The following is a 141580-nucleotide window of genomic DNA, read 5'->3' as shown; positions in this document are numbered from 1 at the left end:
TGTAGCATGACAACAGCAGCCACGGACTCGCTGGAACGTGGAAGAAATTCATGAATTTAGTGGTGAGTCGTCCGGAGTAAAATAGTGAGCTGGTGTCTGCAGGGACGAAAGCAGACAAACACCAGGGAAAAGAAGGTCTGTCCGGAGCAGGAAACGCGAGGACGCGACAGCAGCACGTACCGATGAACTTCTGACACTTGAAGCACTCCTCCAGCCACTCCGGGGTCACGATGTGCCGCACCACGGAGATGGCCGTCAGGAACTTGACCGTGCGCGTCACTTTGCTGGCGATGAGGTGCGTGCACTTCTGCGCCGACTCGGCGACCTCGCCCCCCAGGATGTAGAGCTTCTGAAGGGAGGAGCACAGGCAGCGGTGAGTGCGGCCTCCACCGCCCCGGGACAGCGCGGCGCGGACGGCACCCACGGCTGTCGTCACGGCCACAGATGCCACCTCCCTACCAATCGAGTCCCCGAGCACCAGGCAGCGCATCTCAGACCCGCAGGTGACACGGGCGTGCATGAAGCACGGTCACCTACAGTCTCTGCTTTCAAAGAACCCCAGCAGAGACGTGACTGAGGAGATGCGAGCACGTGGAAAACACTCGATCGTGAACACAAAAAATTAAATTGTACTGAACCTAGAATCCCATCTGTAAGTTTCTTTCCCTTAAAAACAATGAGAAGGAATCCAACAGGACAGTCACGAACTTTTCACTGCACCCCATCCCCATGGCCCAGCAACAGGAAGCTGCTGCTCCAGGACGTGTGTTTGAGGTCGTGTCCCCACTTCCTAGCCAAGGACATGATTCCCTGAGCCTCCCCCAGGTGGCCTGCAGCTTCAGTGGGAGACACTGAGGCACTAAGCTGAGCCTTTCTAGGACAATGGCCTTTAAGCAGGCTTGCTCTTGTTTCTGCGGCTATAAAAATGGGTCTCGGTCTAATCCCCAGAGTCCTACTAAGAAAGCAATTGTCTACGTAGAAAAGCAAATGTAGAAAGCACAGAACGAGGTGAAAAACCCTCAACAATTTAATGACTACCTATTACTATAAAAACTACTACAACTACTTTGTAAGTATATGTTATTAAGACTATTAGGATATTCCTGACTCAGTGTTATTTTAATTAACTGCTACCTTAAAACAAATATATACAGAAAGGCACAGGGCTAAGTATCCTTACAGAAAGCAGAATATAATTTTACCTTAATATACTGTTGAACCTGGACAGGCTCAAATCCAGTGAAAAGCACAAAAGGGGTCAATTCTGGTGTTAACTTTTTGGTGGGAGGCGGTATATCTTCGATTCTGTAAAATGAATACAGAAAACACAAAGCTGACTTTGTTCACTTGAAACTACTAAAACCCCTTGTCTGCTAAAGATCATTTCTATTTTACCAACTGCGGGGAGCTTTAAGTATGTGGGGATTTGTCCATCCGGGAGAGTGCGAGGCGCCTGTCCTGTCTGTCCCCATCTTCCTTGGTCTCCCCAAAACACTGCACGGTGCCTCCAAGGAAAGTAACCCACTGACCCCCCCCACCCGCCGTGACAAATGTTCTCAACTCCTGTCTCGATGGTTCTGCCGAAGACCTGTTCTGGGTGTGCGTCAGCCACTGAGGGGGCGTCCCGGGAGCTGCAGCCCCTCACAGGACCTCCGCCCTGTCTTACATATATCAGAGGCTCAAAACAAGCTACTGGACTTAAGCACACCTTTTAAATTAAATCACTGAGTCTTTTACTTATCCTTAAAATTTTGGAGTTCCTTTTTTACCCTACATTTGAGACCGTCTACATGAAATAGTTTTTAAGGTTCATTTAGGGGCATTAATATGACCATTTAATAAATGATCATAGGGGCACTGGTAACTCCATTGGTTAAGTACCCAATTCTTGATCTCAGGGCCATGAGATCGAGCCCTGAGCTGGGCTCGGCACCGGGCAAGGAGTCTGCTTGAGATCCTCTCTCCCCCCGTCGGCACCCACGGCCCCATCACTGCTCATGCTCTCGCCCTAATAGATATGGTCAATCAGGACGCTAGTGAATCCTTCCGTGACACACACTGTGATGTGGGGGTGGAACGGGCAGGATGCAGAGCAGGGGAGAGACTAGGGGAAGCTGGCAACCACAGGGCACAGCCCAAGCAGGTCAACTGTGGTTTGCACGTCCAGCTGGGAAATAGGGCTTTGGAAGACGCCGGATGAAGTAGCAAGCTCCCGGCTCATCCTGTGTCTGCTGTGCCTGACGCACCCAGTGACAGCCGGGACACCACTGCTGCCCAGAGCCGGCCGAGCGGGTCTTTAGCACGGGAGCCCCGAGCCCCGCACACGTTCTCCCAGGGAGGGTTCAACCCCAGCCTGGCGCGCACGGCCAGCCCAGCCCGCCCTGCCGGGCTCCCAGTGCGCTCTGCCACAGCAGCTATGTCCCCCGAGCTTCTGATAAGGTTTTGTATAAAAAAAAAAAAAAATACAAAAAAAAAATACAGCTTTTTTTTTTTTTTTAAATTAAAAAAAATACATGCCTTTCACTTTTATGTTGAGCAACGAGACAGAAACAAACCACAACAAAGGTGCGAGGCAATAAGCAAATCTCATTTACTGTGAAAACACCCTGAACCCGGCTCCCCAGACGCGCTGAGGGCTGAGCACGGCAGGCGCAGGGCGGCTATACCTGGCTCTCTTGGAGGAAGGCTGGGCCGTCACGTCACTCGCTTTCGGCTTGGGAGGCAGCCGCACGCCCTGCAAGCAAAGGGTCACGTGCTTAGCTCACGGGCCTGTGACCAGGCACCCCGGGCGATCCAAGCAGGGAAGAGCCAGCGCGCTCCTGCGACGGCCCCGCGCCACATTGCGGCGACACCAGCACCTGCCCGGGACCCCGGCAAGAGCCGCTGCCAGCAGCAGGCTCCAGACACTGCTGTGCGGCTCGGCGCCCGCCTTCCAGGCCCCCCAAACCCTCAGGCCCTCGGGGCAGCCCCATCCCCCCACCCCTGCTGCTGCACCGCGCAGGCCGTCCTCCAGCTTCAACACCGCGTGGCGGTTTTCACTTCACACGTGTGGCCCCGTGTCCCAGGGTGGACTATGGGGAACACGGTCACCGCGGTCACAGCCCCTCGAAGCCGATGGCCCCTCAAGCAGGGCTGCCGGCTACGCGCGTTGTAGGACGGTCACGGGGCGGCCCACAGCGCTTCCCGCAGCAGAGCGCGTTCCCGCAGCTACTTCCAGAGACGTGCCGTGGTTTACAGCCCGGAACCCCTCCTGATCACTTTCTAACCACTGCTGCCGGGTGTAGACGGCCCCTGCACAAGTCAGCGTGCGCGCAGGCGACGCCAGGGACCCCTGCACCCCGTCAGACTTAGGGCTGGGCTCACGGCACCCCAACAAGCGCAGCCCTCGGCTCTCAGCAGGCGGCAGGCGCTGGCAAGTGTCCCCGGCGCCACGGACCAGCAGCAGCAAGAAACACGCAGGGGACGCAAGCGGGGTGACCAGGCTGCTGTGACCGCCTGCACGGAGCCACAGGAAGGTGGTGTCTGTGGTGCGGGGCCTGGACGGGTCTTCCCTGAGGACCAGGTTCCCAGCTTCATCCTCAAGGCCACCATGACCCTCTCATCCAAATGGATCCGGAGAGTATCTGTTCTTGCTCAGGTGTCAGAGCTGGTCAGGTTTCAGTAAAACCACAACTGTGAGTTTAAGCGAAAGGAACCACCCCACGTGACCACGTCATCACATCATCAGGATGAAGGAAACTTTGGACAGTTGTCAGTGGCTTCTAACGACGTTAGACGTGGAAGCGGCACCGCAGATCGTCAGGAAGGAGGGCACAGGCTGAGGCGTTCTCGTAATCCTGAGAAGAGCACGCTCCTCGGCGGCTCGTGGGACACCAACCCTCCCTCTAAAGCTCCACGTGACCTGCAAGTCCATCAGCGAAAAAACCCAGCAGAGTGCACGCAGTGGCATGCACCTAACCTTGAACCTTTAACTCCCATGGCCCCCACCAAGGAAACCACGGCTGTCCTCGCGGCGGCAGCGCGCCAGCAGTGACAGGGACCAGGGACCAGGTTCTACAGCGTGGCATTACTTAGACGTGCCGCGGAAACATAGCCCAAAACACCATTCGTGTCCCACCATCACGTCTGACCGACGGCCCCACCCGGAGGGCAGTCCAGCTTGCCTCCTGGCTGTCACCCGCATTCCAACTTGAGCCAAGGACAGAATCAGACACCTCCCCCGACACGGCCAGGCGTCCCCTCCTGTCTCCTCTGCGGCCCAGAGCGCGTCGGAGCTGCCGGTGCTGCCGTCAGGGCTCCCGGCCCATGCATGAGATGGAAACAAGATGTATGTTTGTCCTACTTCCTTCTCGCTCTTTCCAGCAGCCACACGGCTCGTGGAAGCCAACAGTGCTCTTCCACGTGGCAGTACCAAGGATGGAAACCACCACCAGGTAAGGGAGGAAAGGACCCAGGACTAAATGTTTTATGACAGGTGGGGAGAAACAACCTTCATTTGTTACGTGGACTAATTACTCAAAGAGTTTTTAACTGACAAACACAAATCCTGCACGTTTATAAGACTGTGACAGCCTAAGCGACTTGGCCAAAGCCTGAACGTACCATTAGCAGCTCGGCCGACACTTTCAACGGGACTCTCCAAGCATCTAGAGAGAAAGAGAAGTTACTTTACAACAACACTGCTTACGTGGAAAGCCTGTTTGTGAAAACCTTTTCTGGGGCTGGTAACTTTAGACATGTAGGTGACTTTCAATTTTATCAAGGACACAAAACAGAACTTCGCTTGTGCTAACTTTCTCTTCCAGGACGAAGGCAGGCGGGGACAGTGCTCGGGGGTGAACATGCCGTGCCTTCTCTGGGTGAGGAGCACGAGGGAGAACAGTGACAGCCCAGCAACAGGTGTGCAGAGTGAAGCTATCCCACAGCCCACTGTGGCGGCCGGGCGTGGGAACCAGCGCCACGTGGCCATGGCGTCAGGGAGCCAGCGTGAAGGACCACAGCACGTCCCCCACACATCGGCTGGGTTGAACACTTCAGGGAAGGACGAGGAATCTTTATGATGCTTTCATTTCAGAATGGAAGGAAGACAGGTATGTCTGTCCCTAAGAGAGATCGTGGCTTAAACCGAGGACCTCTCTCGTGATTAAAGGCATCCGGACCTCACGCCGAATGAACTCGACAAGCGAGCACAGTAAAGCAGAGTCTGAATGACCGTCTGCTCGAACCGATGTCCTACAGCACACGCAGCACAGCTGCTGGTCGGTAGGTGGGCAACAAGAGGTCGGTGCCACCCAGGAGCAGCTGCAGCTGGCCCACACCTGCCCTCGCTGCCCACGCCGCCCTCGCCGCCCACGCTGCCCACACCTGCCCTCGCCGCCCTTGCCATGGCAGGTCAGCCAAGGCCCGACAAGGGCAAGAGGCAGGAGACAGGTGCTCGTCCACCACTGAGGCAGAGAAGCCTGGGCGTGGGTCACGGGGAGGGGGTGCTTCAGAGACGCAGTCACTGGCTGCAGACGAGACGGCAGTGCCCTGGGAGCTCCTCCGTCTGTGAGCGGCTACCAGGACGGCGACTGAGAACGCGGAACGAGTGAGGCCTCCCTGCGGGGTGGCCGAAGGGAGTATGGGCAGGAGACCAGGAGTGACAGGGAATGAACACGACGGGAAGGCTAAGGGCACGGTTATGCCTCCGGTAAATGCAAGGCGGCGGGAGCCCTGTAACCCTTCATGCGCCGGTGAAACCCCACTTACCCAGAAGATTGAAAACCAAGTGCGGAGTCGGGGCGAAGGGCTCCTGCAGATTGAATGCCGTGTAGCGGCCGTAGTGGACCTGCCTCAGCGCCTCGAAGTTCCCCAGGAGGATGTCGCCGAGCCACTGGGCGTTCACACACGGTATCCTCCACTCCTTGGCTTTTTCATACTTCAAACCGGTGGGTCTTTTTTTTTGGGGGGGGGGAACACATTTTATTAAGTGTTAGATTTGCCTACTGTTCAAAAAAAACGTTTATTTTCAACACAGTACCTTAGAAACATCGGGGGCATCTCAGCAGAGTCACCAGTAACCCCCGGCGGGTGATTCCAGGACACGTCCCGGCTCACGCTGGGTCACCGGGTTTTCTGCTAGTTTACTAAGTTCATCTTATTCCCAGCACCTAACTTAATCCTAATCTTGTCGATTCCTCTAATTTCGTTCCCTTTTATAGGTACTCCTGCCGCTATCAAACAGATCACTGCCGTTCTTCCAACCGACTTGGGTTCTCAAACACCCACCAGGGAACCAGAAGGACCTGGAGCCCCGCCCTGCACCGGGGTCCCCTACAGGAGCCCCAAGCCCCCGGGGCCACGCTTACTCCTTGCAGATGAGCACCGTGTTGCCGCGGCACAGGTAGCCCGTGTACTTGGCGCCCGCCAGGTAAGCCATCAGCTTCAGGTCGTCTCTGTCACTGTCGACAAATCCAGTCACAGAAATAATCTAAGCACAAAGAGAGCAAATAAGGCCGAGACACAGGGACAGGGCGACCCGTGAACACCTGCTCCTTTACCCACGGGTGTTTCCACGCGTCACCCGCGTCCCTGCACACATGCAGGAACGCCCCTCCTGTGAATGTCCAAACCAGCCTCTTGTCCACGGTCCACCGGTGACATGCGGCGCCACGGGGGAGGTGGGGGGAGGGCAGCGAACACGAGAGGAAACACGGGGAAACCTTGCTTGCGTGAGCAGGACGCCGTCCGGATCATTTGAACAAAGCTCTCTCACTAAGCACATAAACATGAACTGGCCAGTTCCTCGTTCTCACTAAACCCCAGCCTGGAGGTTACGTGAGTGACAGACCCCCACAAGTCCAGATAAGTCCTGCCAGCGGGGCCGCTCCCGGCAGACGAGGCCTGGTTTACTTGAGGGTTTTAAGTAGCGGCAGAAGCTGGAGAGACCCAGTGAAGTTCTGCTCCATGCAGGGGACTCTGATGGCTTTAAGGGACCCGGACAATGAGACAGTGGCACCGCAGGGCCCTTTCAAGCTGGGCCGGAGGTAGCACGCCAGGACAGGGACTCAGAGGCCCACGTGGGAGACGGGTAGGCAGGGCAGGATCACGACGCCAAGGGATGTCCCTTACGTGCTGAGAGCAGGGCTTTCCGCCCGGGGGGAAGGCCACAGGGAAGTGGAGGGCGCGGTGAGGCGGCACCAGCTTCTTCTTCTTTAGGACCATGTTCAGCCAGTGCGCCGTGACACACCTCTTCCTCTCCCTGATCGCCTGCCAAACAAGATCACAGGTTTGCCGGGCTGGCGTGTGTGCAGCTGTGGCAGAGGCACAAAGCGGCCAGGCTGTGTAACCGCAGCAGGGAAGGCCTGTGGGGACTGCAGAGCACTGAGAACTGGCTTTACCAAAGGGACAAATGACAGAGGCAGGCGGATTCTCACGCAACTAACAATGGGACCACCTACATACAAGCAGCCGGCAACGGGGGACAAAAGCAACACATTTTATAACAACCTTAAAAATAACTTTGATGATGAGTAGGGTTTGTGATCATCAACATGAAAATTTCCCTTAAGAACACCGAGGGCCCCAAAGAGAACAAGTTTCTTCTGAAAAAATATAACCGCCCACTAAAATTAACCACAGAGTAGAGAAACTAACCCTCACAAGCACTTCTACGTTTTCAGGTGGAAAGTGTTTAAGAGGAGCTTCTGGGCATTCATGACATGCCTAACGACCGCGGTCTGCCTACCAACAACAACACTGTTAGAAGAGAAGAGCCTTGGGGCGCCTGGGTGGCTCAGTGGATTAAGCCGCTGCCTTGGGCTCAGGTCATGATCTCGGTGTCCCGGGATCGAGCCCCGCATCGGGCTCTTTGCTCAGCGGGAGCCTGCTTCTCTCTCTCTCTCTGCCTGACTCTCTGCCTACTTGTGATTTCTCTCTCTGTCAAATAAATAAATAAAATCTTAAAAAAAAAAAAAAAAAGAAGAGAAGAGACTTGGGGGAACAGTCGAGGTGACACCCGGAGAAAGCCTGTGCCCCACGGGGCCTTGGAGCCGCCCCTCCAGCCTGCATACGTACACAGCCCCACAACAGCGGGAAAGCCTGCTTCCGCCCCCGGGCGGTCAGTGCTGCTCTGGACCGAGTACAAGGTCAGTGTCCTGTCCCTGACACCACCTGGGCTCACCTTCACTCTCTCCACGCTCAAAGACCTAGAGGCCAGCAGTCCACGAACATATTTATCCCGGCACAGATTGATGAAAATTACTAAAAACGTATTCCCTTTCAGAAGTAGACAAAAGTCCTTTCCAAAGACACTAGTCTCTAGAATCCTTGGATGGTCCTTGAAAAGGGACAGACCTCGCTGCAATCAGAGCCGAGGCCACTCACCTGCGCGTACATCCCGCTGACCTGACTCTCGCACAGCAGGTGTGTGCACCGGCTGGAGAACGTGGGGTCCACGGCGCCACCATGCGTCTGGATTATCTAGACACACACAAGACCCAAAGTTGCGATCAACTTCACGTCCTCAGGAAAACCGAGGAGAACGGACTTTCAGGTTAGACTGCTCTCAAAACAGTCCACGACAGGTTTTCACAGCCTACTTCGCCGAAGGGGGTGCGCTGGGGGTCAGCTGTGCTTACGGGTGCTTCCGTACAGCACCGCGACGTGAAAATGAGCGCCAGCACTCTCTGAATCTGAATCCCCAGATGGAGATGAGCGAGAAACGGAGCGCCTCTTCCTGAAGCAGGGCCCTCCCCGCCTGGCACCACCACGTGTCAGAGCCGCTGATGGTGCGGGGCAGAGGGCGAGCCCGTGCAGGATGCGGACCACAGCCCTGGAGGCCAACAGGACCGCCCCAGGACCCCCCCAGGTGTGACAATGAAAACCTGCTTCAGACATGACCAAACAGCCCGTGATTAAAAGCCATTACTCATTTCTTTAAAGGGAAACAAAAAAAGCAGCGAGAAAGCAGTGGATACCAAAATCTGTTAACTCAGACCTGAGTGGGGGCGCGGGACTGCTCTGTGCCACACAGGCATTAGACGGCATTAGACGGCGGGCCGGGGGGGGTCAGAGTCCAAACAACTGCACCGGAGAGACTGTCGCTGTCCGTTGAAAAAGACGTGCCCCGCAAAACAATTCTGCTTCACCTCCTTGTTAAGCTTCGCTATTCTAGCCCTTTGCGCACACTGGTGAGGCCTGCTGGAAACAGCCACCTCCCCTGCCACTGCCTCTGGTGCACCTGCTGTGTACCCCCACCTCCAAAGGACAGGACAGAGTCCTGGCCACCCCTCCCCCCATTTGGCCACATCACCGTCCGCGCTGGAGTCCGCCTCCGGTCCGTGTCCACTGCTGCACGTGCCTCCCCGGGCCGGTCCAGAACTGCCCGCCTGCGTCCCTCTTCCCGTCCTGTACACCTTTCCCTCTGGCTCCCAAGCGCTTCAGAGAACACCACGGCAGCTAGAACCAGGCCCGCACAGCCCCAATGTGCTTCCCCTTGGACGAGAGCCCCATCCCCTCCGTGGGTACAGGCCAGCCCCACGGGATACGGATGACCATGGGCAGGGCTTCCTCCCTGCTGGGCCGCAGCTCACACGCCCTGGGGGCAAGCCAGGAGGCTCTCGCCCACCAACCGCACCGCCCACAGGGAGCCCGAACCCTGTGCCCCATCCTGCAGCACTGCCGCCTGGTGTCCCACCCGAGGAACGAGCACTGCCGCGACTCACGGCGCCATGGGTGGCCCCGTCCCACAGCAGCACATGGTACAACACACGCCTTGCCGAGAAGCCCACCAAGCGGCCTGGCAACCCCGCTCTACCCAGTGCCACCCCTCTGAGACCCCTCTGCGAGCCCCAGCAGAGGCGGGCTCCTCAGGCCGCTCACCTTCCCATCTGCCGGACACGGCCCCTGCCCTCACCCCACTGACTGTGGAAGGTGAGGAGACCGTCCTTGCCACTCTCGGCCGGGGTCACCTGCTTCAGAACTCTGAGCTGCACCTGACATGGCGTGTCCCCCTCCCCACCGCCCCAGGTGCTGAGCGCCCTGCCCTGACCTCCCCTGCTCTCACACTCCTGTTGTTTAAGGCTGGCCCTCCTGGGCTAATCCTTTAATCCAACAAAACAAAAGCAAATCTTTCTCTACCTTTCTTTGAGTTATTCTACTGCTTTTTAGGACAGTCTCTACGCACGGCCTCCTACCACTTCCGTGACTGTATTTTGAAGTTTTCTGCAGCTGTAACTCTCCAACGGGCCCCGCCCCCTCCTCCGACCACTGCCCCAGTACAGGGTCCTGGCATCACTTCCCGGTACTCCCTTCACCCAACTTTCTCTCCTGTCTCCCTGTGCTCTAATAGCTCTAGGGAGAAGACTCCGGCGTCCACAACATGGCACGTAGCAGAGGCGTTAGAAGGGCTGCCCCAGCCCAGAGTGTGTGCCTTTCCACCGCCCCAGCCGCACCTGCGCCACCTGTCTACCTGCGCTGCTCCATCTGGGAGACCCTCCAACGCCCACTCCCACTTGTCCTTTAGGACGGAGTTCAGGAATCACTTGTTCCCGCAGACCCTCCCAAGGCACAGACCCGCCAGCCAAAGGGTGATGTTCTGTCTCACGGCTCGCCTGCACCCACCATCCTGCCTCGTCAGTCCCGTACGGACAGCTAGTTCGCCAACTGACGCACCGTCTTCTGCGTCTTCTGCGCCCCGCAGTATCCCCCACATCCGAGCAAGCTGGGCAGAGCAGGGTTTACACAACAGGAACGCTCCGAGGGACGCGCGTCCCGGGCGAACATGAAGCAGACTCACACTCACTTTTCTCTTTCAACTCTCAGTTGGGGATTTGCGGCCTGAAGGGAAAAGTACCGCCTTCGCTTCTTCAAAGGCCACCAGACAGAACGCGGACTACAGGCACTACGGTTCCACGAGGAGAGACTGTGCGATCCCTTCCTCGCTGGAGAGGCTAAGGTGCCCCAGCACTGCCTCTGGAGACAGGACTGAGGACACAGAAGTGCACGGTCCCTGCTCCAGGGCACCGAAACCCTCCTCTTACTGTCACATCCACAGCGACATACACATAATTCATGCCCCGTAGAATGTAGGAGCTGAAATGCCGTGAAGGGTGAGAGCGCGCTTCACTCTCCCCTCACAGCTGAACAACCCTGCAGCCCAGGAGCGTCTGCCCGAGGTCGCAGGGACCGTGAGTGCAGACGCCGCCACACGTGCACGATGGCACTGTGTGCCTTGGGGGCTGGGGTGCGGGGCACCCGGATAAGCGCCATCCAGGCTACACTCAGAGCAGAGCACTGGGGACAAGGCTCTTCCTCTGCGAGCACGACTCACCCGCTTCCAGGTGGCCAGCAGCTGCTTGTCAGACATCTGCTCCGGGTAGTCCGCAATCGCAAACACGCATCCCAGTAAGAAGCCTTCTTCCGGAACTGGCACAGAAAGACAGGAGAAGCGAAACCCCGTGAACACAGGAGTCTGCGTGCGCACACACGCTCACGTCGCCGCGTCCTGTCTGGAGGTGTGAAGCGAGCGGCCAGGATGCCCGGCAGCAGCCAGAGCACCAGCCTGGGGGTGTTGCTGGGCGCGCGCCAGCGGGGCTGTGTGCACTCGTGATCTGACAGCAGAACCAACGGAGGGAAGCCCTGGGCACCCTCGGGGCGGCGGTCATCCTGCGGGACGCCATCCATGTGGAGGGCTACGCCACCCCCCTCGGCAGAGGCCGTGCACCTGCTCTTCGCCGGGTGTGAGGCTCGGGGATGACTCCGCACCCTGACCCCCTCCCTGCCCCCGCTCTCAGCGGGGATGTTCGCATGGCTTCTGGGAGAAAGACAGACGCACCCCACGGGACTCACTTTCCACGGCTGGGTCGTGTCCAAAGAGCTGGTGCTGGGGCTGCTGGGACGGCGGGGGCGGCTGCGGTGGCGGAGGCTGGTGCTGCTGCAGGGGCTGGTGCGGGGGCTGGTGCGGGGGCTGCGCCGGGTGCTGCGCGGCCTGGGCCGGCTGGCCGGGCGCGTGCGGCAGCGGGGCCGGCTGCTGCTGCAGGCGCTGGAGCTGGAGCTGCTGCTGGAGCTGGTGCAGCTGCTGCTGCTGGAGCTGGTGCTGCTGGAGCTGGTGCAGCTGCTGCTGCAGGACGTGCTGCGGCTGCGGCTGCAGGGGCTGCTGCGGCCGGTGCAGCTGCTGCTGGGGGAAGGGGTGCGGCTGTGGGGGGAAGGGGTGCGGCGGCGGCTGCGGGTACGGCTGCTGGGCGATCTGTGGCTGCGGCTGGAGCTGCAGGAGCTGCTGGGCGGGAAGGTGCAGCACCGGGTGCGGCGGGGGCGGGGGCGGCTGCGGTGGCTGCGGCAGGTGCGGCTCGGAAGCCACCTTCACCGGGCCAAAGAGCACCGCGTTGGCGTTCGCGTGGCCCTGCTGGCTGTGATTCACCTGCTGCTCTAAGGTTTTTGTAGGTGCAGAAAGGGACTGTAAGATCTAGGAAACAAACACGAGGCAAAGTCATTAGCCTTGGTCACTGAAACGTCCTAAAGATCCCCCTGGCGACAGAGTATGCGCGTCTCGCACACGGCCTGACCGCTGACCGGAACAGGAAGCCCCGACAACCGCACGCTTCGAGAACAGTACGGCATGTCTCTTCTCCACTCATGAAAGCATTGCCAACACCCACAAAGTCAGGGAACCCCATTCTGAGACCAACACTTGAAAATAAGGAAGAGTCATAAATAAGCTCGTGACTTGGAGCGGACAGACCTATGACCTCGTACGGCTGATGTGCTTTATGGAGCACAGTGACAGGGCTGCAAAAATGAATAAAACAAAGGCACCACTTGCTCCCAGGGGCTTGAGCACGAGTGTGGGTGCCACCGTGTGACACGCAGCCGCGCACAGCGCCCCACCGGGACCCCTTCTCCCTTCACAATGCTCCACGGACTTCTGCTAACCCAGGGATACTCCGGGGAACGTCGGCGGACCCAGCCGCCTCTTGGCCTGAACCCCGCTCCCTTCCTAAAACAAAAGCAGCAAGTGAGTGTCAACATGAAGACCATCCCCTGAGGGAAGCCACCGGCCCAGGCAACAGATAACCCCCAAAGCCACCGGCCCTCCTCATCTGTGGTCACCCTGCCCGTGCGCTGGCACACTCCGTCAACAGGGAACAGAAAGACACCAACAGAGGTTTGTAAAAATGGTAAGTCTTCTCGCAGATGAGAAATCCTCGGTAGAGCTGGTCCATTAGCCTTCCTCAAAGAGGACTTGGGGCTCTTTACATGGAACTGAAGTGTTCTGATCCACAGAAGAACCCGACTAGCCAGACTGTTTCTGTTCCGGTTCCTTCTGCCGCACAGTGACAGGAGTCAGCACAGCGCTCTGTGCCAGCTCGGGGCTGGGGCGGAGGGAACAGGGAGTCCGGAGATACCCGAGAACCGGGCGGCGGGTCTCCGAACCACCCTGCACGGCGCCGCGTGCCGCAGCGCGACACGATGAAGCTCCTTCTCCGATAGGCTCCAACAGCGAGAATCAGACCCCATCCCCAGAGGGTCAAGAGAACTGCAACAACCAAGGAGATTTTACTAAAAACAAACACAACGTGACCCTACTAAAAGAGCACTTGACACTTAAATAAAACTCTAGAAATTTAACTTTACTGTAAGCCACAGCTACAAAGAAATCTCAAGGACCTTAAAACCCATCCTCCACTTAAACGGGCTCCGAAACACGAAGGTCCTACGATCCCCGAGGGGAACCCAATCACCAGGCCTCACGCCGAGCAGCAGTGCGGTGGCCCATGCGACCGCAGCACAGGGAGAGCCCGAGCTCCGCAAGTCCTCCGCATCTGCAAAGGCTCCTCACTGGAGCTCTACACAGAGGAAACAGTTTAACGAATCATAAATGACGGTGACAATCTCTTCTCAGTCCTTCAGAGTGGTCAAGAACACCCTGTGCAGCGGCGGGAGACGGGCCCTCGCACGCGCACGGCCCGGGCACGCGCACACGCACACGCACGCCTCCACCACCAGGGGCTGGGGGCGAACAGCTGCGTGTCCTTATGGGTGGACCGCAAGCCGGAAGCACAGGGCAGGGTCGGGAACAGCGGCCGCTTCCAGAGGGAACCGGAGTTAGGGGCAGGAGGGAGTTTATCACTTTACAGCCTTGGATGCCAGTGGAGTTTCTGAGTCTGTACCTGGATTTTTTTACTCTCAGAGGGAACCAGCAGGTAAACTGGACTGGTAAGAAGGAATAAAGGCCCGTCTGCCCCAGCGCGCGGGGTCCAAGCGGTCGTCTGCCTCCCGCTGCCTGCCCCTGCGTGCCCACCCCCAGATCAAAGGGAGCTCGGGAGGGTCCCAGGGACCCTCCACGTACACTCCACAGCCGGGAGCCGAGGGCTGTGCTCTCAGCTGGTCTCACAGCGGCCAGCAGGACGCTGCAGGAGGCCAGGAGGGCCGGGGCACCTTCCCTGTGGGGAACACGAGCTGAGAAGCTGGGGGAAGCCAGGCTGTGAGCACAGGGCAGCTGGGAGCCCACGAGCGTCGGAATAAGAGCACCGGCCAGAGTGAGATGGCACTGGCCTGGAAAGCTGGGCACCTGGCAGGCCAGCCAGTGAGGGGACTCTCAGGACATCACCTGTGCTCCTCAGACGGCTTCTCACCCTTCTGATCTGCCTCTGGCTCAACACACGTGAACCCCGCAGAATCAAAGAAGTAACCTTCTTCGCTGCGTGATCCCACAGTTGGCCACACTGCAAACAAGTGTTAATGAATGTCAGGTCGGAATTTTTCGGTCACAGGATACTATTGTCATCTTGAAATCACTTGCATACTGAGTGCCCCGACGCATGCAGAACTGCAGCACCAACCACACGGCTCCTAAGCACTATGAACCTGCAACCTAGACCGCGACGGTCCACTACATCCTCCCGACGCCCCATCTGATTTTAAACTAAATCCGTCTTCTATCTGTAACATTTCAAAAATTCATTTTCTCACATCTGGCAGTAAAAATGATCTAACATTGCCGGAGACCTCGGAACACCTCCTCGTGACAGCTGCTGTCCCTGGAGCCGGGCCAGGCCCTCCAGCTTCCTACCTCGCAGCACAGCGAGGCACAGCCCGCCTCTGACGCCTCTCGTGCAGGCCGCCCCCCAACTCCCGGGTGTGGTCCCTCATCTCTACTTCTCAGATTGTTCCGTATCCAAATACCCATTCAGGGAGCGAGGGACTCCAGCTGACACCAGCGAATCCAGCGGCAAAGGCCACAGCGACGGCCAGCACTCCCTGCAGTGCCGACAAGCCCAGAGCAGGGAGCACGTCTGTCCTGCTGGAATGGCTGAGCCCGTCCGGACCCCTCCACTCCGGAAGGGCTGGGCAAGCGCTCCGCGGGCCGTGGGCTCCCCGGGCCTCCCGCCAGCTGCGAGCTGAGCATGCCAGCCCCCTGAATCCTCGCATGGCCCCTTGTCATCTGCCTGCACGCCCGGCCTCTCCCACCCCTGGGACACCACAGCTCCCTGGTTTCTGACTGCCTCACGCTGTCCCCCTGCGGCTTTCCCCCGCCCGCCCAAGCCCCTGGCTTTCCAGGGCTTTCTGACCATCACCCCTGCTCCCGACAGCCCCCCAGGGCTGGGCCCGGACCTCATGTCTTTGCCAGCCACTCCCAGTCAGAGGTGCCACTGCCCACAGACCCCCTAACCGCATTCTGTTATCCGTCTTCTCCCCTCCGCTCCAGGGACCCTACAGGAGTGCGGGCATCACCTGGACAAGCCTCGCCTTGCCGTGCTCGGACCACCCCACCTCAGGGACCTTCTCCTCAGCCCCCAGCTCCCTGTCGGCGTCAGACTGTCCTCACGCACTCCTCACCTCCTGGGCCCCGGGAGTCCGAGAGCGTGCGGCGGGGCAGGGAGCTGCGGGCGTGGGGAGCGAGCCCACCGAAGGCGCCTCCCTGCAACACGGAAACGGCCGCTCGGCCGCCAAGCACTGTCACCGTGTAGACGGCAGGACACGGGCTCACCCACTTCTTGAGAAATGCCAGAGATCCCGTTTTTAATGAAGAATCTCATGATTTTAGCAAAAAAATTCAAAAAACTCTTTGGATCAAAGCGAAGGTGTCACACAAAAGGTGCCGTCAGCTACTGGTGTGCAGCCCTGCTCCGCCCCCGTCTGCCGGCCCCGGCCAGCGCGCCTCCGAAATCGCTACGTCAACCCGCCAGGCTCTGCCGGCCTCTGCTCTTCCTCCTGCTGGCTGCTGCCCCTGCCCCCCACCCCCTCCTGACCCAGTCACCATCTTCCTCACTCTTCCTAATATCCCAAGCTAGACTGCCAACCTAAAACCAGGTCCTAACCAGGTCCAACATCACTGTCTTCCCGGAAGCTCTGTACCCACTATTCCAGAATTTTCCATTCTCCTCAAACCCCATTACCTCCCTCTTCCCTACACACGCTGCCTCACACCATCTTCATTTCCTTCCTTCTGACACCCAAAGACCGTGTTTTCTTTTCCCCGGACCGTATTCTGGGTGTCACCACCTTCCAGCATCTCAGGGGCCACATACCGTATCGGTTACTCACTGCTCAGTCAAGGGAGGGAGGGGAAGAAGAGTATTTTGAACGTGCCATCTCCAGTGCAAGACTTTTTAAACCACCCCACAGTCATACCCCAAAGTGACACTGTCATCTACATGTTTGGTCACCCTTCCTGGAGCCCAGCAACCTGCTCCGAAGGCGGCCTCGCTCCTTCGGCACAACAGTCCAGGCGCCGGGGGCCAGGCCCCTGCAAGTGCCTCCAGCTCTCCCCACTCCGTCAAGTCTCACTTTCTTGCTTTCCTCACGACACGGCAAATCCACGCCTGCTGCCCGGACTTCACGGCCGCTGCTCCTCTCGTCTGGAACTCTCCGCCCCCGGCGCTTCCCTCAGCCTCGCTCCCACCCCTCCTCCAGGAGGCTGCTCCTCATCACCTCATCCAAACAGCCTTCTTCCAACAGCTATTCTGTGACCCCTTATGACCATCTTCAAAACACCCAAGAGCCACAGAAGCCCTCCTGTTGGCATCCTGCGGTCTTCTCCATCTGAAAGGAGGCTGGGAGACGCGTCTTCCTGATTCGCCCGCAGAAACGTCCACGGCCCATGCGCCCTCTCCGTCACGTTCTTCCAGTTTTAAACTGAAAGACACCTACTAAACTTTTAACTCCATGCTGCATCAACAAGCTCCAATCACGAAACTATCAATTAAGATTAAGGCTTCTGGAATGAGTGAGTAATTCCGGTTATGTTATCTGTCTACTGTCAGCGAATGAGGAGCACAGGGTCATCACTGGGCCTCTCTCTGCTGCCGCTAACCTGGGGTTCGGCGGAGCGAGAGCCTGCTTCGGGGGCCAGCGGTCTCAGCACTGGTCGGAGTCGAAACGACACTGAACTCCACACACACACACTCATGCAGACGACTGTAAAACACGTTCTCGAGTAAATACTGCTGGTAAGTCAACGTAACCGCACTATGCTGAACCAGACCATAAAACCCAACTCCCAGATCCCCGCGTTAAGGAGTGACTCACGTGAGCGACATTTGACGGTCGGCTCATCTGCTGGAGATCGGCGTTGTTCGTGATGTTTCTCAGGGTCCGCACAGCCGGACTCCAAGTAGCGATCATTTCCGATCTGTCCGAACTTTGGAGATTCTGTCCCGGGGCCAGGAGGCTGCCCCGGACCTCGGGAGGTAAGATGTTGCCCGGGACGGGGGGCACGTTGGCGCACAAGTTAATGAGGCCAGGCTCCTTCCCCGAGGGCAGTCTGCGCTTCGCCGCAGCCAGCTGTGGGACCTCAGCGGGCGTCCAGTTTAAATTCCTCTCTTGTTTCTCGGGTGACGAGTCTGAAGAATCATCAAACATCAACTCCCCTTTAGACTTTTCGGTGTTGGATTTGGGTGAGAACTGCTGGTCCCCGGAAGGAGATCCTTCTTGAGAGCTGGCAGGGCTGGACTTTCCCTCCGAACTACCCTCATTTGGGGACTCCTGCTCCTCGTTTTCTTCCTCCTCCTCCTCCTCCTCTTCCTCCTCCTCCTCTTCTTCATAAATAATGAGTCGAGGATGATAAAATGCTTCGTCCTTTTTGGTTTTTTCTGATATGCAATCCAGGACCCAGTCAGGGGTCACGATCTTAATGCTTGCTCTCTTCAACGCACACTCGTACTTCTCCTACAAGCGAAGCACAAACACGCGAAGCTGTGAGTCGGACCAGACACCCCCCAAGTGTGCATCTGAACACAGGACTCAGCACAGGCGCGTGGCTGAAGCGTCCAGCCCTACAGCGGTCATCACACGCAGACGAGCGTAAACTCCTTTCCGATGCAGGAGCTGGAACCAACCAGGATCCCATGCTGGCTTCAGGCCAGCAATAGTCATCGGAACAGATTTTGTTTCAAGTAACTTTTATAAATGGTAACAATTAAGGGAAAAGTACAGCTAGCAAACCCACGGGAAAGTCTCTTAAATGAAATAAGTAACTGCCACCTCGTCTAGCTTTTGACACCTTGAAGGAAGAGCGCCTTCAGGACATCCAACACGGTCATGGAAGGGTGGCCAACTTTTCATGGGGAGGCTTTCCTAGTGAGGCATCTCGTTTGTTGAGCTCAGTCCACAGAGACACAAAGGACACAACACGCCTCTGACCTAACGGGGTTCAGGACTTAGCTTGGGAGAGACAGTAAACGCCGCGAGAACAGGACGCAGGAGCCTGCGCTGAGTGAGGCGGGAATAAGCCGGGAGAGAGGCCCTACGGCGGAAAGCCGCACTGCACGGAGAGGCCTGGCAGGGGCGTCAGTGAGCACAGCATCCACCCCAGGGAAAAGGTGCGTCATAGGCAGGGGCTCTCCTCCAGGTGAGGGTGTACAACGGAGCAAATCCCAAAGGAAAAAGAGAGAAATGGGAAATAGGAGGCACGGGGAAGAGGATACCAGAGCTCTGAGATAAGGGAGATGCGAGCTGCGGCCCCCCAGGCAGCAGCGCCCACGTCCCGCCTGGCAGCCAGGAGGACGGCAGCTCCTGGGCAAGCCCGTCCTTAGGGCCCCACACTGAAGCCCGTTTCCTGTCGAGGGGACCAAAGGTGGCACTCGTGGTCTAGGGTCGGGGCAAGGGGGACAGGCAGCAGGACCGTCCTGGAGGTGTGGGACAGACAGACGGCCGCCGTCCGTGTGGCATGGCCGAGGGCAGCACCGTCCAGTCCGACCTGCCTCCCAGGAAGGGGGAGACCACCCCCGTGTACAGATTTCACCGCCTGTGGCTTCTGAGGATGTGCCACTTTAACCCTTTTTAAAACACAGGCACACTTGGTCACAGGGGAGCACACACAGGTAACCACTGAAGCAGAAAAAGACGGACGCGTGGTCGTGACCCCATGATGAGCAGCCACCGCGGTCCTCAGTGTGATGGCTTCGTTAGCAACACGTGCATGTATACGTGTGCTAGCGCATGGAGCCTTCACGGCGTGGCTGCACTGAGATTTCACGATCGACCTCCCACAACCACACGTGCCCCCTACCCTGGCGTTCTGGTGACCCTGAGACAAAGCCGAGCGCGGAGAGCTGGGAGACAGATCCCCTGCCTCCTGCATGCCTGCCCAGCCTGGCTCCTCAGCAACATGGCTCACGTGCCTCCAACGGACAAAAGCGCAGCGCCCCGACCTCCATGCTCGCCGTCGCGCCGCCTCACGCCCACGGCCTGTCCGCTGGAGCCAGGCTTGCCGCTGTGCTGCGCAGCTGCCAGCCGGCAGCCCCTGGCTCACGGATCACTGCTGTCACCTCCAGGGCCATTTAGTGGTCCCAGGTGTTCCTATGCTCAGTGTTCTGCTGCCACGAGAAGCTGCAGTTAAAGCTCAACACACGCAGCCTAAATGGTTTATGCACAATGGACTCCCAGGTTCTGGAAGGCAGTGCTCTAAGGCCTCATTAGCTGCAACCACATCCCCCTCCCAAACGGCCAGGCCGCCAACTCCGTGTGACTGTGTCGATTCCCCCCCACACATCCCCCGCCCCGCAGGCCCAACTCCTTGAAATGACACTGTGTAGACACCATGACCGAAGTGACATATTCTCTTATTCAGATACAAGCGTATCTTTAACTTCCCTTAAACTTACATACAGAAGCATGTGGGGACAGCTAAACGCTTGACTCGGTAAAACTACGGCTTGTACGAACACAGCATCTTTCACTGGGATAGAAGCGTGCGTGCACCTGTGGGCACACCCCCAGCTCCCCGCGCCGGGTGACGCGCCAGCGCCGACCTCGGGACAGGCCCCTGAAACTGACACAGCACCGTGTGCGGACAGCAATTAACAAGAACGTTAACAAAACTAAGAAGATGTTTATTCTTTATTCTAAAAATCATTCTGAAATATTCAAGTATGAACTGTTAAATCCATCTTCCCACAGTAAACAGGGATGACAGGTTTTTACGGCAGACCGACTTCATTTCTTGACTACCTGTCCCAAAAGAGCCACAGTGCTGTCTCAGGAAAACATCGAGGCCGGATATACACCAAAGTAGCTATAAAACTACACAAATAATACAGATGCACAAGATGACCAAATAACACATATGTCAAATAAACCTTATATATTATTTTCCAAGGTAGAAAGGTGTTGAAATAACATGAAATAAACTTTCTCCCTTCTGTTACCAAGTAGCAAGCGTGAGACTCCTGCCACGCCGTGCAGCGCTGAGCGCTCTGGACCCCAGGGAGAAAACAGCAGGCTCAGCGCCGGGACCCACAGCGGCAGCCTTGGGTTCTTGGTCTGCACAGCGTGTGGGCCCGCACACATCAGCTGTGACCCACTTCTTGCACAAACTCAAATGCTATTTAAGTTTATATTTCACTCGGGTTTTCTCTCCCTTCTCACCAAATGGTTTTTGTCACCGGAAGACAGTTACTGCTTAAACCAAGGTGACCCAGGAGCAAAGCAATGTGAACACCCTGGCTGGGGCTAATTCACTAGCTAAGTCGTTCTCATTCCCGAATCACCAAAATCACGAGTCATTAATGTGTGGACTGGGACACTAGCAGTGAGGCCGGCGGGGTCAGGGCCACGGCCGGCGGGGGCAGATGCCGCTGCACCGCCACGGCAGGCGTGCTTACACGCCGAAGCCTGCAGCAGCTGTGAACCAGCCCTTCCCAGTATCCAACGAGCACACCCTGTCCTGTGGATTTTGTTACTAAATCCCTCCATTCTTCTCCACTTAACTGACCATTTTTAAAACTTCCAGAGTATGAAAGGTAGTTTCACTATGCTATTCAAACATTTGCGGTGTTCACTTAAAAAAAAAAAGGACTGAAAGAGATGCCACTGATTTTTGTGAGCCGTCAGCTGGTCTGCGTGGCAAACGCACCCCTCCCATACGGCCTCTTCAATTATCATTTAGCTCTCCAGAAGCATTGCTCATCCCTACAAAAGCTATAAAGACTTTGTTTCCGGAGCTCCTGGGTGGCTCAGTCATTAAGTGTCTGCCTTCCGCTCAGGTCATGATCCCACAGTCCTAGGATCGAGCCCCGCACTGGGCTCCCCACTCAGTAGAAAGCCTACTTCTCCCTCTCCCTCTGCCCCTGCTTATGTTCCCTCTCTCTCTGTGTCTCTGTCAAATAAATAAATAAATCTTAAAAAAAAAAAAAAAAAAGACTGTTTCCTTTCAAACTAAAATCAAATGATTTACTTTTAGCCATAAATTATAAAATAAAATAGCATAACCAAAGCATACTATATTTCTCTTACTGTTATGCAAAATGTAATCTTTTACTCAAACAGATTTTAAGATTCAAATCTTAAATTTTCACAGAGGATGTGTCTTCCTGGACGGTGTGGCTTACGACGTGACAACCACACCCACTGGCCCAAAACCTGTCGTCAGGAACCAGGTGATACAAGGCCCGTGCCGGTGTCAGCTCTGCTCGGCATCAAAGCCCCAGGGACAGGTGTCTGCTTGGCAGGACCCGTGCGCACCAGCCCCGAGTCACCCACCGGGCAGTGGCGCCCGGCCACGGATCGCGCACGCATCCCCCCTCCCACACAGTCAGCACAGCGCACGGAAAGCACAGTGACAGCACGGAGACTGAAGGCCGTAAGGAAACACGGAGGGGACACCAACATGTGGAAAGGTCTCACTATAAATACACTGTCCATGACGTTCAAAGGTACAAGTAACTGTTCAGGGGAGGACCAAGGTTTGGCTTCCAGAGAGCGGTAACTCTCAGATTCTCGGGTGCAACAGAATCACCGAGGGGCGGGGCCTGACACAGATGACGGGGCTCCTCACTCGCCCTCGGAGGGTGTACAGTCTGCCTTTCTAACAAATCTACAGGACAGGCTGCAGCTGCTGACCTGGGGACCCCACCTGGGGAACCAAAAGTTGGTGGCCCCACCAGTGCTGAGACGGGGCACCCTACAATTATCAGGATAAATGTGCTTTTATATATTCTAGATTATTAAAAAGGAAATGGCCTTGAAAACTTCACCAAATACATGTTTACGAAGTTATCCTCAGCACAGACCTTTCTAAAGACAAGTGAAGACAACGAAAACTGCCTATTTTCACAAATAAAATAAACTGGTTTTACTGGATCTGAAAGGAAACTCAAGGGGTTCAGAAAACTTTCCCCCCTTCTCCATGAAACAAACCCGCATTTCTCTGCATCTAGAGGTCAGCTCTGGCCCTGCATCGAAACGATCAACCTCTGCCATCCTCTGTGGAAGGAGGCTGGGTCCAAGGGACACAAACTAAGAGCCAGCTTGTGTAAAGGGATCTAACAATTAATTTAAAAGAAACTCAAAACATGTGACTGCAGGAAATACGGAGAGGACAGCGTTCGCGAAGTGCTTACCCCCTTCGGCTCGGGAACGACCAGATGCGTGCATTTCTTGTTGAGCTGCAGCTGGCACCCCCCGCCGTAGAAGGTGAGCAGAGCCCACAGGGCACTCCTGTCGTCAGACGACACCTGACAGAGGGAGACACACATTTCAGCCTGGGCAAGGTTATCATTAAAATACACTGCAACATTGTAACAATTCTGCCGGATCTACTTAAATCGAACTTAAGGGTATTAGTGGGGAACACAGATGAGCTTTTAGCTACTTGCTTATCGTAACAAAAACATTCATTCTTATCATGATAGTTTTATAGACATCTTTTTTTGCCTCATCACCAAATGAATAAAAAAAGTTATATTCACACGTCAAGAAATGAATGGATTCTTTCAACGGAAGTCATAGGGAAAAAAGCAGAAGTAACTAATACATCATTCCATCTTAACAACTGTAATGTTTTAAAATGTTTAAATAAAATGGCAGTATCAAAATCATTAAGGAACTCCTTAATCATTAGTAGATAGGTACTAATTACAAAATGAATAAAATATAAAGATAAAAATATAGGTATCTGTAAGGTCAGGGAAAAACATAAGTATTACTTAACACAAAGGAACTAAGGCAAGCACAGGAGTAACTGTTACGCTTGCGTAACTGATGAAGTCGATTTCAGAGCAAGTGATTCATGCTGGAAGAGAGGCTTTCATGGGAACAAAAGCAGCTACCATTTATTGCCTGCCTACTATGTGCCAGGAACTGTGCCAAGTGCTTCATAAACATTCCTAACCCTGGGGACCGCCGTGGGAAGTCAGACTTATTAGATCCACTGTACAGATCAGGAAACAGACTTAAGAAATTAGTGACTCGTCAGAAAAGCTGGCTTTTAAAATCCAGGTCTGTCTAAACCCAGGCCTATCTGCATTTCCCCACTGCTCTATCCTTCTTTAAGGGCAGTTACTACCAAAAATAATTTCTAAAAAATAAAATTTTAGATTCTAAAAGACAGAAGAAACAAAAGGGTGTGTTAATTAATTCTAAGGTAATCATTTAACGAAGTGAATTTTTTTCCTGGATCATTGATTATAAATTGAGGGTTATGGTTGTTAAGAATCCTGAATGCTGTCTCAAGTTAATTGTGAAAACTTTATAAACACCATGTTTTTGAAACCTGCCATTATTCAGCTTGTCAGAGCTCTAACATTTTACATCTACTTTCATCCACTTTACAAATATTTCTAGAAATTACTCTGCATTCCACACTACCGTGACTACTACTAAGAACACACTGATTTCATAAAATCACCTTGAAAAATCACTACTTTGTATCTTTTTTAGTTAGTCACTGTCCCATTTCAGAGACTGGACAAGAAAACCTATTTTACTAGCGGCTTTCACAAAACCACTGACCTCCTGCCACATCTGGAGGGGTGAGATTTAACTACATGACAGTAGAGCCTACTCCAATGAATCATCGAGTCATCTTTATCAAAAATGAAATGAAAGACATAGAACCTCGGTCTGCCTCCGGTGGTGTGCCGGGGGGACAGGAGTGACCACAGGCAGTCTAGTCCGTGGCTCTGGCCGGCCTGCGTCCCAGGCCTGGGTCTCAACCGGGACAAGGGTGCTGCTGTGGAAAGAACACTGGCTGGGAGAGAGGGAGACCCGGGACAGGTCCGCGGCCTCCAAAACTAGCTCCTGTCCACCTGGAAGACTTCCATGAACCAGGTCCCTCCTCGATGCGAGTCTGGGTTAAATGACTTCAAACATCCACGCCAGATCATTTAATGAGTCTGTATCAGCATGATTAATAACTAAGAATGTTCTTTCCACACTACCATGTTAACAGTTATCTAGTGGTGATAGAATTATGGGGATATTTTTGTTTCCATTTTTATACTTTTCTGTATTTTCCAAATTTTCAAGAGCATTAATTTTATAACTGGGGAAAAGTGTCCTTTTTTTTTTTTTTTAAAAGAAAGCAATCTTCATAAACTACACATCTCATCATCTTGGCTAGCAAAGCCTGGACGTGACCTCGATTCCTGAAGGCCGAAGCTGCTTCCATGGCAAGTCCGGCCGACCTGACGGAGTGGCTGCCGACCCCCTGGGCCCCGCCCACACCCCTATCTCCAACCACAGCCACGTGTGTGGCACCATCTGGCTCCATGCCCTCCCCACCCTGGGTTCCCACTCCGCTCCCACTGCCCCCAGCCTCCCCCGCAGAAGCATCTGCAGGCCGCTCGGGCTCCGGTGCTTTCTCTCCCCAGCCTGCTTTCTCTCCCCAGCCGCTCTCCTCGGAGGATGGAGCAGAGCACCGTCAGCTCACCCACGCCCCCGCTGAGTAAGTGCTTCCTTTATAGCAATGGGGAACACCAGCCCTTCTTGGGAGGTCTCACAGAAGTAGGACACTCCTTGGGTCCAGCAGCCTCCCTGAATTTGTCCTTGTCCCACCGTGATTAGAAACTACAATCATCCCGATTAAAGTTGGGGATCTAAGAATCAGGTCTTAAACTTCTCCGAGATCTCTCACAGTACCTAGTACAGTACCAGGCACATGGGTAGGCAGTCAAGAAATACTTGATTGAGGTGCAGAATGGAAAGGGCTTTTATTTTCAGTCTTCAAGATTTAAGTCACGACCCTGGCCAGGCTCTCCATCAGACTCTTGACCTGTCCCCGGAAACCTACCCAGCACATTACAACGGGGCCCCCGCCTGCATCGATACCGGGTCAGGAGAAGGCAGATGGTGTCTGTGCTTCTCAGCTTCTGCTGCCACAAGCTCCCTTCCCTACCTCTCCCTGGGAGAGCTCTGGAAGCCTCCAACAAAGAGCTCCAGCTCGTATCAACACCCTGACGGGGAAAAGACAGAAGGTCACCGAGAGCCACCAAGCAAACAGTCCTTTCGTAAAGGCGGGGTCCTGCCTGATGTGCGCGTGTGCGCGTGCGAGTGCTCCAGTGTTCTGCTGCCTGGTGCAGACCAACCACCGCGACGGCTCCCTCTTGGCATGATTTCCACACCTCGCACTCCCTTGTACCTTTGGGTGTGCTACAACGTGCGGCTTACTCGCGGTCTGGTCTGTCTCCCCTTCTAGAATGTACACTTACTGAGGAGCAGACAGCCCATGTGAATTGACCTGTACCCCTGGGCATTACTCCTGTCACCAAAGATGCACTCGTCAGGTGTCTGCTGCACCCGAGTCCCTCAGCTGCACACCGGGCACACCGTCTGTTACTCCTTCTTAAAACTGATGTTAACACTTTTTAGCAACCACAAAGTATCAGTGTCCCCAGGGTACTTTTCTTAACCAGGGTCTGGTTGATGAAAAACCATCAAGTAAAATCTTGTCCATCCTTATCTGATCAATCCTCATGAACTCAAAAGCGCAGCTTTGTATTATGGGATCCCATGACTCCCTGGGGATTCCAAGTCACCATCCCCGTGATGAACGGAGTACCAAGTGATCCACAAAGATCATTCGGATGCTGGATTCCAATTTTATTACCTAATGAATTTGCTAGAAGGATATAGACACTGTCAAAGGTCCTCCTAAACTCACTTTTCTCTCTACCACGGACCCATCCACTGCCCACAATGAGTTCTGCACCTAGATACAACTCTAGGGGCTGGGCCACTTTCCAGACCACACGACCAAAGGACGCCTGCTCACCTCCGCCTGTGCGCCCTCTACCACATAGCTGGTGCCTTTTCCACAGGCTGTCCAGTCCCTCTCCCCACTCCTCTGGTGACTACACCTGCGTCTTCTCGGGCCAGAACCGGAGATCCACAGGGACCCCTGAGGCCGCATGACGGCCACCAGAGCCATCAGCAGTCCCGTGTCCCTGTCCAGCATCCTTGCCCTCCTGCTTTCCCGGGCCACAGGTAGGACCGAGGGGACCAAACAAGGCCACGCACAACTACCTGCCACAAACTGGTGCTGCACACCTCTGCCCGGGGTGCTGCTCGCCTCCCGTGACAACAACCAGCTGCAGCTGATTTCATCCCTGGTTTCTGAAGACCATATCCTCCTCCCCAGACCACTTCTACCTATGCTCAAGTCTCTTTTCTTCCCAAATCTTCGCTGCACACTACCTAAGCTCTCTTCCTGGTTACATGCCTTTCTGCCTTCTTCTACAAGAAGCTAATTCCCTGCCCCTCATGCCACATGTCCACGGCCCCCCACTTGGGTAGCAGGTCAACACCCCAACTCAATGTGTCCCAAGCCGACGTCACCATCTTCCCTGAGAAGTGCAGAGGAGCACTGCGGGCACTGCCGCCTCCTCCTCCGTCCCGAGAACGCCCAAGTCACCAAGGCCCGCTGCTTCCTGTCTGGGCCTCGTGTGCACAGCACCATCCAGGATCCAAACCTCTGCCTCAAGTCCAAGACCGCGCGCCTCCCTCCCGCCCAAACCCCCATCCTCTGCCACCCGCCCGTGTCCTGCCACTGCTCCCAGACCTGCTGCACCTACAGACCGTAAGGATTTTAACTGTTTGCTTTCCTGTGTTTTCTGAACGTCCTAATGCAAATACATGTAATGCAAAGTTAAATATGTAAGAAAAAAGGAAAGCAACAGCCTACTGGCTACTTTCGAGAGCTCAAACTCCAACACCTGGTTTCCGCTGCTGTGTCCCCCACCGTCTACCCTCCTGCCCCGCAAGGACGTGCCTTTGCTCCCCGGCGCCCTCCTCCTCTCTCCTTCCGTGTGGCTCTACTGCAAACACCCCTGCCTTCCCCATTCCTGCTCGATTTCCGCCCACTCTTTCAAGCCCCTCAGGTCTGACATTTCCCCGCCCCACAGGCTTCCCCTCCTCTGCCGTCCACACTCAGGCCTGCGCTTGTGAACTCACAGACATCGGGGCCACGGGATTCTGCACAGCACACAGCAGGTCGTGTGTACCATAACCTTTATGTTAAGTGCCTAAAATAAGATCTGCTACGTTTATTATAACCTTTATTAAATAGAATTTTTTTTCTTAAGACTGAAAGTGTTCTCTAATGGTAAACTCAATTAATATTTCATGACGTCTGATTACCAAATTTAAAACCCTGAAATCAGGGCCCCGGAGTTGCTCAGTAGGTTAAGCCTCTGCCTTTGGCTCGGGTCATGGTCCCAGGGTCCTGAGATCGAGCCCTGCATCAGGCTCTCTGCTCAGCAGGGAACCTGCTTCCTCCTCTCTCTCTCTGCCTGCCTCTCTGCCTACTTGTGATCTCTGCCAAATAAATAAAATGTTTTAAAAAAATAAATAAAACCCTTAAGTCATCTTCTACTCACATATTTTTACTTTTCTTATTTATTTCCCCAACTCAGGTCTGCTAAATACCATGTCACTGTGATCTCAGTCCCTGAAAAGACCGTGGGACTCCCTGCCCCAGCTTCTTCCTCTTTTCATTCAACTTGAACCCACTGGATAGCGGGCTCCAAATCCCCAAGCCCACAAATCCATTAAGTGAAAATAAAATTAAATGCAAAATTCACATTTTAGCCAAAATACACTGTGTTTATGCATTAAGGAATAATAATAATAATGTCTTCATTTAGAAAACTTTCCTGGTATTTATTGTACGTTTGGAACATACAGAGAAGTATAAGGGAACAATGAAACTCACACAGAGCCACAGCCCTGGTCTTTAAAAGGTTTTCATTTTGGCCAACTTCAAAGACCATTATGGTCATATACATTTATAGCACAGATGTGAAAAACACTGAAAAATACAAGTATCGACAAAATTCCTGTTCTTAAGAGAAAAGAGGAAAAAAAGCCAAGATTTCAAGGATTCCTATTAAAAGAATGTAGCAAAAACAATAAAATTTGTAATTCTAAAGAACATCAGGAATTTACAAGAGATACAAATAACAACCAAGCAGCCCTCCCTGAACCTGGCTACTGCATGGCCAGGGCAAGGCGTAACAGAGACAGGGCGGCCACTGGCACGAGAGGGTCACCCGGCTTCAGGACTCCGCGTGGCAGGGACAGGACTCCTAGCTCACCGAACACCTCTGACAGGTCCTTTCCTCAAGGCTGCCACAGGGATGAGGCCATGCTGCTCCTCACCAGGGTCACGGTGGGAGCGGGTCTGCAAGGCAGCACTGCGCACACCCCCTCCCTGTGGCCAAACACACTGCCCCTGCAATTCCCCAGCGAGCTCCCACAGCGCCGGCCGGGCTGGTCTCGGCGGCTTCTGACAGTTTGGGGGTTTTCCAGCAGGTGGTGCAAGAGACAGAATACGATTCGAAAATACTGAATATTCACTTCCCGCTTTCCAATTCCCACTGCTGGCGTTTGGTCCCTCTTTTCAGATACTTCTCTCTGTCACTTGGTCACCAAGTAAAACACACACTCTTAAGGCCTCCCCTGCCCCCACTGAAAGCCTTTCCCTTCTCCTCTGTTTCCATAAACCCTAATTCGAACCTGGCTCCGTAGTTAGGCTGCCGTGTAAGTGCACGGAACAGGTTTCTGAGCCATTTCCAAACACAGGATGACCTCAACTTTCCCCCAGGTTCACCCCAGCCTACGTAGCGCTCTGCTGAACACCTTCACCCATCCATCTGCCCTCACCGCTACCAGTTCAGGACAAAATTCTAAACCTCAGCGACCTGCAGGGGAAACTAACTGGAGTATTTTAGGGCTCCTGACTGAAAAACATCTGTGGAAAACGGCCACACGGACGTGCACTTGCCCGCAGGGAGGGGAGCCCGTCTGCGGGAATGTGGCCCCGGACGCTGGTCACAAGCTGGAGCGTGGACAGTTTCACCTCGGTGCTAGGAAGATGCTCACGTCGTGGGTAATACAGTGTGTCGAATGTTCTGCCACACTCGTTACTTGTAATTCCTCTTATAAAAAGTTGTGAGTTCATTTCTCTGTCTTATCTACTGAGGTTTTATTTTTCTTATTGATCTAAATTGAGCCCTTTACTAAAAAAGTTCTTTGCCTTTATGACTGAGTTTTTCTTGTCAACTTAAATAATTTCATTCTCCCTAGTTTGTCATATTCAAATTCTGTATCTTTGTAATTCTTCGGATTAGAAAGACCATTTTTACCCATTAAAACTTCGTATCTTAAAGACCAAGCATAAATACTTAAATAACTGTAAGTGGGTCATAAGGTTACACCCAATACGTAGTTTAGCAAAGAGCTTCTTTAAAACTGGCTCAGCAACAGGCCGAAATCAAATCGTACACAAACTCAGGACTGTTACATGGGAATAACACGAGACAGCTGTAGCCACACTTACCTGGGAGAGGCAGGCAGTGATTCCAAAAAAAATCTGACAGGACTCTGGAGAAAAACCATTTACTCTGTTTGATAGTTATTAAGATTCCAATGAAATGAGATTAGTGCACACTGCATCCTGCTCAGACGTCCGATCTGCCCCACGCCCGCCCTCCCACCGCATCCGTATAGGAGAGAGACTCGGGCTGTCGAAGAGCAAGACAGGCAGAGGAGAAGGCGCGGCTGGGGGACCGGAGGGGCAGGGCGGCTGAGGGAAGCAGCGTCAGATCCGGCGTCACCGGGGACACCGTCCATCCCGTGGGGACAGCACGCTCGCAGGGAGAACCTCTGCCCTGAGAGCCAGCTCACCCCCCACCACACCGACACACACACACACACGCGGCACGGCCACTGTCGTAAAGGCAGACGCAGTCCGGGGTCTGTTTCAGAAGGACGGGCCGCTGGAACTTGCGCCGGATGCCGGAGAGCCGCCCACAAAGGAACGTGAGTTCCCGTCTTAGCACCACCACTAACTTCACGCACTTGGGCCCAAGCAGCTCTGAACTTCATTCAGTTTTCCCTTTGTGAAAATAAGAGTCAAAGATATCCTTATCCCTCCTGGTTCTACAGCTCTGAGTTTTAAAATTCATTCGCGATTAAAATTCACTCAGAAGAGCTTCCTGCGTGCCAGACGCGGAGCGCCCGGCCGGACGCCGCCGCGGCCCCTGGGTGTCTGCGCGCTGCGGTCTACTCAAAGCGCACACGACGACGGAAGAATCTGGAGTGTCTACCATTCGAAATGGGTTAGAGCATTACTTTGTTCTTCCTACAGGAGAAGAGTGTACCCACTGAGATCAGTGAATTAAGAAAAACCGATCAGACTGAAAACTCCGCCCCCGTCTCCTCCAGAGCCCCGCGGAGAAGCCGGAGTGGGAGCGGAGCCCGTCTGACCGCGCTGCACCCTGCGGCCCCTGACATCGGGCCCTCAGCCCCACTATCCATGATCGCTTCCAACCTCCTACCCTCGCGTCAAGGATTTCCTCCTGCCAAAGACTTGGGGGAACACGGACAAAGGCAGATCCAGTGCCGCCCAACGGTCTGCAGGCTTCCCCTACCGCCCCTTCCAGCGGCTCTGGAACAGGCCAGTAAGAACTCCAGGGGAATGACGGCTTCTGAAGATCCTGACCCTGACCCAGGATGCAGGGCAGGAAGAACTAACCTGTCATTCAAAATCACCCCTCCCTCTCCCAGGCCCCGCCGCCCCCGTGCTTATAAACACTACACCAACTCGCAAGAAACCAGAAGAGAAAAACAGAAATGGATTTCCCTTAACTCGAGGATTCTAGGAATCCTAGAACTTTTGAGCTGGAGATGCTGGAGTCCGGCACATCCCCCGCGAACTGCTTACTAAGGGATGTTTCTGCTTATTTGACGTCACCCATAAATGTTTAACATAAAAAGATTCCCTCCATCTACATAAGTTCAGTAAGTAAAGATGCACTCACGGAACCGCCCGGCAGAGCTGCAGAACAGCACCGGAGAAGGCCGGCAGCCCTGCCCGAGTCCGCAATTTTCACATCACGGGGTGCTACCAGGTGCCTCCACCAGCACGGCCCGCCTGCCGGGACTGTCCATGCAGCCCCACGTGGCCAGAGGGCGACAGAAGCCATGTGGCGCAGGACGCGGACAGTAGCCCGACGTCTCCCATAGGCGGGGAGGAAGGGGCTCTGGAGCCGGACTCAAGAAATGAGGCAAGGGACACCGGCATGGAGGCAGCTCCTCGAAGCAACGAGAGCTTCGTGACCTCTAGTCTTCGTACCCAGCCCGCAGCAGGTGTCAACACGTGTCTTCAATAAACCTTTTACCCAGTGTCATCAAAAAGAACAGCAATCCCCGGAACTAGAAGTGCTCTGCTATTGTCTTCCCCATCTATCCTTCCAATAACTCATGACCGGGTTCAGGCAGACTTGCACTCTGATCAGTATTCCACCTAACGAGACGTCACAAAGACGGGCTGTTCCAGAGACAAGAAAACTGAGGTCCAGAGAAGCAGACTGCCGGAGATCAGAAAGCCCAGTCCCAGAATGAAAGCGCCCCCAGGTTCCAGCCCAGAGATACTCCCCCAGAGCTGGTGCCCCTCCCTCCAGAGGTGATGAAAAGCACCGGGTGCATAAAACCCGATGCAGAATGGAAAACAGGAGGGACAGAGAACGCACACACACCAACTGCCCTAACTAAGGAACCCACCGGGTTCCCACGTCAGTCTTAAACCCAGATTCCCTCCTCCCTTCCCCAAAAAGGATACGGCAGAAGAGCTCCACACTGAACGGACAGAATCACCCAGGACGGCTGAAAAAGAAAACATGAACTCAAGTCAAAAAATATTTTCAATTTATCATCAAAATGACATGATTTTCATCAGCACTGCTCCTAGAAATTAAAAGCTGTTATAACAACTATAAAGCACCTAGGTCACGAGCATTCCAGTAAAAAATATCAAAGATTAGTCATTAATGCCTGAGGTGAAAAGCTGAATTAGAGAATGAAGCACTGCCAGATATTTTAACAATTTTTAGAGAAATTTAAATTCAAGGCATACACATTTACTACTGCGTCCTAAGTGTCTAGGCCAGCCGGAAACTGCCCTCACAACTGAAGGACAGGGACCTGACAGCCACCCCACCCCCTCCCCGTGCTGGTACATCGGCCGCTCCCCGGTTCCCACCTTCAATCCTAAATCCAAGTGTAAATTCACGAGTGTTTTCAGTAAATTCCTACAGATACTACATTTGCAAACCATGAAAAGTCTCTGGTCATTTTTTACAACTTTCAAAATTCAGATTATAAAACCTTAGCTTATTACTACCTTTTGGGCTAATTTATATTTTTTTTAAAATTTACCTTACATTTCTACATTTAAGTTACATTAAACTATGTAACACCCCATTCAGCCGGCTGAAAAGTCCAGAAACTTCCACCCGCTGAAATGTACATGCGTATGTTTTATTCACGCACCAATCTATTCACCCAGCACTCGTCGAGAACCTGCTCTGTGCCGAGGGTGCGAGCGCCGCGGACAGAACCGGGAAGGGAGGCACGTGCTCCCCGCTCTCCGGCACCTCGTGCGTGCCCCAGCCTCAGGAGGTCCCCCCCTCCGCCTTCCAGCCTGGTCATGCAGACTCAAAAGGACTTCAGAGAGCCAGGTCCCCGTCCACAGAGTTCCAGCCTCCGTTTAGAACAGCGCGCCTTCTGTGAAAGGGTGTGGGAATACTGGGTATTTTAAGAAAGAAAATGAAGACTGGCGGCACTTGGGACGGTTCTCGCACGACGACTGGGGGCTTCGGCTGAGCACACTCGTGTGCGATCAGGTACGCTGCGCTGGAAGCCAGCACTTCACGTTTCTGACTACGCTTCAGGCCAGTGTGTCTTTGCATTTTCTGATAATCCAGGGCAAGCTTCAGGGAAGTTGAAGGGGGCTGGCCGGCATCAGGAACCGCTACTGGCTCTGACTCTTGTACAATCAACGTCATGCCACAGGCCGAGCTTTCTCCTCTGCAGTGATGCCCAGAGCCCCGTGGAGACCTTGGTGGCGTGGCTTAGCACCAGGCTGCTTTCCAGAAACCAGCCTTTCTACTTATCCCCTCGCCTAGAGTGCAGGGGGAATTTCAGAGCCTGGGATGACGCACTGGGATAGGGTTTGGGCAGGTGAAGGTGGGACTTTTCTTGAAGGCCCTGGGAGAGGTGACTTTGAATGGAGGAATGTGACCACAGAAGGAAACAGACACTGGAAAGCCACCCGTTCCGACCCAGCAGACACCCTGGAAGTGTCCCTTTGGGAACTTGGGAGAGGTGGCAAGTATATAGGCCTGTTTAAGGATTCAGGGCTAGTCATGATGTCCACGCACAGCAGACCCGCGCTCGGACCCTCATTCAGGGGGCTCTAGGCAAAATAACCCCAAGTCGGTAGGAAACACCAACAATAACAGAGCAGATATGGACAACTAGAAATGCAGAGTAACGAGGAGCTATTTATCCCAAAGGCCAACAAATATATACATGTATATATTGTATATATACAAATACACCCACCGTAAATTGCCATAATTAACACGTCCAATGATGCCCTACAGTCACTGAGAAAAATATTTCCATTAAAAAAATTATTCTGGGGACGCCTGGGTGGCTCAGTGGGTTAAGCAGCTGCCTTCGGCTCAGGTCATGATCCCAGCGTCTTGGGATCGAGTCCCACATCAGGCTCCTTGCTCCGTGGGGAGCCTGCTTCTCCCTCTGACTCTGCCTTCCACTCTGTCTGCCTGTGCTCGCTCTCACTCGCTCTCTCTCTGACAAATAAATAAATAAAATCTTAAAAAAAAAAAAATTATTCTGTAAGTTCGGGTGCCTGAAGACACAAGTTTTAAACATCTACATGATTCAAATACATAAATAACAGGCCATCACCATGCATTAGGAGGCCTTATTTTTAAAACGCATTCGTCAAATTAGTAAGCTAAAGGCCAAGGGATCTGCCTCCATCCGCTGAACTCAGACGAAGAGTCTGACGGTCTAGCAGCATCGTCTGGGGGTGCACACAAAATGCCGGGTCAGCTCTGACAAATCCACCCTCCTGGCATGTAGCGCTGTAGGCCCCAGACAGGACAGGCCCTGCCACAAATCCCGAGCAGCCTGGAGCTGGGAGGTGGACGCGAGGAGTGTGCCCGGGGCCTCGTTTCAAGCTACCGCAGCCAGAGCGAAAGTGCGGGATGGGGGCCTATGAAGCGAGATTGGCGAAATGGTGATAATTACAGGAGCTGGGTAATGGGTATTTTATGCAGCCTTATTACAGCCTGACTTTTCCAGAAATGCAACATGTGAAGAGAAGAAGACTGCTGTTCGAGCTCAGCCTTCTAGCCAGGGCTGATCACCCTTCTGAAATGCTACCTCCCAGCCGGCGACCCCACCCGCGAGCTCTGGGGACGGGCCCACATCTGCGGCAGTGACTGTACGCGGGACCAGTCCCAGCAGCTCACCTCCTGGCCCCATCTTCCACGGACCTGTGCCCAAGGAGCGACACACTGAAATATACATTATTTATTTTCTTTTGTTTCTCCTTTGCGTTCCAGTTTGGGGAACTTATACATAACACGTACATCCGGGTTTTAAATTACGGGACGTTCTCTCACATATAAATAAAGCGATACTCTGACATATGAAGGAATCTGACATATACATAAAAGGATATTACAAAGCGCTTGCTGCAAAAACGAGATTCAAGAACCACTGCTCTAAATGGTCTGCAGCAGCCACCTGAGTGCGAAGGTTGGATGCTGAGGCTGCCCCTTTTAAGCTCGCTGTCCGACTGCACGATCCAGGTGAAGTCACCGTCATGAGACAAAGGGCTCCAGGCTGCTGAGGGAGTGGAGATCCGGTCCCCACAGCTAAGGATGAATGGAAGCAAACCAGAGACCAAAGCAGGGTCCCAGGGGCGGAAGTGCACGTGTCACAAGGCTCTCTCGCCAAGTGGAGTCCGGTGAAGCAAGCGGCAGCCCTGCTGGTGTTCGGGCTGCACGAAGGAACTGGTCGTGGCGAAACAAGGAGTCTAGGGCAGGATGGTGACCACCGCATGTCATTGCTGCACATTAAGTCACTCTGAATAACACAGCTGTCCCCTAGAGAGTGTGGTTTCTGAGAATCTTCTCATGAGACAAATCAGCATTCAGGTTTATTTTCAAAAATCAGGTTCCTAAGCCCGCAAGGCGGTTTCAGACCCTGGGTACTGACGAGCTGCAGATTTCCCAGGGCCAGCCAGCTTCTTGGCACCCCAGCCTAACTTACTGGCTCTCTTCCTAACTCCTAGCCTCTCCTGTTATTAAACCATGATAATTCTCATACTGATTTTTAGGCAGAGTATTTGACAGCATAAAGTGGTAGTGGAACTGAACTGTTTTAAAACAAACATGTTAACACCTAGAATCAGAAAAAAATTGAAGGACCAAAACTACAAAATCACATCTCAAAGCATGCATTTAACAGCAGTCAACTCAACCACGAGGAGCAAGAGAACAGTATAGAGGGTGCAGACCAACAAACTCCAAACAAGCCACCCACCAGCTAAGGCCCCCACTTTCTAGAACACACCACCCAGAGTCAGCTTGACAGCAGTTCCCATGATGACCACCTGGTGGACAGAGGGACCAACGGTCATCACGACGCTGTCGGAGCAGTTAAACAGCGCAGCAAATGGGGGGCAGGACTTCCTCCAACATGTGCAGCTGGAAATTCAGACCACTTGCCACAGCAGGGATGGAAAGTGGTCCCTGGAGGAGTCATGTCCTGACAGGAGTGAGCACAATTTCTCATGGGTCCCCAGTGCCCACCGCTGTAGGCTGACACACCCATTTCCAGGACGCGTCCCTGACGTAAAGAGCTCCGGGCAGGAAACTAGGGCCACACCACAGCAGGTGCTGAGCGGACCGATCAGTCACCTGTGACGGACAGAAACCTGGCCACGGCAGGATCCCACGCAACGGGCCTTATGCTGCCGTAGGCTACCGCCGTGCGGGAAGAGCTCTGTCCACCGGCAGCTTCCTACACGAAGCGGACTTGGGCAAACGCTCGGAGTCCCAGTGAGACTTTGCATTGCCTTCAGGACACATAATGAAGCGTATGAAGTTAATGAGACTTACTACTGACCTTAACTACAGGTAAATCAAAGACTTCCCGAGCTTCTCCAACCTCAGGATTGTCCCCGTCTTCAGAAATTATGTGGGAGGCTAGTGCGTTGTAGGACACTTCCTTAGCTTTCCCAGCTTTGAGGAGCTGGATGACCTTCAAAAAACCACACAAATTAAAATGAAAAACACTGCATTTCATTCTTGATTTACACAAACTGTTGTGAGCGATGAAAATTCCAACAGAAACACACCACGTTCACCACACAGAATTCCTAGCCATTTACTCGAGTCACGTGCCATCAGACATCTGATGACAGTAGGAAGCAGCAGACCCTGATCCGCTGACCCAGGAAGCCTGCAGGCTGTGAGCCCGGGGCTAGGTAGTGTCTCGGTCTTGAAAACAGAAGGTCTGTCAGACAACACTTCAGAGCTGAGACGAGGCATCCAGGGTCAAACGTCAAGGCTTAGGGACAGGTAGCTTCACCACACACGGGAAGGTTTCCAGAAGAGGAGCTACACGAGCAGAATCTTGACAAACTTAAGGAGTTAGCGAGACCAAAACGCATGCGCTCTTGGAGGGAGAAGAGCCTTCACACGCTGGACACGTGCCCCTTCAGACTGTCACGTGCTTCACGAAACTGTCTGCATTTTACTCTCACACAGAAATGTCTTCTGGAGCGACACAAGGGCTTTTGCTGGGAAACGGCACGACCAGATTTTACCGAAGACTGTGGCCAGTGTAAGAACGGACTGAGTCCGCGACAACTGCAGCCGCCCGGGGGGAAAGCAGCAGCAACTGACCCGAGGACTGTCCCTAGGGAAAGAGGGAAGCGAGAATGCAGGAGACCCGGTGCCTGGGAGGGGGCAGGAGCAGGAGAGAAAGTGCTGGGGACACAGCAGCAGCACGCACGGAGGAGGAGCTGGTGAGTGCGAGGCGCGAGCAAGAGAACTTCTTCACCGCGGAGCACAGCCTTCCACGCCGGCTGGAAGGTCTAGGAAATGACATCAGTGGGACCTGGAAGCCGTGGGTCCCCACCAGCGGGGAGCCGATGGGGGCCAAAGCTCTGAGAGTGAGGTCCCCAGGTGCAGAGCAGCAAGTGAACCGGAGGCTACTCACCTGCCAGAGACTTCAGGGACAGACGCGGGAGAAGGCAGAGCCGGAGGAGCCCGGCGTGCACCACGCATGCCGGTGACCTGATGCCCGCGCAGCGCGGCTTAGCCCCAAGTTGGTAAATTTTCTCAGAATACTTTATCGCGCATCCAGAGATGGCAACTAGAGCTACGCTAAGTATTTGTTCAATGAGTGAAAACAAAACAAAAACCAGTGGCTGTAGCCACAGGTCACCTCCAGGCACCGGCTCAGCCCGACCCGCAGGACACGGCACCCTCTCATCTGCTCGAGTCTGCATTTCCGACCCCAGCGCCTCTCCCAGGACTCTCGAGACCTCAGGCTCTCCCCGTCCACGCACGGGCAGCGGAGCTCCCGCGGGTCCTCACTCGCTCGCACGCACCCCGGCCACCTCTGCTTCCTCTTGCTGACAAACCGCGTGGAGCCGCAGACCAACCTGCCTTCCCTTCCTCACGGCCTCCTCACGCTGCACCACCGTCGCCGGCCCTTTCGGCAACTCTACTGCAGTACGGACTCTTCACGGACAGAAAGATGCCCAAACCGTCTCACACGACGGAGTGTGTCTTACTAGACTCAGCTCGTGTCGGGGCAGCAGGTGGGCTGCTTACCCTGGTCATCCCAGACACATGAACACCCCCGTTCCTCAGCGCACACGGTCCGCACAAAGCACATGGCCTCACCCTCCTCGGCTTCCACGTCCAGCTCCGCACCCCCCCCCCCCGCCCCCGGGAAGACGCCTCCTTTCAGAGAGCTCAGTGGTGCCACTTCCTCCACACCGCAGCGGGCAAGTCTGTCCTCGCCGCACCTCCCACGCTACGCCATGCCTCCAGGTGGGCTCCCCAGTCCTGGGCAATGAGGGGGCCTCCAGCAGAGCTATCACGTTCCGTTCACCTTCCGGTTACACGGCCACCAAGCCAGCCCCTTAACAGCTACGAGATGTTCAATGTACGTGAACGTTCAGAATCCGTATTTATAAGATGCAGGGAATCAACGTTCTGACTCTAAACCGTTTAGAAAATATACGGTTTCACATCGAAGTGGTTTGCCAAGGACATTTTAAGCACTTAGATTTGACTCATAGTTGAGCAAATATGGTTCCAATTCAACTTGTTCCAGGTTTTAAGTAACATTTGGTTCAAGTCCCTCCTAAGAGCCAAAGTCCTACAACGACACGGAGAGAGTAGGGAGGAGGAGGGGGCGGATGTTCGAGAAAGAGGAAAATGATCAATACTGGAAACAGCGGCCGTGATTCGGGCGCGCATCAGGGCCGCGCGGGGTGCAGCACCTGCGCCTTCAGATCCAAGGCTCAGTCTCACCCCATAGCCACAGCAGGAGGAGGATCCACCTCGGGGGTCGCGCACAGTAAGATGCCCGCAGACCAGCCTCTGGAAGGCCAAGACCCTCAGCGCCCGCAGCTCGTCCAGGCCAGCCCAGACCGCTGGAACCCGCCTCCACTCTGCGGACGGAGGCCCGGCCACCGGCTCCGCCTTCCCTGGCCTCCACGCTGGGCTCTCGGCGCTGAGACCCCCGGGTACCGGGAGCCGCACACCGTCCAGAGAAGGCGGCCCTGAGAGGATCCACCCCCAGACGTTCCCCGGGATTCGCTCCCGAGCGGCGAGCGCGACACAGGACGCCCAGCCGGACGGTTGCTGCGCCCAGAAGCGCACAACCTCCTGCGGCAGAGCCTGTTGGGCGCTGCCGGGGCTCCCGGGGCTCCCGTGACCGCCAAAGCCCGTCGGAAGATCGAAGACCGGGAGGGCCAGGAGGGCGCACGCGGCCGCACACCCGCGGCGGGGCACTGCGCCCCCGGCAGCCCGGACCGGTTCCTCGTGGAGCTCCAGCCCCTCACGCGTCCCTCCGGGAGCCCAGACACTCGGGGGGACAGCAGGGAGGGCGCTCCCCGGCCGCATCTGCCCCAGAGGCTCGGACGCCGCACCGCGCCGGGCGAGGCCGGCGACAACCCACGCTAGGCCCGGGCCCGGCCCCCCACGCCCTCCCTCCTCTCCGGTCGCAAAGTCGCCCCTCCACGCCGTGCCCTCCGGAGCCCGCGCCCCGGGTGCCGCCCCCGCGGACGGTGCCAGCAGAGCGCGACCCGATCTCCGACCCTCCCCTCCAGCTCCCCCACTCGCGGGTCCTGAAGACCACCGCCCGTCCGGCCCCCGGCCGCGGCCGCGCAGCCCACCCCCGCGGCCCCTCGCCCCGCCAGCTGCCCCCGCCCGCAGGTCCCCTGCGTCCCCTCCAGAAGGTGCGGCGGACCACGGCCAGGCCCGCGCCCGGGTCCCTCCCGCAAGTACGCCAGACCCCTCCCCCCCAGGTCGCCGGCCTCCCGCGCGCCGGGTCCCTCATCCCCGCCCCCCGCCCCCTCCGGCCACCGGCCTGCTCGGCGCCAGGTGGCCCGGCCTCCGCGCAGCCAGGCCGGCGGGGCCCGGGCGGCGGGGCCCGGACGTTGTGCGCCCGGGCGCGCGCCCGCGGCGGGAGCGGGTCCGGGTCGGGGACGCGGAGGGCTGCCGGCCGGCGGGCGGGGGCGGCGCGGTACCTGCGGGTCGATGTCGCCCACCGCGTAGTACTTGACCTCTCGGAACATCTCCTCGGGAACTTTGGGCGCCGGGTCCGACATGGTGGCGGCGGCCGGACGGCTCGGCGGCGGCTCCCGCCCCGCCCGGCGGGGCCCGCTCCCCAACGGCGCGGCCGGGGCCCGGTCCTGCGAGTCGGGCCCGCTCCCCCGCCCTCTGCGCCCCCGCCCGCGCCGAGCGGCCCAAGCGCGGGAGCCGCGCGCGCCCTGCGGGACGCACCATCCCGCCGGCCGCCGAGGGGGAGCGCCGAGGAGCCGGCGGCCGGGCGGCGCCGCCCCCGCTGCCGCCGCGGCTCGCGGCCCCGAGGGCAGGGGCAGCGCGCAGCCCGCTCCGCAGACCCGGGGCCCGTGGCCGCCGCCTCCGCGCGAGGGGGACCCCGGGGACGCGGAGAAACGAGCCCCCCCCTCGGTGCGGCCCGAGTGGGCCGGTCCCGGGAAAGAAGGGAACGCGGAGGCCCCGCCCGTCCGCACGCGCGGCCGCTCGAGCTGCGCAGGCGCGCGGCGAAGGGGGCGGGGCTTGCTGCCGGCGGCGGCGGCGCGAGGCCGCCTGGGGCTCCGGGGGAGCTCACGTCGCCGGCGGCTGCCGGACGGGACCTGAGGTAACTCCTCAGCGCCCGCGGCCGGGACGCGCCGGGTCCCAGCCGCCGGGTCCCCGCTGAGGGGCCGGCGTTGCACTGCGTCCGGGACCGAGAGCTCCCCGGGCTGGCTGGCCGCGGGCCCCAGGCCTCGCCGGCGGGCTGCTCCCCGTCGCACTCGCACCGCGCTCCTGCTAAGGGAGGCCTCGCCGTCCCCCCCACAACCCCCAGCCGCGGCCCGCCGTGACGCGCGCCCTCTGACGTCACCGTGCCGGCGCCGCCCAAACGCGTCCTCGCCCTGACGTCACCTGGCGGCGCCGCGGAGCGGTGGGCGCGGTGGGCCGGGGACTGCGGCGGGGAACCGGGGCCCGGGGACGCCCAGGCCTGCGCGGCCGCCCGTCGCCGCCGCTCGCCGCCGAGTGCGGGACGTTGTCAAGTCGGCGCCACGGCAGTCGGTGCTTTAGGGACCCGGGAACGTCCGGAGCCAGGCGGGGTCTGCGGCGACAGGCGCTCGGGCTGGGAGGACGGCGGACGGGGCAGGGCGGAGAGGCCCGGGCGGTGGGACCGCTCCTCGCCGGCCACGGAGGGGACGGCGCGGGGGGGCTCGCGGCTCCCGCGCGCGCTGGGCGGCCGGCGCCCTCCGCCGGTGGCGGGTGGAAGCGCGAGGCCGGCCTGCGGGAGGGGCCGCGGTGACCGGTTCCGAGAGGTCAAGTACTGCGCCGTGACGACGTTCCCGCCCGTGCCAAGGCGCTGTCGGGGTGCCGGACCCGCTCTCCGGCCGGCCCGAGCACCCTGGGCGGCGCAGCAAGCGCTCGGGGCTCGCGGGCGGGTTCGGTCTGCGCCGCGCGGAGGGCGGCCGGTCGTCCCCGGAGCCGCGCGGGCCGCGGGCAGGCCGGGGTCGCGCGGAGGAACGCTCGAGGCCGCGCGGAACACGCCTTCGCCGGGGCCGAGGTCTCCCGTCGGGCTGGGCGCGCTGGAGACGGACCCCGGAGCCCCGGGGCGCGCCCCGGCCGCGGCACCGCCGTTGGCGGCTCCTGGCCCTACGACGAGCGGGAGACTCCTGGAAGTGACCCCGCGAAGGCTCGTTTCCGAAGCGGGAGGCGTCCGTGCGCAGACACGGGGAGAAGGCGGCGTGGGGGCGGCTCGGCTGCTTTCGCGAGAGCTCTTTCCCACGGCTGTCCCGGCGGAGGGCGCGACCTTCGGGGGGCAGCAGCTTCCCACCCGGCGCCCTGAGCGCCGACACGCCGAGCTTCGCCCAGCCGGGCGCGAAGTGGTCACTTGGTTGCTCGCCCGCCTGCGGGGACTAAACGGGCTGCTTGGTGCTGATTTGGCAAAGAAGGCCGCACGTCTCCCATGTTCTGTTTTGCAAGTCCGAGAACCCCGGGCTACGAAGGAGGGAAGTTGACAAAGCAGAAGTGCGGGGTCACACTTAGTTGGTACCTCCCGGTGGGAACGCAGGCGTTCTGGAGAGAGGTCTTCCGGCCGGCTTTTTGCGTACATCCCTGTACTGCGCTCCTATTTTGTTGGCTCAACTGGTCACACACCCCTCAAGCTAGATGCTGGCCGTGTTTAGTGAACCTTCCGTCGGGGTTGACCGACGGCCACATTCGGTCCTTCTCGTGAAAGGGGGTACTTCAGCTCGACGCACAGAGAGCCAGAGTTTTATTGCAGGGGAACCTGGGATCCCTCGAGGTGTTGTGGATGGGAAAGGTTCATTCAGCTGACACGGCACAGTTGCCACCAGGAATCACTGAGCTATTCAATGTATAAACACTAGAAAACAGGGACGCCTGGGTGGCTCAGTCGCATAAGCATCTGCCTCCAGCTCGGGTTATGATCCGGGAGTTCCAGGATGGAGTCCCGCACTGGGCTCCCGGCTCAGCGGGAAGTCTGCTTCTCCCTCGGACCTCCCCCCTCCCTCCCCTCTCAAATAAATAAATAAAATCTTTAAAAAAAAAAAAAAACACAAAGAGAAGAGTGAATTACCCCAAATCCCATCCCCAAAACTACACCTGAACCCCTTCCACACATCCTCCCACATCAATATATTTTCTCCTTAAAAAAACTGTGCCACACATACTCAAGTTGCCACTGAAAAGAATTGCCCTTTCACGTGAGTGTACAGATGTGCATTATTTAATGCATACACCAGTTTTTTAAAGTACCTGAATTTAATCAACTCTTGCACCTTTGTTGGCAGTGTAACAATTAAAGTGCAGTGAAGCGGTCATCATAAAATACACGGTGGCTCTGCTCTCTGTCACACTGACGAAGATTTGAACACCTCCTCGAACTTCTGAGCCCTGCCTTTCTCTTTAGATCTATTTCCATCTCCGAGATCCTGCCCCTGGGTCTCACTTCTTTAATAGGATACTCTGAGGATGAGAAACCCAAGGCCCAGAAATGTTCAGTCACTTGCCCATGATCACAGTTACTAGCAGATCGTGGGTTAAATCCATCTTTTGGGGCCTACTCTAATCCATTCTTTAGAAGAATTAAAAGGAACAAGTTTAATTTCACATAAATAGAAATAGAAAAACTATAATCCCTAAAAATAATATGGTATGGAAAATTTAGCTTTGTATCAGCTAAAAATAGTCCACTGATGACATATTTTTGTGGCTAAGTCCATGCTTCCTTTGGAATTGGCTGAAGACGAAGAGATGATTGTTACATCTAAGTTCAAAACTTCCCAATTTAATGTCTTGTGTCAGTTTTAATTTTCTGATTTAATTAGTTTCCTAATTAGAAGGGGTTAAATTAATTAACCTCATTATTTACTATATATTTAATGATTTCTCCTCTATTGGGAGTTACTTAATTTTCAGTAATTGGAAAGCTTATGACAAGAGGGAATATTGCCAAGTTTTACACTTACTGCTTGATCAGTGGCAGAAACAGGACAAGCTGAAAGGGATTTTAGGTGAGATATGTACATTCAAAGGCCCTTTCCCCTTTGTTTTGAAACATGGTACATGTGAAAACAGATTGGGATTCCATAATTTCTATCAAATTAGAACTTAGTGGATATATCCTTTGTTTAAAAGATATCCTAGGACATAGGATTTTATAAGAAATAACCTTACCACATCATCTTACTTACAGACAATGAAATAATCATGAAGCTTTGACTAATGCTAGATAATTATAATGGAAAGAAGGCATACTGAAATTATCACCCATATAAATGACACACTAAAATATTCAGATTTTCCTTGGACTCGTTAACGGTCTACATCAATGGCGTTTGGGACAACGCAGTAAAATCATGACCTAATAGCCATCTGGCTTGTGAAAACCAAATAGGCCTGTTCTTCCATGCCATGGGGACTGGATGATTAGGGGCTCTGGGGGGTCATAGGAAGAGGAGGAAGACACCCATTCTGGTGGGGAGCAGCAGCCTCAGCAGAGGCCCAGCCCAGAACCAACATGGTGAAACAGCAACTCTGACTTGAGGAGGAGGCTTTGGGTAGGGCTCTGGAAGGCTCCCAACGAGAAGTGGATTGAAGACCTTCAGGGAAGAGCAGTGTAGGAAGAACAATGATCACCCACAGTTCTCACAGATCAGAATCTGCCGTAGATTGGGGCTAAAACTGAGACAGTTGAAGCTGGTCTTCCGTTGGATCCCGTTTGGAAAATGCCTACCTACCCTGATCAGTGTAGAGCAGGCATGGTACCATTAGGAGTTCTACAGTACTTGAGAAGTGCTAGCTGCCCAGTGCTCCCTGCTCTGGTCCACACTTCCCGGACCGTCTCACTGCCTGTGGACCAGAGTTCAATCCCATTAGCCCCCATCAGCGAGCTCTGTGACCTCCTATTCCTCTGACATAGGCCCCATCCTTATTCCCCAGAACTGAGCTCCACAGGCTTACGTCTGCTACCCCCCTTCATTCATGCTCTCTTCCCACCATGCTGGACTATTGGACTTTGTTGAAGCACGGACAGAACTCCATGGCTTTCTACAGACTGTTGATCTCTCCATCTGGAACGACCCTCTCCACTGAACTCACTGCAGACCTTACCTCTTCCCGTGGCCAAGATCAAACGCCCATTTCTTGAAACATCTCTCACGCCTGGGGATAGATTTTTTTCTGGCCCCTTCTACTTATGATTACCAATAAATTATGTAAGCAGACGCTCTTTGGCATGGATCACAGATGGCTAACCTAACCAAGTATGAGAGAGTTTATTTATCTCAGCCCAATGTAATGGCTGGTGAGGACTATCTGTGAACCATTCCAAGGGCAAGGAGTAGGACAGGGTAGGGAACCTAAAATGTGAGAGCTTGCCTTCATCCCAATACTTAATATTTAAAATACCAAAAAGGCTTTATTTTTAAATACTTCATCTTAACCCCACCCCTACCCACTCTCACATAAACTCTCCACTGCTAACTAAAGCAAGTCTTATTTCCCTTAGCATGTGTTTCCCCCACTGTTTAATGTGGTGCCTGTTGTCAAGTGGACAGTGGACACATATTTAAAGAGTAGATGGATACCTTTTGAATGAATTCTTATCACTGCTAAGGATTCTTCATCCTGGTTTTGAGGCATCAGGAAAGAGTCATCATTGTGCAAACTTAAAACCTCACTCTAATCACGATGTTACTACGTTATTGGCTATTGGGTTTTATATTATAGACGGGGAAATGTTGAGAGAGGTTAGGTCTTGGATCAGCAGAGTTTTTTGTGTGAAGCAGCCAGGTTGAAAAGCTTTCAGGCGTCCTTGTCCCTGGAATCTGTTTTGATTTCTTACCTTGGCTGCTGCAGGGAAAGCAGCCATAGACCATGTGCTTACCCAGGAGTAAGGCTGTGTTCCAATAGAACCTTATTTGCAAAACCAGGCAGTGGGCCAGATATAGACTTTGGGCCTAGGTGTGCCAACTTGGGGTGGGGGTGGGGGATGGGGGAGTCCAAACTTGAAAGTGGAAGAAACAAAGACTGACCCCCAACAGGTGTGGACTAAGCCACCGGCAGCATGGCCCCGGTCGTTGCGCTTTCTGCTTCACTCTGATAGCTCTGCGCTCTCGTGAGGTCTGTCTGTCTGAATGCTTGACCATCAGGAAAACAAGGGGATTAGGGCTAATTAATTAGTCCAGACTTTGAAATCCAGAGAGAAAAGGGCCTCATATTAAGTGCAAATCATCATCCTAAGTAATATATTTGTGGCACTTTCATTAAATTTTCTCTCAAATCTTGAAAAATATGTATCTCCTGGATGCCAGCATTTTCATCCTTGCATAATTATGAAGCCTCCCCAAATAATCATTTTTCAGTTTGTGATACTCAGTGGGGCACAATGCCAGCTGCTGAGACCTGCCCGAGCTGTTTGAGACTTATTAGCACGGCACAGGTGAAAATGAGTCAAGACTTAGTGAAATTTGTTCATTGTATATTGAATATAAATGCCTATTGTGTAGTGATGCTCGTGGAAAAAAAGAAAAGCACTGACATGTAAAAGAAGTTAAAATAATCCAGCGTCTGTCAAGATAAATACAGGGGTTCTAGGGACCCTTTCACAAGATAGTGATAAAATCCATTTTTATTACCAAAAGGAAGCCAGACATTTCAACATGGGATAATTGTTTTTATGAACAACATGTTCACAAAGAGAAAATGGTTGCAAGATTAGGTACGTGGCCATTTCCTAACATGAACAAATATTTTGGACCTTAAGCTTAGAACAAATCTAGGGACTATGAGTCTAAAAAAGCATCACTCTTTGTTTATGGACATTCTTTTCCTAGTCAATTCTAAAGACACATTTTCTAAGAAATTAAAAGCCCAAATTAAAAACCCAATTACATTGGGGCACCGGGGTGGCTCAGTGAGTTAAGCCTCTGCCTTCAGCTCAGGTCATGATCTCAGGATCCTGGGATCAAGCCCCACATGGGGCTCTCTGCTCAGCGGGGAGCCTGCTTCCCTCCCCCTCTCTCTCTGCCTGCCTCTCTGCTTACTTGTGAGCTCTCTGTCAAATAAATAAAAAAAATCTTTTAAAATAAAATAAAAAATAAAAACCCAATTACATCAAAGTTCTGTTACTGTCCTCTGTTTCCTGAGTAGGATTTAAAAAGAACACTTAACTCAGCCTAAATCCGTTCATCATGGGGCGCCTGAGTGGCTCAGTTATTAAGTGTCTGCCTTCAGCTCAGGTCATAGGTCATCCCAGGGTCCCGGAATCGAGCCCCGCCTCAGGCTCCCTGCTTGGCAGGAAGCCTGCTTCTCCCTCTCCTGCTCCCCCTGCTTGTGTTCCCTCTCTTGCTTTCTCTCTCTCTCTCTCTGTCAAATAAATAAACAAAATCTTAAATAAACAAACCCGTTCATCTTCTGAGGCACCTAGGTGGCTCAGTCGGTTAAGTGTCCAACTCTTGGTTTCAGCTCAGGTCATGATCTCAGGGTTGTGAGATCGAGCCCCTCATTGGGCTCTGTATTCTGTACTAGTCTGCTTCTCTCTCTCTCTCCCTCTGCCCCTCCCCTCCGCTCATTCTCTCTCTCCCTCTCTTTTTGTGTCTCACTCTAAAAAAAAAAAAAAAATGAGTTCATCTTCCACTAAGCACAAACTACTCCTTCAAAGACAGAGCCCTCAGGAAGTATCTTACCAGCTGGGAGTATGGAGGCTACAGGACGAATCAGAAGGAAAGTCGAAGGATGGAAATAGCTGGTGTACTTCAACGGTGTGGCACTGACTTTCTGCTATTTCCTAAGAAAACTCACTGGGGTAGGTATTGGGGGTATCTGTACTCATCTTGTTGCCATATTGCTCCATACCCATAGAGAGAAAAGAAAGCAAACTCATGACAAGCAGAGAGCAACCTTGAAGAACTCTACCCAGGCAAGCAGCTCAATGATCAACTGACTTAGTAGAATCTTGGATAATTCTACCATGTTCTAAATGAGAGAATTTACTTAATCTATTTGCCTATCTGTAGGAGCTCTGAGAACAATCACAAAAGTATAAAAAATGGTGTTGAGTTCCACATTCCATTGCTATAGAAAATTTTCAACATATTGGAGGACATGATGTTTCATCATAACATCATAAACACTGGATTTTTATATCTAAGCTTTGTGACTTATGTATTTCATTCCATTTATCTACGTGCTCATTAGAATCAGAGAAAGAAGCTTCGTTTACACCTTTTTTAGCGGTGGTACTTACAGGAAGGTTCATCAGAGATCAGCGCTCTTGAAGCTCAATCCATTGATGTTGCCCGTTTGCCCCGAAGTGTTCTTCCAGACAGTCCCTCCTCAGAACCCATGCTAGGAACGGTTGCTTATATCCTGAATCAGATACTTTCAGATATAAAAGTATTTTTTTTAAGATTTGTTTATTTATTTGACAGAGAGAGACACAGCGAGAGAGGGAACAAAAGCAGGGGGATTCAGAGAGGGAGAAGCAGGAGCCCCGTGGAGCAGGGAGCTCAATGCAGGGCTGAATCCCAGACTCCGGGATCATGACCTGAGCTGAAGGCAGACGCTCAACGACTGAGCTACCCACGTGCCCCTCAGATATAAAAGTATTAATTCCAGTCTTCGTGATGCTGAATGAAGATCCAAAAATTCAAATAAAAATGAGAGGCTTTGCCAGGATTTGAGGGTGGGACACGTCAGGATTTTCCTTTCCTCCCTCCTCTGTACTCTCTCCTCGGTTTTCTTCCTTGGTGCTCACTGATCCTCTCTTCTGTCTTGCTTGACTCGGTGTCATGCTTCTTCTGCATTTCTGTAGTGCTCAGACGAGAGGCTTGGAGAAGTTGGGGTTGGTAAGGTAAAACGTGCCAGAGGAAGGTTCCACCCAGGAGGAACAGGACTCTTTTCACCTTGTATGTTGCAATAATAATTGTGTTCATAATAATCAAACATTTGTTCAGATACCCATTCTTACTGGCAAAAAGGAAAAAAAAAAAAAGCTTGCTTATTCATACTGCCTCTTCATGTCCTTGATGGGCTTCTGTTACCACCAGGTTCTCAGAACTGATTTCCTCTTATTCCATCCCATAGTGATATAGGGACACCCACTGCTGCTTTCCAGCTGGATTGTCTATCCCTCTTTTTATACCTTATGACTCCATATCTACCTGGAGTTCTGGGGACACTTAGTACCCCGTGGCCTGCGGTTAGAGCCAGTGGGGTGCTGTGACGACCAAGACCAGCCCAGGTGCTTTCGAAGGGCAAAGGAATCACAGAACGGAGAGCAGAAGGTAGTTATGAATTCCAGCTGTGGCCATGGGACCAGCTGCAAAACAATAAGGTCCAGTCACTATAATAAATTCCCTGTATATCTCGTGGTTGCTCCGCTTCTCTGAGTAAACCTAGATCCAGGGTATGTAATACAAGAAGAATTCATGTGCATAGCCGACTCCTGCCCTCTTCTCAGATTAGAACAGAGAACTACCTTTCTGACTCTAAAGCTTAGATTCTATCCCACCTGTTTACATCGTGAGTCATCTAACAACCACTCTTTCTCTCCCTCTCAGCCTCTCTTTATTGGGTCTCCCAAAAGGCTTTTTGTTGTTGTTGTTGTTGTTGTTAAGATTGATTGATTGATTCGAGGGAGAAAGTGTGAGTGCACACGTCGGGAGGAGCAGAGGGCAAGGGAGAAAATCTTCAAGCAGACCCCATGCTGAGCTCAGAGCCCAGCTCGGAGCTGGATCTCATGACTCTGAGATCGTGACCTGAGCCAAAATCAAGAGTTGTCTGCTTAACAGAATGCACCAACCAGGTGACCCCTAAAAGCTTTTAAATAAGCTCGTGCTGGGGCCCCTGGGTGGCTGAGTCAGTTAAGTGTCTGCCTTGGACTCAGGTCATGATCCCAGGGTCCTGGGATCGAGTCCTACATTGGGCTCCCTGCTCAGTGGGGAGCCTGCTTCTCCCTCTCCCTCTGCCTGCCGCTCCCCCTGCTTGTGTTCTCTGTGTGTGTGAAATAAATAAATAAAATCTTTTAAAAATTTGTTTAAAATTAGCTTGTGCTTTTAAACATTGCCACTTAATAAAGTCCAACCTTTCTCTTAGCCCGGATCCCTGAGCCACCGCAGAAGCAGCTCACAGCGGAACTGGCGTGTGAATTAGAAAAGGTTGTGGGCCATGGGGATTTCAAACGCTGCTGCAGGAGAATCCAGACATAAAATGCAAGACTGGAGGGGCAAGCATAAAAATGGACAGGCATGAAGTGGGCTCCCAGGAGGCGAGGGGAAGTATGGGACAGGTACTGCTAGCATCCAGGCAGTCCCCAGGCACTGGGATAAATAAGAGACAACCATCTCCTCCATCCTTGTGCCCTTCTCTCGAGATTCAAAGTCAACGACGGGAGCACCGAATCTGTCAAATCTTCCTTGATGCTTCTCCTCTCTGTACACCATGGCCACAACAGAGGCCTGGAGTCTTTCAGTACCTCCAATATGGGCCGGTGTCTGGATTTGTTTTTCCTCTAGCAGCTGTCCATGGTGGGGGATGGCGACCACACTCTGGAACTGAGGTTTTGTCTTAGCAAAAGGAAAACGATCTGTGGCAGCAAATTAGTGAGTCTTTTCTACTTTCTCTACTTACACAGGTAATCAAAACACGGTTGTGAATCTGTCTGCCCCCATTTATTTAAAAAATGTAATTGTAGGACTAATTTCCACTGAGTATGTCTTGGCATGCCTCCAAGTTAATATGGATGCTTCTAACTTAAAAAAAGTTATGTAGTTCCTATCATGGTTCTACCATAATTAATTAAACTAAAACCTGAATGCCCACTTAAACAGATAGCTCTAGTTTTTTGTAACCACATATAACACAGCAATAAACAGCTTTGAACTACAACTAAGAACCGGTGCTTTCCAGCGAAGGAAACAGTCAACAAAACAAAGAGGCAACCCACAGAATAGGAGAAGATATTCACAAATGACACTGTAGACAAAGGGCTAGTATCCAAGATCTATAAAGAACTCCTCAAACTCAACACCCAAAAAACTGATAAGTCAAAAAATGGGCAGAAGACATGAACAGACACATCTCCAGTGAAGACACACAAACAGCTAACACACACATGAAAAAATGTTCATCATCATTAGCCATCAGTGAGATTCAAATCAAAACCACATTGAGATACCACCTTACACCAGTTAGAATGGCCAAAATTAGCAAGACAGGAAACAACGCATGTTGGAGGGGATGTGGAGAAAGGGGAAGCCTCTTACACTGTTGGTGGAAATGCAGGTTGGTGCAGCAACTTCAGAAAACAGTGTGCAGATTCCTCAAGAAATTAAAAATAGAGCTTGCCTATGATCCTGCAATTGCACTACTGGGTATTTACCCCAAAGATACAGATGGAGTGAAAAAAAGGGCCATCTGTACCCCAACGTTCATAGCAGCAATGGCCACAGTCGCCAAACTGTGGAAAGAACCAAGATGCCCTTCAATAGACGAATTGATAAGGAATATGTGGTCCATATACACTATGGAGTATGATGCCTCCATCAGAAAGGATCAATACCCAACTTTTGTATCAGCATGGACGGGACTGGAGGATATTGTGCTGAGTGAAATAAGTCAAGCAGAGAGAGTCAATTATCATATGGTTTCACTTACTTATGGAGCATAAGGAATAGCACATGGAGAACACTAGGAGAAGGAAGGGAAAAGTGAAAGGGGGAATCAGAAAAGGAGACGAACCAAGAAAGGCTTTGACTCTGAGAAACAATCTGAGGGTTTTGGAGGGGAGGGCGGTGGGGGGTTGGGAGGGCCTGGTGGTGGGTACTAAGGAGGGCACAAATTGCATGGAGCCCTGGGTGTGGTTCTTGAACAAGGAATCTTGGAACACTGCATCAAAAACTAATGATTGGGAGGGAGACAAAAGGGGAGTCAAGATGGCGGAGAAGTAGCAGGCTGAGACTACTTCAGCTAGCAGGAGATCAGCGAGATAGCTTATCTAAAGATTGCAAACACCTGCAAATCCATAGGCAGATTGAAGAGAAGAATTCTGAAACAGAAAAACAACCACTTTCTGAAAGGTAGGACCGGCGGAGAAGTGAATCCAAAGCAACGGGAAGATAGACCCCGGGGGGAGGGATCTGGCTCCCGGCAAGTGGCGGAGCAACGGAGCACAAAATCAGGACTTTTAAAAGTCTGTTCCGCTGAGGGATATCGCTCCAGAGGCTAAACCGGGGCGAAGCCCACACAGGGTTATCGTGGCCTCAGGTCCCGCAGGGTCACAGAAGGATCGGGGGTGTCTGAGTGTCGCAGAGCTTGCGGGTATTGGAACGGGAAAGCCGGCTACAGAGACAGAGCCGACAGTAAGCTCGCAGCTCGGGGTGACCTTGAACCAGTCGCAGGCTCGGTGAGCTCGGAGCGCGGCTGGAGGTCAGGCAGACGGGAGTAACTGGGCGCTGTTCTCTGAGGGCGCACTGATGAGTGGGGCCCGGGCTCTCGGCTCCTCCAGGCCGGAGACCAGTTGGCCGCCATTTGTATTCCCGTCCTCCGGAACTCTACGGAAAGTGCTCAGGGAACAAAAGCTCCTGAAAGCGAACCTGAGCGGATTACTCACCCCGGCCCCTGGTAAGGGCGGTGCAATTCCACCTGGGGCAAAGACACTTGAGAATCACTACACCAGGCCCCTCCCTCAGAAGATCAACAAGAAATCCAGCCGAGACCAAGTTCACCTACCAAGGAGTGCGGTTTCAATACCAAGGAGAGCAGCAGAATTCTAGAGGAGAAGAAAGCAAAGCACAGAACTCATGGCTTTTTCCCTGTGATTTTTTTAGTCTTGCAGTTAATTTAATTTTTTTCTTTTTCATTTTTTTTCTCTTCTTCTGCTATAATTTTTTAACTTTTACCGTTTTCTTTTTTAACGTTTTTTAATTAGTTTATCTAATATATATATTTTTTCTTTTTTATATTTTTCTTTATTCATTTTCTTTTTTTTTAATTCTTTTTTTTTCTTTCTTTCTTTTTGAACCTCTTTTTATCCCCTTTCTTCCCCCTCACGATTTGGGATCTCTCCTGATTTGGTTAAAGCATATTTTCCTGGGGTTGTTGCCACCCTTTTAGTATTTTACTTGCTCCTTCATATACTCTTATCTGGACAAAATGACAAGGCGGAAAAATTCACCACAAAAAAAGAACAAGAGGCAGTACCGAAGGCTAGGGACCTAATCAATACAGACATTGGTACTATTCAGATCTAGAGTTCAGAATGACAATTCTCAAGGTTCTAGCCAGGCTCAAAAAAGGCATGGAAGATATTAGAGAAACCCTCTCGGGAGATATAAAAACCCTTTCTGGAGAAATAAAAGAACTAAAATCTAACCAAGTTGAAATCAAAAAAGCTATTAATGAGGTGTAATAAACAATGGAGGCTCTCACTGCTAGGATAAATGAGGTAGAAGAAAGAATTAACGATATAGAAGACCAAATGACAGAGAATAAAGAAGCTGAGCAAAAGAGGGACAAACAGCTACTGGACCACGAGGGGAGAATTCGAGAAATAAGTGACACCATAAGAGAAAACAACATTAGAATAATTGGGATTCCAGAGGAAGAAGAAAGAGAGAGGGGAGCAGAAGGTATACTGGAGAGAATTATTGGGGAGAATTTCCCCAATATGGCAAAGGGAACGAGCATCAAAATTCAGGAGGTTCAGAGAACGCCCCTCAAAATCCATAAGAATAGGTCCACACCCCGTCACCTAATAGTAAAATTTACAAGTCTTAGTGACAAAGAGAAAATCCTGAAAGAAGCCCAGGAAAAGAAGTCTGTAACATACAATGGTAAAAATATTAGATTGGCAGCTGACTTATCCACAGAGACCGGGCAGGCCAGAAAGGACTGGCATGATATATTCAGAGCACTAAATGAGAAAAACATGCAGCCAAGAATACTATATCCAGCTAGGCTATCATTGAAAATAGAAGGAGAGATTAAAAGCTTCCAGGACAAACAAAAACTGAAAGAATTTGCAAACACCAAACCAGCTCTACAGGAAATATTGAAAGGGGTCCTCTAAGCAAAGAGAGAGCCTACAAGTGGTAGATCAGTAAGGAACAGAGACAATATACAGTAACAGTCACCTTACAGGCAATACAATGGCACTAAATTCATATCTCTCAATAGTTACCCTGAATGTTAATGGGCTAAATGCCCCAATCAAAAGACACAGGGTATCAGAATGGATAAAAAAACAAAATCCATCTATATGTTGCCTCCAAGAAACTCATTTTAAGCCTGAAGACACCCCCAGATTTAAAGTGAGGGGGTGGAACAGAATTTACCATGCTAATGGACATCAGAAGAAAGCAGGGGAGGCAATCCTTATATCAGATCAATTAGACTTTAAGCCAAAGACTATAATAAGAGATGAGGAAGGACACTATATCATACTCAAAGGGTCTGTCCAACAAGAAGATCTAACAATTTTAAATATCTATGCCCCCAACGTGGGAGCAGCCAACTATATAAACCAATTAATAACAAAATCAAAGAAACACATAAACAATAATACAATAATAGTAGGGGACTTTAACACTCCCCTCACTGAAATGGACAGATCATCCAAGCAAAAGATCAGCAAGGAAATAGAGGCCTTAAACGACACACTGGACCAGATGGACATCACAAATATATTCAGAACATTTCATCCCAAAGCAACAGAATACACATTCTTCTCTAGTGCACATGGAACATTCTCCAGAATAGATCACATCCTCGGTCCTAAATCAGGACTCAACCGGTATCAAAAGATTGGGATCATTCCCTGCATATTTGCAGACCAAATGCTCTGAAACTAGAACTCAACCACAAGAGGAAGTTTGGAAAGAACCCAAATACATGGAGACTAAGCAGCATCCTTCTAAAGAATGAATGGGTCAACCGGGAAATTAAAGAAGAATTGAAAAAAATCATGGAAACAAATGATAATGAAAATACAATGGTTCAAAATCTGTGGGACACAACAAAGGCAGTCCTGAGAGGAAAATATATAGCAGTGCAAGCCTTTCTCAAGAAACAAGAAAGGTCTCAGGTACACAACCTAACCCTACACCTAAAGGAGCTGGAGAAAGAACAAGAAAGAAACCCTAAACCCAGCAGGAGAAGAGAAATCATAAAGATCAGAGCAGAAATCAATGAAATAGAAACTAAAAAAAAAAAAAAAAAAAAAAATAGAACAAATCAACGAAACTAGGAGCTGGTTCTTTGAAAGAATTAATAAGATTGACAACCCCCTGCCCAGACTTATCAAAAAGAAAAGAAAAAGGACCCAAATAAATAAAATCATGAATGAAAGAGGAGAGATCACAACTAACACCAAAGAAATACAAACTATTATAAGAACATACTATGAGCAACTTTATGCCAACAAATTTGACAATCTGGAAGAAATGGATGCATTCCTGGGAGGGAGACAAACCATAAGTGACTCTTAATCTCACAAAACAAACTGAGGGTTGCTGGGGGGAGGGGGTTTGGGAGAGGGGGGTGAGGCTATGGACATTGGGGAAGGTGTGTGCTATGATGAAGGCTGTGAAGTGTGTAAACCTGGCGATTCACAGACCTGTACCCCTGGGGATAAAAATACATTATATGTTTATTAAGAGAAAAACAAACAAACAAACAAAAAAACTAATGGTGTACTGTATGGTGACTAATGTAATACAATAATAAAAATATAAAAATACTGGCACTTTCATTTCCATAAAATTGAACTTTGATTCTTTGAGAAGGACTGCTGGGTTGCAGAATATGCACATTGTTAATTTTAATAGCTCTTCCTTCTCTGTTGGGGATTATTTCCTTTCAAAATTACATTTCCACCAACAATTTTCATTACTATCAGCAATGGGTAGGATAACTCATTTCCTTACACGCTCACCAATTTGGGATGTTATGCTATTTTTCTCCCATCAAATTAGCAAAATGAAAACAATTTTTAAAAAGTAAACTACAACATTTCCTGATCTGCAAGTAAGATTGGGCACCTTTTTGTGTCTTAATTTGGTTTTAGCACAGCAGTTATGCTCATTTGTAAGTCACATTCTCTGCCAGGAGTGCTTTGCAAATTCAACCCTCCTAAGATGTCCTTGGTGGCAAGTGTGTGTTTAAGAGGGTGAAATTTATATACATCTACAAATTTGTACATTTACAGACATCTACACACATGTGTATGGAAGACATGTAGCAAGATAGTTACTTTGGTGAGCCGAGGTTACGGTGTACCCATTCTCATTCTATTATTCTTTCAACTTTCCTGGAAGCTTGAACATTTTTCAAAATCGATGGTGGGATAAAGGTGGCCTCTTCAGTTGGGAGTGTGCTATATTTTGTGTCTCTGGGTTTTCCAAGACTCAGACACTGTGGCCTCCAAAAAAAATGCTGCTTACAGAAAGATCTGCTTTTATTTTACCCCCAAAAGACTCCGTAGCTAGTTTTTGGAAGCTGTCATTGCGGCAAGCACCTGGAGATGAGCACGTCTCGACGCAGCCGGCGGGGGCAGATCTAGAGCAGGGCAAACAGCTGCGGGTAGCAGGAGTGAAGGCTGGGAACCACAGCAGGCTCTGGTCTAGTCTACTAATTGGCTTAAAGACTCTGCAGCACATAAAGCTTAATCAGCACAGAGAGAGCGGGGTCCCAAGCCATGACGGCATGAGCAATGGCACCTACTGAAAGTTCCCACACGACAGGGGTCCTTGGTTCTTAAACACGACACCTTGATTATCAGCGGAGCCCAGACGGCATTGAGAAGCACAGTCCCCACCTGTAGGGGCCACACCCCCACCTTCAGCTCCTGGGGAAGGCGCCGTTTGGCCGATCGGCAGGATGAAAGCCGGGCCCGGAACGCCGAACGGTAATGGTCCCCGGGAAGTGAGGCCGCATGGCCGTCCCCTGAAATGCAGAGCTCATTCTGCCAGCACCACTTTGAGGACTGTAGAGGTCAAGATTTTGAGAGTTCTAGGATGGAGGAGGGCTAGATTATGGAGTAAAAGGGCAAATCTGTGGTACAAACCTTCTATCATGAGATTTAAGTATCAGTTATTGAATAGCAGGAAAAGTCACAGGGCAGAGCTGCAATCATGGTAAGTTTCCCCACTGAACTGTCATCCCTGACCCCTACATCCTCCGCTTTCTCCGCTACACAGACCAGAAGGCTTCACACGACATTTCCTAGCTTCTTTCATAGCAAGCATTCGTCACGTGCGGCCCTGCTGGCCTGTCCACGCTGAGCAGAAGGCTCCGGCGGAGGAAATCTGCACTCCTGGCTCACCGGTACAGGTGCAGAGGGCGAAGGCAGAGCTGAGCAGAACTTTGTTCACCTTTGCTAACCTTCTCTTTCTTCTGGGAGAAGGACACGGTGCTGGGATGTGGAGCAGGCTATGCGGAAGCAGGAGGTGGTGAGCCGGCGGGTGGGGCGTGGTGGGGTTCAGACAGAGCTGCGTCCTTGGAGATCTTGCTGTCCCTGCTCTAACCCTAGGCTTCCGTGAGGTCATCCCAGTTTGGAACCACTGCTCACGAGGCATTCAGTTACCTGTAGCTAACCACGTTCTTGGTTCCCTACGATCATTTTAAAACGACTACAAAATAACACCTAGAGTAGCAGATGGTGGACATGGGCATAGACATAACGGTTTTAAAATTTTATTATGATCTATCGAAGGAGGGTAAAATTTGATTTTGCTAAGAGGAGTGGAATCTATGACATTCTCAATATTGTTTTAAATAAATGCTTTCATACTAATCATGAGTTCTCTGTTCTGCTGAAGGCAGTTGTTGCTGAAGGAGGTAATTATTGTGAAAGGGACTGTTTTAAACTGGATGGTACTGAGCTGCTCTCTCCATTGAATTTTCTATTAAAGTGTAAGGAAATATGACGCGTAATGTACAGTAACACGCACACGTCCCACATGTACAGCTGGAAGAGAGTCACAAGGTGGACGCACTTTGTAGCCAACAAGCACCGGAACACGACCCCGTTCTCGTCACTCCCCGCCCCCACCAGCCACAGCTAACGATCCTGATTTCTGATGCCCTGGACTCACTTTCCTGTGGGTCGAATTGTATAAATGGAATTTCACAGTAAGGAGGACCCTGCACCTGTCGTCCTTTGCTCAAAATTCTGGGCTATCCATCCTGGCTGTGGTTTTCGTAGGGCAGTCTGCTCGTCTGCGGAGCCGCGTGGGACCCCATGGAGAAGGAGCCAGTTTACTCGCGGAACTACCCACGGATAAGGTGATAAAGTGGGGACATTGGTTCAAGAGGGTGTCATGGGGGACTCTGTATCAGAGGCTCAGAACTTCTCTGAGTCCTCGGAGAGTCTTGCTGCCGGAGACCCTGCGGACAGGAAGGACGGAGCCCTATGTGCGGCAGAACGGCTGCCCTCCGCGGGTGGCCGGATCCAGCGTAGGTGGGTCTGGGACACTGTCCAGGTGGCTGGTGGGTCCCCTCAGTGGACGGTCCTGATGTGGAGCCCACACTGGTCTCTGTTTGCAGGCTGGCTCCTGGGCAGTGGTGGTAACTGAATGAGGCTTGGGGGGCGGGGTCCTGTCCTTTTCTACCACGGCTTCTCCACGCAGCCGTTGGCCTGCGCCCGGTGGGCCAGTGACAGAGGATGACTGTCCCCAGCTGGCTGGGACATTCTGCTCAGGATTTCATCCTGCGTGGTTGCCCTCTGGAGCACGTTCAAAGTAACTGAAAAAGGGAGAGAGACGTTCTCACTGGCTGTGTGTCCCTGTGGTTCCCCCACATGTTGCTTTCGCGGGCCACCTTCTTCCCGTCTCCCACCTTCCTGGCCTTCAGAGCCTGCTCACGAGTCTTCCCGTATTCTTCCTTCAGGCCACTTCTCTTTCCACACCAAATGGATAATGAGGGACACCACCCGGAGCCCCGTCTGGTGGGGGGTACCGTGTTTCAAGGCCACCCGGAGCGAGGCCATGAGCAGCAGCGGTCTTTCCTCTGGCTTGGGCCAACGCCAAGTGACGTGTCTGTGTGACCCTGTCCCGGCCTTTCTCACAGCCCATCAGCGGGTCAGGCAGCCACAGCTTTGAGCTGAGGAGCAGGTGCACCGCGGCGATGACAGGGCCGGGCGGTCTAGGGCACCCACTGGTGGAGCTTGTGTCTCTCGCCCTGCGCTGGAGCATTTCCGTTTTAGACTCTTTTGCTGCCGCCCCCCCCCCCAGTCTTGTGGGTGGGACTGGAGATTCGGGTCACAGTGGCTCTGTTTGTTCCAGCGCTACTGCACGTCCTGTGCTCGGATGCTCTCTCCCCACCGAACCGCTGGTGCACCATGAGCTGCCGTTCCAATGGCGTAAGGCTTTGTGCAGATGGCCTGACTTCTTATCAGAACCCTAGGAGTTCATACGGCGACTCCTTCACTGGTGCTCACTACAAAGTCTACACGGAGTCTCTTCCCATCCTGGGTACATCTAGTACCATAAGGCCTGCCAAGTCTCAAGGCCCAAGCCAAAGGGCGACTTTCCCTGCCCCCAGGACCTCTGGTAGATCCTCTCCTGCTCTCAGCCCCAACCAGAGCAGGCTGCCTCTTCGTGTCACTGGGCGTATGAATCAGAGCCGTATTCTCAAGTGTGGAATGTGGTGTCCGTGGCATCCAAATGCCTACCATGGGATTCTGCTCCCCTTCCAGTGGACCAGTCCCGGATGCGGCACTTTTTTTTTTACTTGGGAAGGAGTGTTCTGTCACATCCCCGAGAACTAGACCCCTAACATCTTCCCTGATAGAGCAGCTGTCTGGATCCTGGAAGGGTCTGGCCCTCCCCTCTGCAGCACACGCATTACCAAGGACTAGCAAACGGCCATCTGGCTCTCTCGATACTCTGTGTTAACACAGGGGACCAGTGTGACCTTCTGATGAAGGCACAACAGCACTTCTCAGTGCTGGTCTCAGGGCTCTGTTACATTCTGCAGAATGACTGGGGCTCCCAAAGAGATTTTACTTCCATGAGTTCTATCTGTGTATACTTACTGGAAGATAAATTTAAATGGACATTGAGACTTATTTGTGTATTAATCTGTTAACAATAGTAATTGCTAGTATAGTAATAGTATATAGTATATATACTATATATACCATAGTAATAGTAATAATAATAGTAGTAGTAAACCCATTATGTGTTTACATAAATGCATGTCTTTAGGAAAAATGAGTATTTTTAAAAAGTTTTTGAGAGGCATTGTTCAACATTTTTGCAAATCTTTTCAAGACAGCTGGAATCTCCTATCTGTTTCTGCATTCCATCTGTTGTGATACGTTGTTCTGGTTTAAGTTTATGAAGAAAATCTAGCCTCAGAGAAATGGATAGCTGAAAAGTGGAGGAGTATTTTAATAGTCTCTTTAGATAATTATGAGTATTTTTCTGTGACGGCATATCCAAGCTCGAAATGTGGTCGTTTCTTAAAGGCTTGTTGTGATGCAGAAGGTGAGACCCTAACATGTACTTTGTGCACTTTGTTAGATTAAAGTCCACTGGTCTGTTTTGCCTTTGGGTGTTGTAGCATCATGCATTGGTCATTGGCTCACTCTGGAACTATGTAGATCTTCCAGAGGTTGACACATTTTATTACATAACGTCAAAAACTCACATTTGTTAATATTGCCACCAATCTCATCAGAAAGGTCTTTAAATATTGGGAAGCTGTCAAATTCATAGTAGTGGATATGAGTTTTCCAAAATTCTAATTTTCACTCGAAAACTCACCTTTTATTATGGGCAACAAACTACCAGTTGTTTTGCTTGAAGGGAAGGTTCTCTTCAATCATTTTGAGAAAATACCTGTCTAATACCGAAGACACCATAATGATAGTTTATTATCTGTCAGTAGTTCTTTCAAGTAAAAATAGTGTTTCATTTTTTTAAAAAGCTATGAGTTCAACTCAATCACAGGCATATTTTCCTTAAGAGAACTGTCTTCTTTCCATACACACTGGAAATGCTGTTTGCATAGCTTCGATTGGTTCCACTGACTTTTAAAAAAAACTTGTATTCAAAGGTTGAGATTTAATATAATTAATAGTAATAATTTAATATATTGATATAATAGAATTGTATTATTACAATTACTGTAATTTAATATGATTAACGCTTCCTGAGGACATTCTTAAGTGAAACTGGCGATTTTTCCTTTTGTTTTCTTCCTGCCAGAGCATGGAGTGGGGAATCCCAGTGACGCCGCGACAACCTCCCTCCATTGCTTTGACCTGCGCTCGGCTGCCTACAGGTTAGCTCACCATCGACCTCCCCCTCCGTGACAGGGCCACCTCCGTGAAAAAAGCAAGCAGTCTCTTACTGTTACTGTGAAAACAGCTTTGACCTTGAAGACCTGCTGCAAGCGATTGAGGGGCTCCTCAGGGTTTATGGAGATGCTGTGAAAACCACTAATCTAGGTGATCCGGGGTCCTTCAGACCGTTTTGACAGAGAGCGGGGGTTAGGGTAGCCGTGAAGCAAGAACGTCCATGTCCACCACGGACTGTTTCAAGGGAGTTGCACCTGCTTTGATTCTCCTGTGTGATGAGATGGGAAACTAGCTGGAGGCCAGCCCAGTGTCCACAGACCGGTACTGGACACCGTGTTAGTCCCGCCAGCAGATAGGCCAGTTCGGCTGGGTCTGCCCAGGCTGTGGAACTGTGCTAATAATACTTGTTTGGTCGATCGCCCTTGCCGGCCAGGATCAGCTGACGTGGTAAGGATTAAGTATTAAATTGCATGCGAACTCGACAGGGAGGTGATCATCTCTGCCTTTTCCCCTCAGCTGTGCTGTTATTGGGTATCGTGGCTGCCCGCTGGGGGCGGAGTTTTGGAGACACCTCTTGTCCTTCCCTATTACAGCAGCTTTTACCCCACAGGCCAACCAACCAAAGTGGGGTTCCGCCAACCACCATAAGTGCATTCTCACCCTATACTAATTCCCACTGGGAAAGGTCCCCTGACCCGGTGCACCCGCTCTGATCTGGGCCTGCACCAGGCTTCCACTCGTTGGCTGGCCTCCAATCACTCCTGCTCCCACAAGCCCATAGTGGGACTTCAGATTCTTAAGCTTCAATGTCAATTCAGACTGTGTCCAACTGTCCTCAAGAGGTCCTGATAACTTCCTATCCTCCAGGCACGGTGACCAGGCACTAGAGCTGCCAGTTCTCTGGGGAAGGACTGAGGCGATTTCTCCTGACTACACCTAGTTCTGTGTTGTAGGGTCATTTACGAGAGGCACCTGCCTTCTCCTGCAGCTCACGTTCTGGGCCACGAAGTGGTCCCATGTGACCCCTGGGCAGATTGTGGCTCTTTCCTTGGCACTACCTACTGGCAGCCTCCTTGCCAGCCATGCTTAGCTTGTGTGGAGGGCGTACCTTAACTAGTACTCTTGCCGGCTAGACATCTGTCTAGGCTCGACGGTCACTGTGCTGCATTCATAGTCTCCACAGCTCACTCAGAACAGGTCCTTCCTGCCCCACCACTCTGCCCTGGCCATTTGTTGCAGTAATTATGGGAGGAGCACCATGTTATCGCAGAGGTGCAACTTCCATACCCATGTCCTGCTCTTACTGTTTAAGATTTCTGTAACAACTTAGCATTTATGATTTCCTGACTTCCCCTCCTTCAGAACAATTAAGCTTTCTAAAAAAAAGTGATCATAATTTTCATGTTACAGCATTTCTACTCAGAGTGCCTTAATCGTGCCTACATTAAACAGGAAAAAGAGTAGTTTACATGGGAGATATTTTTTTTTTCTGATTTTGTCCTTTGAGCAAATACTTATGGAGCTAATACATTTTAGGCTCTGTTGGGTGTGATAGGAAAACAACCTTAAAGAAACATTGTCTGACTTAAGGAATTAATTACTCAGCCTAATGAATTGCCGATGACTAGTCAACCAGGTCATGTAGTTCATTCAGGAAGACATGGAATTGGGGCCAGTAATTTGTGCTCAAGTGAATGGGTGGAGCAGGTGGTTTACTGCTCTCGTGCCGCTCTGAATGATGACCTGTCACCCTTGCCACACGCTCTCCCCGACCAAATCCATGTGTGTCGTCCTCGGCAGATGGACCCAGAGAATGACCCAGAGTTAGTGGTCTCCAAATGAGGTACCATGCATGCGGGTGTGTATAAGGTGATCAGTGCGGGTTCAGGCTAAAAATAACTTCCACTTGTCCCCCTTTATCCTTTGAAAAAGGAAAAAACACACTCTGTCATATATAATCTAGATTATGACTTGCACATTTCTTCTTTTGGTCACAGGGTCCGTAGGGAGCTTGAGACACCCTGGATGAAGCGTAAGATCTCCACCCGCGCCTCATCCTTCAGCTGTCAGGATGCTGTGACTTGTGGCTGTTTTCTACTGTTAAGTCAATTAGATGAGGAAAAAAGCCAGACTTTTTATGTATAAACAGGGGTAAGCAATTGTGTTAAAAGTGTGGGGACCACTGTCTCTTAAGCTGTAGCCTAGTGCGTGCTAGTCATTCTATCCATGATCCATTTCTGTTTTCTTCTTGACAAAACAGCAAGCCTGGATTTTTGTGGCCGTTATTAAGAATGTGGAGGAGGTAAGGCTTTATGCCATGCAGAGTGGCTCCTGTCATAATTTTTTCTTCTATCACCTTTGGAAATTTGGTTGGGAATAACACTGAGCTATAAATTGTTTTGGTCTTTCCCTTACCATTAAGTGGTCTCTTAGGGCTGCTATGGACTGAATTGTAACCTCCCTACCCCCCTTCTGTATGTTGAAATCCTAATTCCCAGTGTGACTGTGTTTGGAGAGTCTTTAGAAGGTTAAATTAGGTCATGAGGGGGGGGGCCCTTATCCAACAGGACTGTGGCCTTAGAAAAGAAAGAGCCCCTTCTTCCAATCTCTCTCTCTCTCTCTCTCTCTCTCCCAACTGACTACAAGCCAGAAAGAGAGCCCTCATCAGAACTGTCCATGCTGACACTCTGATCTCAGACTTCGAAGCTTCAGAACCGTGAGCAGGTCAGTTTCTGTTCTGTAAGCCACAGTCTGTGGTGTTTTGTTATAGCAGCCCAAGCTGATAAAGACTAAGGCTTAGGCTTTGTAGTTAACTGTTGTGAAATCTTCATTATTACACAGTAAAACAGGCAGATCAAGAGCACAGATTGGGTTACACTCAGGCTCAAATCTCATGTGGTTTTGGGTAACTTCCTTCATCTCCAGAAACCCATTTCCTCAATTATAAAGTAGGGATAATAGGAGCACCTGGGTGGCTCAGTCAGTTAGGCGTCTGACTCTTGATTTCCACTCAGGTCAAGATCTCAGGGTCATGGGATCAAGCCCCACACCAGGCTAGGTGCTGGGCATGGGATCTGCTCAAGATTCTCTCTCTCTGTCTGCCCCTCCCCCTTCCCATGCTCTCTCCTCCTCTGTCTCAAAAAATGAAATAAAAATAAAATAAAGCAGGGATAAAAATTCCTTAAAATTTGAGGTATGATCATACAGGGATACCTATTTGATACCTGGTTTATAATATAGACTTTATACACTAGCAATGAAGTTCTAATCATTTTTTGATCTCATGAAATTGTGGTGATTTAGATGGGTAGGAAAAATCTTGTCCCTCCAATCCTTGCAAGTGGGGCAGAATAAGGTTATATTCTGCACTTCCTCATTTTTTCTCACTTTTAAACTTGGAATTAAGAATCTTCATTTGTAATGAGGAAGTGGTGATGCAACATGGGGGCTTATGTGGGTAGGAGAAGAATAAATGAAACAAGATGGGATTGGGAGGGAGACAAACCATAAGTGACTCTTAATCTCACAAAACAAACTGAGGGTTGCTGGGGGAAGGGGGTTTGGGAGAAGGGGGTGGGATTATGGACATTGGGGAGGGTATGTGCTTTGGTGAGTGCTGTGAAGTGTGTAAACCTGGTGATTCACAGACCTGTACCCCGGGGGATAAAAATATATGTTTATAGAAAATAAAAAATTAATTAAAAATAAAAAAAAAGAATCTTCATTTGTAGTTAAACTCCTACTTGAATCAAATAGATGCATACCTTCCCATTATAAAAAATGTGCAGTCATCATTTTTCTATATGCCAATCACATGGCTTAATCACAAGATGTGGGTAACTACAAAAGACACCAGAACTTGCATCTAGTTGTTGCTAGAATGGGCACAAACCACGTTTTATAAAGATGTGTTTCAGTAGATGTCTTGTGATTTGTCACCCCACATAGTATATCATCCTGGTTGTATCTTTTGTACGTATCTTTTTTTTTTAAAAGATTTTATGTATTTATTTGACAGAGAGAGATCAAAAGTAGGCAGAGAGGTAGGCAGAGAGAGAGAGAAGAGGAAGCAGGCTCCCTGCTGAGCAGAGAGCCCGATGCGGGACTCGATCCCAGGACCCTGAGATCATGACCCAAGCCGAAGGCAGCGGCTTAATCCACTGAGCCACCCAGGTGCCCTGTACGTATCTTTTGTTGAATGTATTTATTTGTGAGAGCTCCCATAACAAAATACCACTCACAGAGTGGCTTAAGAAACAGCAATCCTCCCCCTTTTATTCCACATTTCTGAAGGCCAGAAGTCCAAGATCAAGGTGTCATCAAGTTTGGCTTCTCCTGAGGCTTCTTCTGTTGGTTCACAAATGACCACCTTTTTGCCATGTTCCCACTTGGTGTCCTTCTGTGTGCACACATTTCTGGTATCCCTTTGTGTGTCCAAATTTCCCTTTGCTATGAGGACACCAGTCTGACTCACCCTAAGAATTTCAGTTTAAATTCATCTTTTTAAAGATCCTATTTCCATATGCAGTCCTGTTTTGAGGTACTGGTGCTTAACACTTCAACACAGGAAGTTTGAGGGAGAAGAGGACACAATTCAGCCCACAGGAGGTGAAGCAGGAAATTCTATCACTCAAAACTGGCCTTCAGAGGTGCTTTACAGCAGGTAGGAGTTCTATACCTGTTTACTTTTTTTTTTTTCCCAAGCTAAAATCATGGCCATGCTCTAAGATAAAGAAACTGAAATGTTGTGATTTCTCTTTGTGTTTCTGTAAGGGATAAACCAAAATTTCTCAAAAACTTTGGTTCTCCTTGAGATGCTCCATTGGATTTCTTCTTTGTGAGAGCATTTGACTGTACTCTTACCTATGCGACACTCCGATTTTTACAAAATGTCCCCTGTCATCCCCAGCTTGGCGCCTTATTTGATGGCTTCTCACTGAACTCTCAGTGTGGACTGCTAGCTTCAGCACACGGTGCCAGTGGGGAATATTCTTGGAACCCACGGTGGCTTTTGAGATCTGTATCAGGAGATCCCCGCACCAAGGCCTGCTGCCTGTGGGATGTGTAGCTCACCCATTATTCCAAATCATGGGCTCCGGAAACTGAATGCAAAATAGTTCAGACCATTTGTTTCAAAGATGAAGATTCATAGTTTATATCTCATCAAGAAGGTGATGTGCTCTGAATGAGCTCAAGTTTCCCCCTTGACTAGAGCCACATAAAGTAGCCCTGTACACAAGCAGGCACCATCAGCTATATTTAGGGGGTATTTAGTGAAACAGCTATGTGCATAAACTTGTATTTAATGAAGAATATTCTCATCAATATTTCCTAACAGCTTTCTCTCCTCTGGGTCCCAGCAGAGGATTTTCTCTCTTTCCAGGGACTTCTCTTGTTGCTCATTGCCCTCTGTTAGAAACTGAATCTTGTAACAAAACATATTTCTTATCTTCAAACAACTAAAAAGCTTTTGACCAAACTTGTGGCCAACCACTTGTGAATGTATACGACTTCATAACACCAATTATATGCACTTTAAAAATGCTTGATGCCATCTCATATTCTTTTCTGTCATATTGTTCTTCTTATTTTGGTTTATTTTTATCTTGCTATATCACATCTCCCTTTGTGAAGTGCCTTCTATCATAACTTCTGGGTAGGAATTTTTATTTTTTCCCAATTACTATGGATGTGTATACGGTCATGTGTGTATGTGGAGGGAAAGAATTAAATGCTTCCTCTTTCTTTCTAGTGAGATGGAGTTTTTATAACGACTTGTATCCCATATTGCATTTCAAAGGAAGCAAATCCAATGGGGAGCCCTGGAAGACTGCAGCTTCTCTGTGATTCTGAGGACATAGTTTAAACGTGGTGGTTCCAATACCTCAGCCATTTCTAGGAACAGCAGTAAATGCTCTCTTGCCTTTTCTCCTTAAAGGAAAACTATCCCTTAGGGGAAGCACCAGGTGTTGTGTAGGAAGGACGCAATTGTGTACTGACATCTTCAGAAGAAAAGCCAGTGATACCATCTTAGACCCGCAACGAGGAACTGTGCATGCTTAAGGTAAGCCCCTCCGGAGAGCTGAGAACCCACTCAAGGTATCCAGACCACCCCTGGAAGGACATGGGTAGGAGGTAGCCCGAGGAATGCTTCCAGGAGAGTTCCTTGGTAAACTTGATCCACTCGGGAAGCGCATTTCGGGAAGCAGGGCCAGTACCGCGGACAGCACCAGGACCCCGGCCCAGGGTGGGGGAGACAGCAGCACCACGGACAGCACCACCGGGAGCGAGCACTGCGCGCTCTGGGCGGAGGGGCGGGGATAGGCGGCCTCATCAGCTGATGCCTGACGTAGGCTGGATCCCCACTTTGAGAAGCAGGTCTGGAGGGGCGCGCCGGCGTTCCGCCCCAGAGCCGCGGCCCCAGACGGCGTGGGGCTGGGGCTGGGGCGATAGCAGGAGGCAGATCCCCAGAAAAGCGGCCCCTGCCTGGCTTCCCTGCACGGGCTTGAGGCTGCAGCCCGCCGCCCGGAGAGAGGGGCGAGGAGGGAGCCAACGCGCAGCGCAAGTCCTGCTCTGACGCACCAGCACCCCCTCCGGCACCCACAGGCTCCGGGGGCGCCAGCTGCCCCCCGACTCGGGAGATGCTCAGCTCTGGGTGACCAGACTGCTGTCCGTGCCGAGGGGAAAAGCCCGGGCAAGTGACGGCTTCGGGGGCCCCGGCTGCGCTGCGAGGCGCAGCCCAGCAGCCTCCTCTCAGCCACCCCGTCTCCCGCGTGTGCTCGCTGGCAGGAGGTTTCGGAAACAATCCCCAGAAACCCCGCCACCAGCCAGAGGTCGCAAACACCCCGAGTGGCTCCGGGCGCAGGGGCCACGACTGTCTTCCCGAACGCCCCTTCTGCACGCACCCCGGGCCGGTCTCCTGACCCCGCGATGGATTCACCTGTGAACCTAACCTATTTCTTTCTCTCCACCCCCGCCCCTTCGGAGACCAACCGCAGCAGCCTTGACGCCGAAGACCCGCGCCCCAGCCCGCCCCTCCACTCTGTCTTCGGTGTGCTTGTTCTGACCTTGCTGGGCTTTCTGGTGGCTGCGACGTTCTCCTGGAACCTCCTGGTACTGGCGACCATCCTCCGTGTGCGCACCTTCCACCGGGTTCCGCACAACTTAGTGGCGTCCATGGCCATCTCGGACGTGCTCGTGGCGGCTCTGGTCATGCCGCTGAGCCTGGTGCATGAGTTGTCCGGCCGGCGCTGGCAGCTGGGTCGGCGGCTGTGCCAGCTGTGGATCGCGTGCGACGTGCTCTGCTGCACCGCCAGCATCTGGAATGTGACCGCCATCGCGCTGGACCGCTATTGGTCCGTTGCGCGTCACCTGGAATACACGCCCCGCGCCCGCAAGCGCATCTCCAATGTTATGATCGTGCTCACCTGGGCACTCTCCGCGGTGATCTCGCTGGCGCCGCTGCTCTTCGGCTGGGGGGAGACATACTCGGAGCGCAGCGAGGAGTGCCAGGTGAGCCGCGAGCCCTCCTACACCGTGTTCTCCACCGTGGGCGCCTTCTACCTGCCGCTCTGCGTGGTGCTCTTCGTGTACTGGAAGGTCTACAAGGCCGCCAAGCTCCGCGTGGGCTCCAGGAAGACCAACAGCGTGTCACCCTGGCCGGAGGCTGTGGAGGTGGGTGTTACAGAGATCCTTGAAAATACTTTACTTTCATTCGTTCAGGCTTTATCTCCAGCGCACGGACTCCAAAGTTTGTAGAAAGTGAGCTTTTTAGTTTTTTGGCGGGGGAGGGGAGGGGAGAAGGGGGGAGGACAGATGGTAACATGACTTGGCAGAAAGACTGCTCAGCATCAGGCAGAGCAGGTTAATGTTTTAGGCCAGTCTGCTTTTTTCTTTGCAAATCAAAGCAACTAATCTTGCAAAAACAGAGTATCTCCTGGCTTCCCACCTGCTGTTCTGCAGTGTCCTTATGAGGCATTCACCCATTTCAGAGCCTGCTTTTGTTAGACACTTCCACTGCCTCTGTGTTGCCTTCTGGGTCTGTTTCCAGCCCCATCGGGCCTTTTGTGGGCAGCAGAGGGTCACTTCTCCGCCTTCCCAAACAAGCGACAGGAGGAAATTAAAAATCTAAGGCAGACAATTCCCCAGGCCTTTACAAGTAGCCTTTTCTGTGAGACAGTAGCTACGCAACAGTGAAGTCTCTTATCCTGTCCTCTTTCCACCATGCTTTCCTGTTTGGTTGTTAACCCTTACTAATCCAGCCCTGTGACTGCAGATTCAGGAAATGCACGACTGAATCCACCGGGTGTGAAGACAGCTCTCCCCACCCCAGCTCTCACTGCCAAGGTCTTCCCTTGAGCCCAATTCATGTATTTAAGTTAGGTCAGAAGTCTACACAGCCCCAGTTTCTGTTCTTGGCTCTGGAAAAACATAAATTCTATTAAGCATTTTAAACCCACACTGTGTATGGGCTTGGTGCAGGGAGTGAAGAATGATAAAGACATCATCTCTCCCAGGAAGAGCTCCCTCTAGTGAGGGCGATAGACACTCCGGTGAGTGCTGTGATACGGTTGTGTTTGGGGATCAGTAGCTAATTCCAGCAATAACCAGTCAATCAAGCTCAGAGGGACCCGAGGTGTAGGTAAGGGAGAAGAAAGTGCGTCCTTCTAGAAGCGGGAAAAGGGGGTCAGAGGCTACCTGTCATTTTATCCAGAACAATGGCCTCAAGCAGGGGGTGATTTATCCCCTCCATGGGCCATTTGGAATGTCTGGAGACATTAAGATTTGGGGGGAAAACATTGCATAATGCACCAGGCAGGCTCCCCCAACAAAAAATTATTCAGAGCAAAATGACAGCAGTGCTAGATTTGGGAAACCCTGTGCTATTAGATTTCGGAACTGAACGAGGAGTGCCGATGGGGCACCAAACTGCCCAGGGCTTCCACACGTGTGACGACCCACCCCAACTCCAGGCCAGGAACAAGAGCACTGGCCACCTTCAAGGGTCCTCCTCCCACAGACCCTCTTCTGCCAGGATGCTTATCCAGGCCAATGGTTTACAACCAATACCAGACACAGGGTGACAAGGAAAAGCAGTCACAGTTCCGTCTTGTGGAATTTACTGCAAAGTGATGCAGTCTTTCACTGCTCTGCTCTGGAGAGAACATTAGCAAAACATTTTGACATTGTTCTGCTTTTATATGTATTTTTTGCACCATTTTATTTTCTCTCTCTCTCTCTCTCTCTGCCACATAACTTAAGAAAATAGGGCCGTTGGTTTGCAAGACCTTCAGATGGTCCAGGGCTCTACTGTTACTGGGAAGGGTGAATTACAAACCAGGTCTCCTGCTTTTTCCCTGGTAGCAGGTGCCAAATTTTCCATATAGAGTCCTACCCCCAACTGGCTGTCTTACCTAGGGAAACACAACACTTTTTCCTTGCTTCTTTGTCTGCTAAGTTTTCTTCAAATACCTACTGAGAGCCTAACCTCTGTCAGACACTGGGCTGGGAGCGGGCCACAGGAGAGATGGGCCTTGCCCTTGACAAAGCACGTCATCATGCACCACTACTAAATGTCTGGCATAAAAAGATCATGCTGGATTTACTGCTGACTAGTCTGTGGCAGAGCTCTGCTGGCCAGCCACAGTGTCTAATCTTAAATGGCATTTTTGGGAAGCAATGGAGATCTAGGGGATGTTGGGAGGGGTGATTTCATCTGCCTGAATCTTTCTCTATTTTTTTATTTTACTTAAATCCAACTCATTAACATAGAGTGTATTATTAGTTTCAGAGGTAGAGGTCAGTGACTCATCAGTTGCATGTAACACCCAGTGCTCAGTGCACCACGTGCCCCCTTCATGCCGCCACCCAGTGACCCCGTCCCCCACCTGCCTCTCCTCCAGCAAGTCTCTGTTTGTCCCCTAGAGTTCAGAATCTTTTATGATTTGTCTCCCTCTCTGATTTCGTCTTATTTTATCTTTTCCTCCCTTCCGCTATGATCCTTTGCTTTGTTTCTTAAATTCCACATGTGAGGGAAATTGCGTGATAATTGTCTTTCTCTGATTGACTTATTTCATTTAACATAAAATCCTCTAGTTGCAGCCACATCATTGCAAATGGTTAAGATTTAATTTTTTGATAGCTGAGTAATATTCCATTGTTTATTTTTTGATATTTCTTTAAGGTAAATTTTAATTTTTTAATTTTTTAATTTTATTTTTTTCAGTGTTCCAAGATATCCCATTGTTTATACATACCACATTTTCTTTATCCATTCATTTGTCAATGGACATCTGGACTCTTTCCATAGTTTGGCTCTTGTGGACGTTGCTGCTATAAACATTGGGGTGCAGGTGCTCCTTTGAATCACTACGTTTGTACCCTTTGAGTAAATACCTAATAGTGCAATTGCTAGGCCATAGGGTAGCTCTATTTTCAACTTTTTGAGGAACCTCCATATTGTTTTCCAGAGTGGCTGCACCAGCTTGCGTTCCCCACCAACAGTGTAGGAGGCTCCCCTTTCTCCACATCCTCACCGACACCTGCTATTTCCTGACTTGTTAATTTTAGCCATTCTGACTGGAGTAAGGTGGTATCTCATTGTGGCTTTTATTTGTATTTCCCTGATGCTGAGTGATGTTGAGCATTTTTTCATGTGTCTGTTGGCCATCTGGATGTCTTCTTTGGAGAAATGTCTATTCATGTGGTCCGCCCATTATTGACTGGATTTTTTTTGTTTGTTTGTTTGTTTGTTTTTTGGGTGTTGAGTTCTTTATAGATTTTGGATACTAGCTTTTTATCTGATAAGACATTTGCAAATATCTTCTCCCATTCTGTAGGTTGTCTTTAGTTTGTTTCCTTAGCTGTGCAAAGCTTTTTATTTTGATGAAGTCCCAATAGTTCATCTTTACTTTTGTTTCTCTTGCCTTTGGATGTGTCTGGCAAGAAGCTGTGATGGCCAAGGTCCTAGAGGTTGCTGCCTGTGTTCTCCTTTGGGATTCTGATGGATTCCTGTCTCACATTTGGGTCTTTCATTCATTTTGAGTTTATTTTTGTGTATGGTGTAAGAAAATGGTCCAGTTTTGTCCTCCTGCATGTGGCTGTCCAATTTTCCCAACACCATTTGTTGAAGAAACTGTATTTTTTCCATGGGACATTCTTTCCTGCTTTGTTGAAGATTAGTTGACTATAGAGTTGAGGGTCCATTTCTGGGTTCTCTATTCTGTTCCACTGATCTATGTGTCTTTGTGCCAGTACCTGTCTTGGTGACCACAGCTTTGTAACATAGCTTGAAGTCTGGAATTGTGATGCCTCCTGTTTTGGTTTTCTTTTACAGCATTCTTTTTTTTTTCTACTTAAGGTCTTCTGGTTCCATACAAATTTTAAGATTATTTGTTTCAGCTCTCTGAGAAATGTTGATGGTATTTTGATAGGGATTGTATTGAATGTATAGGTTGCTCTGGGTAGCACAGACATTTTAACAATATTTGTTTTTCTAATCCATGAGCATGGAATGTTTTCCCATTTCTTTGTGTCTTCCTCAGTTTCTCTCGTGAGTACCTTATAGTTTTCTGAGTATAGATTATCTCCCTCTTTGGTTAGGATTATTCCTAGGTATCTTATAGTTTTGTGTGCAATTGTTAATGGGATTAAGTCCTTAATTTCTCTTTCTTCTGTCTCATTGTTTGTGTATAGAAATGCAACTGAATTCTATGCGTTGATTTTATATCCTGTGACTTGGCTGAATTGCTGTGTGAGTTCTAGCAGATTTGGAGTCTTTTTTGGGTTTTCAACAAGAGGATCATGTCATCTGTGAAGAGTGAGAGTTTGAGGACTTCTTTCACAATTTGGACACCTTTTATTTCTTTCTGTTGTCTGATTGCTGAGGCTGGGACTTCCAGGACTATGTTGAACAGCAGTGGTGAGAGTGGACATCCCTGGTCATGTTCCTGACCTTAGGGGAAAAGCTGTCAGTTTTTCCCCTGTGGGTTTTTCATATATGGCTTTTATGATATTGAGGTATGTTCCCTCTACCCCAACACTGCAGAGCTTTAATCAAGAAAGGATGCTGCATTTTGCCAAATGCTTTTTCTGCATCTATTGAGAGGATCATATGGTTCTTATCCTTTCTTTTATTAAGGTGGTGTATCACGTTGATTGATTTGCAGATGTTGAACCACCCCTGGATCCCAGGAATAAGTCCCACTTGGTTGTGGTGAATAATCCTTCTAATGTACAGTTGGATCCTATTAGCTAGTATCTTGGTGAGAATTTTTGCATCCATGCTCATCAGGGATATTTTTCTGTACTTCTTTTTGGTGGGGTCTTTGTCTAGTTTTGGGATCAAGGTAATGTCAGCCTCACAGAATGAGTTTAGTTCCATTTCTATTTTTTGGAACAGTTCCAGAAGAATAGGTATTAATTCTTCAAATGTCTAGTAGAATTTCCCCTGGGAAGCCATCTAGCCCTGGACCTCTTTTTTGTTGGGAGATTTTCGATTACTGACTCAATTTCTTTGTTGGTTATGGGTCTGTTCAACTTTCTATTTCTTCTTGTTTCAGTTTTGGTAGTTTATACATTTCTGGGAACTTATGCATTTCTTCCACCTTGCCTAATCTGCTGGCATACAACTGCTCATAACATTCTCTTATAATCGTTTGCATTTCTTTGATGTTGGTTGTGATTTTTCCTCTTTCATTCATAATTTTGTTTATTTGGGTCCTTTCTCTTTTCTTTCTGATAAGTCTGGCCAGGGGTTAAAAGACGGGCTTCTGAGGGATGCCTGGGTGTCTCCGTTGGTTAAGCAGAAGACTTGGTTTTGACGCAGGTCATGATCTCTTGGTTATGGGACTGAGCCCAGGTTGTGCTCTGCCCCCAGTACAGAGTCTGCTTTGGGTTCCTTCTCCCTCCTCTCCACCCCTTCCTGTTCATGCTCTCTCTCAAGAAAAAAAAAACAAACTAAATTTAAAAGAGAAAGGCCTCTGAAATTCCTTTATATAATGCATTTTATATTTTTAGGTTTTAAATTTTCACAGCTGGATCAGATAGCCCCTCCCATTTCTATCCTTCTACTTGTAAGCATCTGCTTTTCCCCTTCTGAGGGGACTCCAGCGAACGTCACTCTCTGGGTCAGATTTGTAGTCCAGGACAATAAAAGCTTCCTTCAATACTCTCATGAAGCTCTAAGTTCTATAATAATTTTTATGTTTACTTTATCTCTGAAGTTTAGGAAAAATCTAAGTTATAACTGTTAACTGAACTGCAGGCCAGGGTTTTAACTGAAAATCTATAGGTTTGACATCTTACCTGGCACTTCTACTGTGTGACTTTGTTTTTTTCTGTGACACCCCTAAAGACAGGGCATTTAGGAGTTCGGGTCAAGCTAAACAGAAACATGCAAGACCTAGGTCTGCAAGGCAGGTGTGTTTGGGGATGTTACAAAACCTTTGAGACTATTTTAGAGTTAGAATTTTGCTTAAGACCTTAACATCCCAATTAAAGAAGCTGTTAACTGTTTGGTATTTCTCTCTCCTCTAAAATGATTTAATTTATTAATTTTGGTTTGGCCAGAAGTTCCTTATGAAGATTTTAAAAAGGCATAGAGGGCACGGATTGCATGGAGCACTGGGTGTGGTGCAAAAATAATGAATACTGTTATGCTGAAAATAAATTTAAAAAAAAAGGCATTTGTCAAGAAAAGGACAAGAGTTAGGATTATAGGGCAATTTAAAATAGGAAGTCAAAGTTCTTAAAGGAGAAGTTCAAGACCTTGGCTTAGACAAACCATGACAGACAAGAAAGAACCTCCAAGAGCCATATGAATAATGTCTCAGGATCCCTGGCCAGAGGCTGACAAGGCACCACACAATCACCAGCCCAACACTTACTGAGCTGGAATACGAGTGAAACAAAGTGACATTCTTTCACAAACTGAGACCCAAAGCCAAGTTTGATTCATTGCTTTCCACAAATTGGTCTTAGGTCTAATAGTCCTCAAACCATTACCCTTGGCTCTGACTTGGAATGGATTATCAAAGCAATGCCTTATAGAATAATCCTTTATACACTCAACTGAAAGAAAGGCTCTCCAGGAGAAAACATTTAAAAATTACCAATGAAACAAAGACTTTGCACGTATGGACAAAAAACAGCAAAAGCAAAGCAAGTAGCAGGAGAATAAGTACATTAAGGGCATAAAAAATACTTGCTAAATGGTACACCTCCAGGACGAGCGATCTAATGGGCTTATGCAAAGATCTAATTCAATTACCAAATGGTATACATCTCAATGAAAGGTCTAGTTACTTGATACAAAAACCTAAGCCTGAAGACCTTGAGGGAAGGCACTTTTGGTTACAAGTCCTAGGATAACGAAATGCAGAGAACAAGAAGAGCCAGTGAGACTGGCACCCTGAGGGCAACTGGACTTTGGGGCCCAGAAAATACACCTGTGGTCCAAGCATCCTGGGAGCATCTTCAAAATGGCACACTCTAGAGCTGTCTAAGGGTGATACAAGCACTGCACAGAATCTGAGATGGAAACACAAGCCGAACCTGCTGCTTACCACAGTAAGACAGAGCCACATATGTCAGGTACTGTCTCTAGAGCAGGGCAGAATGCCAGCCATCTCTGGGCCTGGGGACAGCACAGAGTTCAGGAACTGGAGGGCGGTCGATGGATATCACCTTCAAGTAGGGTTACTCGGTGACACTGCTGTTGATTGGCGATCAGAGGAGCGTTTATTGGGGTGAGTCCTACCCTAGTTGGCATGGGTTAGGGTAGGACTCATCCATGGATTGGTTGGTTTGCAGGTTTGTATTCACAGAGCTATATGGTCCCTAATCAGCCAGAGATATTTAAACACATGGCAGGACTCCTTGTGACCATAGCTACAGAAGAATCCGGCTTTTCCTAAGTTAGTTTGGAAGTTTGAGGAACGTTTACACTCTTCCCCTTGTGGAGCCGTCACTCAACATGCAAGACCATTTCTCGTGTGAGCATCCTGCCTCATCTGCCCGTCCTCCGTTCTCACAATGGTCTGGTCTAACTTGCAAATCACCCAAAACAACACTTTTGAGGTAAGGGTCTTCATCCCTGAGCTCCATAGCCATTACGGATGGTAATCTATCGATTATTTGTGATATTAATAGAAAAGTGCAGCCAAATGGTAGAGGAAATTAAGGAAACACATTAGATTTATGATTAACTGGTGAATTATGATTTAGCACACAACCATTTTGGAAAGATGAGAAGTCTAACATGTAAGCCCATGACCCCCAAAGAACACATATATGTGGAGAGATTAGGCTAATTGTTCACTTAGAGAAATTTCATAAGTGAAGTGATGGGCATTGAGGGCATGTGCTGTGATGAGTACTGGGTGTTACAGCAGCTGGGGAGCTGCTGAACACTAAAAATTAACAAATAAATAAACTATAACAGTGTTATAAAGATAATTAGGAAAAGCCTAATTTGGCTCGAATGTTCACTTTCTTTTACCCTACTACTTCTTTTTCTGTGAATCTACTAATGAGCATGTTGAGTATTTGGTAGAGTAATTCATAGAATTCAACTCTCCAGACTCGGTTAGGTGCCTGGTTGCTATCATTGATTAACAAGGAGCAAAGATCTAAGGAGTCCCCGAGTCAGAAAGCCACAGGTGAGCCACCAAGAGACATGAGACAATTAGAAACCTAAAACCTCCCAGACAACAAAGATCCTCCTCCTAGCAGGGCCTCTGCTACCCAAGAAGCACCATTTTGAATCAGTGACCCTCTTTCTTCTGACCAGTGAGTTGGTGTTGAATGCCACACCAGGAGAAGTGTCAGTGCTGATCAACATTTCACACTGAGGTCCTAGAAAATGTGCTTTTCCGAGACACATGGAGTTCTAGGACTCACCGATAAACAATTCCTGACTCCAAGCAAACCATAAAAAGAAAGTAACTAGAAAAAAATATTTAACTTGAGTTTAGACTAGAACACTAAGGGGTTCTCATAGAACACGGCAAGAATTGTTGAAACATGACACTTGAATCTTCGTTGGAAGGACCCGTGGATGTGGGCCCCCACCTTGCTGTACTAGTAACTCCGTGAGAAAGGAGCATGAATCTAACACCTGTGAAGGAACATTCTGCTGGGACACCCTATTGACGTGGGAGAAATCGTCCTGAAGACAAACTTAGAAATACAATACCTGGAACCTGTTTGAGAACACACTTCACTCACCAGGAGAACCGTGACATGGAGGAAAACCCGTGCAGGTCCAATGAATGTATGTTCTATTTGGGAATAGCTCTTCCTCTGTAAGAGCCTGTAATAGGCTATACCAGAAGAACACGAGGTTTTATAGTATAATTGCCAAATAGTTTTTGAATCAGGGCTGCACGTAAGGCACTTAACCTCCCGTTACAAGGACCATGACTGAAGCCATGGGCTTCCATGAAACTGTCTTATAATACTTAGGCTCCCTTTCCTGAGACTTATTTTTATAGAAATACTCAAATCCTACACTTAAATGTAAGTCATACACCTGGACGAGCAACCACTGTGGTTGCATCCCTCAGATGAACAATGAGCTACATCCTGACACGGCAGCCCTTTTGCATATAGGACAGGATCTGAGTGTAGGGATGGGCAGGATCTCAAGAGAGGCAGATACTCTGAGTGTCAATCACTAGGAAAGAAGATGGCTCTCCAGAATGGAAACCTTGCAACCTCTTCCGTTATGCAACAGGAAGCTCCTGCAAATTGAATGTGCAACTCTGGGGGTCTATCTGAGCCTTACAGAAGGTTGGCTTTACGTTGGTAGTTTCGTTGTGGAGCTCATTCTGTCTTGTAATGGAAAGTTGAGTATATAAAGGACTGAACGTGGGCTTCTGGAGTCAGTCTGCAAAGGCTAACGACCACAGGGAAGGCAGACATGGAGTCGTGATGGGAGGGGCTGGTCGGGTCCCAAGAGTGCGCCATCTCTCAAAAGCCAGGATATCCGGGTGTGTGTTGCTGTATTTATTTCTACTTTAACAAAAGTCTAGTTTTAGAGTTCTGCCTTCATATCAGCTGTGCTGTAGAGAATTAAGGGGTGGGTGCAAGGGAGTCACAACCCTGAGTGGCCAGTGTCACCACCAAAAAAGTGCTGGGAGGGAGCAGAATTGGGGGCGGGGCGGGGTTGAACGGTCAGGACCAGAATTCTCCTTCAGTTGCCATCTTTGGAAAATGGGGGGAAATGTCTTCCCTGATGCCATTTTAGGATTGAGTTTTATTAAAAATTTGGTGGGTTTCCCTGTTTTATGCTGGAAAATAAAACTATACATCGTGTTTGCATTTCCGTAAATGAATTCGCTACAACGCACTACCAGATACGTGCCAAGGATCTGAGAAAGCTTCCCATCGAGCCAACTCGGGGTGAGATTGGGATGTAGAAAGAGAGACTTTCCCTTCTCGTCTCGTGTCTGTTGTGAGGGGTGCAGCATGGTGCACTGTTTGTTCCAATATTGATGATCTTTTCAATTGTGCAGGAAGCAGTGTTTCATTAGTCAAGGAAATGACAGGAAGGCTATCATACAAACTTAATAATTCATATATCAACTAATATCGCTTTAACCATAGTATTCCTACGTACGCCTGATATTTTATATAACAGACAAGCCGATATCTTTTGACTCCAATTTATGGATGTAGTCTTGAACCTGGTAGGTGGTTTAGGTTGACGAGAATGACCTTCCGACTTGGCCCTTGACCGGAAAGTTTGTGTGCTGCCTGAGAGAGAGCTGGGAAATTCTCCTTTCCAAACGCACTGGGGTCACAGAATGCTGGTGTTGGGAAGAATAAAATCTAATATCCATGCGGTCTCACCTACCAGCGAATGCTTGATTGGCCCAGAAAGCCTGCCTGGGCCGGTTAGCTTGCTAGTTTAGTAAATCTACCCACTGTGATTTCTCCGTACTTAGGCTGTCTTTTTGTCAGATATTCCTTATTTCAATTCCCCAAAGATGGAAGTAGAAGGACTGGAACGGAGGGAAGAGCCCCTTTCCCAGAAATCCCACGTCTCTGGAGAAGGGACTGGAATGGGGACAGCCCAGTTCTGGGGAAACCTGCCCACAGGGGACCTGGGAGCACCCCCTGGGGAGAGCCTAAGCGTCTGGAGTCTGTTTTCCAAGAACGTTGGGGAAAGGCAAGGACACAGAATAAGCCCCGAAGGAGATCCTGGTGAGTGAACTGTCCCCAACAGTCATAGGAAGCTGACACCAGAAGAAATTCTAGAAAATTCCTTCAGGGAGGACTCACATGAGCACAGAAAGCTGTTAAAATGTCAGGAAATCAGGCTTTTATTGCCCAAGGAGTTGGTAAGGATTGAGCACGCTTTTGATTACTCACGGGCCTTTGTCAGTAAGTTCTGTCCTGCATGACCGATCTATTTCTGTTTTCCCTGCTGACTAGACAGCAACAGGGAATTCATGTTCGCCACATTTGTTAGAGACGCTCCCAGCTCCTTCCATGTCTAAGACGTAAGCACGCGCCGCAGTCCCATGCCCTGTTTCCACAGCTGAGGGTGGGCTCCACAGGCGGCCAGTTTCCCGCACCCGACCCTCAAGGACTTCCTCTTCCGAGGGATGGGCAGGAGCCCAGCATCAGTGTCCGGTTCAGCTCGCACAGGCCTGACGGGCCTGAGGAGCCCTTCATGGAGCTTCTGCTGATCTTTTCTAGGCGAAGACCCCGGCGCCGCAGCCCCAGATGGTGTTCACCGTGCGCCACACCACTGTCACCTTCCAGACAGAAGGGGACACGTGGAGGGAACAGAAGGAGCAGAGAGCCGCCCTGATGGTGGGCATCCTCATCGGGGTGTTCGCGCTCTGCTGGCTGCCCTTCTTCACCGCGGAGCTCATCGGCCCTCTCTGCGCCTACGACATCCCCGCCGTCTGGAAGAGCATCTTCCTGTGGCTCGGCTACTCCAACTCCTTCTTCAACCCGCTCATCTACACAGCGTTCAACAAGAACTATAACAGCGCCTTCAAGAACTTCTTTTCTAGGCAGCACTGAGCGGGAGGCCTGGGGAGGAGGGACGAGGTCCTCGAACTCGCTGAGATCTCCAGCTGCCCCTGCTTCCCCGTCCCTACCACGGCCCCTCCACATGGAAGACGCACGTGCCCCAGGCTCTCCGGGCTCATCTGCGGAACTAGCCTCACTCCCCGCTCCGAGGGAGGAATGTGGGTCTTCACACGCAGCTTGGGTGCCCTTTTTTTTTCTTTTACAATTTTTTTTAAAAGATTTTATGTATCTGACAGAGAGATCACAAGCACGCAGAGAGGCAGGCAGAGAGAGAGGGAAGCAGGCTCCCCGCGGAGCAGAGAGCCCGATGCCGGGGCTCGATCCCAGGACCCTGAGATCATGACCTGAGCCACCAAGATGCCCCTGGGCGACCTTCTTGATCCAACTTAATCTGTTATTGTTCACTCTGCACCTAACAGCCACAGACTTTGCCCACCAAATGGCCCCCTCCCCCCAGTCCACTCCGGCCTGGTCGTCCTGGCCCCAGAGCAGTCATACAAGGTAAACGAGAGGAAGGAAATCAAGCAACGTGGCTAGAAAATGATGGAGAAGAAGTCAGAACGGGGACACCAGAGGGGCAGGAAACCAGTTTTCTGGTAGAGTCCCTAACTTGAAATTTCGTTCTATGGTCCTGGTAAGTATACCCTAGCACTTACTGTGTACGTCCCAGTGTTTGGCTACAAGATATTGTCTCTAACCCTATTGAAGTGCATAGCCACAGCACAGCAGCTGTGAATATTGGCTTTAAGACTTTGTGGCAACCACACACGTGTGCTCTGTGCACATGCGTGCACACACACACACACACACACAGCTATGGAGGAGGTCAAGGTTCCGCTTGGCTAGTTTATTCTAAAATTCAACCCGTCAACTTGGAAAGGAACTAAAAATCAAACACCTCTTTCCATTCTGAAGCAACTGTACAACCCGCTGGTTTTGTAGAATCTGTCAAATGTGCTTATTTTCTATGGGTTTTATTTGTATGGAATTTATTCGGATGTTGCAGGACAAAGACCTCTATCCTTGGATCCTGGGCGTCCAGGAAGCGTCATGACGTGAGTGGCTGACCTCAGCACAGCTTCACAACCGAGGACTGTGAAGGCACGCTCACCAAACACGTCAATTTACAGGGACAGTTGGTTAATTTGCTGTCTTTTTATTGGTGTGTGAATCCCACTAGCAACTAGTGAGAAATGTGGCCTCAGTCCCTTACAAAACGACACCTTTCTCTAAATGAGTCAACAACTAGATGATGATACAGCAGTTATAGGATCAGAGAAAACCCAGGCCGTCAGTCAAGACTTTGAAAAGTTCGCAGACAATAAAACTGACTGTGGTCCGCTACGTCCCTGATTCTTGGAATGCATGAATTTAAAATTATGTATGATAATCACCTTTGAATTATTATAATAAATATATGTCTGCTTTTGTTTATCATAAATTATATCAATTGAGATTTCAAAATATAGTCTACGGCCATACCAGCCTGAACGCGCCCCATCTCGTCTGATCTCGGAAGCTAAGCAGGGTCGGGCCTGGTTACTACTTGGATGGGAGATTTCAAAAATAGGAAATTTGTGTTCGTTTGTATGCTTGGTTGGAAGCTTAGTCTTCCCTTTACTGCAAAGTCTTTCTCCAAGAATGTGAGTGAAGGAGAAAGTGTTGTACATCTTTTGTGAGGTTGTGACTGACATCGCTAAGTACAGACCTCAGGTCTAGAAGAATTTACTCAGAAACATTCTCAGATTTCTTTGTCCTTCTGCATTTATCACTTCAAGTACCAAACCCATAAATATCTCAAAATACAGATTGTTGAGTTACCTTCCCTGCTACTACCTGCAACGACAGAGTCCCATTCGACGCTGGTGCGGTAATAAAGAAGAGCTTCCAGAATTCCGCTAGCGCCCGCAGTGGACAGAGTCACTCACAAACACTGCAGAGAACCTGGAGATGCGCCATCAGAACCAAGGGTAAACGGTGAACGTCTATTCTCTCTGAAAGTGCAGGTGAAATTCTTTACTATATGCCATAATTTCAATGTTTGCCTTCTTCTCTTTAAAGAAAATGGTTATTTCCTTTGAACTTTACAGTAAAGTGAGGCTTTCAGAAAACGTGCCACATCGGTCTGGTGGCTTTAGTAACTTCTGGACCCCAACCCCCAACCTGGGTTCGACACACCTTGTTGGAGAGATACGTTGTCATAATAGCCATTTCAATCTCCTACCCAGTTATTACTATCTTGTGAGATGCGTTAGGCACGGGACTGTTCGTATGTCTCTCACACTTCCCAGACGTCACTTAGTCACTTAAAATATTCCCGGTGCGGAACACTCTACAGACAGCACCCAGAGCGGGAAACACCATCCGCGAGAAGGACCAAATGGCAACAAAGGAATCATCTTGCTTCCATTTCAATCCCGAAGGCTGCCGACCACTAGGTAGGAAATATTACAAAATGCAAATGGTGGTCGAGGTAGGCGTGTCGGGGGCATTTCGTCCCCTGTGACTCCGCCGGCCGCCCAGCGCTGACCCACAGTCTCACGCTCAGTTCTGTCTGTTCGCCGGGCTGGGGTCCTCGCCCTCCTGAGCGGCCCCTGAGTGACGGGGGCCAGGTCAGCTCCGAGGACCACATCCTTCGTGGGTGGCCCGCGTCTGGCCACCATGAGGTCACCCAGCCACACACCGGCGCTCTGTCCTGTCCTGCCCTTTGCATTCAGAGCTGCACACTCTTTCCTGACCCCTCTCGGGTGCAGAGACATTGTCTCTGGCCAACAGGTGTCTCTGTCGACAGGACTGAAGAGCGTCCCGAGCCCCGACCAGACGGGCACGTGCTGCGGGCGGCGGCTTTCCACAGGACAGTGTCTCCAGGCTCCGCCGTCCAACTTCTCTGGGGGTGTCGTGGGCTGAGTCGTGTCCCCCCAGAATGCGTATGTGACGCCCTAACCCCCAGCCCTCCGGGCATAACCGGATGTGGAGGCGATTAAGGGAATGTGAGGTCCGGAGGATGGCCCTCCCCTCTGGCCAGCAGTTAGTCCCGGGACGGGTTTGGTGTGGCCCTTCTGCACGGAAGACCAACGGCCCTGCGCGCAGGCTGCCGACTGAGCACGGGGACCCTTGCATCAAGCCCTCACACTCCCCGGAGGCCTCTTGCCGGCAGGAACGAGGGACCGCTGGGGGCGGGGGCGGGCAGGGGCCCCTCCTCCTCCTCCTCCTCCCCTTCCCAGAGAGCGCAACACAGGGAAGCCTGCTGGTTATCTTAAGGCCTCGCAGACACAGATTTGTCCTCAGCTCCCCTCGGCCAAAATCCCCGTGGGGACCTGTCTGAGCCAGGAGCACTCGGAAAGGTGCGCAAGTCCTCTCCGCACATCCAAAATGAAGCCGCTTTCCGACATCAATGTCTTGGAAGGGAGCGGCCGGCTGAACTGGCCTTTCTCCCTGGTGTGCACCGTCCACGTTAGGAAATAATGAACATGTTTCATTTGCCATGTCCCGTCCTCGCGATGCCTGTGCTGTCGCGGCGGTGTTAAGTCTGCTCTGAAATCGATATTTCCTTCTTTGGTCCTCGGAAGACTCGGAAGCAGCTAATTAGAAAACCAGACAAAACCATCATTGTGATAAAAGCTGTAGGCGCTTCAGAAGCCTCGGCAGAACGCCTCGGAGGACGATCGCGTTTCTGAAAGTGTAAACGGCGCTACCAGCGCACTTCCTTCCCAGTGCACATTCTGGGGAGCTGCTGTGGCCGTTCCGCAGAGAGTGGAGGGGACAGAGCTGGAGGCACTGAAATGCGGGTCCCCCCGAGGAGCCCTCAGTCCGCACGGCCGTGGGGAGCACGGCATTGCCCCTGTGCACGCACTGGGGCGCGGCTCTCAGACCGGCCGGTGCCCAGGGACCGGCGCTGGCTGCCCGGGGCTGCCCTGCGCGTTGCTCGCAGCGGCACGGAGGCCGCCTTCAGCCCTGGTGCGGGGAACACGAGCTGCCCCAGCTCCTCGCTGCTGCTGGAGACCAGCCTGTCCTCTTCTCTCCGGCCCCTTGCAGATCCGAGGGCGACAATCAGTACGTCGTCAAGTGGCTGTTTATGCTCAAAGCACAGGACCGTCGAACACATTCTCCGGGAATGGGGGGCGTAGCTGCTGGCCGAGGTCCCCACAAGAGCGGACGCTGTGGCTGACGGATCTGGTATGTGAACCGGTGGTCCCGCGCGGAGGCTGAAGGAGCAACAGGACCCCCAGCCGAGCGATCCCTGTGTCAACCATCACGGGCTCGCCCTTTCTGATCCTGTCACATCTGTACGGGTTTTTTAAAACAAGATAAACGGACTTATAAAAAATGTTTAGAAAAGCCCCACTTAATCTCTGGTATTGCAACAGCAAATTGAAAGCTCCTTTCTGTAGTGATCACGGAGCTGCTTTCAGGGAAGGACGAACTCCGGGTTCCCCAAGTGCACCCCTTGGTCCGTCCCATCTGTACCCCTACCCTCCAGCCGCCGTGACTTCTGCGTCCCGCCCACCAAACTCCTACGCCGAAGGGCTGCCCGCCGTGGGAGAGCGTTTGGAGACGGCGCCTCCGGGAGGGGCTCAGGGTTGGGCGAGGTGATGAGGGTGGACCCCCCCGATGCCACTGGCGTCCCTGCAAGAAGAGACGCCGAGGGCTCGTTCGCGCTCCCCGTGCACCCTCGGGGCTCAGGCAAGCACACAGTCAGAGGCCGGCCACTTGCACGCGCGGCCACCGCAGCTGGAACCTTGATCTTGGACTTCCAGCTTCAGAACGGCGAGAAGGTCACTGCCTGTCATACAAGCTCCGAGTCTGAGCCGTTTTCCCAGCCTGAGCTCATACAGCCAGGGTTAACTTACTCAAAATTGAAATTCTGGTGTAACTGGTAGACTTTTTTGAAGGATACGTTCATGCGCCTTCTTCTCATCCATCTCCAGGCAAACAGACCGCTCCCGGGTCAGCAAGGGTGTCCATCTGCCAGGACTGGACGGTAAGCCCGTCAGGAGACACTGGATTGGTCCGCTCAGCTTCAAACAGCCGCTTTGAAAAGACAATGAGAAAGGAGGGGTTTCCACATTCCTCTAATGCCTTTTTGAGTGTTAGAATTAGAAACAAAACCACTGGGGGGGATGTGTGTGTGCGCACACACGCGTGTGGGGGCTCGTATGGAGAAAGAGAAAGATTTTAAGGAATTGGTTCATGTGATGATGGAAGCCTGCAAATTCAAAATCTGTAGAGGCAGCCAGCAGGCAGGAAAGAGTGCATGTTGCAGTTGGAGCTTAAGGCCCCCTGCTGGCGGGAGTCCTCGTTCCTTGGGGGATGGCAGTCTTTTCCGAAGGCCATCCACTGATTAGACGAGGCCCACCTGCATCCTGGAGGTTAGTCTGCTTTGCTCAAAGTCCACTGACAGATGTATCAACCACATTTTAAAGATAGCTTCACACCTAGAGTATTGTTTGACTAAGTATCTGGGTACCATGGCCCAGTTGACTCATAAAATTCCCTATTACAGAGGTTAACTCTCCTGCATTCAGGACCTGACTTCCCACCGGGAGGACAAGGGGGTTTCCTGGCTTCGTTTCCAGGTGGACACATCCCTTCTTCCCAGGTACAGAGCAGACCTTTCCATGTGTGCATTCGGTCCGTCTTTCATCTCAGCAAGACGCCCCTGAACTAAGTTCTAAAAAGTCTAGTCCATTGTTTTGTTTTTCTAGTGGCTCCATTTTTTGCACGTTGAACTTCCTTGTGACTTTCAGGAATCTCTGATGGGTCTTCTCTTTCCCCTCGGCGCCTCCTGCCTCCGTCACGCTCCTCCTCGTGCTTCGGGCTCTTGCTTCCGGCCGCTGCTCACGTTCACGACCCAGCTGTCATTTCTGAACCGACTCTGTCTTCTCCTTCTCTTCCCCGAGATCGAGGAGCCCCCACGGCACGCCTTCACAGCTCTGATTCTCTTCTGAGTTTCTGAGTTGGAGTTTTGATCCACGACAATCTTCTTTTCTTGTTGAATGATACATAACTTACATTAGACTGTCGCGGTTCTCATCTGCCTTTGTTGAACGTCTACACATGAGAAACATCTGAATAGAAAACTGAGCTGAAATCCAAGTAAGCGGCTCAAAAAAGTTACATATCACTAATGATTGTAACAAATACATTATGAAAGCAACTATCTTTTCTTTTTAAAGATCTTATTTATTTATTTGACAGAGAGAGATCACAAGCAGGCAGAGAGGCAGGCAGAGAGAGAGAGGAAGGGAAGCAGGCTCCCCGCTGAGCAGAGAGCCCGATGCGGGGCTCGATCCCAGGACCCTGAGATCATGACCTGAGCCTAAGGCAGAGGCTTAACCCACTGAGTCCCCCAGGTGCCCCAACAATCAATCTTTCAATTAAGAAAAAAATCAGCAAGTCTAAGAATTCACACAATGGCCAAAATGAGCCGCCTGCGGTGCTAGAATGGCTAGGAGCACCCTCATTCCCAGCTGGTGGGAGTGAAAATTGCCCAATATTTTTGCAGTTCCTTCCTCTCTATGTAATAGAAGCTTTGATCATGCGCAGAGCAGAGAAGCTTCAACGTGCTCTTCCTGCCCCACATTAGGGATGGGCCCCCCGGAGCTCAGAAAAGCAGCTCTCCATTTAGAAAATCATTTTTGAGAAGGTGACAGTTGTGTTATATGATGTGGAGAAAAAAGGCAAAAGAAAAAAATGTTATCTCCTTACAGCTTTCAGCCCATTGGCAAGTTCTTGAGACAGGCAGAGTGACCGTCCTCCAGGAAGCCAACTGCCTCCAAATTAATACTTTGCTAGAGGCAAAAGGCAACCTTAGCTTGACATTAGCCCGACCTCCAGGATCCTGTAAAAATCCCTTTAGAGGGCGCCTGGGTGGCTCAGTGGGTTGAAGCCTCTGCCTTCAGCTCAGGTCATGATCTCAGGGTCCTGGGATCCAGCCCCACATTGGGCTCTCGGCTCAGCAGGGAGCCTGCTTCCCCCTTGCCCTCTGCCTGCCTCTCTGCCTACTTGTGATCTCTCTCTGTGCCAAATAAATAAAAATCCCTTTAGAAACTTCCTTTATCTCTGCGCCCCTCCCATGCAATCATCCTCCGGGCACGTGGGCACCGGCACACATCCGAAGGTCTCACGACTTTGGTTTTACTGGACAGCAGTAAATGACCCTTTCCTAACAACAGGTAGCCCCTTGGGCCCTCAAAACCTCGCTTCCAACTTCCTTAGAGACTTACACTGTCCCCAACCCCCTCCCAACTTGCACGTGTGTAATTGGCCACTGTTCACAACCCCAGTGCAGCCCTTTGTGCCGACGGGTCCTGTCCCGTGCTCTAATAAGACCACGCTTTTTGCACTGCAGACGTCGCAAGAATTCTCTCTTGACCGTTTGCTCCCAGACCCCAACATTTCACATCATTACATACTTTGATCTTATTTTGCCTGGAATTATTGAAGTTATTTTGGGGGGGGCCTTATTTATTTGTTTTTAATATTGCTGGGGGTAAAGAATGGATTTCACTCTGGGGTGGAGGTGGGACCTTTCCTTTGGGAAGAGTCTCTGGCTGTGCAATGAAAATCCTGTTCTCAAAATCAGCTTGATTTTATTAAGAATCAAAAAGGTCCTTGTCCAATGTCTGTAAAACAGCCCTCATGCCCTATGTCCTTTTTATTTCTAGACAAGTAGATTGTGATAAAAATTATTTCTCTCTCTTTTTTTAAAGATTTTACTTATTTATTTGACAGAGAGAGAGACAGCAGGGGAGGGAACAGAGCAGGGGGAGGGGCACAGGGAGACGCAGGCTCCCCACCGAGCAGGGAGCCCGATGCGGGGCTCTATCGCAGGCCCCTGGGATCGTAACCTGAGCCGAAGGCAGATGTCCAACAACTGAGCCACCCAGGCATCCCCAAATTATTTCTCTTCAAGAGGCATTCCATCCTCTGCCCCTGAGGCCACCCACCTTACTCCAGAAGGAAGGGTTAGTCGAGGAATGTGTTCAGACCTGCTTCTCTGTGGCTCGACGTTGCTGCGATGCTGAACGTCATGGGCCGGACAGGAACCAGGTAGACTAGGTTTGTGGGGAGAAGGTGCGGGCGAGAAAGGCAGGAACCACAACCCAGAGAGACCAGTGGTTCCTGAACTGAGCAACACGCCAGCTGCCCTGACCTGGGCTCATAGGTCCACGGCAGAGGTGGGCACACGGCACAGCCACTGGACTGCCGGCTGTAGGGGCGGGACCCGTGTTTCTGGGCCCGCTGATGGTTGGCCTCACTCGGTCACTGGACCCCGATGAGGCAGCTGCCCGCTGAGCCCTGCGAATGTGGGCTCACGCTCCCAACTCATTCAGGGCAGCAATGAGCACATCTCCCCGGGGCCTGCAGCCGGAGCGCGGCGTGGGCTGCCATCCGAGAGGCAGGCTCGGGGATGCGCTTTCTTTTCCAGATCCTGGCATGGCTGGGGGGCAGGTAATAGGTGTGAGCACCTCCGGGGAGACCATGGCTCGACCGGCAACCTCAGCCCGGTGACAGCCTTCACGGCCCTCTCCACACGGAAGCAGAGCCCCTCTGGGCCCCCCGCCTCCCCGCACACCCACACCTCGCTCCCGCCTGCCTGTTCCCCATCCACCCGCCCGCAGGTGGCCTTCTGCGAGCCAGCTCAGAGCAGACTGGAGGCAGGGGGTCCCGGGTCCCAGGACAGCTCCCCAGGGGTGGTCTGGGGGTGCGCAGGGGGCCGGACTCATGGAAGAAGCCAAGGTAGCCTCTGTGGAGATGGGAGCCCCTTCATGGGCAGAAATAGGGCCCGATGGCAGAGCGGCCGCCCTACTGCTTCGGAACCTGTAAGGTGCCGGGACTTGAAGCCGGAACAATAACAAACACGTCGTAAGAATAATAGTAACGCGCGCGTCCTTGTCTCCACGGGGGTTTGGCCGCACCCACACAGAGTGAAGGTTGATATTGGAGCACTTCTGCCTCAGCCGTGTTTAATCAGCAGGTATGTTCCACGGACATAGGGTCTGGTTTTGTGCTTTAATGATTCCTAGACGTCGCACGATGGCGTTCCTCGGCCTCCCTCTCAACGGTGCGTGGCACTTCACTCGTCACCCAAGCAGAACGGGCTCGTGCGCCTGATCGCCAGCAGGTGTTTTCTCTGTGACTGTCCCACAGGTCGTTCCCCCACCCCCCACCGATAGTCAGATTTTTCGAGTTTTTCAGCACCACTGAGGGAAGGGACGTTCTTGTGGGCGAGGAAGAGTCTTGTCTGCTTTTTCACACGCAAGGGAAGGCGTGCGATGGGTGCCGCGTGGTGCTGCCCGGAAGGAGACTCCGGGGTGGGGATGCGGGTCTGGGTGTCCCCGGGGTCCCGAATCCCACCTCGCCGGGGAGCGAGGGAAGCAGGGCTGGACCGAGGGATGGGGGCCGCAAGGCAAGCGCCACAGAAGTTTGTCCAAAGTGGCCAAGCCCCAGAGCTGGCAGCTTTACAAAGGCACCACACTTCCCAGGGAGAGCATTTTCCATAGAGGCTACTGAACCGAGCCCGTGCTGGGCCACCGGGCGGGACTCGGGCTCACGCTTCCTCCCTCCCGCCACTGACGCAGGACGGCGCCTTCTCCTCAGAGAACAGCCCGGCTCTTCAGTTCCCGGGGCTGCCACTCCGGAGTTTTAATTGCTCCCTCAGGATTCAGCAGCCGCTCCCAGAAATGTCACTGTGTCCTGAACGGCCAAAGGGGTAACTGAGACTGTCAATTCACCCTCCAGCGGTGAGAGAAGCCCTTTATTCTTTTGCAAAAATAGACTGGTTTCCTAGGGTAAGGGAGCCCGCGGAGAAGGCAGATGACCACGGGATAATTACAATCGCGGCCCCTCCCTGAACACGGCACCGGGTTAGGAAGTCGGGACACGGTGCAGAACCTGTACTTACCGTATTGGCACCGAGGCCAGCGGGCAGACCGCCCCGGGCGGTGTTCGTCCCTAGTTGTCGGAGCAGCAGGTGACGCGTAGCGAGAGCACGAGGCAGTCAGCGATGGCGCCTCACGGCTGCAAGACGGGACAGGTGGGTCTCTGTCTGCGTGTGGGGGTAGAGCCACTGCCCCAGAAGCGGAGGTCACCGTCAGAGGTACCTACAGGTGCTCGGTGCTGTCCCGCAGGATGCAGAGCCTCCCCAGGGCTCTCCGGTCACCAGGCAGGAGGAGCACAGGTTAGAGCCCCATCTAACTCGCTGTCAGAATCCCACTTCCTTCCGGCAAAATGGAACCAACGCCGGCCATGCCTACCTCACTAGTTCTCCTGAAATGAGAGTGTGGACAGGAGCTACAAACACCAGGTTGGCACCAAAAATGTCCTCATTGTTCAATTCCTTGCGGATCCAGAACACCAAAAATCTCCTGATAGGTCAATTCTTTGCTGCTTGGAGCCCAGACCCCAAGGGGAACTTACTTGTAGGTAACTGGAGGCAGCCCATCCCGATGGTCAGCCCGAGGCTGTACCCAGAGAACAGAGCGATGATGCCACCAGGTAGGAGCCCTGGCTTCAGGGTCCATCCAGCATAGCAGGTGTCCAGTAAGTAATAGCCTCTTGGCCAGCAGGAGCCTGGGTCAAACCCAGGCTCAGAAACCCAAAATGTGCTTAGGCTAGAAGCGGAGAGAGCCCCGAAGTCTTCGTAGAGGGTTCCCAAAAGCCTGCCTCCCAGAGAAATGGAGTTTGAACGGGTGGTCTTGAACAGAAGCTGAGCCCAGAACTTTCCCACCCTGGACTAGAGACGGTCTTCCTTGATGGGGGAGGGCCTGCAAGGCGTGGGCATGGCATGGGGGGCGCACTGTCAGACCCCTCCAGCGGCGGGGGCGGACTGGGCTGGCAGTGGGGGGAGCCAGCGACGCCTTCTTCTGGCTGTATCAGCTCGTCGGGAGCAGCTATGGAAGAACCAATGTCCAAGCTGCCGGGACAATGTGACGTCCACGTGCAAAAATGAGCCAGCGCTGTCCCTCACGTCACATACACAAACTAGATACGGGTCAGCAGCCCACAGGTAAGACCCGAAGCCGTGCACCCTCGGAGGGAAACACAGGGTGCGTCTCCGTGACCTCGGGTGTGATGATGGATTCTTAGATGCGGAACCAAAAGCGCCGACCATGAAAGACAAACGGACCCATCAAACGTTATCAAAACTGAAAACTTCTGTGTATCAAAGATATGATCAAGAAAGTAAAAGGAACTTCGAGAAGGGGAGGCGCACCGCTCCCAAGCACGCAGAACGGATCTAGGACGCCTCCACCTCAACTGCAAAAAGGACAAACGACCCAGTTCAAAAATGGGCAGAGGACATCCAAGAAGATGTACCAATGGCCAGCAGGCTCGCAGAAGCGTTCCCAACCTCCTGAGTCAGTGGGGGGGCGCACATCAAGCCCCGACAAGATGCTGGTCGGCCCCCGCTCGGTGCCGGGGTGGCTGGCACGACCACAACAACAAAGCCGAAAACCAACGCTGGCGAAGGTGCGGAGAAAGGGGAAGCTCCGCCCGGCGCTGAAGGGAAGGACAGTGGTCCATCCTTGTGCAAACGGTGTGGCCATTCCTCGAAGAGTTAACCATGAGATTCCAACCCGACCCGGCAATTCCACTTCTGGGAATGTGCCTTCCAGAATCGAAAACAGGGACTTACGCAAATACGTGTCACCCACTGTCCACAGCCACGCTCTCCGCGACGCCCTGAGGCAACGACCCAGCTGTCCGTGAGCGGACAGACGGACGACCAGCTCCTGCTGGACACACCCGCTCACCTCAGCCGCCCCCGGAAGGGAATGAAGCGGGGACGTGCTACCACGTGGGCAGACCCGGAGAACACGGCGCTCGGTGAGGAGAGAGACACAGGGTTCCCCTCGCAACCGCACGGATAGGAGACGCGCAGGACAGGGAAAGCCAAACCAGCGGAAAGGAGATCGTGGCCAGGGGCTGGGCGCGGGGAGACGGGGATCTTCCACGTACTGGGAGCGGGCGTTTTGCGGGGAGAGGAGATGTTCTGGAGGCGGATGAGGCACTGCTTCTAGTTGGTGCTGCTGGTTATTCACCATCAAGGGTTACTTTATATGTCGTGAATTTTAACCTTAATGAAAGGAAACCGCACTCAAGAGCCCCTGAACCCAGACAGAGGAACGGCCGAGCGCCCGTATTTTTTTCAGAGCCCTCCGGGCAACATGACCTTGTAGCTTGGGCTGAGACCTGCAGATGTCGGAGAGAAGGACCGCGATCTCCGTATGTCCCCGGGATGTCACAGCAGTGGGGCATGGAGTCAGGATTCGGTGTCTCACGGAGGGGCTGGCTGAGGCCCCGGGCAGGCTCATTCCCAGCCTGTGTCGCTGGATTCCAGAATCGTAGATGCGGCTTGGCCGCTGAAAGAGGATTTGAAATGCAATTAAATGCCCACGTGGCCCCAGCATCTGTGTGCGGCGTCGGGCGCCTCTGTGGCTGCCTTTGGCGGACGGTTGCTCGGGCCGGTGAGAGCACCGGCAGCTCGTGTGCTCAGCGCCGGAGGCGGGGAGCGGTTTTTAGGGTCCCCTGCTGGCATTCCCGCTCTCATGTGCAACCCCACATCCTCAAACCCTTCCTGACCAGCTCCCTTGGCTCCCTACGGGTCCACGCACTAAAGAGTCAAATAAGAATGTGACGGGTGCTTATCTAACGTGTTATTTACGGCGGCGGTTAAGGCTCCTGCTTTCATAGTCTTACAGTCGTATTCAGCTGCGAGCGGGAAGACTTACCAGTTAGCACCGGCAAGAAGCTTCTCCTGTGCACACGGTCAGACGTTCCTAACCTCGGTCCTTATTCTCAGCCCGAGACGGGGCCAAACCGTTGACACAAGGCCACACAAAAGAGGTGTTAAAAATTAGTTCTTGGAGTGCCTGGGTGGCTCAGTCGGTTAAACGTCTGCCTTCAGCTCAGGTCATGATCTCGGAGTCTTGGGATCGAGGCCCATGTTGGGCTCCTTGCTCAGCCAAAATCCTGCTTCTCCCTCTCCCTCTGCCCCTCTCCCTGCTTGTATGTTCTCTCTCTCTCTCCCTCTCTCTGACAAATGAAATCTTAAAAAGAAGAAGAAGAAAAAACAACTCCATGTTCCACAAACAATAAAACAGCTTTAGCATTTCTCGGGGCGAAGTGGAGCCCAGTGCTCGGCCTTCTCTGAAGGCTTCAAGGCCCGTCCTCTCTCAGGTGTTTGGAGATGAGCCATCGCCGGACGTGAGACGCAGGGAGCAGAGGCACCTCCTTCAGAAAGCTCTCTGCCCGCCCGGCGACCAGTGTCCCAACAGAGGCTTGCCGACACGTGGGAGCCTGGAGGCAAATCCAGGGAAAGGGGAGCCATGCCCCGGGGGGGGGTCTGCGGGGACAAGAACCCTTTACAGGGCCTGACACGCAGCTAGCGTGTTCTGGTCAGGTTAGAGCACGCACGCCTGTACCCTTCCTTCATGGGTGCGTCCTGCGAGAGAGCGGGGAGGGCCGGGCCGGGCAGGGGATGTCACATGTCTAGACCAGCAGTGCTGACCTGTTGGGCCGGATCATGCCTTGTTCCTGGTTGGTCCCCCACACATGGGATGTTGGCGGCATCCTAAACCCTCCCCAGCGGATGTCAGCCCAACGCCCCCGCCCCCAGCAGCCGGCGACCTGTGCAAGAACAGCCTCCAGACGTGCCGAATGTCCTCTGGGGGGCGTTCCCACAGCGACTCCTGGAGGCTCTCGGTAGAGCGCTTGGGTTCCCATACTCCTTCCAGAGCCCTTGGCAGGCTGGGTCGCTCTGCCTCCTAGACTGGTTTGGAAGCAGAAGAACGCGTATGTCCACGTTAGGATCTATCAACATTCCTTGGGATTACGGTTTTAGGAAACACACCCTCAAGAGGTCTGGCTCAAGAAATCTTGCATGTGTAAGGGTCCTCAGGGGTGGAGGCCGGATGCCGATGACTGGGGCCGCCGGCATCCCATGGGGTGGACTTGGTGGACGCGGAGGCGACCATAAGATGGCAGCACCTGCTCCCCGGCACTCTTGTTCCTTCCACCTTGCTTCCACAGGGGCGCGTTCAAGCAGAGACGTGCTCATTATCTTTCTAGGGTGGAAAACAGGGAGGAAGTGCCTTGTCGAAGCCAGAGTGGGGCCCCCCAGCCTCCCCCAACGCCCACACCCAGATGTCTCCAACTGCTGCCTCTTCCCTCTCTCTCCTGGTATCTTAAAGACCACTTTCCTGCCGAATAGAAGCGTCTTGGGGAGTCTTCCCCACCCGAACCTGCCAACGGCCTCGGATCCACTAAGGGAGCGGCGGGACCTGTTCTCGAACCCGGGTTTATCCAGGCAAAACCATGCGGGGACGGTCACACACGCGTGTCCCGCCTGGACTCTGTGGGACGTGTCAGAAGATTCTTTCTTCCTCTTGTAGAGCTAGGGTCCGGGCAAGAAGACGTTTGGGGTTGACAAGGTGTTCTACGCAGTAAACGTACGTTTTCTGCCCTACATCAAGCATCGGGGAAGCCAGATGTGTCCCCTTGACTATTCATGGTCTCGCAGCTTCTTCCGTTAATAATCCATCACACGCAGGAGCGTCTCATCAACAGGGCTGCACAGGGAAGGAGGCGCAGCGGAAAGTCCTCCTCCCACCAACCCTGGAAGTCCCTGAACCCGAAGTGGGCAGAGGGGAGCCGCACGCGCCTTGTGCGGGTCAGCCCCCGCGAAAGATGGTAAGACACGCTTTGTTGGACGTTCCTCCACAAGCCCTTTTCACTGTAGTAAGGCATGGGGGGGGGGAATCATCCGGAAAAAGGACAGCTTTTCCAGACAGACTTCTGAGAGGAACGTTGGCTTCTTTTGGTCATTATGGGGCAGAAGATCGCTGCTAGGTGGGTCTATTTTAAATACACGGGGAAGTGTTCCGCCCCGTGCAAGCGAGCTTGTCCCCAGCTCCACGCCGGCAATCACAAACACCTGTTTCTGGTTATAAACGACATTCGCTGCAAGCGTGCCGGAAATGATTTCAGAAGTTAAAAGCGAAGTCACACCTGTAACCCCAACACATGGATAGAAGCTCCATTCACGGCTTGCTTTGTAAGCTTCTAAGGTATATGGACCTACACAAACACGACTAAGTACCTAAAAACAGTGCTACGCTCTAAGGGCTCAGAAAGGTCGTTCCTTAGAAATACCTCGTCTCCCTCCTTTTCTGTAACACACACACGCGCGCGTGCGCACGCAGTATGACGGCTTCACCGCCTCTCATCGCACCGAGTATTCTGTTTTATCGGATTCCCTGGTAAATCTGAACGTTCCTCTACTATTTCTATGATCACAAGCGTGCCGCACTGAGTGCTCTTGTGTCGCCACATCCCGAGACTGACTTTCCTCCCTCCCTCCGTCTGCCCTGGTAGGAGCATGTGCCGGAGGTGACGAGGTCTGTGATCACCGACTGTTAAGACCTAGGGACAGAGCGAGAGAGAGACAGTGACAGTGGACCACAGGTTGACCAGGCACAGACCGGCCCCCGTGGCTCCCCTGCTCAAGGGAACAAGGGGAGATCCGCCCCAGAATGGCCCCGCAGGGAATGCAGAGCCTCTGCAATGGCGTTTTGGAGTGAGGAGCTGAGACCATTGGAGCCTCTCCTGCGAACTTTGGGTTCTGGGAAAATCAGCGTGAGCTTTCCCGAAGATGATGGACCTCCAGATTGCTTTCTGCAGGACGTACAACAAAGCGAGTCAGAGGAGCCAGCCAGAGGGTCGCCCCGGCCCGAGCGAAGCCTGCGTATGCGGGCGGCGCAGGGACTCCCGCCCCCCGGCTCCCTTTCTTCCCGCAGAAATCGCTTACAGACTTGGTCCTAATTGGCTTAAAAACTTCGTAGTCTTCAGGCCTTGACCTTCAGACTCAGGACTCCAGACAGAGACACGTCAGGCGAATGCTGGCTTGTTTCTGTAGTTCGGGGGTTTGATCTCTTCACGACACGCGAGTCTCCGCAGACCACGTCCTTCTCCCGTTCACCCCTCCCCAGCTCTCAGCCCGAGGAGCTCCCGCGCAGGGAAAGTGTTCGTATGGAGCAGTTTCCGCATCGTCCTCACCTTGAAAACGAGCGCCGCCCAAGGGCCACGCTCACTCGTCCGTCCGTCAGCCGCATCCTTGCCTACCGCACGCCAGAAACGGTCGGTTTATACCCGGCACGTCTTTCTTTCCTGCTCTTAGTGAGCACTGGTGCTCTCTCCTCGTGAACGCATGAAGAATTCACCTGTGTGTGTGTGTGTGTGTGTGTGCGCGTGTGCGCACGCGTGGAATTCTAGACTACACTCTCTATTCCACTGCTGGACATTTATATGACAATAAACAACCCGCATTCTTGGGCTGAAGCACCGTAACCGCGCCAGAGTGCCATCCTGCAGAGTGCGGGGACAGGAGTGGGGGCCGGGGATAGGACCCCCCCACCCGCTTTCACCAGTGGGGCCAGAGCGAAAGGTGGAAAAGGTCATCTCCAAATAGTTCTTTTGGCACTTCTTGCTGTCGGCTAAGTGCCCTTTTATGTCCTTCACTGTGAATTCTCCTTGTGCTTTCTCCTCTCTCCCGTGGAGTCATGCGTCTTTATCTGTACCCGCAAGCAGACGCCCTACCTATTGGGAAAATTAACCCTTTGTCTGGGAAGTTACCAGAAAGCGTTTTCTCCCATTTTATGTCTCTTTGGACCAAAGAGAAAGAAAGGAATTTCTGGATGGCCAAAGGGCCATATGCGTCAGATTTATTCATTTTTGTTTTATGGCTCCTGGGTTTGTGCACTTCGGCCTTTTCAGCTCCAGGCTGGACGAAACCCGCTGCTGACTCCCTCCTCCTTGTGGGTTTCATTCTTGCATTTAAGTTTTTAGTCCTTCTGGAACTTATCCTAGAGTCAGGTGTGAGACGTCAACCCAGCGTCGCTGTTCCACAGTCGTCTGCCTACGTTCCCGCTCGGTTGTTTGAAAGTAGCTCCATATTTGAAAGGACCCTCCTCCCTTGAAAGGGGCAGCCACCTGCTCTCCCTGTGGCTGTGGGCCAGACTCAGCGTCTCCCCTTGGACTAGCAGAGAGACACAGAAGTGATGGTCGCAGGAGACGGCGGCATCTGCCCCGCGTGATTGGGTGCCCGGGCGGGGGCCAGCACCACGCTGCACGGACACAGCATCCCGGGTGGGGAACTGAGGCTTCTGGCCGCTCAGCACATGTCCGAACACGCACTGCACCCGCAGGACCTCAGCCCCGTCCCCAGAGCGGGACGGACCCCCCAATGGGAGGCCCCAGAACCACCCGGCATAGTCACTGCGGAATCCCTGACCTGCTGAAACCGTGAGACTATAATCGCTGCGGCGGTTGTAAGACACTAATTTGGGGAGGCGAGTTCTCACGCGTCACAGGGTAACTCGTGCACAATCTATTTTTCCCACGAGCCGGAGTGGTCGCTGTTTCTGTGGGAACGTGGGTCTGCTCCTGGATTTTCTCTGATGTTCTCTTGCTCTCATCGTAAAGACTTTATTCCTGGAAGGGTAAACCCTGCCTCCCTTCCTTCGTCAGCCCAATCTCAACATTAGATCACGATGACTGTCGGGATGACCTAAAGCTTCCCACCCTGGGTTAGGGAGGAGGAGAGGCAGCTTGCGATGCTGTGGATTCCCAGGATGACAGTGTCGAGGGTTTGCTTGCAGAAGGTGGGTTAGGAGCCACTCTCGGGTCAACACCTCTGAGAAGATGAGGGGCGCATGTACCAGACCCGTGGAACAGAGCCGGACGGTGAGCCTCGGGAGCTGGTGTGGGGGAGACCCGGGCAGGGGCGACCTCGTGCTGTCTCCCCAGCCAAGACCACCGGACAGCTCTTTATTTGTCGAAGTGTCATTCATACCCTCGGGAGTATCCGAAAGCCTCCCTTGTACAGATACTGTAACTGTCTCTCGCTACATTTATTTCTAGTTATCTTTAGTCTTGTGCTGGCGACGGATTTCTTCCGACCCGTTCTTTTCCGTGTTTGGTACGTGAAAGCTACTGACTGTTGCTCGATTATTTTGAATGCTGACACCTTGCTGAATTCTTTTAATCACTTGGTCTTAGATTCGGGTTTGGTCTTGGATGACCCGGTTACGCAATCCTACAGCCGACAGACAGCAGCAAGTTGTCCGCGCCTCATTTCCGTTGTGCTCGTGGTTCTGCGGCGCACAGCTCGGCACGACGGTGTGCAAGGGCGTCCTCACGGGTCTCCTCTCGTGCCTCCTCAGTGAGTACCTTGCAGCCCCTTACCACTAAGCACGGTCCCAGTTTGGGGCTGAGATAGACCCATTTCGTCACATTAAAGGAATGTCCTCGATGACTAAAAAAAAGTGCTTTGTTGCTTTCCCAGGTTTTCCCCAAACCTTCTCGAAGATGCCCATAAAAGAGCTTTCCCATTCACTGTACCAGCGGTCGGCTTGGGGCAATAAAACACAGGAGCTGCGCGGAGTCTGGGGACGAGGTTCACGTCCCAGCCCTGCCACCGATAGGCTAACTGCGGCCGGTCAGTCCCTGCAGTGACTCCAGGGCTTCCGTCTGAAGCCAGGGTAGAGATGCGGAGGGTGACAGGTGATGCCTGGCAGGAACCCAAGAGTCCCCAGCTGAGGGCAAAGCGTGCAGAGGCCGGGCAGCCAAGCACAGAGAAGTGTCCTCTAACACAGGAATCACCACGGATCTGTTCTTCGTCCTCAGGGTGCGAGAAGGACCAGCGCTGACTCTCTAGGTCCGCAGCACTTCCAGTAGGAAGCTTGGTGGTCGTCCTAAGGCAGCCCTAGGCTTGCAGCCACGAAGCCCCTGGTCCTTCAGGGGTGCAGGGCCATGCCCAGGGACGGCTGTGCAGGTCACTCTGCCAGGCTAGAGGCCCTGCCCCACCCCCACGCCCAGCACAGTGCATGCCCAAGGACAGGGTGTTCATTGAGTGACTACCGTCCCCCCTCTGCTCTCCAAGGGGCACTGCTATTTGCTCCAGGGCCGTTTGGGGATTCAAACAACGGTCAGCGGCGTCTGCTCTGCCCCCCTGCTCTGGCTCCTGGAAGGAAGAGGGCACCAAAGTCTGGACGCACCAGAGACACGTCTGTTCCCACCCGGTGACCGTCTGGCTAAGGAGTTTCCCAGGGTTGTCCTCGAAGCCCCTCTGTCTCCCGAATGTGCGGCCCCCACTCTTCCCTGCCTCCCTCCGCAGACTTCACGGTTTAGTTATTTCGTTTTTATTTGTTTAGTGGGGCAGGGACGGGACGGGTAAGCGGGCTCCAGGCTCAGCAGCAGGGCCCGGTGCGGGGCTCGATCTTACTAATCCTCTAGATTAGTAATTGTTAAGACCATTGAATCCATTTTGATGTCTACATACACAGCTGTGTGTGGCGTAAGGTCACGGTGATGCACGCGGCCGTACGACCTTGAGATGAAGACCTGAGCAGAAACCAAGGCTCAGACGCTTAACCGACTGAGTCCCCCAGTGGCCTCCACCTCCCCTGGACATTAGAACACCCTATCAGGTACACTTCTGTGATTTTTTTCCCTAGGACTTTAAAATTTCAAACAACTTTTATAACCTAAAATCCTCTAGATTAGTAATTGTTAAGACCATTGAATCCATTTTGATGTCTACATACACAGCTGTGTGTGGCGTAAGGTCACGGTGATGCACGCGGCCGGCCAGCTTTCCCGGCACCATTCACTGACGAGAATGTCCTTCCCCACTGCGTGATCCTGTGTTCATAAATCCATGGGCCGCACACGCGCAGGTTTATGTCTGGGCTTCGGGTTCTGTTCCCTCGATCTGCATGTCCGTTCTTCTGTCAATGCCGTACTATTTTGGTCACTGCAGCTCTGTCCTAGAGCTTGAATCGGGGGCGTGATGCCCCCAGCCTCGTTCTTCTTCAAGACTGCTTCGGCTCTCTGGGGTCATTGGTGGTTTCATACACATGCTGATTGTTTTTTCTGTTTCTGTGAAAAATGCCATCGGCGTTTTGGTAGGGATTGCTTTTAATGAGTGGGTTCCCTGGGGTAGGAAGGACAAGACACTGCGTGCTACCACTTGTATTCGGGTCTGAAAGACTCAAACTCGTAGAATCAGAGCAGAGCGGTGGTGGCCAGGGGCCGGGGTTGGGGGCCTGGCGGGAAGTTGGTAAAATAAAAAGTTGGTACGAACTTTCCATTACCAGATGCGTAAGGTCAGAGGAGCTAATGTAGAACATGGAGACTCGCTCATAACATTGTCCTGTCTGATTACACTTTGCCGGAAGAATACAACTTAAGTGTTCGTGCCAAAGGAGAGGAAGGTAAATGTGTGAGGTGATGGGTGTGTTAATTACCCCGATCGTGAATCTTCCGTACCGTGCGTGTATATCAAACCAGCACATTGTACACCTCTGGCATATTATAATTCCACTTGTCAACTATACCTCCATAGAGCTGAATAAAGGAAGCATCACGGGACGAGCGGTTGACTGGAAACAGTTCCCACTGCAAGAATGAATGGCTAACGCAGCATTCCACGGTCCTGAGACCCGGCTCTGGGACAGAGTGACCTGTTGGGGCCCCTCAAGCTGGTTTCGAGCATTCTAGGACCATCGATCTAGAGTTTTGAAAAGACCTCTTTGCCACGGGGGAAGAATTCTCTATTGTGCGAGGTGCTGAAACAGACTCCTGCATTTCTAGGAAACGATGAGAGATGGGCGGCTCCGTGGGACGCCACGGCTCTACAGACTAGTGCGAAGGCCAGGGTGAGAGCGCACAGGCTCTCCTGCAACGGTCAGAACGCATCACGGGCGTCTGGAGAGCTACGGGAACGTGGGGGAAGCAGACCCGGCCAAGCAGCTCCCACGGGCTGCAGATTTCCCACACGCCCCGCCCAACTCACGCCCTGGCCCAAGGTTCTGGCCGCTGATAACAGCTGGCCAGCTGGCCAGGAGCCCTGTGCTGAAGACAGCATCCCCCTCCCCACAAGCAAACGGGGGAGGCCAGCTCTCAGGCATGCCACAAGAAAGGAGCTGTGTTGCACGGCCGAGGAGGAAGACCTCTCCGTGGAGGCTTGTGCCTTGTCTCAAGCAGAGGAACATCCCGCGTGTCAGGTGTCTCGGTAGGCACAGGGTCTTGGAACGTTTCTGAAAACCTACGATGCACCTGTTCCCCGGATAGGCTTCTGGCTTCGGAGCGGAAGGATCGGAAAGACTTCAGAGATTTCCATGAGAGCAGCATCCTCCGTCTCTTTACCTACGTTGACTTTTTCGGACTTGGCACACACACACACCCTTTCACGCAGGAAATCGGATTTGATAGCGTTTTCTCTAGTTTGTTCACGGGACACATGACTACGACGAAGGCCTCAGAAACAGGCAGAGAACCCCGTGGACAGGCAGTAGCCTCGGCTATAAATGAGACCTACTGTCTCATTATTCACTTCCTCTCCGCCCGCTGGACACGAAACGCTCAGCCGAAGGGGTTCCCCTCTGACCCTCTTCTTCCTGGTTATGCAAATAACTTTGGCTTCTGGTAGCTCGTCTTCCTGAGGCTGAGACGATGGGTTCGCGAAGGCCGCGGTCCCCTCCGGCCGCACGAGCTTGAGGCCGCAGTCACTGAAGGACGCGTCTTATCGCACCTGACGCCGCACAGATCCGAACACCCGGAGCGGGTTTTCTTTGCCGAACTGATCGTCTACGTTGACCGCACTCGTGTCCCATATCAGTTTCTGCTCTACGATGTCTTCTGCAGGGCATGGCAGACACCGGCTGGCTTCCTGCCCGTGCCCGGCGGGAAGCGTCATCTCCTGGCCCGTCCGCAGACGGCCACCCACAGCTTTGCACCGTGTGGTCAGAGGGGCCTATATTCCAGCCCTCGTGGCCCAGAACCCCTGGCCTGCTTTTCCTTCTCATTGAAATAATGCAGTTCCCTGTTTATTGCATATTCTATAAAAATCCAATAAAGTTCCTTCAGCTCTAAAACTCTAGGATACTACCATGCAAATGCATTTTCCTCTCCCGGAGGACAGACAGGCTTCCAGGCGCAGCGTCCCCGCGCGTGGAGCGGGTCGGCCCAGGAGCCGAGCACACGTGCGGAGGGACACCCGGATGAGGACGTGACAAGTGCTCGTGACATCTCGTGTGCGTGCTCCGCTCTACTTCCTGGTCCACCGTGACCGAAGTGAGGCGACTTCCGTCAGCACCCTGGGGGCTGACCAGGGGTGGCCCCCACATCCAGGCCTCAGGTCCCCCAGGACTGGCCATGCTGTCCCAGCTCGCAGCGCTCCCGGGCCTCACCCTCCGCTGGGATTTCTCTTCCAGGCCGTGGATGCTTCTGATGCCGTCCTGGGGCCAAGCCCCTGTGGCCCCTGCCCTCTGGGGGTGTTTATTCTGGTGAGCAAAATAGATGTGGAATGATCACCGTCTCCTTCTCAAAGCACGAAACGACCCACCAGAGCTCTTTGTCCCAAGGTGGCTGGAGGGGTTGGCGCATGTTCCCACAGGAAGGATGTCACCCAGGCTGTCAAGCAGCTCCCGGTCTTTGGGGCTGTCTCATCTCTCCCTCCCTCGCACTGATCCAGACGGACCCAGACATGTCTGCCCTTGCCTCACCTTCTCCAAATCAAAAATGACGGCCCCGCGGCTGTGGCTTCCATTGTCCTGGGCAGTGACAGAGGATGCCGCAGTTTCCGAGAAAATTAAGTCATCAGCTCCCGGGCACCCCTGACATCATCAGAAATGTCCTGGCTGGAGAGCCACAGGCCCACAATTTATTGTTGGAAATAATGGGCAAGAGGGACAAGGACGTGCTGACACCGGGCTGTGCCACCGCGCCGAAGGAGGGAGCTGCAACTCCTGCCCGGGGGGCATATCAACATTCGCGACCAGAGCCCAGTTTGAAATAACATACACTAAAAGAATTGATTAGACCAGGTGTCATTCGTGGTGCGTCTCTCGGAACCGCCCACAAACCCCTGCAGGTTATAATCTAATGCACAGTAATTGCACCGACTTCCAGGGGGCTGGAGAGCAGAGAGGAACAGGTGACAGATGCGTCCAGCCCTGTCTGGACCAGCCCTCCCGCCTGCACGGCCTCTCCTCTCCCGTCCTTTCAACGCCGTACATGCAAGCCCCAGCCACCGGCACGGGGAGAGGCCCTCGGTAATTAAGGCCGATGATTACAAGCTGAGGTGCCCGCTGAACCCCCCTAGAGGCATGTCACGGAGGAGACAGGAGAGGTCTTGGTCCTAGGTGCCCACCCCAAAGTCCTAGGCAGGGCCCGGCGGAGCAGACAGCACAGAGGGAGGGCCCTGGGGATCTATCGGGGCTCGGGCCGTTCTGACCCAGAGGCAGAGCGGGCCAGGGTCAGGAAAGAGCCACTGGCTTCCTACGGCCGCTGCGCATCTGAAGCCGCATGCCCTTGGCGGTGGCGGTTGGAGGGGGGGAGCCCTGTGTATATTTCCCGGATTTTCAGGCATGGAGAATGCCCACACGAGCAGGGCAGCCACCCCCGCCCCCCCGGCCTGAACCAAAATCCCCCAGCATTTGCCTTCCCTTGTCCTGGCTGCCCTCCCCACGTGGTCCCACTTGCTCTGTGTTTGGGGTCCAGCCTGGGCCAGAGCCTCCCTGAGGTCCCAAGGCACACAGGCCACCAGGCTGAGCAGACAACAGGAGCCCCCCGGTCTCCCATGGTCACCCCCGTGTCATTGCCCAGCCCTGCCCACAGGTACCCTAGAACACCTAGACTCCCCCATGTCCCCACTCAGAGTTTCCTTTTCATGTGCTTATTTAAGAAATATTTGCCAAACCCACTAGGGCGGCCGCCGCCTTTTCGGGGCCTCTGGCTACACTCCCGGGGCTGCATCTGGTCTGGGGCGAAGAGATGGTGAACAAGACGGCAAACAAATAGAAATGTCAGTCCCTCGCAGGGACTCAGGGACGCGCCACGCGTCGAAGTGGTGCCGAGCGCGGGAGCCGGGCGCCGCTCTGCGCCGCGTGGAAGGGAGCCCGCACCAGCCTCCACGGAGGAGCGCGTCTGTGGGTCTGAGGATGGGTGCTTGGTTTCTCCTGCGTCCTGTCAGCATTGACTGGTCTCCACCTGCCGAAGCATGGCTGGACACAGGGGACCGTGAGTCACTCCCCGGAAAGGCAAGCACCACGAGCCAAGGAGAGAAACAGACCAGCACCAGGGGCGGCTCCCCGTGCCGGTTAGCCAAAGAGCAGGACAGGTTTTTCTCCAGATGCTAATCCAGTGGAGCACAGGTCTGTGGTCAAGGAATCCCCACCACTAAAAAAGAAGAAAGAAAATGAAAAAAGGAAAGAAAGGAAAAATTTTAAAAATTCTGGGGAAAACCCCATTTCTCAAGAAATAAATAAAATAAATAAAGGAAATAGGAAAGAAAGACTTTAAAAGCTTAAGACATAACCAGCACCACTAGTAGAGTCAAGAGGTCGGCACGCCGGTGACTCAGGTCGCTGTTCCAGAGAAGCCTGGACACGCGTGAAGAAGTGGTGTGAGTGCCAATAAAACTTTATTAACAAAAACCAGAGGACGAGGCCCCCACCAGGCAGCATGGAGAAGAGACCCCACCGGGAAAATAAGTCGACCAGAGTGGCTTGTAGAAGACGTTTGACATGAACATTGCTCTATGTCCTCGCACATTTTAAGCTTCAAACCTGGAAAATGTATCAATATTTTAAGAAAGAAAAGTAACAAAGCACCATTAGTGATTCTAAAAATGTCGTCTTCACACAACATAATGAGTAGCTGATAAGGAACTAAAGTCTGATTTTAAAATCTTTCACGGACACCTGGCGAATGCCTGTGTGTCTCTTCACACCCCCACGGTCTCCGTCGAATCAGTATCACGCTTATCCCTGAAGCACAGCAACATGGTACTTTTCATTATACAAAGGAGGTAGAAGGAGATCCAGATGCTCTATTCTATAAAGTAGGTTAAAAATTTAAAAACCAAGTTTTGTGAGAAAGAGCAGCTCTGCGCAGAGAGGCCGAGGGGACACAGCTGGGTCTCCGTGAGGACTCAGGGGGTGGGGGGGATGCGGGGGCCGACTCCCAGCATTCCACAACTCGGGGGGCCGGGGAGGGGACGGTGAGGAAGGGACAGCAGGTCTGGGAAGCCACGCTTGGGAACTGGACGCCTTCCTGTCCTCTGTCCCCCCCACCTTCCTGAAGTCCAGCCCCCGCTTCATAGGCTCTGACCACTGCCTGCACCGGCCCTCCTGCCCACCTGCCCAAGCCCCCACCCAGTGGGGCTTCGGTTCCAGCGGTCACGCCTCTCCCCCACCTCCAGCCCGCCGCCTCCGGGCTCGGGGCCGTCCTTGCTGCCCGCAACGCCCGTCTTACTTATTTGAACCACATGCTGTTTCCAACATTCAACCATCTGACCTGCAAGGTGGCGATTTCGTAAGATTCACACAAAGAACACAAATATGGCAGTTTTCCAAGTCAGCACATCCCAGACCGTTGCATCCCCAGCTCGAGAATCCTGGAAGACAGATTCTAGAGGCACGACGTGTGCATGCGGGATGCCCCCTGCTCCCGCCCCCGGCGGATGCCTCCACCGAGCGGCTCGAAGGACCCCCAGGTGGGCTTCCTCATCCAGACGGTGGCTGGTGGGCTGTGCCACCCCCTTTGCAGGCCAGACCCAGCTCGTCCCAGACCAGCCTTGGGGGGTTCTCTGTGTCTCGGTGTCCGCGTGTGCCAAAAAGAGCCCCGAACTAAAGATTCACGAGCGGAGCCTCTGTCCCAACACCGGCACAGCCCCAGTCGACCGCACAGTCCTAGACGTCTCCGAGCCAACGGCGCCGACACCCGCCTCCGTCCCCGCGCGGGGCTTGCGGGCTCCCCTGCGCCACTCCTCGGAGCCTCCGAGCCCCCACCCTTGCTGCCCCGGGGGCCCCCTGTCCGGCAACAACTGGTGTATCACACCCCTTCCCGAGAAGAAAATGAGCCTGCACAGGAGTTGACGTCACCATATGGCCCGAGCTGCTGGAGCCGACAGATGGGAAGATGGCACAGAGCGAGACTCCAGGGGCTCCGGGATGGCGCGACCCTCCTGGGGCCCGGGCCTCACGTTGTTTCCCAGCGGGCCGGAGACAGCCTGGTCCCAGTCACGGACCACCCCTCCCTCTCTGGGTGACCTTGGTCGAGTTATTTACCCCCGAGACCCGGCTCTTCTCGTGTAAAGTATCAGCCAGAGCCAGTTTTCCTCCAGAAGGTGGTTGGGAGGGGCAGTGGGCAAGTGCATACAGCAGGCGCCCAGTAATCGCTCTGGTCCCTGCAGGCATGCAGCCCTGGGGCCCGCGACCCTTGGAGTGGACTGCACTTGTAATAAGACACTGTGGCACAGGGACAGGCCACAGAGCTGGCTCTGCTTCAGGCCCCTGTGTTCTGGGCTCTGACCCAGCACTGGATCCCGCCAGTGGAGAGGAGAGTGACCAGGTGTCTCCGGCGGCCGGACCGGGCATGGCCACGCCCCACCGTCCTCTGTGGAGACAGGTGAGCGGGGAGCTACCTGCCACGCTCTGGATGGGTGGGGATAGCGACATCAGGGCGACCCCCTTGGGAGACCACCTGCCTCGCCACAGACACACCCACGGTCACCTCCCGGCAGCAGAGGTGGGGTTACGGCGCACGAGAAAGGACAGTCTTTTCGATAAAGGCTGCTGGTCAAATAGCCACGCAGGTAAAACCCCGAGACGAGGCTTGGCACCCACTTTCCACAACACCCACTCGAGGAGCCCATTCTAGAAGGATCAGAGATCCAAAAATGAAGGACAAGAGAAGTGGGTTTTGGAAAAGGCCAGGAGAACCGCTTCTCGTTACTGGAATAGGCAAGCGTTTCTTCAACGGGACACACCAAGTCCCCCCCAGAGAGGACACGCGACAGTGAGCGCAACCACACTGCAGCCGAGCGCGTCTCACTTTAAAGACACCTTTAAGGGGAAAAAAGTCACAGACTAAGGGACGTCTTTGCAATGCATAAAGGGTTGGTACCGAGTACACACACGCACACACAACCTGACCCAAGTCAGTAAGAAAACGACAGACTAACCAACAAAACCGGAAAACAGGAACTCCAAAATAAAGTCTCCCCCAAATCCAAAAACACAAATGAGAAAGCGCTCAACGAAGCAGGTACACGTCCCAGGACTCTCCTGAGAACAAGTTCAGAAAGCCAGGAGACACTCCCCTTTGCTGCGGACGGGAGGGACAGCCCTGCCCCTGGGCAGGGGTGAGTCCTGGAAGGGGCTGGACACCCTCTGAGATGCAGGGGTGCCTTTTTGGTTATAGGACGCAAGGACTTTGTGAAGTTCACTGACCTGTACACTCAAGGTTTGCAGGTTCTCCTGTCTGTGTGTCCAACTTTAACGAGACGCAGTAAAATAAAAGGGAAAGGTCGACATAGATACATGCTTTCTCACATTTCTCCATTTTCCATGATTAATTACAAATTTGGAGAGAGAAAAGCGGGGAGGTGGGCCCAACAGGAAAGAGAAAGAGAAAAAAACAGAAATCAGTGTTTATAGTGAGTGTTAAAGCGACCAAAGACACACAGGAAGGGGGCAAGTCAACACCCCTGGCTGTTACTGTGATAAGGATTTTGCACGTAGAATTGGGGATGTCTCGTTCTCGCTAGGTTTTCTGTATCAAACACGGAGCCTCCTTTCCAAGACAGCAGATAGGAAGTAAATTGGAATTATTTCTCGTCCCTATAGAGGCTCTAACTTCAAATAACACAAAATGTCAAGTTTAATGATTCTTCCCACTGTTAAGCTGGAAATCAATTTCTTACCTCATTTATGGAGCCACCGCCCGGTCGCCAGCAGACACCGTGTCCTCGCCAGAAATCGCGGCTCCCAGCTGCGAGAGCTCGGGGGTCCCGCACAGACGGCACCCGTCTTCTTGCAGAGAGGACTGACCGCCTCACGGGAAGGGGAAAGCCCGTCCCTGGGAACAAATGAGAAAGTGACGTGTGAGCGATCGCGGACTAAAACACTCTCCCAAGAAACCCAGAAGCGGGTCCCTGCCTCGCCCGGGCGGGAAGGTGGACCTCGGCCGCAGAGTCACGGGAGAGAGCTCAGGAGAGTGTCCCTGCGGCCTCGAAGGGAGGAAGGACGTCTTCATCGATATGTCTGAACCCACACGGTACGCGCACAGAACGTCCGCTCCATGACGGAGGACCTGGGCTTCTCTCCAACGCGCACCTCGGCCGTGAGCGCCCAGCCCGGGAGAGACTGAGGGTGGTGTCGTGACGTCTGGGGCTGGCGAGTCCGGACTCTTGCACCAACAGGAAGGCGACAGCCACCACAGGGGACCAGGAGAAGCCTCCAAACAGGCTGTTTGCGGAAAGTAGATGCCAGGAGGCCTCAAGCAAATAAAGCCACGTTCAAGCCACGAGGCACCCCACAAACACGAAGGACAGCACCGTGTCTCCCTTTACGCTCGGGCTTGGCAAATGCTACACGTGGGTCCTGGGACACGAGGGTGGCGGGGAGCGACACCGAGCCCGGCCCGCGGCCCACAGCAGCCGCCGTACCCGGGGAAGCCGTGCCTGCAGCCTGGGCGGAGGGCAGCTCCCGCCTTGGGGTGCGGACCTCACCTGCTGCTGGCCACCCAGCTTGCCCGTGGGGGGCCCTCCTCCAGGAGACCATCCTGGGCCCAGAGCAGAGGACGGAGCTGGGAACGCGCTTGTGTTTCTGAAAGTTCACGGAAGGGCGAGGGCCGCGGGGGTCTGGGGCACAGGCGGCGTCCAAGCCCCGAGAGCGGGGCAGGGGGCAAGCGTGTCCGTGTCCCAGGTGCAAGCAGAGTCTGCCATCCGTGCGTGCACTCTCGTTTATTGGGAGACCAGACCGCTCCTTGGGGAAAATCACTTTAATGGGCTTTGTTTTTTCCTCCAGAAACAAAGATTTGCGGAGGAATCGGAAACAGCGGCATGTAATTAGCCAGGCTTGTGCTGTGGGCTGTTCCCACCTTTGCGAGCCTGTTTCCTTTAGGAAAGATGCTCATTTCCTGACGAAAAATGTTTCTTTGTTTTTAAAAAATGGGTTTCTAGTGCATTGTCCCAGAAACTCACTAGTTCTGGGGAGATGTGTGTGTGCACTCAGTCCGCAGCCCTCGGGGCCTGGGTGGGGGCCCCCGGCAGGAGGGTGCAGCACTAGAAAGGAAAAGGCGACCCGTGTGGAGCTGGGGTGCAGGAGTGGACGGCGGGGGTCAGAGCAGCGGGGCCTTCGGGCAAGACGGCCGCCCCCAGTGAAGCAGGGCCCGGCCGCAGGGCATCAGGCAAAGAGGCCTCGGAAGGTGGGAGGAGTCGGTGCTGAGCCCAGGGAGGGAAGGCGGGCTCCATGCTACCCCCTGGCACGCAGACCAAGCCCCAGCCCCACAACATGGGGAAGGGCCCGAGCTGAGGGCATGTGGGATCCAGGAGGGCTCCTTGGAGGCGGTGAGCTGACAGCCACGCTGCCTTCGGGTCCCAGGCCCCTGCCCCACGATCCCTGCTGACCACCCCTCACGCGAGGCACATCAGCGAGGGGTGGGCATTCGGGGGCGGTGGGGAGCGTCCCAGCAGATACGTCGGGCCCCCCGGGCAGGCCCCCTGAGCCGGGAAGTGGGTGGTCTGTGCCGCACCTGGTCAGGCGATCGGGAACCGAGACCGCCTGCGTGGCTTTCTGAGGCAGCGGAGGGCTCCACGCCGACGCAGCGTGACTCATCGGCTGTGTCCCGCGAGCAGGAGGCCTTGTCACTATTTCAGGACGTCCTCACCCCCGCGGCGGACGGTCCTGCAGCCGTCCGCCGCGGGCCTCCCGCATTTACACGTCCGGGTGAAGGGCTGTTACGGATTCAAAATCCTCAAACACGCCTGACAGCGTGGGCGCAAGGGAAGTCCGGCGCTGTGAAGAGCGGCCTCGCGGGCAGACTTGGAAAGGGCGCGGCGGGCGGACGAAGGCCCGGAGGGGGACCACAGACGGGCGCCGCGGAGCCTGGGCAGCGGCCGGCGGGCAAACCCCCGCACGTCTGCTCGGGGAGCACGGCTCTCCCGCCAACCGGCCTGGCCGGGCTGTCAGCTCGGGGCCCTGCTGGCGGGGCGGGCGACGGAGCTTCGGGACACGGACGGCGGCCACTCAGTTGCGCTCTCGAGGGGTGCGGGGCGAGCACTGCGGGCGAGCAGCGAGGGCGGGTCCACTCACACAGGTGATGGGAATCACACAATGAAACGAGGAAGCAATGGATTTCTCCCGAGTTTGGGACTTTTCAGCACGCGGTACAGCGTGTGGGCGAGGAGGGCCCCTCCGCTTTCGGGGAGCTCAGGGGACAGACGGGGGAGGGAGAGAGTGACAGCCACAGCGGCAGTGTCCGTGGGGACGGGGCGGGGGTGGGGCCCGGGGGCAGGAAGGAGTCACCGGGACGCGGACTTGAGCTCTCCCCACGGTCAGCACCGGGAAGCTGACTTACAGAAACACGCGGAGCAAAACACAGAGAGGAGCCCCCACGGCCCCCACGGCCCCCATGGCCCCCACAGTCCCGACGGCCCCCACAGCCCCTACAGCCCCGAATGACAGCAGCTCGGGGCTTGGACCCGGGAGGGTGTGGCGCGTGGTTGAGTCTCAAGTCCTGGGTCAGACCTCGGGGTCAGGCCTTGTCTCAACCCCGCGGAGCCTCACCTTGCCCATCTGGGATGTGGGTTCGGTGCCGACCCGTGACCTCAGCGAGACGGAGAGACGGCACATCGCGGTGCCCCAGACCAGGGCGGTGCCTGACGCATGTTAGCTATCGTGGCCATGACCCTGGTGAGGGGTTCGGGGCGACGCGGATGCACGGCCGTGGCCCCCTGGGAGCGAGGACTTCCTGTCCTGGGGAGGAGGGCCCCCCCCCCGGAGCTCCAGGGATTAAACATGGAGGCTTCCTGCTGAGAAGCCACGGCCAGAGCGCAGGCCGAGCCCCAGGCCAACAAGGACGCTCCCGGCCCGGAACATTTCAGGGCCCGGACGCCTCCTCCCAGTCGTCCAGGGCACAGGGCAGACCTTTCCTCGGGCGCTGTGAATCCCACACCCTCCGCCTCCACCTCCCCACTGGAGAATGATAAAGACTGAGGACTTTCATTTTCTTTCTCCTTTTTCTACTTTTTCTCTAGGGACTGCTCTCACCTGTACAATTCCCGTTAAGACCGTCAACAGCTGGGACTCGGGACCCTTCTCTGTCCACACCTGGGAGCGAGGCCCACAAGCCCACCTACAACAAGGAGATGCAACTGCATTTCTTTGGCTGCTAACTAAAAGGGCCCAAGCTCCAGCTGTAAGTGGGGTCTTTGCGGGGAGAGGCCCCTCCCCCGGGCTCTGAGAACCCCCCAGACGCTCATGCTCCTCCGGTGTCCCCGACCCTCCCCCGCCACCCTGCCCGCCGCTGCCCCAGCTCAGGCCCCTCGTCTGGCCGCCGTAGCGCCTCCAGCAGGGGCAACACTCAGAAAGGAAGGGGCGGTCGTCCGGTCGGAGCAGAAAGTGGGGGCTGCACAGACAGGCTCAAGCAAGCTGCCTCAGGGGACAGGGGCCTGGGCTAATCCGACCCAGAGAACTTGAGCCCCATGGTCCAACCCTGACTAACGGGGCTGCGGGCTGGCCTGGGTGCTGGAGCCCCGAGGCGGCCTCGGACTCCCCAGCATCTCGGGGAGTCTGCCTGTGACACATGGGCCTGTCTGCCGTCCACACCACCCCTTCCACCTCTCTCTCGCGGGCATGCACGGTCCAGGGCTGGTGCGGGTTGGGGCCTGCGACAGGAGCCCCCCCCACCTTCCCCGATGAGCCTCCACACAGAGCGTGGCCTTCACTCAGCGTCTAGAGGGTCTGGGGGACCTTCGCCCATACCCGCCCCCCACACTGGGTGTCCGCCTGGGGAGCCTCGGGAGCTCACTCACCTCTTTCCGTGGATCTCTCTCGCCCATCGGGGCACGGGGTCCTTCTCTGCCAGGCGTCCCAGTGCCCCCACCTCGTTCCGAAGCCTTGAGAGGACTGGATTTACTTAAGGAGGATCCGTGCGGAGCCCTGGTGTCCATCCAGGATGGACATTTGTGGAGCTGGGCACCATGAACGGCGGTGTCCCACGGGGCATTCGTTTACTTCCTCACGGAAAACCCATCACGTACAGTGTTTTCTAGAACAGAGAAATGTGACTTCATCTTACAAGTGCAGTCTCTGGAAAGGACGAAACGGTCAGACCGAGAATCAACCCTCGTCCCCCAGCCCCAGCCTTCCTCTCCTCTGCCCGCTCCCCCAGCCTGAGCCCGCACACCTGATGCCCCCAGCCTGAGCCCGCACACCTGACGCCCCCAGCTTGAGCCCGCACACCTGACGCCGCTAGACCGTCCGTTGGCATCGTTTTCGAGTTCAGACTCCAGCCGCCCTCAGCGACTTCGGGACGAAGAGCTGCACCTGTCTTAGGGCGGGCTGTTGGGGGTCTGTCGTGTCCCTGGTTTGGAGCAACACATTCACGGGCTTCTGGTCTCACTGATCTGTCTGGTGGGTTTGGCTCTCGAGTCTCGGAGAGGCAGCACGCGGCCGGCGCCGACAGGACCGCGCTTCTGGGCGCGAGGCCACAGGTCCGACCGGACGGGAACCGTTTCCCAAGGAGCCAGGGACTCCCCAGGAGGCCCCACATGGGCTCTGCTGTCCAGACCCTGCAGCGCTGCGGCCTGAGACGGGGCCACAGCACAGACGTCCCCAGGAATGCCTCACCTGCTTGTCCAGCCACTGCCCAGAGAGCCCCCCACAAGGTAAAGACCCTGGGGGATGGGTTTGATCTCCAGGGAGCAGTTCACAAGGGTCAGAAAGGCAGGTGGAGGCTCTTGAGGGTGTTGGGGGTGGGGTCTAGAGGAGACAGGCTGAGGACCGCCCCCACCCGACCTCAGAGCTCAGCCGGGCCCTCTTCCTGGCCTTGAGTGATCTAGAGAAGCCATAACCCCCGTCACTTAGCCGCAGCATGGGGTAGTGACCGCTCGCATGGACAGAACTGTATCTCTAAAACCTCATTTAATGGGGCGCCTGAGTGGCTCAGTGGTTTAAGCCTCTGCCTTCGGCTCAGGTCATGATCTCAGGGTCCTGGGATCGAGTCCTGCATGGGGCTCTCTGCTCAGCGGGGAGCCTGCTTCCCCCTCTCTCTCTGCCTGCCTCTCTGCCTACTTGTGATCTCTGTCTGTCAGATAAATAAATAAAATCTTTTTAAAAAATAAAAATAAAAAATAAAACCTCATTTAAGCCCTAATCCCCCAGTGCAGCTGCATTTGGGGCCTTTAAGGAGGTGGTCAAGGTTAAATGAGGGCCTGATGGGGGGAGGGCACCTAATCCCATAAACCGGTGTCCTTATAGGAAGCAGGAGAAACACCAGGGCCGGCTTTCTGAACGCCCGTGAGCACACGGCCGGATGGGTCACCCGCCGGCCAGGAAGAGAGGCCCCACGGGGACCAGCCTTGATGGCGCCCTGATCTGGCATGAGAAGGGCACTCCTGTGGGGGAAGCCCCGGGCGCCGGCTGAGACGGCCACCAGCTCTTCTGGGGCCTCGCAGGCCGATTTCTACAAGCAGGTGCCTGAGGATGCGGGACAACCTGGCTAGACCACGAGCCCCGCCGCGATCCCGAGATCCGGAGCCGCGATCCCGAGATCCGGAGCCGCGATCCCGAGATCCGGAGCTGGGGGGAACACACGCGACACCCCACCTTCCCACTCTATGCATCCCTCCTCATCCCCCAGGAATGTGCCTGGAATGTCAGGCCGGCATCAGACCCGGCTTCTGCAAGGCCCCAGATCCCAGCAGGTCCCTGCACTACCAGGCATGGCCACCGGGCGGCAGCCCACAAGCGGTTCAGGCTCCGGGTTTGCAGGTCCAGGCGGGGACCCTGGCCAGCAAGGCTGCTCCTGTCCTTCATTCGAATCAATCCAGCTGGAAAGAGGGGGGCGGGTGTAAGCTATTTCTGCTCTGAAATAACTTTGTTGTTCTGGTGCAACTGTATTTCCCTTTAATGGTTGAAAATTTGGCATCTCAGTCGAGATGCGCTGTTCGCTGTAAAACAGACACCCAATTTTGAAGACTTTGTACCAAAAAATGTAAACTAGTTGTTACTATATGGAGTAGACACTGAGATGATGTTTGCTGACGTCGGATGAAAGAAGACAACGTCGCGTGGACGTCCCCGTTCCTGGGTACTCCGGCTCATTTAAATGACGGATGAGCTCAAACTGCATTTCTGCGGGACCCCGGGCTCTGCCTTCCTCCTCCCCGTGGACACAGGGAGGGCGTGGCCAGGCTGCATGGAGAGTGCCTGGGGGTCGGGCGGCCCTGGGTGCTGCAGGGGGAAATCGGTCGGGTGGGCTCAGGGCACCAGTCGGGGTCAGAGTACTGCTAGTCAAGGAAGACGCCACTCACCAAAGCTGCCCCTGGGGCATCTTGCTACAGATTGGGTCCTTCATACGTTCAAGCAGCATTTACTGAGCAGCAACGCGTTGGGCCCGTGTGGGAGTCAGTGCCAGGTGCGAAAGGCCCTCTGGGTTTCCGGAGCTGAGGGGTGGGCTGCAGACAGCAGCAGAGGCCTGATCCCCAGCAGGGATTTGAAATTTGGGGTGACAGGCGAACCTGGATGCAGGTCCGTGGCGTCAGAAGCCATCTGGTCCTATGGCTACAGGAGGGAGCCTTGTGTGGGCTGTGTGTATAGGCACACACACACACACACACGTGCACACACATTTACACACATGCATGTACCCAACACACACGTACACAAATATGTACACACGCATGTGTGCACAAATACATGTACCCAACACACGTGTGCAAACATATATATGTGCAAACATATACGCGTGTGTGCCTGATACGTGTGTGTGCATATGCACACGCATGTACCCAGCAGACACAGATGCATACGTTTATATGAATGCACCACGTCTACACATACACACGTATGCACTCGCATGTATCTGACAGATACAGACACACACGCACATGTGTTGCACACAGACACGTGTGGCTCATGTGTGCACGCGTCGATGGCGAGACTGCTGAGCGCACAGCATGCGGTGTTCCTCGGCGGGTCCCGCCCGTGCTCCTGACTCCCGACGCTGTTGGAAGAACCACTCCCTCTTCTCCTGTCTCCAGCAGACTCCTCTCGCCCACCAGCGGTTTATTCCTCTGGAATTTGAGGACACGCGTCGGGTCCTCTCTCTGACGCGCTGTGTGGTCCTGGGGAGGTGACCCGCCTCTCCTCACGGGCGCCATCTCTCTGGATGAAAATGACCCGGTTTTCCTCCTTCCTCCTCGGCACGTTCCTGTCCAGCAGGTAACCCTTCCCCGGGGACACCGAGTCCGAATTTCCCAGAGGAGAACTTCGAGCCCATCTCAGGGATCAGCTTTCTCTGTGGATTCACCGAACGCCCGAGGCCACCTATGGGCGCCTACAGACCTCGCAAGTCAAGAGGAAGACTCCGGCGGATCCGGAGTGAACACATCACACGTTTGTTGAATGGATTAGCCTGTGACCCAGAGAGAGGGCAAAGCTGGTTCCAGGAGCAGCGGAGGGCAGAGTGCTCCGTCGTGAGGCCAGGAAGGCACGTTCGAGTGTCTTCTGAGGAACTGGCAAGTGATCACTGCCCTACGGGGAAACAGACCCCGTTCTCAACCCCCGACCGTGGGCCCTGTTCTAAGTGTCCAGGACCGTCAAACACACGGTGCAAGGAACAAGCTGTAAGCCCAGAGGACAGAGTAACAAGCACTTAACGATCACATGCTTGGGGGGAATCTTTCCTTTTAATATATAAATTTTATTAATTTCTGGAGAAGGGCACGGAAGAAGAGGCTGTGCTGAGCCGAGCCCACAGGAGAGCCTCCAGCTGAACAAGAACAGACTCGTAAGGGTGATGTCTGGAGCCCCAGCGGCCCACGGGGAGCCAGAGCAGCGGGAGCGCATCGCCTCACCCCTGCTCACTCCCCGGGCTCCTGCCTCCTGCGTGGCCCAGGGGGCTTGGCTGCTCCGCTGTAGAACGCAGAGCTCCCCGTGACCCCATGTCAACCACGTCAACCACGCCATCCGTGCCAACCTTGGCTCGTAAAGAATCCGGTCATGGGAAAACCAGTTTGGGTGTGCCACACGTCGTGAGGTGGGACCTGACAGCCACAGGACATCTTTTTCATGCGCCTCCTCTGACTCACTCGTCTAAGGAGGAAGGTGTCCCCGCGGCCACGCTCTCTGGGGTCGGACCAAGATCCCCCTATGACCACGCTCTCTGGGGTTGGACCGCACTTGGGGGGCTCACCCTAGGCCACCGAGCTGAGCGTCCGCCTGCCCCCAGAGCGCGTGCTGCAAGTCCAGCGGGCTGCCGCGGGCCTGGGAGGAGGCTGGACCGCAGCCGCGCACCCCCAGATGCTCAGCAGGGCCGTCTCCATGCTTTCTGGGGAAAACTTGGCTTCCGAGTCTATTCAGCCCCATTCCGGGCCGAGGACAGCCCTGGCATGTGGGGCCGAGTTCACAGCCAGCATCTCCCCTCAGCCCGCGGCCCTCACTTCTCCGACGGGTCCGCGCCGGCGAGGCCAGGCCAGGCTGCAGAGGCGGAGACTTGAACTTCGCAAGATGTTTGACACGACCTCAAGGCCTGGTGGGAAGTGTGGACACTCGGGGCGTCGTAGTAACGTTCAGGATCCCCAGAGGTGTGGCACGGGACAGCACCCGTGTCCCCCCGCAGCTGCTCCACAGCAGAGCCCGGTGCTCGGAGCCGGCATCGTTCGGGGCCAAACCAGGGTGGCCGTGTCCCTGTGGGACGTGTGGCCCCGTCAGGACACAGGTAGGGCTGTCACGGCGGAGGGCGGCACCCGGGAGCCAGCGAATGTGTGAGTGCACGTGTGGCCCCAAGTGTCTGTGGGGTCGAGGCTGAGGAAGCGGGCGGCGGCGCCTCACCCGCTCCGGACGCGCTTCTCCACACGCCCCGCGGGAGCAGACCCTGCGTCCTGCTCACTGACACGGTCACCCCGGGCCACACACTTCCTGTGACTCAGTGACGGGAGTGACCGGGCAGGGCGGGCTCATCGCGACCCGAGTGGGAGCCGGGAGCGGAGGTCAGGGACGGCTGTCCGCCTGGAGGAAGCTTCTGCGGCCGGAGTCGCGTCGATGACCTGGACGCAGACGGGGAGCAAAGCTGGCGACATCCTCAAGCTGAACAAATCCTGGAAAGACCCTAAAATCTGGCGAAGGCCAGCAAGGTGGCCCCTGAGAGGGACGACCGGGACGTGGCATGTTTGGGACGGAGCAGCCAGCCTGCGTGGACGAGGCTCGCAGGGCAGACTCCTGCCTCCTCCTCGCTCGGGAAACTCCAGGTGGTGGGAAGGCGGCTGAGAGTCACGGCCGAGCCCACGCAGCAGAACCTTCTGGCTCCGGCCCGGCCCTTTGTAGCTCGTTTTCGCTCGTGGTACCTCCTCTGACAGAGCCTCTAATCTGTACGGGGCGGGGGGTGGGGGGCAGGGATGTCACTGGACCCACGTCATCGATCGGGCTCAGAGAGGCCACATGACTTTCAGGGTTTCAAAGAGCTGGGTTTGGAAACCGGGTGGTTTATTCCAAATCCCACATTCTTCTCGAAATGCCCAGCCCCAGGGGACCCCTGCGGGACAGCTGAGGGAGTGCCCCCAGGACTGCGAGCCCCGCGGAGGTCAGATGTGGCATCCGGACCAGACAGAGGAAGGAACCAGACCTCATGGCTTCACCAGCAGAGTCGCGGGCCGGAGGGTTCTCCACCCAGAGCGCCCCGTTCATGGATAAAGGAAACGGATCCCTTGAAAGTGAGGGGCTGCAGGGAGCATCTTCCATGTGACTCTTTCTTAGGGAATGCGCTGGGGGATGAGCTGTGATCAACCCGAGATAACTAGGAAATCCGGGACAAAGGGTCAGCAACAAGCGTGTTGGAGCGAACGAGCCGGGAGCTGGAGGGGCTGTGAGCGAGAGGACAGGACGCGAACGCCTTCTGCCTCAACAATGAGGCGCCCGAGGAGCCACTGTCAAGGGGAGGCACGTCCACTAATATGACTAAAATGACTCTGATTCTTCATCAGAACCGCGAGGAGACGAGCGATGACATTTGGGCACAGAAGCAGCCGTAACAACTCAGATGTAGTCGGTACTGAGAAGAGTAGCTTTTGATTAAAGCCGGAGGAGCAGGAAGGAAGGAGCAGCGGGAGGGGGAGGGGAGAGAAGCCGCGTCGTCGTCGCTCTCACGAGGGAACCCATGGACCCTGTCTGAGGACAGAGGGACGCACGGCCCTGTAAGGAGGCTCGGTTATAAAGGACACAACTGGAGCACAAGCACAACCTTAAATCCCAAAATAGTTAACATTCAAGACGTGTGCAGGAACAGACCCCACAGAAGAAGACTGTTTGAATACTTGTGTGCCTGAGAAAACTGCTCCCTATCCATCCACACAAACACGCGCACACACATAATATATACATACATGTATCAGGAATCGAGAGAGAGAGAGAGAGAGAGGTAGACACAGACATAGTCACGTACTCTGTATCTACATGCATGGACAGATACGTCCAGATGTCACAGCACAAAGTAATTAGCATAAACACATTTGTCATACAGTAAACGTAAAAGAAATTAACTACTAAAATAAAATAAACAAGGTTCTCAAATTGGATTATTGCATTAAACATCTACTGCTATGTAACCAGTCACCCCCAAATTTAGCGGCTGAAAACAACAGTCACTACGTATTGTGCCTCACGGTTCTGGTGGCTCAGGTGTTGGGGGGGGACTGGTGGATGCCGGTCTGCTCAGGGTGCCGGCTGGGGGCGTGGGCTCATCCGAAGGTTCAGCTGGGCCAGGAGACTCCACGACCAAGACGACCCCTTCCATGGCTGGCCAGATGGGCTCTTTCCACGTGAGCCTATCCACAGCTCGACTTGAGTCTCCTCGCCGACAGGGCATCTCACTTTTCAGAACAAGCAACGCCGAGCCCACAGCAGGAGCTTTTATAGCCTAGAGTTGGGAGTCACACACCACCATCCCTGCGTCTTCTGTTGGTCACGCAGACCAGCTCCGGTTAATGAGCCGGGAGCCCACCCGAGGGGCAGAAGACCAAGAGATGAGAATCTCTGGATGCCCTCTTGGAGCCTGGCTGCTACTCCAGTTCTGCAGCTACCTTCAAGACAGTCACCCAAGGCCGTTATTTAAAAAGGTTAAAAAATCAAATATAAACAAAGACATACCAAAAAAGAAAGTCAGTCCCCAGTTTTAATAGAAGACTGCTATTTTTTCCACCAAAAAACATTAAGATAAAACAAAGGCCCTTTGAATCCTTGAGCATTATGATTTATGATCAAGACGTCATGGTCATAAATATTGATACGCTAAATATTATAAAAGAAATTTTCAAAAAGCAGAAATGACAGAGAATACAGGAAAATCAGCAGATGCCTGTGATTTACAGGAGGTTCAGTCTGCCCTGTCTGGTTGTGTTACCCCGTTCCCCTTGAACATATTCTTAGCATCCCATTTTAGACAATCTCTTGGCTTTCTGGCTGTATCTTTTTGAGTTATTCTGTCACCAGTTTTCCGGGGTTATGACAAACTTACCTAACATCTTGCAGTCCACTGAGAGGGGACCCTTGGCTCTTTCAAGAGCACTGGAGAAGCCTTCCTGTCACACCATCCCATACCCCGCACTGCTCATGTCATCGTGGTCACGTTGACTAAGTCCACATAAACACTACACCCAGAAAATGCTAGAATATTTGCTCTCGACAGTCACATGCATTTCCCAGAAGTGCAGAGGCGCAAAGGAGCGCATCACCTTTACCCGAGTACCTCCTGTTTCCGTTGCTCTAACACCATTCACGGGAACCGGCCAAGTTATAAATCAGGAAACACCCACGTTCGTTTCAAAAAGGAGAAATAACATAGAAAACATTTTCTGACCCTAGTGTAGCAAAACTAGAGGGTGCCACAATCACAAAACCAAACACAGCCCGAGAAATTTTACAATTCCCTACTGATCAATTTTTAAGTCAGAGGGACATTTAAAGCAAAATTACAGAATTTCGGGGAAATCATCGTCCCTGAGATACTAGGCAGTGTCTGTGCGACCCGAACAAAGCACACTCACAGACAGGACTGTTTGTGTCAGTAAAAAAGAAAGACAGGAAATGAGTTCACCATCTTGTTCAGAAAGTTGGGGAAAGCGTGCTGTGAACCGTCACACAGAGGGGAGCAAAGACTCTGTAACGACAACAGAGAAAATGCTCTGAGACAGGAGAACAGCTGAACTGATGAGTAAACCAAGCGGCTGGTTAATTTCTAATCCAAGAAAAAGTGAGGAAAATGGAAAGCGCAAAGCAAGGAAGGCGGGCGACGCGTACCCCAGGTCCGGGCTAACGTGTCCTCCAGGTCCGGGCTAACGTGTCCCGCTCGCCCGAGCACGGAACACTAGTTTTGGCCCCAGTTGACCTGTGGGGCAATGAGGCTCCAAGAGGTCCTATGACCCCTGTGCGCCTCCCAAGTCCCCCGACGGTGGACCCACAGCCAAGCCCAAGGCCGAGAGGCAGTGAAGCCCTTTCCGTCTGGGGTTGACCCTATCGGTCAGTGAGGTCAGCTCGGCGTTTCCCGATCCCTGGGACCAGGATGGCCTCAGTCTGAACGCGTTTACGAGCACCCCAGGGAAGATGGAGCATGACCCCTCCCTGACCGCCAGGCCAAGGGCACGGCCGGCTTCTGTCTCATGCAGCAACGGACTTGCAACAGGGAGCCTGGGAAGGAGGTCACGACCTCTCCTGCTTCTAGCCCATCACCTAGTTTTCCAGGTAGCCGATGAAGACAGAGAAGTGGCCTCCAAGAAAAGGAAATACGTGAACGCCCTTTGACTTTCGTGCTGGTGGCCAGGCGAGATGGCGACAGGCCATGCGGTCGGGAAATAAAGCAGCTGCGTCACAGCACGCCTCCAAATCAGTTTTCAGGTTGATTGAAGCTCAACACAAAATATACACCGTGAAGGCTAAAATCCTAGAGAGGAAAAGACACTAGCACCTTGGAGAAAGGATAAATATGTAGTAAGAAACATGGACAAAACATCTGAACAGGCGATTTCCAGAAAGTGGTAATGAAATCTTTGTCCGAGACATTCCAGAAAATCCGCTCAACCCTGCTAAGGACCGCTGAGTGCCGGTCATCTCAGTAAAGGTTTCCAAGTGCTGCTGGCGGGGAAGCCTGGCGGGGCAGTGCACTGGCCTTGGGAGGACAGCCGTGCCAGCCTCCTAGGGCTGCTGTGACGAGCGCCACAGGGTCTCGTGCTCTGGAGCCGGATGTCCGAGCTCAAGATGTGGCAACCGCGGCTCCTACTGAAGGTTCTGGGAAGGTGTCCTCCCTCTGCACACGCTTCTGGGGTCTGGCAGTGGTGTTCTCCCTGTGCGTCTCTGTGTCTCTGTGCGTCTCTGTCCCCTTAGAAGAGCACCAGTCATTGGACTTAGGGCCCACCCTAATCCAGCGTGACCTCATTGTACCTTGGTTACATCCGCAAAAACCCCATTTCCAAATAAGGTCACGTTCAGGGACCTCGGGTGGATGTGAATTTTGAGGGGACTCTGGTGAGCCCAGTACAGCAACTTAGCAACACCTTTCTATTTTAAATATTCCTATTCTTGTCCTACAATCTTCCTATAGATATGTTTGTGTCCTGCAAACACTCTGGGCAGCCTGTCTGACCAAGGCTGTAGGAACAGGCTCGCCGCAGCCTGTGAGAGCACCATCCTTGGACCAAAGCACAGTGGCAAGCCCAGGAGCCACTGTGCTCTCTCCTCTGTCTTCCGAGCTCTACCTCCGAGGGCACGAGCACCCTCTCACCGACTAACTTCCCTCCCAGGCCGCACGCCTACACGTCTACCACAATCTGTAGCTCCATCTTCCTCCCTGGCCTCCGGCTTCCCGAAGGTTCCCACAAACAGATGACTGTGTTTCTTCACGAGAATCAGATGACATCAGGCTGAGCCTGAAAACCTTCTTTGACTTCTGTGATGGGCCGAATACACGTGTCCCCCTAAAATTTCTCTGTTGAAGCCCAAATCCCTGGTGTGGCTGTTTTTGGAACAAAGAAGTCATTAGGGTTATGGGAGGCCTCAGGTGGGCTGATAGGGTAGGATTAATGTCCCTACTGAAGACACAGCAGAGAGCCTGCTCCCCCCCCTGCACATGCACCCAGGAGAGGCCATGGGGGCCCCCGCTGGGAGGGCAGCCACCTGGCTGGGAGGAGTCCCCACAGACCCTAACCAGCCGGCACCTTGACCCGGGACTGCCCACGCTGAGAACCAGCCTCAGACGGGAGCATCTCTGGGCTGCGGCCCCCAGGCCGTGGTATTGGATCCTGCACTCTGAGCCAACCAAAGCAGCTCTGTCTCCCATGGGATAACACCCCGAGGCTTTGCCCTGGTCGCCTCCCAGCTGAGTGGTCTGGTCCCCACGCAGCTCCAGTCCCCAGTCTCTGGTCCCCATGCAACCCAGTTCCCATGTAACCCTAGACCCTGGTCCCTGGTCCCCATGCAGCCCCGGTCCCCATGCAGCCCCAGTCCCCAGTCCTGACGCAGCCCAGCACCACACAGCCCCAGTCCCCATGTGGCCCCAGTCCCCAGTCCCCGGTCCCCATGCAGCCCCTGGTCCCCAAGCAGTCCCGGTTCCTGGTCCCCATGCAGCCCTGGTCCCTGATCCCAACGCAGCCCAGCACCACACAGCCCCAGTCCCCACACAGCTCAGGTCCCCAGTCCCCATGGGGGCCAGGCTTGCTCCTGCCCCAGGCACACAGTCTGGGCTCTGCCCTCCCCTCCAGGCTCCTCACCACAGACGCTGCACCAGCAGACCTTCCTTGAACACGGAGTCTAAAGAGCGCACAACCCTCAATTTCTACTTACCTGCTGGTATTTCTCCCCTACAGGATCCATCACCACCTAAAATTAGCTCTCTGTTCCCTTCATCGGCCTGTTTTGTGAGTGGCCCCCACCAGGGAAACGCTCAGGGGAAAGGCCCTGGCCTCCCTTGCAAGGGGACGTCGTCGGAGCTCAGAAACAGGGATCAGGCATGTTCATCGAGAGACCCAAATACTACAAACAGAAGCTTTTACTCAACATACTCAACATGTGTGACACCCTTCTGTGGAGAACAGCCGTCACAGTGAGGTCCAGGGCCCTGGGGGGCTTCGAGGCCCTGCTAGGGGGCTGTGAGCTTGAAACAGTTTTTCTAACAGGAGCACAGTGTTTGCCCTTTTCTGCCGCATTTCGAGCGGCTACAGGACACTGGCGCAGAGAGAAGGCGGAGCAGACCCGAGAGCCCAGCCGACCGCGACCGCGTGAAACGCCAGTCTCCTCCGCGACAGCCTTCGTTCTGGCATAGTTATTTTCATATGAACATATTACACATACTAACATGCAACGGGGTTATTTTTCTTTTAAAATGCGTTTATTTTAATTTCCCAGTTTTCATTTCCAGTACGGCAGGTGTCCGCAGACGTAATCCACGTCAGCGAAAGTCTTCGGGATCATCAATGATTATTTTAAGAGTGTGCGGGGGTCCCAAGACCACAAACCGTGAGAGGGGCAGCCACAGACCCTGTCCAGCCGTGGACGAGGCCACAGGAGTCTGCTGCACCCACGTTCCCTCGTCATGTTAAACAGACACGCTACAGACCAGCGTGTACAGCTTGACCTTCCCGTGTGAAGTCAGAGAAACGGTAATAATCATTTGTTTAGCCGCAACCCTGCGCGTGCAGGGGTCCTCACAGCCCACTGGCCAGGGTTTATGGGGGGACATCCGGGAGGGAAGTGACAGGAGGCGGGGGGAGGGCCTACTTCTTCCTGTGTGCATTTTTATACAATGGGACTTATTCCTTTATTACCCAGACTCTTCTTTTAATTTTAATTTTTATTAATGTAAGTCGGAGGCCGGCGTGGGCCTTGGACTCAGGACCCTGAGATCAAGACCTGCGCCGTGATCAAGAGTCACACACTCAACAGGGTCACCCAGGCACCCCCAGACTCCTTTCTGAAGAAGGCGGGGACGTGAAAGCCGGAGGAGGCCGGGCTGGCTGGCTGGGGGCTCTCGGGAGACGGAGGCCCCGCGCGGCAGCAGGCGCCTGAGGCCGGGATGTGGGCTGCCCGGGGCCTTGGAAGCCCTGGCGGGTGCGCGAGGGTGTGAGTGGCGCCAACACGGGGCAGCATGCTGCAGACCAGGGCTCCGTAGGTCTCTGCTACGGGGGCAGCTCCCGGGGCCTCTGCTGGGCACACACGACCCAGAGCTCAGAGCTTGGCAGGGGACTCGGGAGGGGACCCGGTCCTGGAGGAGTCAGAAATGAGGCTGGGACGGCCCATGGGGAAAGCCCCCTTCCACCAGGACGACAGGAGGCACCGTGGTTCCCGGAGCGCCCCTCCGCACAAGCCTCGGACATTGTCACGGCCCCTGGAGGTCGCTCTGAGGCAGGTGGCACTGTCCCCAGTGGACCAACGCACGGCTGTGGTGGGGAATGTGCGGCACTTACAGCTGGAAACCTGCAACCATCCGTGACCTTGAGAGAGCACCTTCCTGGGGTCAGGTTCCCGCGGTGTCCCCGGCCGGTGGGGGTGGGGGAGGCTGGCGGATCCCCGCCCAGGGGCACAGGTAGACGGGGGAAAGGCAAGCCCTGCAAAAGCCTGCCTCTTCCCCAACCACAATGGGGGAGATCACGGATGAACGGACACTTTCATTTTGAGTTTCTTTTCCCTGGGCGTCCTTTCTCAAGCCCCATACTTCTGCCGCTTGTCTTTCTGAGCAGACGTCAGTGTCGCTTTGGTCCCCACTGACACTGGTTCCCTGTAGCTGAGCAGCTGGTGGGGGGCGGGGACACGCAGCAGAGTCTCAGGCCCCCAGCGCACAGGGCCACCATGAGAACCACAGGTGTGGAGGTCAGGAACAGTGCTTTGCACAGTGCCCAAAGCTTGCAACCAGCGGCAGCCGACAGGACCAGGCTGGCAGGTCGGCTGCGATTCTATCTCCTTTCAGGTGAATTCTCCGCTGAAAGCCTAAGCAATTAGGGTCCTGGTTTGCTCTAAGCGGCTCACGCAGTTTCCAAACTCCGAGTCAGGCTTGATGCTGGTGGTTTCCCTTGGCAAGGTGCCCCTTGTTACCGGCACTCAGCCTCGGCGCCACTAGAAACCTCCGGTCACCACATCTTCCCGTTTCGCGCCCCACTTCTAATGGAGGCACCGGGAATCTCCTGATGAAGAGCTTGCAGGGCGCACAACCCCAACCTCAACTACAGGCCGTATTGTCCCTTGAGGTAAATATTGATTTGGTATTTAAGTTGCATCAATATTTACCTCTTAAGTCAATAAAGCTTGATGTGCTTCTCCATTGACGCGGGTATCTGCTTGGACTTTCTCCCACTTCCAGCCCGTATGCAAGCAGCGTGGGGAAGAGAAAGGCTCTCTCCCAGGAAGGGCTGCTGGGTCCCGCATGGTTCCCAGGTCCGACACGGACGTCGGACGGCGGCACGTCCATGTAGTTGGAAGCTGGCACGGGTCTGTTGGCTCCGGATCGTAAGGAGAATGAAACATGGTTTCTCCCTTTGGATGGACGAAACATAGGTAAACTGATCTCGGCTGGTACTGCTCGGGAGCAAATTTCTGGGGAGAGTGATGAAAACCATCAGATGGCCTTAAAACTGGGACCAAGGAGATGAGGGGCTCTGGTTTCCATGGGTGAGGCCCTGCGGGAAGAATGGGGGGGGCCCTGCCATGCCTCACAGCCCGAAGGAGCCCGTGCGTCTCTCATACCCAAACCTGCGCATGCCCCGCCCTGGGGGCCAGCACCAACGCCACCTGCTGCAACCGGACCCTGGGAGGTGTTCTAGGGTCGCAACATGGGAAGGGAGAGCCGGGAGGTCAGGGGGCTGAGCCTCTCCACCTACAGAGGACAGAGATGGGGCTGGGACAGGCTCTCCCACTTCCCAGGGTGGCAGCCCTTCCTCAACACTGGCTTAACCAGCCAGTAGGAGCTCCGCACGCTCTGCGGTCAAGGGACAGACCTAGACAGCCTTTACTGGGTCCGGCGGTCAAGTTCTCGAGCCAACGTACCGGAGCCCCAGGTGCCCAGACATTGGGTCTGACAGCACTCTGGGTGTCCTCAGTGAGGGTGTTTCTGGATGGGGTTGGCGTTTGAATGTGCGCACTGAGAAAAGCTGATTGCCCTCCCCAACCGGGACGTCGGTCTTCGGCTGCCCCCACTGGCTTCCTGGCTCTCCAGCTTGCACGTGGCTGCGTGTGGGACCTGCCAGCCCCTGTAGTCCCTTGAGCCCACTCTTCACATGCATGCGTGTATGTGTCTACATCTCCCACAGCCTCCGATTCTCTGGAGCTCACCCTGGGGTGAGCTGTGCTGCACTCATGAATCTGAAGCCTGGGGCTTCCCCGGCCTCTGACCCTGTGTCAGCACAGATGCGACCGTGACCTCTCTTGGCCACCGAGGGCCTGATCGGGGTGATCCTCTGGGAACGCTGGACTGCATCTGGGGTCATGGAACAGGTCTGCAGAGCGTGTGGGCTTCGCCACGAGCGCCGTCTGTCTACACAGGACTCCAAGCGGCAGGGAGCACAGCCTGGGTCGGCACGCACGGTGAGTCTGGCGCGGGGGCGGTCACCGCTGTCCCTGGGGCAGCTGGGAGACCTCGTCAGGGGCGCAGGTCTGCGGTCAGGCTGTGTGGGGGTGAAAGTCTCCCGAGAACCCCGGGGGGCCCCACAAGCTCCTTCCTGCCCAGCCACATGTGTGTGAACAGCACGAGTTTCTTCATCTTCTTCAACCAGAACATGTCCTAGCAGAAGAGTGGCCGAAGCGGACAGGAAAGCCCAGCAGCTTCAGCTCAGCCAGTCAGCGAAGGGATTTACAGAAACATTAAAGACGGCTGTTTGCCCTGAAATACGTGTGTTAAAATATAACAGATTTATCCTCGCTATTTCTAAATGAATTAACAAATACGGTTAAGTGTTTTTGGTTTTGTTTTCCTATACAGAGCGTTTCTCATCAGTAACTGCTGACACCGCAGATATCCACAGGTGTGACTCGCAGGAAGAGCGGCTCCGCGCGTCCTCCCACCCCCTGACAACCCCTGAGGGTGTGGCGGGGTCCAGGCGAGCTCCGGATCGCAGCTCTGTCCCCGCCCCCACGATAAATCAGCACCTTCCGTTCCTCCGCACCTGCCTGCAGGCCCCTCCGGTGAGGGTGAGAACTGCAAACACACCTGGCTTTCCGCTTCCCAGGCTCTGTTCTAAGCCGTTTGCAAATATTAAGTCAGTTGACCTCCATGTAATGCCGTGAGGTGAGCATTATTTATTACCTCCCATTGACGGGGGAAGCCCAGAGAGGTTAAGGCACTTGCCACTGGTCACACAGCTGGGAAGGGACGGAGCCAGGACCCACAGGCAGCCAGGCGCCAGGCCCTTCGTCGCTGGGCTGTGCTGTCTCCCATGCCAAATTACGAGTTACTGACGCTCCCGGTCCGCGTCCTCTCAAACCACACTTGCATTTTAATAGCCAACTTTGATGTCCTGACTCTGGGTTCACAGTCACAGGTGGTGCGGCCTCCCGGGGCGGAGACGTGTGGGTTTGTGCTGCGTGTGTCCTACTCGGCTGAGGTTCCCCCACAAATATGCAGCCCGGGGGGTGAACGGCAGAATCGTACCTCCTCCCAGTCTGCAGTCTGGAAGCCTGAGGTCGGGGCGCGGCAGGGTGGGCTCGTCCTGACGCCTCGCTGACGTGTGCCTCCACACCTGCCCGGCACGTCGCTCACCAGGCCTCGGTTAGGGCCACCCAAAGCCACTGTGCTTCCTCGTAACTCCTTGCCTGCAAAGATCCTGAGTCCAGATGAAGTCACGATCGGAGGCATGGGGGGGGCAAGGGCGTCCATGAGCAAATGCAGGTGCCTAATCCAGGCCCCGACAGTACCTCCCACCACAGCTGTGCGCCCGACACTGCTGCAACCCGAGCGCCGCTGCGGGTGTGGGACCACGGACAGCCTAGGGAGTGGGACAAGCCCCAGATGGGGGCCGGATCAGGGGGTGCTCCGAGCCGAGGCAGTCCTGGGTTTGGTCTGTGTTTCTCTCTCTTCTCGCTCCTCCCCCCCGGCGGGCAGTGGACGGGACGTGAAGACTGTTTCTGTGAGGAGTCCTCGCGCTGCGCACCTGGACCCAGGAGCTGTGACCTTCCTGCTGCAAACACGGTTTCTCCAGGTGGCCCCGCAGGCCAGGCGCCACGGGGGGAGGCCCGTCTCTCACCAAGTACCCCCAGAGTTGTTTGTGGTAGGCAGTGCTCATGTCCCACTCACCGGAGATAAACTGAGGCAACATGCCGATTCAGCAGAGGCCCCATCCCAGCTTCCCAGGAAGGCAGCTTCTGCACTCTCGGCCCACACACAGCGGGGTCACCAGGGGAGCCTGGCACCTTCCACAAAAGCTGTTTTGCAAACTTAAGATAAAGGAACGTGCAGATTTACAGAAGTGAGAGGCTGGGGGTTGATTATCGCTAATCCAAAGGCCTCCCCGAGAGGTTCATGTTCGGCAGGAGGGCGCCCCGGGAGTGCCAGGGGCCAGCCGGCCCGCCCTTCCCCTGCTCCCGAACACGCCTCCCAGTAACGTTTGTTCCTAACACTTATCACACTGTGCAACTTGATTAAACAACAGGTCAGCTGTGGCCACCGGAGCTCTGTTTCTACGAAAACAGAGTCCAGCGACTTTGGGAAGTCTCCATAACGAGCCTTAAAAGAGTTGCCATTGTATTAGCTGTGGACAAAACACTTATAGAAAATAGAAAACAGGGAAAACCGGGCTGCCTGGGTGGCTCAGCGGGTTAAAGCCTCTGGCTTCGGTTCCGGTCATGATCTCAGGATCCTGGGATCGAGCCCCGTATCGGGCTCCCTGCTCAGCGGGGAGCCTGCTTCCCCGTCTCTCTGCCCCTCCCCCTGCTTGTGCTTGCACTCTCTCTTTTTCAAATAAATAAATAAAATCTTTTTTAAAAAAACGTCAAAGAGAAAATCATAAAAATGCGCAACTCTACGCTAAGGTCACATTCGATCTTTAGTTCTCAATCCATCTTATTTTTAAAACTTTCTTATCGAGGTAAAAAAAATCCATAAAGTAATCTTATTTGTACAGCTCGTGTAACTGCCATGTGATTTAGGCTTGTCTAGCTACTCCATTCCAGGGTTATCTCCAGTCCACTTGTTCAGTGCACAGCACACTCTACAAGCCTTGTCCCCACAGAGCACACAGCACAAGGCATCTTGTGATGCTTCTCCACATGAATTCTGGGGCTTGACTAGATGTACTCACCAAGGCCAGGGACACCCTTAACTCTGCACATAGTAGGTCCTCAGTGATAAGTGTTGGTCCATGAGGAGCCCACTTGGCACTTGTTTCTAATTTTGGGGAGTCAGCACAGATGTGGGCAACTGGACCTGCTCCTTCTCCCCCCATGCACACTGAACACCCCCCGCCCCAGGCACTGAGTTCGTAAGGTCATGGGGCAAAAAGGCCATGAATCCTTTGAGGGCGGGACTGTGTCTTTTTAGCTCTGGGTCCCCAGACACCAGAAATCAAAGGGTGGCGTCAGCCTCGTCTGTCTCTATCAGATGTTGATGTTCAAGATCGTGAGCTCAGAGACCAGCCTGGTGGCTGGAACCATGCCCCGCCCCCTCCCCCGCAAAGCTATGTCCAAGTCCCCAAAACCTGCGAACATGACCTTATTTGAAAATGGGCTCTTTGCAGATGTGACCAAGTGACGGGTGTGGATGAAGGTGGCCCCAGCCCCACAGCTGGTGTCCTCACCGGAGAGAGGAGGGACCTGGGCCACAGAGAGCAGCAGGCCCCGTGAAGAAGGCAGAGGGGGCCACTGCGAGCCGTGCCGCCGAGCGCCACGGACGGAAGCGTAGCGGGAGCCGGCAGCGAGGCCTGGAGCCCCACGCGTCTCCGTGCAGCCTCTGGGAGGAGCTTGATGCTCTGAGCCTCCCGGCGGGTCTCTTACAGGCGGCTTGAGGAGGACCGGAGTCCCAGCCCCGCACCCCGCTGCAGAACCCGTCAGAAGCCCACTGCCCGGGGCCGCGGTGGCTTCTTCTTGTTGCCTTGTGCTCATCCCACACAACGGGCCAGCTCTGGGGGAAACGCGCGCCCCTCGTCCCTCCTGCTCTGCTCCTCGGTGACCCGGCTTTGCCAGCTGCTGTTTGCCCGTGGTGGGGTGACAGGGGCCCGGGGTGGGGGGCCACCCGCCCACGGCTGCCCGAGGCCTGTCAGGAGACGCCTGGGCCCAGAGCCCACCGTCCCGCGTGAGGGTGTGGATGGCCAGGCTGCGTCTCAGGATGGCTCCAGCAGCGGTGAACCAGAATAACAGAATTAAATCTGGTTTTTTTCCCAGTGTACCCGTATTTCACTCAGAGCTACACATCTTCAGCCCAGAAGATACCCTAAGTGTCTATAAGGCTGATTCTTTTGCAAAGCCCTTCCTCGCCGTGACCTGCTCGCAGCCTGAGGTCAGCGAGCTGGTGCCTTTAAGCCTTTTGGACAGCTGAGGAGCCTCGGTGACCCAGGGTGGCAGGGCCAGGCGCCATGCCCAGGGGCTCCCAGAATCCCCCGACACCCAGTCCTGGGAGATCAGAGGCAGTTTTCAGACCAGCCACCCCCCAGACCCATCCTCTGCCCAAGTCAGGCCCCACAGCTCCCTCCGCTCTGTGAAGCTGCCAGGCACAGACGCTTCCGCACATTTCTGGGCTGTGGCATCCCGCTGGGCTGCCGGGCTGAGGTCTGCCGTGGCTCAAACGTCAGCACGCCCGAGGGCTAGGATGCTTTCCAGAGCTTGTGGGTTCGAAGCCTGGGGGGCTGGGAGATGATGACACCATCTACCTGGATCCTGAGGTTACTGGAGAAGGTGCCTACGTGACAGGCGACATGAGCTCAGCTCGGGGAAATGGCAAAGAAACAAAGAAAACCATTTCAGGCCTGATGTAGCACACAGTCTGCTTGCAGCGCTGAAATATGTACAAATGAAGCCTCTGAAACACGTTCCCCGGGGACTTGTCCGCCGGGCTGCCTGCCCGAGCACTGACAGAAACGCGGGACTCGCCTGCAGGGGAGGAGAGTAGTCCTGGAGGCCTTCCTGGAGGAGAGGAGGAGTCTCAAGTCAGGTTTTACAGGCCAGTGACGGACGACCAGAACATTCCAAAACAAGAAGCACCGGCCAATACTCGGAAGCCCTTTATTCAGCAGTTTTGAGAGAAAACACGGAGAGCAAAGGTGGGGGCGAGGAAGGAGGGAGACAGGGCAGAGGCGGCAGAGACGGACGGAGCCTCCCATTCCGCCCGGGAACCAGCGCTCTGCGACACGAGTGCGCATCTTTTCAGGAAGTGTGCTTCCTCCTTCCTTTCGCTTCTCCCCGAGCAAATGGTCTAAAACCTCCTGTCATGAGGTTTGCGTAGCTCCCGTGGCCCAGGTCAGCTTATTTAATTAGAGCGAGGATTTCGGCTTGCCAGCCGGAGCCGCGAGACCTCAGCCCTGCCGCCCTCCGACCCCGCATGGGGGGAGGGACTCATTCACCCTCCGACCCTGGAAGCTATTTTTATCCGCTTGATCTCAGTGTGATTAGCAAAGGCAATTAAGCAGTCACATCAAAGCTCAGGGCCAGCCGCCTCTCCCACACTCTCTAACAACCTGGAAGGGTTTACAGAAATGTGCCTAGAAGGAATCCAGCCTGGCCATGAATAACGCCACCTGAAAACGTTAGGACAACCTGATTCCACCTCTGAAAGAATGTTCTGGAAACCAGGCCGAGGGCAGAGGGCCCTGGACACCCTGCCCTGGTATTTTGTTGTGGACCCCCTTTTTTTTTCTTTAATAAGAGAGTGTTATGTATTTTGGGGGGGGGGTAGAGTTTCTGAAACAGAAGGAGCCGCCAATACTTATCGGCTGCAAAATGAATCAGAGTAATGTTATCTGGGGGGGGTGGGGTGATAAAGGGGTCAGAATTGACCACTGCTTCCCGCAGCAGGCTGTGCCTCCTGGCCTGGCATGCTGGGCACTGCCTGGAAGACCGTGGGAGGGGGTGGGTGGCTCCAGCTTGAGGACCCCGTGCTAGACAGCCACCACGTAGCCGGTCATAGCCAAGCAGGGGGAGCAGGTCTGCAGGGCTCGGACGGAGTCAGACAGAGACACAGAGGAGAGCAGAGACAGAGAGACACAGAAATAGGAGACAAAGCAAGAGACGCAGAGAGACGGGGGCGAGGCTTCACGCCCTCGGTTCCTAGGGAATTCCTTTCCTTAAGCCCAACTATCTGCTCGCGCCACCCAGGGAGAGTGTCTGTTCTTTTCAACCAAAGGACTTCGATTAAACCCTCAATCAGAGCTGAGGAAAGTGACCGGTGATGTGGAGCCAGGGCGGGGGTCCCTGGGGCACCCCTGTGTGGTGGGAAGCCTGGTCACTCCGCGGGGGGACATGGGGTATGTCCTGAAGAGCGAGTATGGGGGTTCACCCACCTCCAGCTACAGGAACCTAATCACAGAGCCCTGGGCCACACTCCGGAGCCGTCCGCCACCCGCCGGGCTGGTCCTGGGGTCTGGTGCCGCTCCCAGCCGGCCACCAAGCACAGACGGACACTGAGGAGGGATGGGCGGAGGCCTCAGAAAGTTCGAAGATGAAACTCCCAGGGAGAAGACAAGGCCTGGGGACGCCCGTACAGCACGGGGCCTCCAGTTAACAACACTGTACAGCTGACGGGGGGCTAGGAGAACAGCTCTGGGACTAGCACGGGGGCCGACATTAACTCGTTGTGGTGATCACTGTCCAAAAGATACGTGATCCCTTCATTACGTGGTACGTCTAAAACTAATCCGGGGCTATGTGTCAACTATGTCTCCATTTCAACCGTTAAAATAAAGCGCTGGTCCTACCGCTGGAGAGCAGGGAGACGGGGCCCCCCAGTGGACAGCTGCCCCCCCCCCCGGGGCTCTGATCCTGTCCTGACAAGAAATCAGGAAGAGCCTGTCCCTCTGACCTCTCCCGGAAGTGCGCCTCCCCCCAGGTCAAACCCTCCGACCGCAGCTCTCCGTCCCCACAGCCTCCTCCCCAGGAGTCAGGTGTCCCAACACCCCGTCCCTTGTCCTCCTCCCCTGAGTAAGTCTCACGGTGACTGGACCCGGGAATGTCGTCCAGCCACCAGCCCGCGTGTCTGGCCAGCCGCCACACGCTGTCTTATCACTCACTCGGGGAGGGATCCTTTGTCAAGGTCAGCGTCATTGATCTTCATAAAAGCAGTGAAATTCCAGTTATCCCGGCAACGCTCCCCTGACCTACATCGTGAACAGCGTCAGCCCAGACCGGCTCATGCACAGCATGAAAGGTACTGCACGTTGGGTAACTCAAGACAGCCTCCTCCGGACTGTCACATCCCCGTGTTGGCCACCAAAGAGCCTTGCTCGAGGACAATATGTAGTTCTACCCAAAGACCCCACAGGAGGGAGGAGCTCGGGTGGAGTCTGGCATAGTCACACGACGGCGTGCATATTGAAGACAGGTTTTTCTTGACTTGGGAATGCCCAGGCCACTTTCCCTTCGGTGGAAAGATTAGAAAACATCGTGTCTACAAACAGAAGAACCCATGGCGACTCCGTAAGGGTGCTGGGCCAGAGGAGGACGCCTTGAGCGTGGGCAGCTCCCTCGGGGCGCCGAGGACAGCTAACACACCCCCAAACCCTTGGTGTGAACACCACCCGGAGGCCTCACTGTTTACCCCACAGCTTTGTTCCCAAACTGGTTCTTTATGAGCTTTAGCCTGAGGCCAGGGACAGGGAGACGCCATCGTCACGCCGGGTCCACGTTGTGGCAGGAGGAGAGGACGTGACCGCGTGTCCAGAGCCCCCTTTTGAAGGAGCTGGACCCACACGGCTCCCGTGTTGCACGGGCTGGGATGAGAAGCACGCACCCCCGGGCTCAGATGCTCGTGCCCGAGCGCCGCACCCCCGGACGCGCCGGAGGAGGTCCCGGGGCGCCCCGTGCGTTTCTGCTCCTGGAGTCGGTCTCCGGGAGGAGCAACCTGGCCTTGGGTCTCCGTCACTGACACTGGGGTCACAGGCTCAGACGAGAAACTGGCTTTGTCCCCCGCAAAGCATAGGATTCCCAGAGGCTGAACAATAGGGGACTCGCTGCGGACATTTCCAGAGCCAGGAATTCGGCGCTTGGCCAGGGAGACCCGCAGGCTGCCGTGCCTGGCTGGCCACTGGGGCGGCCTCCACTAGGCCACGGGATGCTCCTGTCTTAGCAGAAACCCAAGCCGCCTCCCACAAGGCTGCTCCCGGGATCGGCACAGTAACAGCCTCCCCAGTCACCACATCCTGATCCCCAGAACCTGTCACTATCTTAGGTTCCGTGTTAAAGGGGAATCAGTGACGTAGATGGGCGAAGGTTGCCAGTCAGGGGACCTCGAGCAGGGACAAGCGTCCTGAAACGCGAAAGAGCCAGAGGAAGACCAGCTGACAGCGGCGGGTGGGGAGGGGCCTGGGCGAGCCTGGGGGAGTGGGCGTGGGAGGGAAACCAGGGAACAGAGCCCCCCCCCTCCCCCCCCCCCAGGAGCCGGCCCGCCAACGGCTTGACTGCGGCTGGGTGAGGCCCGCCGGGGGGTTCTGACCTGCAGGACACCCATTTGCGTTGTGTGAGGGCACGAGGCGTGTGGGAGAACCCCCTGCCCCCCACCTCCCCCCGCAGCTGGCCGGCCTTGGGCAGGCGACTGAGCAGAGGGACGTGTCTGTGAAGGGTGGGGGCCGCCCGCGGCGGGTTTCCTCTGCCTTCCCACAGAACATTCGGGTGTCTCCTCTTTATTCCTACCCCGGCAGACTCTTCCTTTCCTGACATCAACTCAGCAGGATAAACACCAGTAATCCTGCCCAGGGCAGAAATTAGGAATGTCCTTCCATGCACCCCTCCCCCCAGCGAACAAACAATTCATGCTGGGGGCGGAGTTGGCCGCACCTTTGTGCCATTAAGTCCTGAGGAGTGTTTGAAGGGAGTCCCCCTCCCCCCCACACCTGACAGGTGCGTCAAGGGCCCCAGGTGCTTGAGAGGCGGTTGGGCTTCCTCCCTTTCACAATTAACATCTCACTTCCAACACTAACCACCTTTCAAGAACTGGAAAACACATTATCTGCCAAATAATTCAGGTAGTCGCCTGGCAAATCTGCCGTCTCAGAGAGTGGTGAAGTCAGCGGCTGCTGGACGGGCGCCCGAGTGACCACAGATTCCGAGTCTGTAAGGAGCATCCCAGATGGGTGACCCGGTGGCGTGTCCGGGAGGGTCTGGGCCCGAGGACGTGGCTGCTGTCAGACACGCTGTTCCCTACCGCAGTTTCTCAGCCCGTCAGCCAAACGCTTTCCTGACATTTTACCAAACAGCAAACAAGAAAAGCGTTCTTCAGGCAGCTTTCAACACTGCACTGGAGAGATCCGAGTTCCTTGGCCTCTGCCGTTCAGACGGGCGCGGGACTGTCACGGCTGCTCACATGCGGTGACCGAACAGCCAACCGTGGCCATGCTCTTCCCATGACCGCGGAACGGCAGAGCTGACCAGGGGCGCCGCCGGGGCAGGCGAGCGGGCGGGTGTCAAGCCAAGTTCACAGAACAGCAGCCCTGCCTAGGCCCCGAGATGTGGGCCGGTGCGCCCCGGATGGGCTTCCGCATAGAGTCTGGGCGGGGCGGGCCTGGAAAATTAGAGGGCTTGTCGCACCCAGTCACGAGGCCGGGAAAGGCCGGTGTCGGCGGACTGGTTCCCCAGCCGCCCCGACCTTCGGGCCTGTTATTTCCCTGCAGTAAAAGGCCCCGACCTGCGCCAGGTGCTCAGCCTCTTACTCATCAGAGAGCCGCACCTGAAACCAAACAGCGGCGCCCGGACACACCCACCCGGAGGCCCATGAAAGAAAACCTCACACGGGGGAACACAGCATCGCGGTGATCACGGGGGCTGCGTCCTCGGCGGGGATGGCCGGACCCTGGCGAGTCCCTGCGCAGTTCCCAGCCCGGCTGTCCCTCTCCACGACGGCTCCACACAGGGCGTCTTCATCTCCGAGGGCCTCTGCTCCTGGACTCCAACCTCGATCTTCCCGGCAACGCCACTGTTCGGAGAACACACTAGAAGTGGCAGGAAAACAGCAGTTCTCTCCCTGAACTGCCGGAGTTCACTTCTCGTCGTAAAATACTCATGTGATCTCTAGTGATGTCTGTCCCCCGCCCCAGACGCGGCCCCGGAGCACCGCTTCTCAAACGTATTGCCGCTCTGCTTCAAAGGCAACATCCCGGGGCACCTGCGTGGCTCAGCCTGTGAAGCGGCCACTCTTGGCCTCGGCTCAGGTCACGGTCTCGCGGTCGGGGATCCAGCCCCGCGTTGGGTTCTGCTCTCAGAGTGGAGAGAGTGGAGCCTGCCTAAAACCCTCTCTCGCCTTCTGCCCCTCCCCCTGCTGGGCTCCCTCTGTCTCAGATAAACAGATAAAATCCTAAAATAAGTAAATAAATAAAATGCAACATCCCGGACCCAGCGCAGAAATTCTGTCTGAGATGCAGCCCAGAAATGTGTGTTTTCAGATGCAGCGGCCACCGTGCACCCCAGGACGATTTGGGGAGCGAAGGCACATGAATAAGGAGTAAGCCGGCAGCCGCCGATGCAGGGGACCGACACGGCCGAGCAGAGACATCAGGTCACCCCTGTGGCACACCTCGCTGCTGGACACGTCCTGGAGCTGCGTCAGCGGAGCCCCCGCGTCTGACTCACGCCCGTCGTAAACAGCAGGAGGGCTGACCGCGGGCTGGGGATTAAGATGGAGAGACCAGACATCAGTGCGCCGTCCACTCGCCGTCCACTCACCCACACACAGGATTGCCACTGGGATGTGAGCTCCTCCGACGGCCTCACGCTCTGAAGGGTCCAGCTCTGCCCCTGGATGCGGTCACGACCGTCAGGCGTCCTTCGTCTCCGGAAGCGGGTGCTCTTCAAGGCTCTCCTGCCGGCAGCGACGTCTACTATCCATTCTGCCGGTCTTCCTCCGTAAAGGGAGGCCTGGTGTGGCCCACCTGGCGTCAAGACCACCTCCTAGCCTGTCTCACGGCGAATCGTGGCTCTGTCCAAGTTCGGGTCAAGGTGATGAAGGCAGAATTCCTGTGCACCTGCCAGGAGACATTGTTCAAGGCACGGCCGCCTCGTAACTGGCACGGGAACCTCAGAACTGACGCTCTAGGAACCCTTATGACCTTGGGCGTGAAGTGACCTTGGGCCATGCCTGGTGAACAGTGGGCTACGAAGGAACTGAGCTCCATGAGCCGAGAGGTGCCATTTCTCCGTGGACGTGATGCTTGCAGGCTTCTTGACGCTGAGAGAGAACCGTGCTGCCAGGAGTCCGAGCTCGTCTCCTGCGGGCAAGTTAATTCTAACCAACCCTCTTCGCAGATGACAGGATACTTTATATGGAAAACCCAAAAGACTCCACCCCCAAACTACTAAAACTCATACAGCAATTCAGTAATGTGGCAGGATACAAAGTCAATGTGCAGAAATCAGTGGCTTTCTTATTATACACTAACAATGAAAATACAGAAAGGGAAATTAGAGAATCGATTCCATTTACTATAGCATCAAGAACCATGAGATACCGGGAATAAACATAATCAAAGAGGTAAAGGATCTGTACTCGAGGAACTACAGAACACTCATGAAAGAAATTGAAGACACAAAAAGATGGAAGACCATTCCATGCTCATGGATCAGAATAATAAACATTGTTAAAATGTCTATACTGCCTAGAGCAATCTATACTTTTAATGCCATTCCGATAAAAATTCCACCAGTGTTTTCAAAGAGCTGGAGCAAATAATCCTACAATTTGTATGGAATCAGAAGAGACCCTGAATTGCTAAGGAAATGTTGAAAAAGAAAAACAAAACTGGGGGCATCACGTTACTTGATTTCAAGCTTTACTACAAAGCTGTGATCACCTCGACAGCATGGTACTGGCATAAAAACAGACACATAGATCAGTGGAACAGAGTAGAGAGCCCAGATATGGACCCTCAACTCTATGGTCAAATAATCTTCAATAAAACAGGAAAAAATATACAGTGGAAAAAAGACAGTCTCTTCAATAAATGGTGCTGGGAAAACTGGACTGCTATATGTAGAAGAATGAAACTCGACCATTCTCTTACACCGTATACAAATATAAACTCGAAATGGATAAAAGACCTCAACGTGAGGCAGGAATCCATCAGACTCCTGGAGGACAACATAGGCAGTAATCTCTTCGATATCAACCACAGCAACTTCTTTCAAGATATGTCTCCGAAGGCAAAGGAAACAAAAGCGAAAATGAACGTTTGGGACTTCATCAAGATCAAAAGCTTCTGCACAGCAAAGGAAACAGTCAAAAAAACAAAGAGGCAACCCACGGAATGGGAGAAGATATTTGCAAATGACAGTACAGACAAAAAGCTGATATCCAGAATCTATAAAGAACTCTTCAAACTCAACACACACAAAACAGATAATCACGTCAAAAAATGGGCAGAAGACATGAACAGACACTTCTCCAGTGAAGACATACAAATGGCTATCAGACACATGAAAAAGTGTTCATCATCACTAGCCATCAGGGAGATTAAAATTAAAACCACATTGAGATACCACCTTACACCAGTTAGAATGGCCAAAATTAGCAAGCCAGGAAAGAACGTGTGTTGGAGGGGATGTGGAGAAAGGGGAACCCTCTTACACTGCTGGTGGGAATGCAAGTTGATACAGCCTCTTTGGAGAACAGTGTGGAGATTCCTCAAGAAATTAAAAATAGAGCTTCCCTATGACCCTGCCATTACACTCCTGGGTATTTACCTCAAAGATACAGATGTGGTGAAAAGAAGGGCCATCTGTACCCCAATGTTTATAGCAGCAATGGCCACGGTCGCCAAACTGTGGAAAGAACCAAGATGCCCTTCAACGGATGAATGGATAAGGAAGATGTGGTCCATATACACGATGGAGTATGATGCCTCCATCAGGAAGGACAAATACCCAACTTTTGTAGCAACATGGACGGGACTGGAAGAGATGATGCTGAGTGAAATAAGTCAAGCAGAGAGAGTCAATTATCACATGGTTTCACTTATTTGTGGAGCATAACAAATAGCATGGAGGACAAGGGGAGATGGAGAGGAGAAGGGACTTGGGGGAAACTGGAAGGGGAGGTGAACCCTGAGAGACTATGGACTCTGAGAAACAATCTGAGGGTTTTGAAGGGGCGGGGGGTGGGAGGTCGGGGTACCAGGTGGTGGGTATTGGGGAGGGCACGGATTGCATGGAGCACTGGGTGTGGTGCAGAAACGAAGAATACTGTTACGCTGAAAAGAAATTTAAAAAAAAAAAAAAAAGAGAAGAAGTTTGCCTTCTCCCTCCTGTCAGCCAGCGCCGGGGAGAGGGACAGAAAACCGGGGTGGTCAGGGGGCAGGTTGGGGGAGCCCCTCGGAGTGGGGAGCACTTCCAGAAGCAGGAAAGGGCGTCCTGGGGAGGCGGCGGGGAGGGAGGCCATGGTGGGGCATCGGGAGGGCACAGGGCAGGGGCTCAGGGCAGGCCAGCACGGCATCTGGTCTGTGCTTCCCGAGCCCACCCTGCCTGCTTTGTGTAAAACGGAGGGTCAAGGAGAGCTGAGGGGCTGCCAGTGGCCAGGGGAACGTGGAAGAAAGCTGGCCGTGCTGGCCGGTTTGACGGGCAGTGTGAGGGAAAGGCGCCACCGAGGCCGGCCTCCAGGTGAGCCACCGGGCGGAGAGGGGCGCCAGTGACGCGGGTGTGAGCCTAGAGGCGGTGTGGATTTGAGGAGACCTCCAGCACCGCACTTGGGGTGCGACGCCCGGCCCAGGGACGAGAAGCTGGAGTCCAGGCCGGGTGGGGGTGACACAATGGGGCCGGGGTGAGCAGACCCTGCGCAGGGAAGGAGCGCGGTGGGGACAGTGGGCCGGCTGGCGAGGGCGCACAGCCGGGTGCTGGGGCAAAGGGTCCAGGCGCCGGCTCGAGTCAGAAAGGCCACAGAAAAGACGAGGCGTTCCAGGGGTTGGGAAGCGGCCCACGCGGAGAGGTGGGGGGACCCTCCCTGGTCCAGTGAGGCCCGCGGAGCAAAGCCAGAGAGACCGAGGCAGGCGGGACTGAGGTCCCTGCTGCGCTGAGTCCTTGCCGCTGAGTCTCTAAGTGACCGTAGAAAATGGTGGCTGTGTTGCCTTCTTATTCAAAGACCCCTGTTCCGACGTGGCCTCCTGAAGGACTCGCGACGATGGCGCACAGACACGCAGCCACACACACCCCGGAGCTCCGGCGCGCAATCTGGGGAGCTCCTCGCGGACACCCCGCGCCCTGAGCTGGGGCGACAGCCGAAGCCCGGCTCTGGGCTTGGAGCTCGCACTGCTGGTCCCGGCTCTGTCAGGGGATGCTGGCCCCGTCTCTCACCCACTCTGGGCCTCAGAGCCTCCTGCGTGGATGGGAAACGGGGCGTACAGCCCACACCCCAGACTGAGAGGCCCACAGAAGCCTGCAACAGGCGGTCCAGAGTGAAGCCGGGGACTCATTCTAGCGATTTCTGTGACCCTGTGGAATAACCTCTTTCCTAACCAATGATCTACCTTCTCCCTTCGGTCCGCTTCTCACCACCGGCACACCTCGATGGGTGGCAGCCACATTCTGAAAGGAACCACAGCCAGGTGTCTCCCCTGTTCCAGAAGACGGGCCACATCCCTGCGCGCCTCCCCCATCCCCTGCAGGAGTCCAGGGACCCCCCACGGGCAGCCTGGGCGGGGCCGGCAAGGCCGGGTGTCACTCGGCTTCCAGCGGGGGCCTCCCGTCCACGCACGCCCCCAGGACGGGAAAGCCCTTGCCTTCCTCATCCTCAGAGCCCGATCCCCAAGAACTTGTCTTTTTCTGGGCAGAACAAGGACAATGGCAGGAAAAGGGAACAAGCTGCCCCGCCGCGGCCGCCGGCTCCCGCTCGCGCCGCACGGGCTCTGGTCCCCGCGCCAGCCCGGCTCTCTCTGCCGCTGCCGTCCACACGGCATGAGGACCCCGTGTGGTTCTCGGGCCAGAAGGGTCTGTGTCCTCTTCGCAATACATTGTAGGGACAAGCTCGCCGCCGCTGCGAAGGTCCGCGAGCTGCTCTCACGCGGGACGCGGCACCCTGTGCCGAGTCCACTTGAACCAGCAGCTATAATGAAGGGCAGGCGAGAAATCTCAGCGACCTCGGGGCTCTGCAAAGTCCAGCACAGACCCGCCAGGGACTTAATTTCCCCAGAGATGGTGCG

The 141580-nt window shown here is 53.7% G+C and overlaps 2 protein-coding genes and 2 long non-coding RNA genes across 21 annotated transcripts in view; 1 reads left to right on the top strand and 3 right to left on the bottom strand.

Moving 5' to 3' along the window:
• The window catches only part of PAXIP1 (PAX interacting protein 1), a 47439-nt gene extending 6882 nt beyond the window's left edge, over positions 1-40557 (bottom strand). For 2 of the 13 annotated variants that reach the window (XM_082692918.1, XM_082692909.1), the window contains exons 1-17: positions 40349-40535; positions 36703-36837; positions 32318-32361; positions 30035-30860; positions 25490-25652; positions 22821-22934; positions 17509-18147; positions 11830-12442; positions 11312-11406; positions 8365-8460; positions 7111-7248; positions 6348-6469; positions 5749-5933; positions 4603-4646; positions 2667-2734; positions 1203-1305; positions 181-349 (exon numbers count right to left, since the gene is read on the bottom strand). In XM_082692918.1, coding sequence (XP_082549044.1) covers positions 181-349; positions 1203-1305; positions 2667-2734; positions 4603-4646; positions 5749-5933; positions 6348-6469; positions 7111-7248; positions 8365-8460; positions 11312-11406; positions 11830-12442; positions 17509-18147; positions 22821-22934; positions 25490-25498 — 2395 coding nt within the window. In that variant the 5' untranslated portion in view covers positions 25499-25652; positions 30035-30860; positions 32318-32361; positions 36703-36837; positions 40349-40535. Of the gene's footprint in view, positions 1-180; positions 350-1202; positions 1306-2666; positions 2735-4602; positions 4647-5748; positions 5934-6347; positions 6470-7110; positions 7249-8364; positions 8461-11311; positions 11407-11829; positions 12443-17508; positions 18148-22820; positions 22935-25489; positions 25653-30034; positions 30861-32317; positions 32362-36702; positions 36838-36960; positions 38075-40348 lie in introns of those variants that run through there. The other 11 variants (XM_082692915.1, XM_082692916.1, XM_082692920.1 and 8 more) reach the window with 10 other exon arrangements.
• Positions 40558-48301: 7744 nt separating this feature from the next.
• On the bottom strand, positions 48302-113348 carry LOC309845250. Of its 3 annotated transcripts, XR_014301162.1 has the most exons (4): positions 112539-113348; positions 112109-112344; positions 107996-108150; positions 48302-49191 (listed from the first exon to the last, which is right to left on the bottom strand). It is a non-coding gene; the product is annotated as an uncharacterized lncRNA (long non-coding RNA). The 3 variants fall into 3 exon arrangements; XR_014301163.1 differs by lacking the exon at positions 112539-113348 and having other exon boundaries at positions 112109-112507; XR_014301164.1 differs by lacking the exons at positions 48302-49191; positions 112539-113348 and adding an exon at positions 85161-85251 and having other exon boundaries at positions 112109-112507.
• Positions 65723-111523, top strand: HTR5A (5-hydroxytryptamine receptor 5A). Of its 4 annotated transcripts, XM_082692948.1 has the most exons (4): positions 65723-65836; positions 67112-67237; positions 68161-68847; positions 79879-80427. In XM_082692948.1, exons 2-4 carry the CDS (start codon positions 67229-67231, stop codon positions 80209-80211), a joined length of 1029 nt encoding a protein of 342 aa, XP_082549074.1. In that variant the 5' UTR covers positions 65723-65836; positions 67112-67228; the 3' UTR covers positions 80212-80427. The 4 variants fall into 4 exon arrangements, with proteins under 4 accessions (XP_082549074.1, XP_082549075.1, XP_082549076.1 ...); XM_082692949.1 differs by lacking the exon at positions 65723-65836 and having other exon boundaries at positions 67054-67237; XM_082692950.1 differs by lacking the exons at positions 65723-65836; positions 67112-67237; positions 79879-80427 and adding an exon at positions 111332-111523 and having other exon boundaries at positions 67281-68847.
• Positions 113349-118843: 5495 nt separating the features above from the next.
• LOC309845249 lies at positions 118844-120347 on the bottom strand. The gene is made up of 2 exons (XR_014301161.1): positions 119809-120347; positions 118844-119374 (listed from the first exon to the last, which is right to left on the bottom strand). It is a non-coding gene; the product is annotated as an uncharacterized lncRNA (long non-coding RNA).
• Between the last annotated feature and the right edge of the window lie 21233 nt (positions 120348-141580).

The sequence above is a fragment of the Mustela nivalis genome, assembly GCF_964662115.1.
Source record: "Mustela nivalis genome assembly, chromosome: 12".
Classification (NCBI taxonomy): Eukaryota; Metazoa; Chordata; class Mammalia; order Carnivora; family Mustelidae; genus Mustela; species Mustela nivalis.
This window is presented reverse-complemented; position numbering and strand designations above follow the sequence as displayed.

Bases quoted from the DNA above. Each gene is read 5' to 3' on its own strand.
- HTR5A (XM_082692947.1), top strand. From the start codon at position 68,104: ATGGATTCACCTGTGAACCTAACCTATTTCTTTCTCTCCACCCCCGCC. The intron at 68,848-79,878 runs GTGGGTGTTACA...GATCTTTTCTAG, and splicing joins CCTGGCCGGAGGCTGTGGAG to GCGAAGACCCCGGCGCCGCA.